Source organism: Copidosoma floridanum, unplaced genomic scaffold (assembly GCF_036245765.1).
Source record: "Copidosoma floridanum isolate Cflo_tuat_1 unplaced genomic scaffold, Cflo_Japanese_pri ptg000029l, whole genome shotgun sequence".
Classification (NCBI taxonomy): domain Eukaryota; kingdom Metazoa; phylum Arthropoda; class Insecta; order Hymenoptera; family Encyrtidae; genus Copidosoma; species Copidosoma floridanum.
In genome coordinates this window covers 8844489-8977235 of record NW_028321906.1, presented here as the reverse complement: position 1 = coordinate 8977235, position 132747 = coordinate 8844489, and the positions used below count along the sequence as shown (strand labels likewise).

The 132747-nt window shown below is 37.8% G+C and overlaps 15 protein-coding genes and 2 non-coding genes across 22 annotated transcripts; 8 read left to right on the top strand and 9 right to left on the bottom strand.

Moving 5' to 3' along the window:
• Nucleotides 1-15833: 15833 nt before the first annotated feature.
• On the bottom strand, nucleotides 15834-15952 carry LOC111643318 (5S ribosomal RNA). The gene has a single exon (XR_002759685.2). It is a non-coding gene; the product is annotated as a 5S ribosomal RNA (ribosomal RNA).
• Nucleotides 15953-17913: 1961 nt separating this feature from the next.
• On the top strand, nucleotides 17914-18032 carry LOC111643317 (5S ribosomal RNA). Its single transcript, XR_002759684.2, has one exon. It is a non-coding gene; the product is annotated as a 5S ribosomal RNA (ribosomal RNA).
• A 14686-nt stretch (nucleotides 18033-32718) lies between these two features.
• On the bottom strand, nucleotides 32719-34648 carry LOC106644697 (putative ribosome production factor 1). Of its 2 annotated transcripts, none has more exons than XM_014360334.2 (4): nucleotides 34596-34648; nucleotides 33528-34129; nucleotides 33183-33447; nucleotides 32719-32983 (listed from the first exon to the last, which is right to left on the bottom strand). In XM_014360334.2, exons 2-4 carry the CDS (start codon nucleotides 34087-34089, stop codon nucleotides 32806-32808), a joined length of 1005 nt encoding a protein of 334 aa, XP_014215820.2. In that variant the 5' UTR covers nucleotides 34090-34129; nucleotides 34596-34648; the 3' UTR covers nucleotides 32719-32805. The 2 variants fall into 2 exon arrangements, with proteins under 2 accessions (XP_014215820.2, XP_014215819.2); XM_014360333.2 differs by lacking the exon at nucleotides 34596-34648 and adding an exon at nucleotides 34442-34586.
• A 1383-nt stretch (nucleotides 34649-36031) lies between these two features.
• Nucleotides 36032-41573, top strand: LOC106644690 (uncharacterized). Its single transcript, XM_089595971.1, has 6 exons — nucleotides 36032-36643; nucleotides 37630-37686; nucleotides 37788-37892; nucleotides 38210-39198; nucleotides 40384-40434; nucleotides 40534-41573. The coding sequence occupies exons 1-6, from the start codon at nucleotides 36559-36561 to the stop codon at nucleotides 41476-41478; spliced, it is 2232 nt and encodes a 743-aa protein (XP_089452097.1). The 5' UTR covers nucleotides 36032-36558; the 3' UTR covers nucleotides 41479-41573.
• Nucleotides 41574-44428: 2855 nt separating this feature from the next.
• On the bottom strand, nucleotides 44429-48129 carry LOC106644692 (uncharacterized). Its single transcript, XM_014360321.2, has 10 exons — nucleotides 47914-48129; nucleotides 47250-47316; nucleotides 46876-46986; nucleotides 46706-46794; nucleotides 46413-46629; nucleotides 46058-46318; nucleotides 45557-45973; nucleotides 45240-45493; nucleotides 45038-45165; nucleotides 44429-44953 (listed from the first exon to the last, which is right to left on the bottom strand). The coding sequence occupies exons 1-10, from the start codon at nucleotides 48034-48036 to the stop codon at nucleotides 44824-44826; spliced, it is 1797 nt and encodes a 598-aa protein (XP_014215807.2). The 5' UTR covers nucleotides 48037-48129; the 3' UTR covers nucleotides 44429-44823.
• Nucleotides 48130-48692: 563 nt separating this feature from the next.
• Ufl1 (UFM1 specific ligase 1) lies at nucleotides 48693-51682 on the bottom strand. Its single transcript, XM_014360320.2, has 5 exons — nucleotides 51443-51682; nucleotides 50652-51229; nucleotides 50433-50579; nucleotides 49009-50358; nucleotides 48693-48937 (listed from the first exon to the last, which is right to left on the bottom strand). The coding sequence occupies exons 1-5, from the start codon at nucleotides 51520-51522 to the stop codon at nucleotides 48795-48797; spliced, it is 2298 nt and encodes a 765-aa protein (XP_014215806.1). The 5' UTR covers nucleotides 51523-51682; the 3' UTR covers nucleotides 48693-48794.
• A 4799-nt stretch (nucleotides 51683-56481) lies between these two features.
• Nucleotides 56482-57645, bottom strand: mRpS7 (mitochondrial ribosomal protein S7). Its single transcript, XM_014360335.2, has 5 exons — nucleotides 57573-57645; nucleotides 57241-57420; nucleotides 56922-57153; nucleotides 56703-56840; nucleotides 56482-56633 (listed from the first exon to the last, which is right to left on the bottom strand). Exons 1-5 carry the CDS (start codon nucleotides 57635-57637, stop codon nucleotides 56553-56555), a joined length of 696 nt encoding a protein of 231 aa, XP_014215821.2. The 5' UTR covers nucleotides 57638-57645; the 3' UTR covers nucleotides 56482-56552.
• A 778-nt stretch (nucleotides 57646-58423) lies between these two features.
• Nucleotides 58424-61479, top strand: LOC106644686 (dual specificity mitogen-activated protein kinase kinase 4). 2 transcript variants are annotated; one of them, XM_089595970.1, is made up of 9 exons: nucleotides 58424-58965; nucleotides 59567-59611; nucleotides 59680-59800; nucleotides 59902-59991; nucleotides 60062-60239; nucleotides 60336-60455; nucleotides 60536-60835; nucleotides 60917-61143; nucleotides 61214-61479. In XM_089595970.1, exons 1-9 carry the CDS (start codon nucleotides 58932-58934, stop codon nucleotides 61377-61379), a joined length of 1281 nt encoding a protein of 426 aa, XP_089452096.1. In that variant the 5' UTR covers nucleotides 58424-58931; the 3' UTR covers nucleotides 61380-61479. The 2 variants fall into 2 exon arrangements, with proteins under 2 accessions (XP_089452096.1, XP_014215798.2); XM_014360312.2 differs by having other exon boundaries at nucleotides 59537-59611.
• An 11113-nt stretch (nucleotides 61480-72592) lies between these two features.
• Nucleotides 72593-74122, top strand: LOC106644676 (forkhead box protein J1-B). Its single transcript, XM_023390932.2, has 5 exons — nucleotides 72593-72730; nucleotides 72779-72944; nucleotides 73049-73227; nucleotides 73418-73804; nucleotides 74015-74122. The coding sequence occupies exons 1-5, from the start codon at nucleotides 72593-72595 to the stop codon at nucleotides 74120-74122; spliced, it is 978 nt and encodes a 325-aa protein (XP_023246700.2).
• Nucleotides 74123-76039: 1917 nt separating this feature from the next.
• On the bottom strand, nucleotides 76040-80082 carry Dic1 (Dicarboxylate carrier 1). Its single transcript, XM_014360315.3, has 9 exons — nucleotides 79996-80082; nucleotides 79368-79444; nucleotides 79098-79256; nucleotides 78446-78601; nucleotides 78199-78365; nucleotides 77381-77588; nucleotides 77229-77309; nucleotides 77097-77153; nucleotides 76040-77017 (listed from the first exon to the last, which is right to left on the bottom strand). Exons 3-9 carry the CDS (start codon nucleotides 79203-79205, stop codon nucleotides 76913-76915), a joined length of 882 nt encoding a protein of 293 aa, XP_014215801.2. The 5' UTR covers nucleotides 79206-79256; nucleotides 79368-79444; nucleotides 79996-80082; the 3' UTR covers nucleotides 76040-76912.
• A 1788-nt stretch (nucleotides 80083-81870) lies between these two features.
• On the bottom strand, nucleotides 81871-86745 carry AdipoR (adiponectin receptor). Of its 3 annotated transcripts, XM_014360348.2 has the most exons (8): nucleotides 86481-86745; nucleotides 86282-86366; nucleotides 84950-85239; nucleotides 84752-84850; nucleotides 84403-84574; nucleotides 83926-84323; nucleotides 83676-83840; nucleotides 81871-83602 (listed from the first exon to the last, which is right to left on the bottom strand). In XM_014360348.2, the coding sequence occupies exons 3-8, from the start codon at nucleotides 85196-85198 to the stop codon at nucleotides 83468-83470; spliced, it is 1218 nt and encodes a 405-aa protein (XP_014215834.1). In that variant the 5' UTR covers nucleotides 85199-85239; nucleotides 86282-86366; nucleotides 86481-86745; the 3' UTR covers nucleotides 81871-83467. The 3 variants fall into 3 exon arrangements, with proteins under 3 accessions (XP_014215834.1, XP_014215835.1, XP_014215836.1); XM_014360349.2 differs by lacking the exon at nucleotides 86282-86366; XM_014360350.2 differs by lacking the exons at nucleotides 86282-86366; nucleotides 86481-86745 and adding an exon at nucleotides 85912-85996.
• Nucleotides 86746-86905: 160 nt separating this feature from the next.
• LOC106644675 (scoloptoxin SSD14) lies at nucleotides 86906-89432 on the top strand. The gene is made up of 9 exons (XM_089595839.1): nucleotides 86906-87107; nucleotides 87215-87375; nucleotides 87448-87605; nucleotides 87668-87747; nucleotides 87827-88096; nucleotides 88165-88470; nucleotides 88543-88609; nucleotides 88682-88918; nucleotides 89025-89432. Exons 1-9 carry the CDS (start codon nucleotides 87092-87094, stop codon nucleotides 89233-89235), a joined length of 1506 nt encoding a protein of 501 aa, XP_089451965.1. The 5' UTR covers nucleotides 86906-87091; the 3' UTR covers nucleotides 89236-89432.
• Nucleotides 89305-91089, bottom strand: nac (GDP-fucose transporter nac). The gene is made up of 4 exons (XM_014360352.2): nucleotides 90695-91089; nucleotides 90419-90623; nucleotides 90210-90348; nucleotides 89305-90140 (listed from the first exon to the last, which is right to left on the bottom strand). Exons 1-4 carry the CDS (start codon nucleotides 90757-90759, stop codon nucleotides 89551-89553), a joined length of 999 nt encoding a protein of 332 aa, XP_014215838.2. The 5' UTR covers nucleotides 90760-91089; the 3' UTR covers nucleotides 89305-89550.
• Nucleotides 91090-96148: 5059 nt separating this feature from the next.
• Nucleotides 96149-98567, top strand: LOC106644674 (uncharacterized). The gene is made up of 4 exons (XM_014360301.2): nucleotides 96149-96312; nucleotides 96744-97188; nucleotides 97336-97832; nucleotides 97905-98567. Exons 1-4 carry the CDS (start codon nucleotides 96289-96291, stop codon nucleotides 98565-98567), a joined length of 1629 nt encoding a protein of 542 aa, XP_014215787.2. The 5' UTR covers nucleotides 96149-96288.
• Nucleotides 98568-100147: 1580 nt separating this feature from the next.
• alien (COP9 signalosome complex subunit 2 alien) lies at nucleotides 100148-102948 on the bottom strand. 2 transcript variants are annotated; one of them, XM_089595835.1, is made up of 9 exons: nucleotides 102336-102948; nucleotides 102031-102222; nucleotides 101841-101966; nucleotides 101599-101766; nucleotides 101345-101519; nucleotides 101123-101261; nucleotides 100820-101036; nucleotides 100611-100751; nucleotides 100148-100420 (listed from the first exon to the last, which is right to left on the bottom strand). In XM_089595835.1, the coding sequence occupies exons 1-9, from the start codon at nucleotides 102387-102389 to the stop codon at nucleotides 100301-100303; spliced, it is 1332 nt and encodes a 443-aa protein (XP_089451961.1). In that variant the 5' UTR covers nucleotides 102390-102948; the 3' UTR covers nucleotides 100148-100300. The 2 variants fall into 2 exon arrangements, with proteins under 2 accessions (XP_089451961.1, XP_014215797.1); XM_014360311.2 differs by having other exon boundaries at nucleotides 102031-102225; nucleotides 102336-102946.
• A 2687-nt stretch (nucleotides 102949-105635) lies between these two features.
• LOC106644673 (DNA repair protein Ku80) lies at nucleotides 105636-108782 on the top strand. The gene is made up of 12 exons (XM_023390909.2): nucleotides 105636-105839; nucleotides 105928-106044; nucleotides 106121-106338; nucleotides 106404-106535; nucleotides 106610-106685; nucleotides 106757-106894; nucleotides 106983-107208; nucleotides 107287-107420; nucleotides 107494-107634; nucleotides 107704-107855; nucleotides 107937-108330; nucleotides 108406-108782. Exons 1-12 carry the CDS (start codon nucleotides 105819-105821, stop codon nucleotides 108418-108420), a joined length of 1764 nt encoding a protein of 587 aa, XP_023246677.2. The 5' UTR covers nucleotides 105636-105818; the 3' UTR covers nucleotides 108421-108782.
• A 13950-nt stretch (nucleotides 108783-122732) lies between these two features.
• On the top strand, nucleotides 122733-128366 carry dy (transmembrane protein dusky). The gene is made up of 7 exons (XM_089596105.1): nucleotides 122733-122777; nucleotides 125577-125672; nucleotides 125721-125966; nucleotides 126073-126495; nucleotides 127010-127322; nucleotides 127447-127763; nucleotides 127854-128366. Exons 1-7 carry the CDS (start codon nucleotides 122733-122735, stop codon nucleotides 128364-128366), a joined length of 1953 nt encoding a protein of 650 aa, XP_089452231.1.
• Nucleotides 128367-132747: the final 4381 nt, after the last annotated feature.

Below are 132747 nucleotides of genomic sequence, written 5' to 3'. Positions count from 1 at the left end.
CCGGGATGAAGCGCAAAGAAAAATTGAGGTAAAAAGTAAAAAAAAAAAAAAAATCGAAATCGTTAACGACGCACACAACAGCAGTAATGAAGGGCCTGGAGGCCTTCCTCTCCAACACAGAAGAAGAGGGCAAATCGGTTGCCCGGGCAACGTATAATTCATTTGCTATAACACTGCTACTGGTACACACGATGCACTCTCGGTACCTATAAGCAAGACCGGTTGCTCCAGCCTATGTCACCCTATATATATACATACGCACAATCACAGTTGCAGGAGGGAAAGAGAGAGAGAGAGAGAGAGGGAATGAGATATCTGCAGTGATCTGATTTCAAACCAATCAACGGCGGTTTTGCGCTCAATTTACAATCAGCCCCGATTCGGCCGTACTATCTACGGTCGCTTATACGTGCACGGCCACTCGGGCCTCGGTGTGTGAACATGCAAGTTAGAGAGATACAAATGGGAAATACATATATACATGTATATTTTAATCGAACCATCCTTCAAAAGGCGTGTGAGGGTGCCTGACTGATTGGGTGCTGGTGGAGGGCTTGTGCGTCCGAACGGACAAGTGCAAGAGGATTGTGTGTGAGTGGAGAGAAAAGGTATGAAAAAAAAAAAAAAAAAAGAAAGAAGAGTTATATGGCGATGATCGGTGCAGCACTCAGTGACGCTCTTGTGGTGTGACGCGTACGATGATTAATTTGTTTCCACCCAGAAGTCACTCGTAGGGTCATATAATACAAGTTATATGCAGTCGCAGGACGGATGCTCCGATTGTATCATCAGTGGGCTTGATGAAAAGTGTTGAGCCGACATTAATTTTCTGTCCAGTCGAGCTGAGTACTTTTTGCCCTCGTGCTTCATTGATTTGGCTTTCAATTATTTGCACCAATGAACTTTTTCATATCCTAAAATGTATTCTAATGAAGCTTTTGACGTCTTCGAGACCAATTTCAGCCAACTTTTTCGTCTTGGAGCAATTAATAATGATGCATGATTTTATAGATAGTTGCATGCAAGTTTAGGGTTCACATGAAATATTTCTGATTGAAAACTGTAAAGTCGACCAAACGATTGACCAAGAAACTATTGACACGTGGAAACTCCTCTTCTAATTTGGCAAAGTATACATATATCACACGGAGTTACGATTCACTGTAAAATCGCATGGGCTAGCGCAGTTCCACGTTATACATATACGTATCGAGCAAAACGTCAGAGTCACGTGCATATACAACAAGAGAAGAAAGATAGAGAGAGAGAGAGATGGTTTCATTTGCATTAAGCCAGTAGTGTGTGTGTGTATAGCCAATCGCGATGGCGCCGCGATAACGCGACTGCGGCACGAAACGCAAAGGTATATAATGAAACTCAAGTGCGTAAAATTTATCATCTCTCTCGTCAACCAATCCCTCCTCTCTGTGCCCTCCTCTCTTCTTCCATCGAATGGTCGTAGATACGTGTTTGTGCATCCATAGACGGGGTATATGTATACATGTGTGCCTGCATGCAAAGCGATCAGATGAGGCTTCATTTACGGCAACAATGAGAAGAGAGGGCGGGAGAGAGAGAGAGAGAGAGCCGTGACGCCGCTGGCGCCCTTTTCATCGGGGCCCTGCCAATTACACGTTGCATTAGACAGCGATAAAGGCACAATGCACATCTATACTACTTATAGAGAGAAGCCGACGTGTATATACACGATAGCTATAACACAGCACGACCGTGTATTTTATATATATATATACGCGTGCAATGCCTGGGTGTGCGCTTGCATTGAAGCCGTGTCTCTTTTTTGCATCCCGTCGTTGCGCAATAAAAGTTCGAAGAATGAAATTTCGTTCCCCTCTTTCTGTCGCAAAAAAAGGTACATTTTTCGCGATCCACGGAATAATCGCTCTCTGGTCTCGTTGCGCGCTCCGAGAAAAATTCCAATTCACGTGTTTGTTATTGCATTGACGTGGATAATTAAAACTTCGCCGGGCCATTATTCGTCCAGCGAATCTGATTGGATGGGAAACTTTGTCAATCGACTTGAAAATGCGTAATTATAGAAGTATTACATTTTTACCGATTTTAGCAATTGATTTGAATTTCAATGAGAGTTAATGGTGCATTTAATAATGATTTCATGTCATTCAATTGTGCCCAATGGTATGCTGAAAATTCTCATTGCTCGGGCGCACTTTGCATGAAACAACGTGGTATTAAAGTACTTGGAGATACGATCTCCTTAAAATTCACCAGCAGCTTCGAGTCGGTTTGTTTCACTTTTCATCTGTCCCCTTGAGCTAAGTAACACTTGCGAGGAGGGGAAAAAAAAAAGGGAAGGTAAAGTACAAGAACCACACGCAAGAGCGCTTCGGTACAATTTCAACGCGACCTTGAGCAGTGCATAAACACTTTGTTCGTACGAGTCATGAATAAAAGAGATACACGTCTCCGGCATGGATGTACATACTTCTTGATTGACCGTCTTGAAAAATACTTTTTGTATCATCGTTGCACACACAGTGAGAGAGTAAAAGGCTATATTTCAATTTTCACAAAGTTGATCGCGTATTCAGTTTCTGTATTAAATTAAAAATTACAAAAGAGCAATAGTTCTTCGTAGGAAGAAAACATGGTTTCAATACCAACCAACCATTGAAATAAAAATGTTTTTAAAACACTCAGGCGTTAATGACTATCATTCGTATGGATTCCTATGAAAAATTGAACAAACGATCCATGAATAAAAGTACCCACACGCGGATCTTGAACACGAACGCTTGAGCATCGTCACGCTTGCACGCACCAGAAGGCAAGGAGGGAGGAACAAAAATAATCGCTCACTACATACAAGTACTACACCACACGCATTGCAGACCTTTCAATTTAACCCGAGCATTCGTCGCGCGCGAAAACTCAAGGGTAAGTATATGTACGTACGCGGTGCACGCGACTACCGCACAAAAAGAGAAACGACTCCTGCGACGACACCTTGTGTGTGTCTCTCGGCATAATACGCTCGGCCAGGTGAGAGAAAGAGTGCAGACGGTACTTAAAGACGGGGGGAAAGGGTGGAAAAAAAAGAAAAAAAAACTATAATACATGTATGTAAAAAGGGAGCGTGGGGAGGTGAGGGTTCTGGCCCCCCTCGGAAGAGATGGATTCAGCACGTGGACGATTTCACGGAGTCGAAACGGGGTAATTGCTCGAGCAGGAACTATTCTAGCTTGTGTCGTATACTCCCTCCCTCTCTGTTGGATGACTCAAATGTCGCGTTATGTGTTTTTTTAGACTTACATATATATATATATATATATATATATATATATATATATATATATATATATATATATATATATATATGTTATTTGCCGTTTCGTATGCATTTTAATGCGACGCCTGGAAACGCCTTTGCCGCTTCTTTATACCGTTAAGCTCTTCTAGTATACTTATACCCTCTTGTGTTATTAAGAATTATAAGCAACGGTTTTCTTCGCAAAGAGACGTTGGTACAATATAAAAGGAGATTCGCAAACAGCTCCGAGACGTTTCATTAGTCTGCTTAGGCAGCGGGGAAAGAGTGTTATTAGGAGGAAATTGTTTCATTTCGGGAGAATTCGATTTTGAAGTTGTGTATTAAGAAAATACCGGCTCTCTGAACAAGATGACAAAGAGAAAGGGGGTGGGGGTTGGGTACTTGTGTATAATCATGGTTCTGCGAGCACAAGGGGGGTCCGCAAGACGGCGGCTAGTGCGCGCATAACAGACATCTGTTGAAATAATTAAGACTTGCGTGCGCTGTGAAGATGCTTTTTCAAACGAATGAACCAACAACCAGCAGATGTTATGGAATTAATGCTGTATCGAGTGCAAAACTGTATACCCTTGTAGTGTCATCCAAGTACTTGGTAAATGCACAGTGTTTTTCTAGTAGGTTTAGAAATAAACATCCAAAGAAAATACCAAAGTGAAAATTGATTTGTGTACCGTTTTATCGTGTAGCCAATGACTAGGAATGGAATTTCCATTCATGGATATTATTTTGGATGTATTAATTTCACTTTTTCTACACCTAAACAAAAGTTTAAAAGTGTCTTATGACTTTGCGTTTATCTTCGTTTGAATAAATTTCAGCAATTTGTTTCTGTCTCTGCTAAAAGTGAAAAATCTATCAAAAATACGAGTTGTGACATACTTTTAATGATTGTTTGACATTTACATTAGCACAGTTTTATTACTCCATCAATCGGCCATCCCGATCGATGCATTAAAAACCTATACTTACTGAAGTAATTTAAAAACCATACGAAATAAACGATGAAGTGCATAACTTCCATACATAACAGCCCACAAATGATACACTTTGATATACCGCATCCTATATGTATGTGCTCACCATATCCTTGCTATAAAACGTTTAGAAAACGCGTTATCTCAACCGATAATCGATCCACTAGTCGACTGGCAGCCTTGCAAAAGAGATAATGTATTAGCTTGCACCATGCCCCTATACTTTCACGGGCGAACTTTTCATTCTCAGTGTGATACGCAACGTAAAAGGGTAAACCGAGAGAGATTCACAAGGACGGAAGTGCCTTTGCCTATACAATCATCTCGGAATTGTACATTATATATGTACACACGTATAATATCCGTGAGCAAAAAGTGGTCGGTTGTAGCCTCTATCCCGGCTATGTATAGCTCCACACAGGCGTATAGAGTGAACAGACGGGTGGACGTGATCACCGCGCAGGGTAACGCAATTTCTCCGGCCGGCGAAGATTATCATCTGGCGGTGGTGGTGGAGATTAGCCAGATCGATCACACGTGCTCCAAACCAATTCCTTCGGTCAGCTGCTCATCAATACCTCTGAACTTATACTCTCTCTCTCTCCCTCTGTATTGCCCCAACATCTATATACGTACACTCCGTAACCATCACCCCTACTCAGAGGAGTAGGTATATGTATGTATATATGTATAGAGAGGAGGTCTCCGACTCGCTCTTACTTATTCTGTTCGATCGTACAAGCGTATGACCTGTGCGTATTGCTGATGGTCCGTCCATCCGCGTCCGCGTGTCCGAGTCGTCATCGTACACAAGGATATAAGCCTTATCCATGCATGCATGCACGCACGCACACGTGCTTGAGCAGAAAAGGGGATAGGGAGAGCATCCTCGTGTACAGGTAAGCGACTGTGCTCCTAATAGGCATATAATCGTTATACATATACATATATATATATGTATGTATATAACGATCGAACTACTGTGGTGCAGCACCCACTCACGCACTATGGCCTATATATAACATGACCGTGTGCGTATGTATAATTTGTACGGGCGGCTAAGCACCAGAGCTGACCGGTGAGATAGAGGAGATATGGGATTGCACGGGTATATGTTTATTGTGTCTATATACGTACCATTTATGTACACATAATATTATGTGCATATAGGTGCGCATGACACATATAGGAAGTCTTAGATCGTATATAATTACTATGCTTTTATACGTATATATACGCATAAAGTCGATCGAAAGGTCGTATTTTTTTTTTTTTTTTTTTTTTTTTTTTCTGCAGTAGTTTAGTAACGGTAGATTGGACGTGAGAGCAGAGAGAGCTGCTGGTGCGGAGTGTGCGGTGCAGGGCGTAACAACTTGTTATTGGTGCGGTTACGCGGAACAAATCGATGCTGCCGTTCGAGTGTCGTTATTAAGATCGGAATCGTCGATAAGTACATTAGCATGCATCGATACCGCTGATGAGCTATCATTATGTGTACCTACCTTTGCGTGTAATGCACGGCAATATTAGCGCGTGGAACGATTTCCATCATCATCGCTTTGCCGTTGGATTTTAATGATATTGAAATAATGACGTGAATAATACAATTACAATTACGGAGACGGTGAAAATTGTGACGCCGTGGTTGGTGAATAAATCATAAAAATCGTTTGTTGCCGTAACAACCAAAGTTCCCATATTACATGTATATAGATGGATTAGTGGATATAGACGTTTCGAATCAATACACATTATATATTGTATTGAGCAGTACACAAGGCGTACACGCACAGGTCCCCACATTGTACGTGAGTCGATGCGTGACGTGCTTAATGCAAATTCACGATAGGATCCCATCTTGAATCAGTCAAAATACCTCAAGGCTACGACAGCAGGTAGTTATATACACATAGGCGTCTTATCTCGAGGGCGATTGCGTTAAGGGGGCTATGCTACTTGATTCAAGATTACAATAACGACGAAAGATGATATCGTATAAATATACATGTATATCTTTGCGAGGCATCGACTGTACGAGATTCCACGTAAACACACCTTTTACCCGGTCTACTGATTTTTCTCTCCAAATATACTTCCTGGCGAATGTATGGAGCACAAAGAGAAAAAAAAAGAAAATAAAGAGGGGGACACTTGAAAATAAACAGGATCGGTAATGCGATGTAATGTAACGCGTTGTTGTCCTGCGGGTGATATTTTTGTCTTTCAAGTTTACATTCGATCGCGGGCCGATGTTTGCGCGCCGTCGAAGCGCGTGCACGTAAATTTCGTTTCCTGTAATTCCATTAACGAACGTGAAAGCTTATGCAAATTTCGATGCGCGTGCCCTGTACAACGGTGCAATCGAATCGGAAAACGTTGTCCCGAAAAAAGAGCTTCATTGCATTAAAGTTCGATGAAAAGTTTATTTAATGCAGATGCACGGATCTCGTTAAGCTGGTCCTACAGAAGATCATGAAAAATTGAATTTCGACTCATAAATATAGGTCCTGTTGAGACTCGGCGGGTATTGAAAATATCGTCCCATTACCACGACAAGCTTATTGAGCACAGTCTTACAGTGGTACATAACAATTATGTTAAAATAAAAGCACTTTACAAGTTGTAATAGTATGTTACACCTGTATGTATAGTGGATGAAAATCACATACCTAACATTTGAATCATAAATCGTGAAAAATCGTGCATGTTTTCTATACGAGGAAAATGACATGCAGCTCGCATAAACTTCAAACCTCGTCGAAGCTATACCGCATGTATATAGATGCGGTGAAACGACATGATTTAAAGCAGAATTCGTGGCTCAAGCTTTTGCGACTTTGGACGACCAGATAACGTTAAACCGAAAGTCAGGGAACCCATAAACCAACAACCTCCGGAATATCGTAAAATTGCATTTGAAGAGAATGAACCAGCCGACGCTTCGCACGGCTGGACACACATCTGTCGCTGCTCGCACGCGTGTGATGCATGTACATATATAGCAAGACACTCCGTGTACTGTGAAATTATATTATGTACGTGCACGTACGCGCGTATCGGGCACGCGCATCGAGAGCCTTGCATAAATGCATAATCCCGATAGTTCGGCTTTAAGAAGGCCGAATCGGCATAATGGAGCCCCGAAGTGGAGGAGTACTGCGCTACTACATAGGTATATATACGTACAAGCGGTGCTGGTATAGGTATGTGGAGTACCTATCTATACATAGGTGTTTGGGAATTACTGGGCACTCGTCATTGTCGTTGCGCTTCATGACTTGTAAATGAACGAAAGAATGAATGAATGTGCCCAAGCGAGGGAGAGGCCAGTTTGTACATTTATTGTCAAGTTCTTCATCATATTTATGCTGTGGTACAATGAATTGTATTGGACTAATAATCAAGGATACATACTCATCGATGATTTGCGCCTCATTTGCATTGAAGCGTCATTAAATTTCGTGTTCTTGGGGTAACTCCTAATTTATCGCGAATAATAGCAGATGATCTTCGTCGTATAGTGCAATAATTTAATTGATAGTTTTCTATCAAGTTATCAAAACTAGACATTCAATTTCACACAATTCAATTATCTTCGGTATGAATCAATTGAAAATTTGGATGCTAAAAACGGTCCATCAAGAAGCTGAAATGTCCTTATAATGTAATATTCAACAGTTCGCAAAGGGAAAATATGTCCTTTCACAATTGCAGCTGACTATCATACTACTAGAAATGGGCTGTTTGCGATACAAAAATGTTTCGATTGAAATTCGTGTCTACCTCTCGCTCTTTAATTTTCATAACGATAATAATGACACGCCTGTACGGCACGCTTACTACACGTACACAAACTGTAACGTGTGCATGTAGGTACAAGCTCACCCAAGTGAGTATTTGTTTATGCATTCGACAAACGTAATTGCACGACGGCTGTGCGAACATGTTATATATACTCTTTGTGTGCTTGGTAATTTTGTGGCATGCCGTACAGCGCGTGGGGTGGTTTTTTACAGCGTCACACGTCGGCTCGAGTGCCTTAATTCATCGAGTAAATTAATGCCCGAGAACTAAGGCGTGCGGCGCGTAAGTAGCGATCTTGTTTGCCTGATGTGCATTTTTGTGCTCGAAGGGTGCTGAGCGTCCGATGAAATGCGTTTGAATCGATTGTTTTTTTTTTTTTTCTTCTTTTTTTTTCAAAAAGTAAAGTTAAATTAAAGAACATGACAACGAAAGGTCTGATGAAAAAGTCTATACTTGTGAGAAGATGATTTTCAAATGGAAAAGTTTTTCATGAATACTTCCAAAAAGATTTGTCCATGCTATTTATTGCGCGTACGCATCATTAAGCGCGTACTCTGTGCATTTGAAAAATTCGGGAGATAATATGAACGTCCACTCTGGGATTTAAAGCCGGCTAAAGTAGCGTACACTCGCCCGAGATGTTTTGAAAACTTTATCACGCGGAATGGTCTCTCGAAAATTTATGATGTAACATGGTAATTCCGGGGAGAAAGACACCGCGCACTCGAAAGGCGCGTACACGGCATATACGTACACGCCGATGATGACCCCTGCGTCGCACTCGCGCGTGTATAAATATTCGGAAATTTGCATTTTTTGCGCCGACGGAGCTCTCTCTCTCTCTCTGTACTTTGCCGCTGAGGCTATTCTCGACGGCGGATACAGCTACTTTGGAAGATACATGCCGAAAGTTTTAGAGCTCTGTAAATTTCGAGCCACTGAAGCGCGTGCAAGCGCAGTTGGGAGCTGAGACGAGGGAAATGCGACACTTGTTGCTCTGATAAGCACGTGTAAAGTTGTCAAGAAAGGCGTCCCATATATTTCTTCTTTCTCAAATGATGTTTATTTTATTTGCGAAAGTCAAAAGTTGTGCTATTGTACATACAAATACGTAACAATTAACAGCAGTGTCACAAGATTAATATGGATATTTGTCAATTATTATGAATATTTGTGCATTTAGTAGTAGTTCCAGTAATTAAATGTGTCTAGTTCAGTCAAGAGTAACAGTTTATCTGCACACAATTCTTTGAACACACTGACATCAGACTAACGGAGAAAGAAATCGAATCTACTCTTCTAACTACGAAAAAGTTCGGTATCCTCTACAAAAAGTCTTTCAAAAATAAAAAACAAAAAACAAAAGGAGCAAACAAAAAAAACAGTCCCATACCTACAAATGCTCAGAATCAATTCACCGTCGATAGTGGGACGAGAGACACAATACATACGTAATTTGGAAATCCCCAAACTGCATATCTACATGATATCCAAGGGATGAAACATGCATACAAGGACACATAGATATACATTGGTGAAAGCAGGTCCCAAAAACTACCAGGCAATCGTCGCGATGCGGCGACACTATAATTGACGCACGAACTTGCCCCTTTGAAATTGTATACACGCAATTGCGTTGACAATTTGTCGCGTTACAACACCGAACAAGTGCGTAAATGCAGTTCCGCGACTGCACGGCCATCCCTTGGTATGATGTGATGAGCCACGAACTGCCCACATCTCGCCCTCACTTTACTTGCTCTTTTGTACACGGCGCGATTGCCGTGATTATTCTATTACAGTCTTCTCTCCATGGTCATTAATTACGCGGGCGAAATTGCTATCTCCCTTTCACTGTCTCTTGGCATCTCCTCTCGGTCCTTTTTCGGGGATGCTTCGGATGTATGACAGACTAATTGCATGGCTCGCTCTGCCGTGTATAGGTGCAATTTCGCAAGACCTATATATATATACGTGCGTCTCTGTTTGGGCAATGCAGTCTTGCATGCGTGTATATGTACGGCACTGTGAATATCGGATGCGTTGCTGCATCAGCTCTGTACACCACCATGCACTGCACATACACGAACTTATGGCGATTTTGAACGGGGAGACACACAACGATTCTGATGCGTTGATTAGCGAATGGTCTTTGTTCGAGATGTGCGTCTCAATTGGATGGTTATTATCGGACCTGGAGCATAGTAATTTTCTCATAATTAGAGACCAGCGTGGTTGTTGTACACGACTACGAGATGTGATGTATTATCCCTAGATTGAGCTTCGCTTTTTCATCGAGTGAGGTACAAACTATTGTTCCATAAGTTGAAAATCAGAGATCATGCCATTTTCGGATTTCAATCACTATTCCAAATCCATAATAAACAAATGCATTTTCCATTTTATCCCTGTGTATATATTATTGAGCTACATGTTTATCATCATCATCATGCCAGAACACTTGAATGCCTGTCCCACGCATCGACATCGGTATAAATTGATTTGTAAGGGAACAAACGTTGAAGCGAGAAAGGTAATAGCCGAATCCCTCTCACAACAGCGTACAAAGGCGTCAAAGCGGCAAAAATATTCCACCTACCCTTTACCCTCGGTGCAGCATATCCAAGGATTCGTAGCTACAGCAGCACGAAACGCAATTACACCTGAGTAATAGCATTTCGAAAATAACCGGACAGTGTCCTCACGAGTACATGCACGCACGAGAGAAAGGCGCGCAGCCCCGAGGCCAGACATCTCGTCAACGCTCCCCTTATGCAGAGCGTTCGACAGCCAACTGCACCGGAGAGAAAGAGAGAGCTTGCAAGTTCGGTACGTGTGAGCATACATGGGCTCTTTTGTGCGACCCGTTTCAGCCCAATTCAGCTGCAAACTGTCCACTTGGACGGGACGACAATCGCACTCGCGGACTGCACTTCTGTCCCCGAATGTAACCAGTTTCTCCCTCCCTCTCTCTCTCTTGCAGCATTGATGGCCATTGTTTGTCAGAGAGTAGGAGAGAGAGAGAGAGAGAGAGAGCCCGTCCAAGTGCCCGAACGCTTAGGCAGACTCGATCGACGCCTACCTTTCGGCCTCTCGACGCCTTTTTGTTTTGTTGTCGGCGGCAAATAAAGATCGCTGCACGCGGCGTTGATTACGCCATTCGAGGCGCGGGTGCCACCTTTTTCACGGCTTTTTTCATTTTCACGCGTCCAGCAGAGGCGTGGGGATACACAAGGGCTAGGATGCACTTTTACGTCGATTGGTCTTTGCAGACTCGCGCGGATATGTAGTGAGATTTTATACGCAAAAAAAAAAAAAAAAAAAGCTTTGGACAAGCACGCATTGGCAAAATAAAATTACTTTAATCAGTAGTTGTTTAAACGCAGAAAACGTTTCATCAGTCACGCGAAAGCGGAAATACTGCCATCCTCGGGCCTGAAGTTGTCGACAAAAGCGTTTCGCGTGGCAAACGGACACGCAAATGGCACGCGAGCTCACGCCACTCTGAAAGGATAGCTCGTCCACCCTATGCCATTCCGCTGCAGAAAGCGCATTTGTAACTACAGCAGCTTCACACATACCAAGTGTCCTCTTTCCATCCTCTAGGACTCCCATTTACGTTGCATCTTTCCACACGCATAGTTCCCACTCGGCGAGTGTAGCACTAGCCCATCAACCTTTCGACAAAGTAGATCTCTAATGAAATAGAGCCGCAAGGACTGATATACCCGCGACAGCACTACATTTCTGGCTCCGAAATCGCTTGTCCATTCCCTTTGATGTTCAAGCGTATCATTCGGAAGGATCGTTTATCTCCTTCGTGTGGGGTATCGAATTTCTATATATACCCGAAAATCGGTGAATCTCGAGATTGACTCGACTCCACGAGTTATTCGAGCGTTGATGATGATATCGACATCAAGGTGAAACCTTAAAATAAACTTAGTTCCGTGAATGATGACTAGCTCATTTTCGTATCACGACAAGTAACAAATATAAAAAGCATCGACCACTGATCAAAATGTTTCGCTCAATCGTCCGCAAGTAAACACATCATCCCGAGAATCGAGCCCGAGCCAATAAAACCAGATTGCATTTCCTGTAAAAGCTTTTTCCAAAGCCGTATCGTCACTCGAGCGTGAGGTAAAAAAAACCCTTCACCTCGGCAAGCAGCATCCATCCATCTGATTTTTCTCCGCTGCCAAACTTTAAAACACGCTAATCTTTAAAAAGGCAAATAAAAACCCCCTAGATTTGGACAATATTAATGACACGCTCGGGAAACCCGAGTTGCAGCAAATGCATAGAGTGTATATGTATATCGGGTCCGTCCCTCGCGCCTCGCACATCTGTCGCTCCCTCACTGCAAGGGAGCGTGTACGTGAGCCTCGATTCCGTTCAATACCACTCGGTTGCTCGATGTAACACAGCACTCGGACTCACACACATGCACACGCAGTGCAGTGGAATATACTCGCGTCCTCTGGCTATTCTATCCGCTGTCGGGGCATCAAGCACATCCAGAATTGCATTACTGTCGCCACGTGGGATAGAAAAGCAGAGGAGAAAATGGGATGGGGAAGAAGCGAGAGATGTAGCGGTGCAAGCTAGATATGATACAGAGTCCTTTTGAGTGGAGGTATCTGCGGGAACGCGATGTCCAGCTTCGAGTTTTAAAGTGCGTGTAATTGCCACTCGAAAGTCTTGTTCGCTGTTTTATTTGAATTTATCTTTACGGAAATGTAAACGCAATCCATTACAGGCTTATACACACGGAGCCGGGCAGGCCGGTGGTGAGGGTTGTTGCATCCGCGTAAACACGCTCGCGTAAAAGCATTCGCTGCAAATGCGCTTTAAATGTCTTTGGCCGGCTTAAGCCGGATAAACCTGTCGTCGGATGCTTTCGCCGGTCAAGCTCGAATAATTGATGCCGGGACTTTTTTGGATTATCTTTTGGCTTTCAGGATGACTGGCTCTGCTCGTGCTCGGAAAGTACCTGTTTCTCAGGGACTATTCGTTTAATCGAGTTGAGCGTATTAATGTTGAATTCGCTGCTCTATGGAGGGTCCTTGGGTAAAAATACAAAGATGACTAACTGAAATGGCACGTTTTTCATTGCGCCAAAAGAATATATGCGTGACATTAAGAAGATTAGAATGTTTGAAACGAGTTGTGAGCAAAATACCGTATGGTGGAGGACAACTTGGAGGATGAAGGAACAGAGAGTGAAAAAGAAGTAAGACATGAGAAAGTAATTTGCGAATAAATTAAAAAATTACTACTATAATTGAAAAGCCTGATGGGTAGAAACTTATTTTCATGTGTTCCTGCTTGATGGCTTAAAAAGCTTTCTGGATGCGCTTTTCGCTGTTCTTTGATAAAAAGCTTCTTCAATTATGTACGTGAATTTGCGGAAAGAAGATTGTGGGCAGCGAGCAAAGAGAAAACTTTTTTTTTTTTTTTTTTTTTGTTTTTTTCATACATGGTAAATTTATTTTAGAAGCAATTTTCCGGTTATGCAAATGCACGGTGGAAACCCTTTGTTCGTACTTTGTGTTGTGTTTCATGTCTTTTATAATGTTGCAACGTATTTCAAACTTTTTTTTTTCTCTATTAATTAACAGCAGTTTCTTTAGCTTCTCAGTACAAATAGTACATGAATAAAAAAAAAAAAAAATAGTAAAAAGTGACTTCCTCGTGTGTGCTTTCACATGAACAAGGATATTCATTCGAAAAAATCTCAAAACAACTCTAACGCCATCAGACTTTTGAGTTACAGTGTAGAATAACTTGTCATACAAGGCAACGCCGCGTAATCCATTGTAACAAACAAGTTTTTCTCACAATTAGTGTCAAGATTTTTTGCCTTCGCAAAACCTTGCACGATTTAAGACAACAGCAAAGCAAATAGTACAAATCCAGAAGAGAATCATGCGACCCAGTCAGGTTTTTTTGTTTCTCATGAATTCGGGCACATGAAAAAAACCAACAAAAGGCCACCAGAGCATCAGGCGCAAAGGTACAGATTACCGTAGCAGATTTATAATCCTATACTCGCGAACGACTCAACTAAATGCACCCGCAGACCAGAAAACGGGTCATGGCTAATCAGCACCCTTCCTTACCCCGTATTTAACAAAGAAGGAGAGCTGTTATTTTCCCATCTATATTCTGATGTCTCAAACCTTTCCCTACCGTATATACCATATACTATGATCGTGTACTGCACGGGGTTTGAGTTTAAATGTTCTGTACGTACGAGAGCAGACAAGCTGGACATCATTCAGCTCAGGCCCCTTCGTTTGACTCTATTTCCCTGTATGGTTTCTCTCACGTGAAATTTCTGACGTAACTGTATATCTTATTCAACAATCGATTCACTACCATTACAACAATGATAATCTATTGCAACAACAAACGGATGTATCACGTGTCAAACATGGTTTTCCGTATAATACTTCAATCGTAGAAATTTTGATTTAGTATACGGATCAATTATTTTTAAATATCAAAAATTTTGAAAAATAAAGATAATATTGTCAAAAAGAAGTGACTACAAGGTTTATGCAAAGTAACATTTCGTAAAACTGGCAAATTATGAGAGAACAAAAGTACTGTTTGATTGATTACCCCTTCGATAAAAATACCTGAGAATTTTCATGGCATTTCTTGTATGAAAAATGGCATCTTCAATTTTCCTTATTCGTTCTTCAACTGTTGGCAAAGCTACGAAAAATGACGAATGTGTGCCATTTTCTGCGTCAAACCAAAATATTAGTAATTTTTTATAATTTTGAAAAATAAACATAAGCAAAAATTGTAAGAAGTATCTTACAATTGTATTTAAAGTGCGGCATCAATTCTCATTTGAATCTACTCGATATCTCGAGGGAAGTTTCAGTGCTAAATTAAAATAATTTAAAAGTTGCACCATATCCTGCAAACCCTGCACATGACGACCACCGCTCAGGCTACGTACAGCTCTTAAATAATCTTCCCATCTTCGTCGCTCGCTCATCCGTTAATGCAGCCTGCTCTTGATGTGTATGCCTCTACGTGCACAGTGCAAGTATTTGCAGGAGCCGCGCATAAGTCGCAGGGACAAGGGGTCAAGAGGAACGGCTCGAAGTTTACATAGGAATGTCTGATTTGCGGCCTAGCAACACGGAGAAAGGCGGAGAGCGATAGCGGAACTTTAGAAAGGGGGGTGCATTTGTGGGGTGAATCTGGAGAGGGGGGGAGGGTCGTCTTTCTGGCTCCGGGCTGTCCAGGACTATGAAAGTGACGAGAAATTCGCTCTAATTACCCCCTTGCCAATTAGGCAAATTAAAGGCGAGTTCGCCGCAGATCGCTGTTCCGGAGACTTGTCTATCTGGGATCTGACTGAGGCATGGATCAAGAGGACGATCACTCGCTTGCTTTATAATGCAAAGCCTGACAGTTTTGTCTTTAGAGGAATGCAAGTTAATATACAATATGTTAAAGTTGATTCAAAAATTTGAGATATGTATGCAAATTTTTGGTTGTTATCTATTTAAAAAATATGGAGTCTGACGAAATTCACGTTTGCTTGCATAAATATATCATAAACATAGAAAAATAATGACATAATAAATGTAACTTAAATAAGGCACTTCTGTGAAGCAGTCGTGCCCAACAATAGTGTACTATATCTGCAAATCCAAAATGGTTATGAAGTTTGAATTATGTATAACTATTGTAAGAAATTAAAAAAAAAAAGATGTCAACAGCACGCGGGGTTCCCAAGCGGTCACCCATCCAAGTACTAACCGCGCCCAATGCTGCTTGACTTCGGTGATCGGACGAGAACCGGTAGTTTCAGCATGGTATGGACGTTGACGGTCCGTAGCAATCGTTATCAGCTTCTGTGAAGTGTACAGGTCACTGCAAAATACTTGATAGGTAAAACAGAATTTCATGATGTAACAGGCGTAACTATTAAAAGAACATGATTAGATAGACGTTACATACAAAACATTATATTTTTGGTACAACAAAAAGTGTTATTACCTGTTACCAAACTACTAGCATTGTAGCAAAATATGTATAAACAAAAAAAAAATTTGATTTACATGGGGTAGGTCCGAGGTATTTACAAGATAAAGATGAACCACTCTCAACAAAGTTAAAAATTTATACAACAAAGATAATTTTAAATTCTTAGCTACAACTTTGAAAAAATTATATAGAAATGACCATTATCTATGCCATTTGTTATACCTTCGAAAGCCATAGTTTCATAAGTAAAACACTGTGAAACGAGTAATGAATTTTTATTAATAGTTATTTAGCAAGGTTTTTAAACTTGTTAATTTTGTTAAAGATCAATGGCAAAAATAACGTCTTATTTATCACGTAATGTGTCTCATTGGTCCAATGTTGTCGTTCACAAAAAATATACTTTATCGTGTAAAATCGGCTGAAGCACGAGAGGAGAAAACATTTTTGCAAATTACTCTTTGCCCTCCCCTGTTTTCATCTCCGCGTCCAGCAAACTCGGCCATATCGACGAATTTATCGTCGACCAGGCCGTCGAATCTACTCTCGTTGGCTGCATTGTCACACTACTGCCCGAGACTATTTACGATATCGACTCTTTCTCCTCTTTATGTTAATATCCCGGCCAGTCCGAAAAGTGCGTTTCAACCATTGTATCACCCATACGTGACATCTATGCGTGTGTGCGCGCACAATCGGCCGTGCCTTTTTCTTCTCCTCTCTTTTTTACCCCTCGAGTCATTACGGACCGCACGATATGCGCGAGCGACGCACCATAATGCGGTCCCAGCACATATCGACGAATTTACGAGGAAACGAAGCTCTGACGCCGTAACAGCAACACCCCAGAGACTCGGGGCCATCTCTTTCGCCCTCTCCTCTTCTTCCTCCTTCTCGGGGTACAGCAGCGTAGTGATGATCATGACTTTCGACGATCTCCCTTTGCCCCCTATACTCTACTCTCTTTCTCTCACTGATGCGTATATACATGTTGTGCCGTGTTATGCGCGAACTATGCTAATTGCGTGCGTCAATTAGCATAGGAAGCATCGACATTTCGGGCCTCGATAGCAGCCGTGGCAGCTATGTAATGTTGAAAGGGGTTGTCGAAAAAAAGTGCTTGGGTATGCCTGTAGATAATATTTTACACAATACCTGGTGAGACTATGTAGCAGCAACCGCAATATCGCATACAAGTTGCCGAGGCGCGAATGACATCAGGGGGTAGCTAAACTCGGTTCCTTTTTTTTTTCTTGTTACTTTGTCGCCTTTTTTTCTTTTTTTTTTTTTTTTTTTTTTTTTTTAAGGTTTTCCGTTTTGTATTCTTATTTCACCATTTGTTCTTTGTAACACTTTGGAGTGGCGTGGAGGCATTATTTTCGTCAAGGGGACTTTCAAGCTATAGCTAATTTCAAGCCGAGGACAAAAATGTTCCACGTGGAGATGCTTTTTGATCTTGATGTATGTTTGTCAGCATTGTTAACGTCTAAGATTTTTTTGTCGAAGACATTTTTTAGCCAAGTAGGTTTAATATTCTATTTTTTTTTTGCATTTGCATGATCGGTAGGGGGGGTAGTCTTATAATACATACGAGAAAAAAAATTAGTGTATAATTTACTGGTCACTTGAAAGAATGTTGTTTCCTCTGAGTGACACACAGTTATTAATATTATTATTTAATTTATTTTTACGTGAAGCTTTAATTAATACATTTTACCGATAATATCAATTGCTGTCTTACCTATCAAGTATTTTGCAGTGACCTGTACACTTTTCAGAAGCTGAAAACGATTATAATGGACCGTCAACGTCCATACCATGCTGAAACTACCGGTTCTCGTCCGATCACCGAAGTCAAGCAGCATTGGGCGCGGTTAGTACTTGGATGGGTGACCGCTTGGGAACCCCGCGTGCTGTTGACATCTTTTTTTTTTTTTATAAGGATATACTAACTAAGAAAACAAGATATTTCTTGCATTTTTCTCTCACTATTTTGTCTTTGCAAATGTACGTAAGTACTACTTGCATCTTACTTATAAGTACATGCATTTGCATAACTGTAAGCTGTATTTACTATAAGTTATAAAGTAGTAGAAATCTAATAATAACGCTAAGGCTACAACAAGCCGTAAGGTCCTTCCCCTAATAAAACTGAGCTGTTCTGCTTTACTCTACTCTACCCAGTAAATAATTATATTGCCACTAATCATGCAAATGTTTTTTTTAAGTTTACTTTCAATATAAGTGCTATCAATTTACAGCAGTAAATCAAAAAAATTTTTAACATTTTAGTTAATAAAAACTTTTGCGTTGTCATTCAGTGTTGATATACAATATAAACGGTAAAATATATATTATAAAATGTCAAAGTACTTTATAATTTACAAATAACTTGATGACCCATAAACTTAAATAAAGTTTAATAATTTTCTATCATTTTCATATAATATTCCTGACATTTAATGTATTTGATTTTTTAAGCCTTACCAAATAAACCACTTTGTCTTGTTCAACTACTCAACGAATAAAAATGCTTCAGTCACGTAATAATTAATCTATTAAGATACAATACTAGTTATTTTGCAAAAATATCAATAGGATATTCGATATCTTTATTTAATTTTACATATTATCTCTTTTTACTCTCCTAGGAAAACTTTTCATTTATTGATTGTTAAAGTAATATTCAAAGATAAAGTTTTTAATATCCTTAAAAATAAAATATCGCTAGAACGAAATTCTCTCCCTTTCTAATAGCAAATCTCTGCGAACGATCATCGCACTTTCCAAAGTCTTCCAAAGTCATTCGAAGCGGACGCGACACCATTCACGCGCAACCCCTTCTTCTCTCTTGTACAAATGGAAAACCATCCCTTCGACAGGCTGCAACAGTAACTTCCTCCCTTTGTGTATTCCCGGCAAATCGCGTACACGTATTTTCACCTCATGTTGCTCGACTCTCTTTGTGCACCCCGACCGCCAAAACTCCTTCCGCGTTTATCTCCTTCGCGTCTCTACTGCGCACGTATAACGACACGTCGTCGTGCCGAACTTCTCAAGCGTCAATATCATAAAGTGCGTAATGTGCCGTGGCGAGCAAAAAGGTAAGAAGAGAGAGAGAGAAAGAGAGGCATAAGGGGGACTACAACTGCTTCTTCTTCTTCTTCTTCATTCGAAATTCGAAACTGGGACGACTCACCTCGTAAATTCGTCGATATATGTAAACCAACGCCTAGCTCCCCCCGTCCTCTCGTCACCGTTTTTTTTTTTTTTTTTTTTTTTTTTTTTATCCCCGAGCGCTCTCTCATTGTTCTTGCGTAACTTACGCTCTCTCAGCTTGCGTCTCATTTATCTTGGCCCGCTGTCGGTGCCCGTCTGAGAGAACACACCTTTTAATCCTTGTTTATTTTCGCGCTTACGCCTGTTTTTTTTTTTTTTTTTTTTTTTTTGCTGCTCTACACGCCATGGCTGCTTATTATTATACTACCCGACCATTAAACCGACATTTGTACCTCGTCCCGTTTGCACCTACTCGTATTTTTCGGTGTTCACCTTTGTCTTTTTTTTTTTTTTTTTTTTTTTCTTCACGAGAAATCGGGGCTCCCTCTCTCATGTTTTCGCGTCTAACAACGATGAATTCGTCGATGAATACAATGGGACTGCAATACCACGGAGGCTCAAGGGTATGTGTTTGCACGAGAGGGAGAAGAGACCGGGTGGAAATTTGCGTGCGCGTATAAGCGATTGTAACGCGACGCTGATTGCGGACAAATTTACATCGAGCGCGGTACACGTACACCTGAGAGCAATGAGCAGGTATTCATTTTTTGCAAACGACGGACGATCCTTCGGGCGGTTACATGTCGGACACTCCACTCTCTTTGGGCGCCCCGAATTAATTTGCATGATAAGTGTCAGAAGTGCAGAATACACACGCGGTAACGTCCCTTTTTTTTTTTTTTCCTCGTTTTTTCGGACGTTCTCGTATTGCTTTGGATTTCCATCGAGTATTCCAGCCCGATAGCGCGAATGGAATTATTTCTTTTGTGTCACTATTTTTTGTTGCAATCTCTAGTTGAATGGAGGAAACGTTTTAACGATGCGAATGCTTGATAGCTGAGGGCTTTTTCCATTCCATACGCTGAATCGCAAAATATTGGTAAATGCAAAAAATCGAAAATCCCACCGTAGAATATACGGTCGGATGTGATGGAAAATGTTTCAGGTGCACCTGTCTACCTTTTATTCGTTAAAAATATGAAATATTCGAAAGAATTTGAGTAAAAATGAAATTTGACTTTCGGCATTCCAAGAGTCCAACAAAGAGCCATCAAACGAGCGTTACGAGGCCAGCGAAAATTCCCGAGCAAGCAGCAGCAAAGGTCAGTGCTTTAATCACTGGTGAGAGAGCGCGCGGGCCCAGAGCCCGACGGGACGATTTCTCATTAAAGCCCGAGTATCTTTTTATCACGTGTTAAACGTCGGCTCTCGTCGCGCACGATCCTCGTAAGAAAGAAAACCCCCGTACGAGCGTATATATACGCGTCATCCTCACTCGTGTGCGGCGGGTATAGGAGGTAAGTACGTACAAAAAGACACGCGCAAATACAGGGCATCTTCTCCTCCGCGTGCAAAACGATGATGACGACAACTTTCTCGTAAAATCAAGCACGCGGTGGCTTCATTCGACACACACACACACACACACACACATACACATCCATATACGCGTTATCTTTGCACCTATGGGTAGGCGTGTATACGCACAGTCAGCCCATAAATCGAGGTGAACTTTAAGCCTCTGCCGTCACTCCGGCTCTTTACCAAAGGGAACAAAAAAGGGGTCGGGGGAAGAGAGGAGGTAAGAGGGATATAAAGAGGCGCATTTGTAGTTTACCTTTACGCCGTGATTATCGTTAAGCCCTCGTGCGACTCTCGCGCCTTTGAACCGTTCACGAGTGCGCCGCTCGCGCCCGTCTATTGCGTATACATATACCCGTACATATATACGCGTGAGAGGCCGGGAGAGATAAGTGAAGTTTAAACTGGAGTAGGTAAGTATCGTTTCGAGCGAGGATAATGCGTTAGGGATAAAATGCTCGCCGACGCCTTCTTTTCTTCCTCGTCGTTCGCCGATGCCGCGGTGGACGATCTTGTTAAAAGAGCCGCGCGCCACCGATATTGCCGATTTTACGATCGAGAGCTCCGTTTGCATATCGATACATCACTTTTTGCTTGGCTTCCTCTCTCTCTTTCTCTGGCTTTCTCTTCCGGGGCCTTTTTTCTCCGGAGCTTTTACTGCTTACAATCGTACGAGGTTGTTGTTGGTGAGGAGGGCGTCAAAGATTTGCGGCTGGGACATTATGTCGGAAATTAGCGCTTAATGGCACGCACGAGGGAACTACTTGCGTGTGACGAACGATTTTTCGACTTGTACAACCGGTGAACAATGTGTTGGCACTTACTGAAATGTAATGCTTTTTCAACGTGGCTTTATCTTTAAAAATGTTTTTCCAGGGAGGAAAGTTTTTATAACGCATTTTAATTTTTAAATATTCACCGAAATTTTTTTTCTGGAACATGGTAAATTACAATGAAAGTTTTGTAAGAATACATCTCTTTAAAAATGATATCACTTTTTATCTTGAAAAGCTATTGGATCTTCTTTAAAAATAAAAAGCTGAGCTTTCTTTCGATAATGTCAAACTATACCTCATCATTATCAAAAGTTTTCTTATTTCTTCAAATATTACTCTTTTTAGAGGTGAAAGCACAAGCAGCTTAAATCAGCTTAAATCTTTATGCCAGTTAAGTAAACAAACTGCTACTTTACTCTGTTAAAACTTATTTCAAGTAATGAAAATTTATTTTTAGTTATTTTTATAACCTGACAAACTTACAAATGAAAACTTGTGCATTTCAAAGATGCATGATAATGTATACAAATTAACTTTTCCAAATAGCTGTCAGTTAAAAGTATAATGGTTTATTCAATACAAGTAACCCGTCAAATTATACATTATAACGTTGATGGACAGTGATTCACCCCCCATAAATATCTTATCGAGAGCTGCGAGTCATCTTCCACGCGGTCCCATGGCATTATGACTCGATTAATCATCGATATTTATATTATGACTTCGATACGTCTTCCTAGTCATTTACGAGAAGACTCTTCTCAAGACGTCGGTATGACTATGTACAAAAGGAGCTGTACAATGCAAACTGGGGCCCAAGACGAGGGGGCTGAACTTTATTATCATGATAGCCCACTCTAAACTCATTTTATGGCAGAGGAGATTAATTATGTTCAATCAATTACAATCTTAATTAGTTATCCACTAAATTAGCTGTGGATGTATATGATTTGGGTGCAGTGATGGAGAATCAATTAAATACACGTTAATAAGGTAAATTTGTAGTCAAAGCAGGTTTATTGTTTAAAAAATGCTTTTTTTGACTAATAAAGCAAAAAAATATCTTAATGTAATAATAAGAAGCAACAATATTGACTTATCAAAACAATTATAATTTTGTGGTCAAAAAAAAATACCTGCGACCATTGCAAGTTAGACGTTATTCAAGATTTTCTTTTTAAATTGTTTTGTGGGAACAACTCAAATACTTACATGCGTTTCCGAAACATGTGTCAGCAGCCGAAAAAATATTAATTGTGTATATATAGTACAAACAATTAATAAATAAATAATAAATATACGGCTATGAAATAATATACAAAATGAGTACGTATGATTAATACATGAAGCGTAACGTTTTAAAAATAAATACATGAAACAAATTATAAAAACATTTAAAAAGAAGCTAAAAAACAAAATGAATTTTTTTTGTCAATATATTATAAACTATGATACGAATTTTATCTCTGGTTAGTGCCTAAAATTTTTGTACACACTTGCCTACGATTTATGGATACGTATGGGTGTAATATTTGTTATGGGACTATAATTTTGGCCTTATTTGTTTAAACAAACTCATATTTTGCGTTTGCAGTACTCAAGGTAAGTAAATTAAAAAAAAAAATCACAGGCGGAATTGAATAGTTAGTATTTTATGTACAGTCAAACATCATTTGAATTTTCATCAAAAACTTAATTGATAAACAACAGCACCTAGCCCGCTAAGCCTCGTACTCGTAATGACGGATAACCAAAAGTTTCGCGCTCGCATAGCAGCGACAATCGATCGAAAGAAAACAACCCGCCGAGGCTCAGATTTAAAATATACTTACGTATAACGCACCAAGTGAAAGTTGGTCGACGACAAAACAAGTCGTAAGCTGAAGTTTCTTATCTCGAGGGAGGTGCAGTGAGTTGCCCATAGTGTTAGCTCAAGATCACGAGAGTGTTTTAATAGCGCACGATGAAGCAAAAGGTACCAGTAGCAGCAGCAGCAGTTGGAGGAAGGCGTCAAAGTGCTCCTCGGGTGGAAGCTCTCGAGGATTAGATCCGCGGCTTTGAGAGCTTGAAGCCGTAATCTCTTTGCCAGTACTTTCCGAACGGATTACAGATTCCAAAGACGGCGAGACGCACGATTCCTTATTAATATGCGATTTGGTGCTAATATCTATTTAATTATAAAAAAATATCGTCGCTGCGAAGAACAAGGACGTGCACTGAATACTTTACTCTTTTGGTGTGTCAGGAAAAAATACGATGATTGACGATTTTTCAGTATTTCTTACAGGATTGCGACAACTACGAACGCTCTTGTTCCAATAAAAATGTGTGTGTACTATATATAGTGTAAGTCATCAGAAAGAACATTATTATATATTTCGACGTGAGTCTGGGGCTTTGTAGGATAAAACAAATGCGAGGGTTGAAAAAAAGAGTCGCTCGGTCAGCGAATGCGCTCGCGGTATAATTAATTCATCAGGACGCGAAATGAGTTGTGAAATGTGATTGAAGAGTTTAATCGAAAAGCAAAGTTCTCGGGGGTGTATTGCACGGTGAGGGTATATGGTAGTCAAGCCTGCGTAAAACTTGCGACGAGAGGGTGCGGAGTCGCTTTTTTTTTATCTAACGCGTCCCCGCGCTGTTGTTAATGGGTGCGTATAAGGTCGTTGAACGCAAATATCCAGGAGGCAGTGTATGCACACCCCCGTGAATCGGTCTACGCGGGGCAGTCGACTTTACTACGTACTTTCGAGAGATTTTTCTCTCTCCATGCCTGGCTTTTTTTTTTCCTGCTGCGACCCTCCTGTGTAGTCCCTATTTTTTTGCCCCCGGCAGCAGCCGGACTGACCGTCTGACCATATTAATTCCAATCACACGAGCCGCTGCTTTTTAATTAACCAATAAAAATGGCCGATAGGTAGATGAAATACGTGTACCAACGCGCGCCCGAGCGCGGTCGTGAGTGAAAAAAAGTAATCGTCTTGCGCGGATGTTTGGAAGCGACAGTGTGCAGCGAGCCGCGGCGCTGGCTCATTTTACGGATCGACTGCCGTAAAGTTTATTCAATCTTCTTTCAATCAAACAGCTTCGTTTGGATGAAATTGAAAAAACAAAAACACGAGAAGGTAAATAATACCTCTAAAATTTTCACTCTGCAAAAAAACACCAACTGGAGTTCTCAAAAGATTTTTTTTTTTTTTTTTTTTTTTTTTTTTTTTTTTTCAAGAAATGATTTTCATTTTTCACGAGCATTTAGTACAAGTTAGTAAAATTAATAAATTCGTAATCATGAAATAATTTAGATTAAGCATCTGAATGAATGGATTCGAAATTTATTAAAAATTACTATTAGTTGAAAAAGTGTTGCTTGCTTTATTCATTTGATGTTTTTTTTAAATATCTGTAGGCTTGTGGTGGATAAAAATCCTTGTTTTGGAACTGTACCTCGAAAAGTTGTCTTCCAGTTAGAGAAACTCCTACAGCAGCAATTTTTTTTTAATACACACATCTTTCAATTTACAAGTTACTTTTTAATAGTTATTTGAAAGAAAAGAAAAAAATAATTTTTTTTTCAAATTACTACACGTTAAAATAAATGACTTACGATAAATCACACAAAAACTTGAAAGTCTATTTATAAAAGCTTGAGAATAAACCCGTTTCTAAAAAATTTTTGTTCCTATGAGCAAATAATTTCTTTTTGATTCAGTCAATGCACACAGAGTGTATATATATATATATTATACACGCGTATGTTTGCGGACACTTTGATCGAACAACAGATTATTCTGAGACCCGTGCAACATCATACTATGTACACCATTTGCTTTCATCTCTAGGGATTCCACCAATTTCCGCAGATAAATATACACAAAAATTGAATAGCACTCTCAAACTTTGTGACAAAATGCATTTTTTGTTGTTGTTTTTAGTCTTTGGATAAATAATACAATGTAAATAAAAAAATCAATGCACTGAAAATAAAAAAACATAGTGGATTCTGCATTATTCTCAATTTGACCTCTCTATATTTTTCTATGAATTATAACAATCAGTACAACCTTGTAAGTATCTGGTGCACGTAATTGACATAAGTGCACGTATAAGTCAAACACATATGTTATAGATGCAGTGCTTTTTTTTCTTTGACACGCAAGAAACAGCAAAGAGTGCATGTCATTTGTAGATATCTAGCCTCTCCCTCTCTTTAGATTCGCATTATTCAATTGGGTCGATCAAAAGTGTCAAGCGAGCAGAGGCGCAAGCGACAGTTTTACTCGTCACACGGGGGGATGTTACGCGTGCATGTGTGCACAGAGGCTTGATACACGTTTTTTCGCTTTGCTCATTTCCGGCATCGTCGCCTCGTACAAGGCGTTTCTATACATGTATATATACGTACATGTAAAGTTTACTCTTCCTCCTCGTCCGTAGACCTATCCACACTACGACAAGCGTCGTTCCAGTTCGTTTCATCGACAAACGCGCACCTCGCGTCAAACTCGTTGTTTTTCCATCAAAGAGCGCACGCGTCGATTTTTTTTTTTTTTTTTTTTCCAATGGACCCGTTTTGCATATTCTATTATTTAATGTGACTTTTGGTTTTACACCCTCCATGTGTCAACAGAAATACTCAACCATTGATAATTTAATCGAATCGAATGATTCATGATATAAGAACCAATGATTATTCTTTTCTCAAAGAATACGTACGATTTTTTACGTAATAAAGTGTTAATCATTTGATTAATTAAACTGGCCGTTAGCAAAATTAATGAATAAGAAACAGAATCTGGCATTGATTGAATATAAACTTCCATTTCCAAAAGGTACACGTAAGTATATACGTCGTCGCAGTAGGAAGAATAATACACGCGGACGAGATAAATGTAAACCATAAAACGGTCCTCACGGCTCGGGAAGATTATTTTTCCGTTGTTGCCGCACGGCACATTTAGTTTGGGATTCGTAAGCGAAAAAGGGACGAGAAAATCCGGCGTATCTCGATAAACGATTTCATAACTTATCTCAAATTAACTCGACGCCTCGCGGCTTCATCACACTTTTTCCAATAACCGCAGTGCCACGTCTCCGAAGCTCTACATGTATCTACACGCGTGTGGTACCAGTGCAGTATCCGCAGAGAAAGGACTACCCCCGAACAATTCCGGAAAGCGAAGAAGAGGAGAAAGGGGGAGGACGAAGCACAGGCCATCTCGATTTACGAACCGAGGAAAATTCGGCACGAAAAAGGAACTTGGGGAATAGGACAGGGGGAGGGAAGGAGTAGGGTGTGCACACAAACCATCCCCCCGATGCCGATTTCTCGGCGCAACTCGCTACTTGGAGGATATGAGGCGGGCGTAAGAGGCGTCGGCGCTTGGCGCGACAAAGATCTCCTCGCGCGAGTATAGCGGGGCATTTCTTGGTTCGCGTCGTCTTTTCCTATTTTAAGATGACATCGCGACGACGCTGCGGCGTACTGGAGCGAAAGGGGAGAAAAATTGCTATAAAACGAAGAGCAAAGCTTATGCCACGCAGACGGGGATGGAATAGGCTTTTTTAATCAAAAGAGTTTAAAAAAAGCAGAGAAAGAATGCTCTTATTGATTTTAGGCGTGTATATATTATATCGACGACGGTGCATCAAGTAAATTGAAAAAGTATTTGAATCTTATCCTCTTCAAAATAAAATTTTAAAAATTGTTTAGTAAGTACTGTGAGAAAAGGAAAAAAAAACTTGTAATTAGAAAAAATCGAGGCAATTGTACAGACCGGCCACGTGCAAGTTATTTCAATGAACGTATAGCTAAAAGAGGTTCCCACCAATCGAGGGGAGTTCCGCTATTTCGCTGGCCCTCGTTTATTTTATTAAAGATAAAAGGAAGGAAAAAAAAAAAAAAAAAAAAATGTACAAAGAAAAATAAAAACGAAGAGATAGGAGGTACGGCGCATGCATAAAGCACGCGAGAGAGCAGGCCAGGGTACATTCGCGCGCGTTGTCACCGTGATCCACGCATCATCGACATTGACGACCTCCGTCCGCCTCGCTTTCTCTTCCACAACTTATACGTGTAAATGTGTACACGTGTACGTACACGTGGATATATACGCGGGCATGCATGAGTAGTGATTTTTCGGTGCGACCCCTTCGACCATTGCACGCGATTTTACGAGCGTCGAGGGCTAGGAGAAAGAGGGCGGGGTGGAGGCATCAACACGGCTAACGGAAGGGAATCCTTTACCCGTTGTTTCTGTCATTTTTGGCAGCCGGAAGCCACCGCGAGAAAGATCAGGGAAGATGGCTAAGCTGCCCGATAAGGGGGAGAGAGAATGTTAATGTTGCTCTTTAAATTTTTTTTTTTTTTTCTTTTTTTCTTTAATAAAAGCCTGCTTTTAGAAGTAACAGTCTCAGTGATTTGATTATATTCCGAATAGTTCTTGTAATTTGAAATTTGACGATCAAAGGAAAAAGTTTTCGATACATATGAAAAAGAACAAGTAAAGAAGAAAAAAAATACGAAAGGAAGGAAAACTTTTAATAGCAACATTATTATAACAAGCCTGAAGTAAAGTAAAACTCTTTGAAGTACCAGTAAGTTGTGAATAACTGCGAAGTTGTTAATCATTACACCCGAAGAAGGGTAAAAGCACATCCGAAGTGACAATGCGGTCAGAGTGTGTAAAAATTTTATCCCAAATCCAATTATTCCACGCGCATCCCAGTAAAATCGGAGCACGTAAAAAATTAAATTAAAATATTATCCCTACTCTCTCTCTCTCTCTCTTCCAAAAAGCAATCCCGCCCAGAAGCGTTTCCTTCATCTGCAAAACAACGAAACAAACGAGACGCATGAATTTGCGGACGACAGAGTCGACGAACGATTTAATTTCCAAGTTCAAAGTATCGGCACGCGTTTTACTCCCACCGGAATTTGATTCGGGCAGCTCCCCCTTTTTGTCACCCCTCTCTTATACTATACAACGTTGCATACGTTTTATTTCAAACAAAATGATTTTACAATTTTTTTTTTTTTTTTTTTTTCCTTCATCCAAATAAACCCTGATTAAAACACCCGGTTTGTATCAACGAAATCCGTCAGAACAATAATATACGATACGAAGCAAAATCCAGATACCCCCCTCAGTCCCACCTCATTGACCCAACGTGCGGTATTCCCTTTCACCATCACGCGTATCCCAACAGTTTCGCACTGCCTCCAGGTATATTCCCCGAACCCCCGAAACACGCCCGAAAAGTACGAACAGAAAAGCCCGAACAAACTATACGAGTGTACGTACATTGTGTGTATAGGTGCGGGCATGAGTAATTAATGAAACCAATAAAGCCAAGGCCGAGCTCGTGACTCTCGAAATTCGTTAAATTTAATTGGACGCGAATAATCCGACGTGCAGATGTACTGTTTACTATATACTATTTCGCTTCGCGGCACTGTCCATATGCATACACGGGCTTCGGGTTTCCGAACCGTTGGCGTATACACACGCGGTGTGGTGCTCCCTCTCTGTCTCCCTCTCTCGTGGTCCATACGCAACGGCATTAAAAGCCGGCTAGCTGAAAATCCTTTTCCGGGAGTAGTTAAAAATTCGATGTTCCCGGCCGAATCCCGCGTGCACGCATGTGAATACACGGGAATGCATCGTGGGTGTACATATACGTATACGGTTCGAGGTATCAAGCGCTCGTGTCGGGAAAGCTTTCGTTTTACTTTTTTGGCTTTTGTTTGTTTAAACCGCGTATCATGTTTTTTTTTTTTTTTTTTTTTTTTCCATCGGAAGACAAAAATGACGCGGGATTTTCGGCAAACAAAGAGTGGACTGCGCGTGGCAGCCGCACCGACACTAGAATATTTACGGAATGCCTCGTTCGTCCTCGCGAGTCGAGGTCCTTTTTTTTTTTTTCCCCAGCCCAAGTCAGCGCAGAAACGAAACGCCCATCGGTTGAAAAAGTTTTTGGAGCCAATACGTTGTTCAACTCGTGCACGCCTGCATCAGCCGTAAAGCTCGAAAAGAGTGAGACTTCCGGCCCAAATCGGAAATGTTGTACTCCTCCATCTCCTCGGCATGTGCGGACGCGAGTTTGATTTCAGCGACCGCAGCTTCGGCATCGGGTATCGATATGCTGTAGCGTATTGTGCACCCAGAGTAGTGCATCCCTGCATTAGCGGATTAATGCACTCTGGGCACGAGAATGTACATCAGGCGAACAGAAAGAGAGAGAGAGAGAGACATGGAAGGGGGATGTGTTTGCGTGGCATTAGCGCCCTCGCGGATCCTTGGGCATTGATGCCACTCTGTCTCTTTGATTGTGCGTACGTGTGCCCGGGTGACAATTACATTATTGGCTCCGACTGGAATTATATACGACGATGGCGATGGTGTGACGAGAGCGACGATGTGAAGGACCATCGCGCGGGAGAGCACTTCGCTTCGGGGTCAAGTTGCTCGTCCGACACCACACGGTGGCCGTCGCTCTGATGTGCCCCCATCGCTTTGCCGGCTCGGTGTAAAGGATTCCTGCCTCGTCGAATTTCGGCCGCCTCCATACATGGGAAATGGATCTACTTACATAACGGTGAAATTGATTGGCCGACTAAAATATAAAAGTTTCATAAAGACAATCAGTTTTTAAATCCGACGTCCTTGAGTACACGGAACGTACATCAGCAAAGAACGGATTTTCCACCTGCAGCGATAACACCCCATTGTAAAAGCTCCCCGAATCCGATGGGGAGCGAATAGAAGCTTAATTACATATCCTTCCCTCGCAGTATTATAGTGACGACCAACCCAACAACAAATACTTAATAGTTTCAAAGATCCGACCATCTTCGGAACTCCTGGGGGTGACTCTGTAGCCGCAGCTCTACATGTGCGTGCGTGTGTGTGCGTGTATATAATTGGTACAGGTATTCACCGGCGCTGTTGCGAGCACGAAATTTCCGAGCGCCAAACCAAGCGGAGGCTAAGGTGAGCTCTGTACACCTCCCCTATCGGGGTGTGCATATATAGGTACACATACATCCCACAAGGCAGCGGAGCACAGAAGCGAGTATCGATCCGAGGGGGAGGCCCACTGTCACCTGGGCGCTTCCGCGCCGCTGATTAAATCCGGCCTTGCCGATATAATATACACATCGTATTATAATGGTAGTAGGTGTAGAAGAAATATTAGGGGAGGGGGTCATGGCACCGGCGGGTCGCGCAAAATTTCCGCAGCATCGGAATTCTGTGTGTACGCGGATAATACAGGAGAGGTTCTTTGACGGCTGCGGGGGGGGGGGGCGGCCGAGGTAGCGGCTCTAGGCTCTTTTCAGAGAAATGTAGCGTGTATAGGTGGAAGAGGCAAGCGGAGGCGCTTTGATTAGGACGCACAGCGGCGATGAATTTAATCAAAGGAAAGCGCCGAGAGTTTGTTGTCGCGCTTTCAGGAGTTTCCGAGGTGGCTGCGTATACATGTATGCATATATGTATCTGGGGCTGTATAACGGCAAAGGAGAGAAGCAAGCTGCAGCGCGAGGAGGAGGAGGACCACGACGACGCCGGGAAGAGGAGCTTGACTGCATCTTTTATGCATGCCTGTATCCGAAGGGAGCGCGGGGCGCAAAGTTTGCGAGCGAGTGGATTGGTGCGGGGGGCTTTTACCTGATTTTCGTCTGGCTTGCTTTATTTGGGTGTTTGGTGGGTGATAATCGGGGGGAAGCTTCAGTGCCGTAAACACAATTGTGGAGGTGCCGTTTTTTTATTGTCAATACTTATAATATATGGTTACACGAATGCTATTCAACATTTGTCAACAACTAAATTAAGATTCTGCAATCGTGACGCGAATCACGCGTGCTTTTTCCAAGTGCGGTGACATCATCGCTTACCCTTGGTTCAACAATTAACAATGATATGGATGCGAAAAAAAAAAAAAAAACAGCAAACGTAAACCTACAAGCTGCATTCGATTATGTATAGGAAAGCTTGCGCCCATCGGGCATAAATCACTCGGAGCGATAGCGTCGAAAAGGTGGCGCATTCCCGCTAATTACATCCCTATCCCTGCGCGTACACATACACACATGCCCGAGGAAAAAAGGGCAAAAAGAAAGACAGCCGGCAAACAGAGAAGCCAGTCAGTCTGGCACGTGATATGCAAATTCGCAGGTCCCGCAGAGATAAGTAATGCGCCTGGCCGGGTGCTCTCTGTGTAATACGTGCACACCACACACAGGCAACGAGGCGCAAACGTGCGGCTCTCGTAAATCACGCGTCTCTTTCCCGTAAGAGCATTTGCCGAGTGCCATTGTTGGTACACGCATAATATACGTGCACCGTGACACGGTCGCGTGCCTTCCTTCTTGATGATTATACGCGCGAGGTCTTTAGTAATTAAAAGAGATACGAGCCGTGGCTTGCCTCGTGACGGCCCCACGCTAATAAGACCCGCTCGTCACAATAGGGCGTCAACGAGGGCTCTTACATTTCTGCGAAAGTATTTCTTGACGTTGGCATGTTCCACGAAATCGTTATCGATCGCGTTCGTTTCGGAATTTTTTCAACTGTTGACGTACAACTTAAATTATAAGCTTTGCATGGTTGTTCAAATTTGTACGATTACTATTGTATACGACTGATGGGAGTGTTTGATGACGTTTTGGATGAAATTCACACACGTTCAACTGTAGAAGAAAAAAAAACTCGATTAAACTTGCATTAAAAACACTAGTAGCCCTAATGTACAGTAGGTATCACGAAACGAGGATTAACACGAAACTCTCATTTGTAACGGGAGCTCGGGACCGCGATCCGCGTTCGGCGAATCCGCGCGCTTACACTCGGCCGGTGTTAATTGCCTAGAGCATAAATCTTTTGCCGAGCGACGGCCGCGGTAATTCATTCCGGAAACCAAAGGCAAAGCCTACGCGCGCGAAACGACTAAGCGCCTAACGCGTCCCTAAGTAATCGAATTATCAGCGCCGAGCGCGATAGCTAATCCATGCGTTGCTCAAGCCACGATCTGTTGCATTGACAAATAAACACAAAATTGTGTTTAGAAAGTGTTGGGGGAAGTTCACAAATGCTTGGTAACAAAAAACAAAGTTCAAAGTACTAGGAAATGACACTTGTGGAGAACAAACCAGGAAATGAGAATTGATTGAGTTTTAAATATTTTTATGTAACGGTATTTCTTCTCGTTTTAAAAAAGTATGCATGTGAAAAATTACAATTTATTTTAATTTATTTTAAAATCTAATCTCACACGAAGTAGTTTACAAGAAGAACTTTCTACGACTAGTTTCCATCTGGTGTCGTCTGCCTTGGATAATCCATTCGAAATTACCATATTTACTATCGAACGTACCATGCTGCAAGGATTTCACTCTTAAAGTAAATCTTGGTCCCAATTCGCGCAACCTTGGCTTGGCGGTCTCTTTGTCAAATTCGTATCTGAAAAAAAAAAGTTTCAGTAAGATGTAAAAAAGTGTAAATCTATATTTTGATACATCAACTGTAAATTTGATGTACTGGATATTGCCTAATTGATAACGTGATGTTTCAGTAAACTCTCAAGTACTGTATTGACACGATAATTAATTATTTTTTAATTTTTTTTAATATGAATTTGAACTATTCAACTTTATCATACCTATGATGTCTGAAGAATATGTAATCACGTTGGTTATGGAAAGTGACGACTCGTCTACCTTTAAATTCTGGTTGATAATGAAATAGAGCCCCCAGCATTCTAGAAACTGTGTATCCAAGGCGTGTTGTAAAATTATTCAACAAAACTTCTGGACGATGTTCTGATATTTCTTTATGACTCCTTTTCAATTCTGGAGTAATTTTCACATTGCTTAGCCTACAGTACATTGTAGGTCCTTCAGGCAAATGAACTATCAACATACCATCTGAAAGTAAAAAAAGACAAAGATAACAAACATTATTAAACACTGAATAAATTGACTGAGATCACACACTAGAAACTCACTTGGTTTGCTCCGATCTTCATTTACAACAACAATATCCGTAAATCCTTTCTCGATACAACTCTTGACCATTTTCTTAACACCAGAGCGATTTCTGTACAACGATATCGAATTAGGTATTATCCTTGTCAATTCTCTGCCGAATATCCTCGTCTTTGCATGTGGATTGTCAGAGAAGGTTATCAACACTTTGGGTTTATACTCCTGTCTGAAGTAGGCAGAAAACTCATCGTGCTCTAGATCAACTTTGATTTCTTGATTCTCCTCATCGTCAATCTCTCCATGAATCGTGGTGTCATCTTTCTCTCTCAAACTTTCGATGGTATGAGGCACCTGTTTGGGTTCACCAGCTTTTCTTCTGGCCTTTCTTTTTGCTTTTTTCTCTTTTTTTTTCTCTCTCAGCAACTCATCGTACTTTTTCACTCTGACAGCTTTACACTTGATGTGCCCGACTTTTGTCTCTTCCGGCAACATAACCTCTTTATCCTCTTTTATTGACACATCCTTTTTCTTGGCAGCTCCAAGCTTACCGAAAGGATTTATCACAAGTTCTTTTCCCTTCATTATAAACGTTTGCTGGTTTTCTAAGTTACTGTAATGAAAACTGTAAAAAAAATCCACAAATTAATAATCTAGTTAAGAAGTCAGTGTACAAAACATAAACACGTTGCACGAAGCCACACTATATAAACAGCTATAATGATGCCTTATGCATGTCGCATGTGGTCAGCATGGTGAACATTTGCAACAAACTAAAATAATACATGCAGTTACCTAGTGTCGGTGACTAAGTCAGTATGAAAAATTTACTACTGACTTCGAAACTTACAATAAATAGAGCAAATAATCGTGTGACGTGAATATAATGCCGTAAATAATAATAAAAAAAGGCTTATCAAAATATATGAAAACGAACCTGATCAGCAGCACATATACATGTAATAACGATTACCAGCTGTCAGTACGATAATTTAAAAAAATTATGCAAGGTGTCTTACATTTCGTTAAATTGTATGTACAATACTTGATATGGATTTCAGTAATTATTGCAAAAGGTTGAGTTGACTTACATATGTTTACACTTCTATTGTCAAGCTGGTAAAGCCTTTACCGTAAAGGGTTGGTGGACTTGGTGGATGGGGAACAAATATACACATGTATATAGAGCTCGTTGTTGGTTCATCAATTGGTTGTTGGTTAGCGTGCTAGTCACTGAAACAGTATAAATATACTAATAGGAAATAGGAGGTCGATTTTCAGGTAAAAGATAAATTGTAAACTTGCCGCAAATAGCACAGACAGTGTCAACTTTTTATTATGTATCTTTAAGATTAGTTGCGGCTGGTTTATAATTGACAAAATGACTCTACTGTAAGTAGATGTGATTATTCGGATCAGCGCCATCTAGCGTTGCGGATTTCTGAACCAAAAAGTGGCCCTAGAATTCTGAACGAGAGTTTTAGGCATTTTAGGCCCTAGAGCCATTTAATCAATTATAAACCAGCCGCCACTACTACATTGGATATAAAATTAAAATTTGACAATGTCTGTGCTATTTGCGGCAAGTTTACAATTTATCTTCTATTCGAATATCGACCTTCTATATATTTATACTTTTGGGTAAAACATAAATTGCAAATTTGCCGCAAACAGCACAAACAATGTTTAATTTTAATTTCATATCTATCGGAGTAGTGGCGGCTGGTTTATAATTGACTAAATGGCTCTAGGGCCTAAAATGCCTAAAACTCTCCTTCAGAATTTTAGGGCCACTTATTAGTTCAGAAATCTGCAACGCTAGATGGCGCTGATCCAAATAATTATTAGTAGATCCATGTAATCGAGTATAAACCAGCCGCAACTAATCTTATAACCCATTATAAAAATAGTTAACGTTGTTTGGACTATTTAAGGCAAGTGTACAATTTATGTTTTACCCAAAAATTGACATTCAAAAGTATAGATATTCTACTTATGTGGTTTAATAAAATAAATTGTGATTTTAACACACAAGCTAATCCTGGAAAGTAAAACCGCGTTTGTCCTTGAAGGAAAGAGAGAGACAGCTTGCCGCACTTCTATATGCAATGCACACTGACGACGATGAAACTTGCATGAAAATTTACAAAATTAAAAACTTAATTACTTATAAGTATATATATTGTGTACACAACAATACAACTCAAGATGCACTTCAAAACAAATAGCTTTTCTAGCTCAGCTCGGTTCTCATTCTAGTTTCTTATTTTAAAACGGGGTACTTGTAAGGATTAGTGTGTAGTGTAGATGCAGACAACTGCGGAGGGAAACAGTTTTATTTAATTACACGAGCATACTCTTGTCGACATACTGTATACATACTGTAAACGACATACCATTGCTTCAAATTGTCAAATTATCGTCATGTGCTACAGCTGCACAGTGCACACGTTGTTTTACTGCATATATTCATAACAAGTAGAGTAAGAGAGAGAGAGAGAGAGAAAAAGAAAGATGAAAAAGTAGAGGGAGCATTCGAAAGAAGTTGATGGAGTGCATAAAGTATTGCAGAAGCAAACAGGCAGCATCAGAAAAACTACAACAGGACAACTGCATATTCTACAGGAGACAAGGCAAGACCTGTAGAAATTGTGTGTGCGGCGCTGCGCGGCACACAGGAAACACAGTACAAGACAGAAGACAAGCACATATTAAGTACAAAGTACTATAGACAGTAAAAGTAGATTTAGAGATTAGAGCATAACATTTACATCACATCAGAGAGCACTCTAGCAATCTCAGCATCATACACCGCGTGTGTGTATGTATACATATAAATATAAGTATATATACAAAGAGAAAAAGAGAGCCGCCGACGCCTCCTCCTCCTTTGTAGGAGCTGTTGTGTCTTTTGTATATATACTCTTATTTTATTTGCTGGCATTGGCATAACATAGAAACTCTGTTGGGCTGCAGAGCTGCAGAATAGAGTTGCGTGGATTGTGCGTGTCCTACTAAATCCTGCTGGCTGCTACACGGCAAAAGGTAGACGAGATGTCGGGAAGCGACAGTCCGACCTTCTTCCACGGCCAGCCTTGGTCCAGCTGGATCGAGAAGATCGGCCGGGACAAGCCTCTTAGTAAGTTGCCGGCCCGACTCTATTACAGCTTTAGCTCTTATATTTTACCTCTGTCGTTCGTTCTAGGTACAATTATTGGTTTTGCCATTAATGTATTTTTCATCCACGACATAACCTCCATTTTTTTACAAATTTGCTCCTTCCCCTCTTCTCTGCCTCTCTCTCTCTCTCATTCATTTCATCTTTCTTTGTCTCTCTTTTGCACCTTTTGACACATATAGGCACAGGGACACAGCCCCTTTTGTATATGTACATCCTACATGCAGTTCATATTTCTGCAGAGGAGCATTGAATTACCTAAGCATATGAGGGTATTGATGTTATCCACAAAAAGAAAAAATAATTTTTACCCTTAAAATAGATTTCTTAAATGTGAAATAATCGAGACGAAAAGTTCTTTTTTAATTTGTCCTCGACGGGGTTGTCGCGCGTATGAAGTAGTGGATTTACTTGATTATTATAGACAGAATGTTGTCTGCCGCTCGGTATATACGGCGCCGTGTCCTTACGACTCCCTTTTAAAAACTCTTCTTCCCCTTTTTTGTCTCTACACTTCCCCCCAAAAAATAATGATTTTACTAGGCTGAAATAGCATATTATGTAATGACGGTCTTTTTTGGGGGAAGTTTGCGTATACTTACTTACGTATTGTTATTTTTTATTCTTTTTATGACAAATACTTGCTTTTCGTAAAATTCCGTGTTGCCGTAACGCTCATTGATTTTTTATTCACGAATGTATTGTCAAACATTTTTTTTCATACCTTATGTACACTGGATGATTTTGCATACTCTACAGTTAATGGATACTTGTCTGGCTTCAACAGTTTTATTTTGTTTTTCCAAGTAAAAAAAATAAATTCCAAGTAAAAATACACGTGTGAAATGCTTTTTCTCTCGAAACTTTAGATTAATTTGTGAATCTAGTTATTTTTAATTTTTTAACTAGTAATTGTCATAGATTCAAAAAATAAAATTCAATTCTAGGTGATGGCGAGCCAGATTCTGAGCCCTCCAGCTCAGTTATGCGTCTATCAGTGGATGGTAATTTGGTTTGATTTAGAATTTTACTTTGACTTTGTTCAAGACACACATTATTTTAAAATCGAACTGAGTACTTCAATCGCATTGTTTCAATTTTTCAGACATTGATTTATTTGGATTTTGTCCCGAGAGAGATAACTTCTATGGAGTTGTATGTGAAATATGCAATTCTATTGTCAAACCTCAAGCTTTAATTCAACACATGGGTAAGCTACCTGATTTTAAGGCCAATTAATTTTGAAAGTACAATACACTGAATCTTGAACTTTCCTATTTATTTAAGCCACCAATTTTAATTATATAAAATAAAATTGTCTGATAATATTTAATCTCTGAGTATAAAGCCGAAATAAGACAGAGATTACTCACATATCAATTTTAATATGACTTATCATCCTAGAATGTTTTTTTTTTAAGACTAATAATACATCAATTAAATGTGTTGATTACACTTTTTTTTCATTTTTTAGTCACTAAATTCAACTGTGATCTTAAAGTTTTTCGAAAATCGTTTTAAATTTAGAGAGTCGACATCCCTCTGGCACTTCAAATCTTCCACCACCAACAAATTCGACCGCAAAGCCAATTATGAAGACGCCTTACTGCAAGCTTTCAAAGCTGAAGAAAAGCCAATCTTCGGGACAACTCTTGCTTACAAACAACAATAGTAGCAACAACGGCAGTGGGAATGGCACCAGTAGCAAAACCAGCAACAACCACACTCCAGTCAAGCATCGGACTGGCGGCAACGAGTCGCAACCACAGCCCAGTTTGCACCCGGGCAACTCACCCCGCTCGCCCCTTGATGGTACACCAGCCAGCAACAGCATCAATAACGGTGGCCCGACGATCCCTTCCGCGGGGCAGCTTGGTGCACCGACCTCCGCAATCGCAGCAGCAGTCGGTGGCTTCTCGAACGCGCTCAGTGGTACTACCTCGGCAGCCAGTCCCGTCAAGAGCCCGGGGAACCAGCCGAAGCGGAAAAGGCTCAAAACCGACCGATCCCTACTCAAGGACCGAGAGTACGACCCGGACCGACACTGCGGTGTCTGGAACGAAGAGACGAGCAAGCCATGCACCCGCTCGCTCACATGCAAGGCTCACACGGTCTCGCTCAGGCGGACTGTCACAGGCCGAAGCAAAAGCTTCGACAAGCTGCTTGCCGACCACCGAGCTTCGAAAGAGTCCCCGGCGTCGCGCAACGCCACCAGCAGCAACCCATCAAAGGCCGTAGCAGTGAGCAGCTCCGCCATCACAGCAGCCTCCAACAGCATCAACAACAGCAACAACAACAACAACAACAACGTTGCGCCGGCAGCCGCGGTAGTAGCCTTGAGCATCGCCACGAGCGTGGCCGCCGTCGAGCCAGTTAGCGCCTCGAGTGCACCCTTGGTCGCGAGCGGCCTTATAGATGCCTCCGCCATAGTAGCCAACAGCACTAGCTTGCCAGATCTTGAGGCGCCAAGTTCGCCACCAGTTCTCTCGCTACCTGATACCTATCCACTGCCACAGGTAAATATTAAACGTGGCTCTAGCTGCGTCGGCCAATGGATCTTTGATGTTGCGTGGTGGCCACTTTCGTTCCGGTAGATTAAGCTCCTCCTCTCAGATACTTGGTGCTCGAGGAAAAAGCCTCACCACTATCTAGTCTTGTTTGTTACCTTTTATTTTTCATTTTTTATTTGTTTGTTTCCGTACAAAAGACGTACTACAAGAGTAATGTAATGTAATCGATTTCGTAATGTAGTTGATATTTGATCGAAAAATTGTATTGAAGTTCGACTCGCAATACTTCTACATTACACCTTTGAAATCTAAAAGTCATCATCTTGAGATTGTATTATTTAATGGTACAAAGAATTGTTTGATTCAAAGACTGTTATTTTGTATACTACCCTTACATAATAAGTTCAACATCAATTATTTAGATATTGATTCATAGAGTAAGCCAGTGGCCACCATAATTGAAAAACTTCTAAGCATATCAACAATTTTCGTGTCATAACCATTTTTTTTTTTTTTTTTTTTTTTTAACAATCCATTTAACAAAACATTCCAACGATATGAAATTATATTGAAAAATAGTTACTAGTAGGAATCTTGACTTGTTATCTTTCTATTTAGCTTTGTCCGTTTGAAGAAGCCATGAATTCAATTGTACATATTGAAGCAGTAAGAAAAGTGTTTATATCGTACGTTGTCTCATTTATTTTTAGTATTGCTTACATCTTTCCATAGACAATTAATTTTTGTTATTCGCATGATTATTTATGACTGTTAACATTGGGAGTTACTTGCTTTATTTGTTTTTTAAATTTATTTTATTAAATTTACATATTTTTTCGTTACGAAGTATCATCAAAAGCTTAATTATTGTAATTGAAAACTTTCTTTTGGGTAATTCTGTAACTAATTAAAAAATGAAATTAATCCTAATTAGTTACTGGCTCAAATACTTTTTCAAAACATTCGTCACTCTCATCCATCATTCAATCATGGTTTTTAAACATTATATAAATAGGGTCAGACTTTACGACTTTTAGACTTTTTCATTTTCAGTTATAAGTTGTTGCGTTAATTGATTTAAAAAATTTGAGCTCATAAATATAAAATTTAAACAATCTTATGAATCTGATGGGCACATGTACAAAGATAGGCTTTTGGTTGATACAAAATTTTTCTTTTTTGTTATTACAGGCTGTTGATTTGCTTTATCGATGTCTGGCCCCGCATGGCTCCAATAAACCTGTAAGGCATGGTTTCTTTGAGTCGCCGCGGTTTTTTAAAGAACCGCGGTCCTGTGTTGACACTGCAAATGCAAATGCACCCCGTAATTTGTATTTCCAGACTAAACTGGAGGAGGACTTTGCCAACGAGCTGGATCCCAGCCGAAGAATCGATTCGTCGGTGGTGAACAGCGGCATTACCTCTAATAATATCACTGCCAGCACCAACAGCAGCATAAGCAACATCAATAGTGGGAACGTAAATAATACATCTAGTAGTAACAGTAGTGCAGCTATGGCGCCTATATCAGTCGTGCTTCCGTCGCTGTCACCTATCCAGTCGAGCATGGGTGGCCTTTCGCCCAGCCAGGCAGCTTCGCTGATGCAGTACAATAGAACGAGTTCACCTACCCTCAATTTGGAACAGATGATTGTCAAGCAACAGTCTCCCGTCTCCATATCGGTTGTGCCCTGTAGCGGTAGTCTGCTCATCAGCAACCAATCAACTCCGGTGGGCAATGTCGTTCTCGAAGCAAAGCCTGCACCCATGGACATTGATCAGCCTGCCAGTGGCCAAAACTTTGGCAATAGTAGTATGTACATGTCGCCAGTGCATCAATACAAGGATACTATTGTCAATAAGGTAAACATGCGCTCAAGTCAGTCGCCCTCGTCCAGAAGCAGCAGCTTTTCAAGTCTTTTCGACACATCGGCAACCTCATTACTGGACCAGCAGCACTATAACTCTCTGGACACGTCGATGCGCAGCAATCATTTCGCGGCGTCCATACTCACCAACGGCAAGCAACAGCGCTTGAGCAATAATCACATGGGTTTCCAGATTAACACCAGCAGCAGTCCGTCACTAGTCAGAGGAATCAAATCAGAGTACACTCAAGACTACTCGACGGCCATACAGTTGGAGGCGACCGCAGCCTCGACGCCCTACGCTGCAACGAGCTTTGAGGATATCACATGGTCCAGCCACCATCCCGAGCCTCTAGCTGTAAGTAAATGGCTACGCATCACTTCCAGCCGCAAACAATACAACTTCAATATTCACTGACATAACGCTCTGCCCACTCCAGGCTGAGGATGCATCATTGTGTCACAATTCGCGCCCGGGAGAACAAAGTTGACATTTGCTGCTTTTGTTCGTATCATTTGTTTTACAACTTATCACACATCAAATGGCCCTTAATTATTGATTTTTCGTTATCAAAGATATGAAATCTTAATTTTAAATAATTGTATTGTAATTAAAATTTTACATTGATATGCGACTAAAACATTACTTTTTCCCAAATCTAGTAATGATTTCGCATACACAATCAGATATAAACCATACTAAGAAAAAATTAGGCTCAAAGAATCATAACAATACAATTTTTTTTAATTTTTCTCGGGCACTGACCTATTTCTTTTTGTATTTATTAAAATTTATTTTCCATCTGCAGCCTGTCGAGAAGGGAATAATTATTATTTAAGCATAAATTTATTAAAAATGCGTGTGAATGTTTGTGAATACGTAAAACTACTACTTTAAAAGCTTTCCAGCAAAGTAAAATGGTGTCCCAATGGCATGTACACTTTTGGAATGGTCAAAAACAATGAAATTGAAAAAGTGTAAAAAAACGCGTCAATTAGATAGGACACCAAACTGATACCTGAGATTTTTTTTAGCTTAAAAGTATCCAATACTTAATTAGATAGATCATAAAATTATTTATTTATTTTTTTATCATTTCCCTACCTAGAAAATTTTGTAAGATTTTTTTTTTCACAACCGCATGAAACGTTGATTCTTTTATTATACCAACCTAACACTAAAAATAAATGAACGTTTGTGCGTTCGAGAACTGAAAAAGTTAAGTCTGAACTCATCCATACTACTATGTATTAGTTAAAAGGAAAAAAAGTGAAGTAACCCAAGATACGATAAAGCACTCACTAATTGTATAAAAAAACTTGAGCTGTACGCTTCTTTTCGGTTGGGATTAAGTTTGTCTTTGGGTTTCTGATCTCGCGTTTTTGAGTTGTATAACCGTGCATTTAGTCGTCAAGTTTATTATTAAATCGTGAGCATTTGTAGTACGTTACTGTAAATAGGTTTATCGATTATAAAATGCCAAGCGTTGAATAATATTATTAATTATTGTATTTATTGATTAAAATAATTTTTTTTACTTTTGTGATTAGTAATAGATATTTTATTCTTTATAAAACAAAGAAAAACCATTAATTTATAGATCATTTATTTAATTTAGCCCCAAACAATTTGTAAGTTGTTGGATTTTTTTTATCTTGCCAAACAATATTTTACGTAATTGCCAACCAATACAAAAATTTGGATGGCACTGAAAAAAATGTAGAATAAAAATACAATGATTGTTATCCATCAGAGTAAACAAGATAAACGTATACTCAAAGTTAACAAAAAAAAATGCGAAAGCCAACATTAATTAACTTTTCAAGAACTATTATATTATATAATAACGACAATATCGGCAGCTTACGGAACTAATCAATTTACACGCTTTTGTGTAATCAATAATTAAGTTAATATTACTCATGTAATCATAGTTAACCTGTTCCTCATCGAAAAAAAAGTTTTAAAAAATTAATAAATAAGCGCAGCGTTGGAAAGAATAATCGAAAATAATCATGATTGGAAACGAGTGTAAGATCAATTTGGTTCTAAAGAAAATTTATTTTTTTGGTAAAACAATTGTCCTATTTTTTTAACTTATTCTAGCCAGCTAATACGAGATTTTTTACATCAAAAATATAAGTGAATTTTTTGAAACTAAGATGAAATAGAATATCCCAACAACTTTATATACAGACAGTATTAATGATCCAGCTATAATTTGTAACATTTTTGTATTGAAAATACTTGCATCCATGATTTAAGAATACTAATTTTTTAAATAAGTGCAGGATTGTATGTGAATAAATGAATGAATGAATGAGAATACACGTTGAAAATTTCTGCGTTGAATTGTAAGCGAAATATATAACGACTTCTCATCATAGATTGTGATATTTATTATGTAAATGTACATTACATATGTATACGTAGGGTTTGCAGTGATGATTATGTTAAGGATAATAATAATGGTGACAATGATGATTATGATGATGGTGACGATGATAATGATAAACAAGTAAAAGGCCATGGACGAGAAGGCCACTATAGTTTCAAACAATGTCGCAGCTTGTAAAAGATTGCGGCTGTATTCACGGATTTTTGTTCCGTTAAAAAACGCTTACATATAATATATTATATAAATATATACTTACCTACATGATAGTACAGCAAAAAATCATATGTAAATCGTTCGATTCGTTTTTCGAAATGAATAAAAGATTTTTTTTTAAAGGAGTATGCTCGCTCTGAATTTCTTGCTAGTAATGCAGCTTTGGAATCCAATGTGTAGCTGTATAAGTTTTTTTTTTTTTTTTTTTTTTTATGCTGTATTCTAACGAAAAAACTAAAACACATATAGAGGGAATATTACATCTGATTTATATGTACTTAGACATTTGGTAAATAAAAGACTATTATTTCGAAATATTCTCTGTTTTGCTTCTTTGAAGAGGAAGCTTTGCAATGGATGAAATATCGAATGTTGTGATAACATAATATAAATGTTTTCTTTATTTTACAATGAATGTACATTACTCACCTAAAATATCCGTCAGTGAATTTGTGAAGGCACATGCATGAGTGTGTATGTTTAATCAATTAAATCTTGCGTTTTCCTTAAACTTTTCGATTTTTATCTAGTAACCTGCCCTAAAATGTCTTTTATTTTGAGGTTTCGAAAAAATAAAAATAAAAAATAAATAAAATGCTATTTTGGAAAAAATAATTGTAAATTATAAATAACAAAATGTCATTATCATTTAAAAAATATGAAATCTTACCTGTATGATGTAAATGATCATACATATAACTTTCTAGGAAATTTGATGCTGTGTTAAAAGTAAGTTGTTTTCTGTACACAGTAGTATTCCACTTTATTTATTTTATTTTGAGATATTACTTAATAAAAAAATGCAACTTTAATCCGTGAATCGATTTAAAATCTTCAAGGAGTTGAATGAAAATGAAATCCCTCGTATCTTTTTTAAATTTTATCCATGCATTATTAAAAATATATTTCTTAAAAAGTAAAACGAAACACTTTTTGTTTTTGTGTACGTTACTTTGATATCTTACCCAGCATTAATGAAAATGTCAGTTCAATCAGAACAAAGAGCATAAAAATATTGCGCATTAAAGTTTTGAGAATCTAGAAGAAAAACAAGTAGTAGCGATATTGAACAATATACCTATCCACGGTTACGTATGATAGTGGTGCATGGAAATTGAAATAAATCAACAGTAACAAAAGTATTTAGCCTTTCAATTGGCCAAATGAAAATCTTCCTTCAAAGTCTGAGCAACAGCTCTCATCCACTGTGCCACAGCATAGGCGCCCGCGTCTATTTTACCTCTGTGCTCGGGGTCGGTCACATAACTTGCCCGGCCGGCCCTGAATGGTAAGTAAAAACTACACTATTTGAATACTTTCTTCCGAAGAGGCATGTTAACTCAAAATAAAAAACCAAGCACTAACTTCGGCTCGAGGGTCTTGGTTTTTTCAGCGTACATCTGGATGCAGTCCATCAAAAACTTTGCAGCATCAACGTAAGACGAGTAGTTTTTCCTCAGTAGCTCTATCAAACAGGGCTCGATCACGTCGATCTGCAACACAATTTCCAATCATCCATCAGCAGCAAGCCACGTCAGAGTTAATAAGTAAGTCACGAATACAGTACCAACGTCTTATCGCCGATCCTAGCTCTGCTGTATCTCTTGAGAACCTCGACACCCGCGCGCCAAGCGCCGAGCCAGACCTGGAGCCAGTTGTGAACGACCTCGACTTTGGCCATTTCTTGCGCCGCAGCTGTGAAAAGCAGGCTGTAAATGGCGCCCGACGTGCCACCCATCCGATTTTCGGCAATCCCTGCCAATTCGGTCATCAGCGAGGCTGGTCTGGCCAGAGCCAAAGCCTCCAGCACGGACAGAATTCCTAAAATGACACTACGATCATCTCCACGCAACTTGAGACAATAATCATCCAATGTTATTTAACCTTCGGCGAGGCTTCTGTGCGTGCTGCCGCAATCCGCGTCACCACACCCGCTGTCGAGCTCGTTGATCGTCCTCTCCTCGTTTATCACGGCCCTGCAAGCCTCGACCAGACATCTCTTGAGCAGTCCCTGTTGGCGGCTAGTGAGGGTCGGTCCGGCGAGGCTATCGATCTTTTTCGACGGCTCGGCGGTCATAACGTTTTTCGACGGACTCGACTCGGTGCTCGACGTCTCTAAGCTGTATTCGCAGCCCGTCCAGCCGGGCGCCTGGGTTGGCTGATCCAGCGCTTCGAGAATCATTGAAAACGCCTCCGAATCAGATTCCGGCAGTCTGAGCACCGACAAGTGTACACCTACGCTGTTAAGCGACGTCATGAGGTGACCGCTGTATACTCGCAGCACCTCGACACCTCTTTTGCCTGAAAAAGATACAATATAATATGTAACGATAAAAGGCCAGCTGTAAGAAAATTCGTGGCACTTTGATGTGTATATATACGCACGTAACTGCACGTTGACCTCTTTGACGATGATTTGCAGCTCCAACTGGGTCAGGCTGCCAAAGTTGTTTACCAGTACAACGAGTTTCGAGGTCGAGGATGAGGTATCATCGAGCTTCAAGGCCTTCTCTATTCTGTCGATCAAATGGCTCGCAGTCTTGGACGCGCTGCTCAGCTTCTTTTTCTCGTAACCATCCTCGCCGTGTATACCTTGGCCAAAGACGACCTCGTCGTCCGGTATCCGGAACATGGCCTCCTTTTGACCTGAAATTTTTTACACTCCATATACTGACAAAATATGGTTTTATATTGACACAATCCTACGTAGGTGTATATTATAATATATATATGTGCATACCGAACATGGTGCAAGGGACCAGCCCAACCGAGCAAGAGGCGATGTTGTCCGCGACTAGTTTTACGTGCTTGTAGATCTCGTCGAGATCCTTGCCCATAGCGGCCAGAGAGCCGGCGACTTTGATCGCGAGCACAATTCCCGGTAGTGCTCGTTTTCCAGCTATGCTCAGCTTTTCGTCGGGTATGCTGCAGTCGTCCCCGAAAACTATCTGCTCGATCTTATTTGCGCGCAAAGTTGGTGATCGGTACAACAATCGGTACTTTGGTTTTATATTTATCATGGTGTATGTATACCTTCAAGCCGGAGAGTCTCGCTCGCTCGATGGCCAAACCAAAGTTGAGACAGTCGCCGGTGTAATTGGGTATGATCACCAAGCATCCAGCTGTTGTAACAGAGTGGCTACTGAATTGCCGTGTTGCACAAACAACATCTAACTGATATTTATATTGTAAGATATATGTACCTTTTTTGTGAGTGCCGATTTTTTCGATCGCGTGGAATATATTGGAAGTCGGGGGTGAGGCAAAGACCGAACCGCAGACCGCTGCCGTGAGCATTCCCTTACCGACGAAGCCTTTGTTTGGATATAGATAGGTATATAACAAATGTATGTCTTGTGTGTCATAAATGGCACGTTATTACGAATCTAGGGCAGGAAAAAGTGAAGAATGTCGCAGATCGCATTCTTTACTTCCGTCCGTGGGTGCGTATACGATTTTTCGTTTCCCAGCGACCGGGAAGAGAATACGTACATTCCCGGTAGCTGATACGAAAAACTATTTTGATGAAGTGATATGATACTGTACGTTTTGTTGGATATTTAAAATTTTCTCGTACCTGCAGCAAAAGGCTCGTGTCCACTACCTCCGCCACTTATCACCCCCACTTCATCGGATTCGCTCCACTAAAATTTTGAGGACATTATATGGGTTTTCAAAATAGATTTTCTTTTATTTGATGCTTGCAGTGCCCTACTACAAATTGTTTCCAAAGTTGATTTAAGTAATAATCTAATCATGTTCCCTGCCGATTTTCATGTATATTCTCGTAAGTTTTTTTAAATCGTAGTTATTTTTTTATGATTATCGACAATATCGCAAATTCTAACTCTCATCGGACTTTAAATTGGATTAATACAATAATTTTCTGTAGCCCCTGATATACATCTATTATCAGCCGAAAATGTGAGATAAACGCTGTAAGTAAAGAGTGTTTGAATTTTTTACGGGAAACTGTTTTGTAAGGGAAACGGAACCTTATCGCATATTAATATCGCGAAATTAAAAAAAAAATGAAACAAACAGATATCACCGATTTTATCTCTACAATGGTTAATTAAAATAAGTTTTGTGTTCGAGAATAAATATCTTCCGATACGAGAAAAAATCTGTACACTGCGTTACTTTCAATTTGCTCAATTTATCTTTGATTTGAAAATAAAATTGGTGACCATATAGACTCGTATACATATTCTACTTACAATTAATTGAGTAAAACTTACATGTGGCATCAAAACAACTCTCTGCTCTTTCAATAACTCCAGAGCTGGATATGTTATCGTGAGTCCAAGCAGTGCCTCGTCCACTATTTCGTCGACTTTGTTAATCAACTGCTTACCCGACATTATTATTACGATCAATTAATTGACAGTGGTATCGATATCACAATGACAAAATTTCCTTGGACGAACAGAGGTGATCTTCTCCACTGCTGATTATTACCGATCCGATCGCTGACTGCCATATACGCGTCGTACAGTTTTAAAGTTTGAAGCCGCGATTTACGCAAGAACGCCATTATCAAGTTACTTGCATGTACATAGAAAATTCCACTAAAAATTCGGGTCAACAACGAGTAAAATTTTTGTGGACTTGTTAGTTAATGCATGTATAAGTGGTCAATGTGTTCACCTTAAACATATTTCATGTACTATCGCGAACGTGCAGAGCATGTGCAGGGATTATTGATGTATGTAGTTATCGGTACACGCGTTCATAAACATAAACGACTTCGACACGGCCGTGGCCTTGCTCGGGTCGATGTCAAGTTTAATGCTACAGAGATGCTGTGGTTATAAACCAAGTTACTCACTTGAAAAGTATTTTAAATGAGACAGCGCTTTTAATAAAAAAAATTTTAGTGTGAGCGAAATAAACATGATTAAAGTGTGGAAAACTTATGCTAAAGAATAAATTAGAGGCATCTTGAAAACGTAACTTGAAAAATAGTTTTAATTATTTCATAAAACGTTTGTAAACATAGAAATTTTTTTGTGTAAGAATTACGTGTAAATGAATATCATCGAAATAATTACAAAATAAAATACAATAACAATTCTAAAATTGACGATCACCGGATGATTCACTTTTATCAGTTCGAAATTCAATCTTGAATTTTTTCAGCTTTCACTTGTTTCTTGTACTCACTAGCGATTTTTTTAACATCTTGCAGACCGTCCTCCAACTGTTTTTGCAATTTTTCTTTGTCATCTTGATCATGCAAACTTAAATACTGCAGCACTAGATCTGAAAGTTAAAAAAATTGAGTTTCTAGTATTCAAGAAAAATTGTACAAAATTCAAATTTCAAATACCCACCATGATACTTCGAAAGTGTAGATACACACGTCTCTTCCAAGTATGGATACAAATAAGCGAGAATAGTCGAAACATGTCTTCCAGAGATATGAAGGGCATTTTGGGTGGCAGCAGTGAACAATATCGTCGTCGTCAAGTGTAAAGCCAAGGCCGGATCTTGAGTATTGTTCAACTGCTCTAGTAGAGCTTCCCTGTGCCCAATGATGATCGGCCTATCTTTCTTCTTATCGTATTTCTTCAGAGCCAAACAGCAGGCCGACATGGCTGGTTCAAGGGCATTAAAAAAGTCCTCTAAATTGTTACCGATAGTTGCCCTGTGCAAATTCGTTAGCGGCTCCCTTACGTCTTTCGGAAAATCCATTAGCATCTTTTGTCTTGCCTCCGTCGTTAAATTAGACGCGCACTGCATCACATTTTGATTGGCGGCTAGTTTAAAGATTTCCGTGGTAAAGTCTACCACTAGTGTTTTCAACAAGTATTTTACAAGCGGTGCTTGAACGTCTTTGTCTAAACACTTGATTCCCTTTTCAAACACCTTGATATTCATGACGAGCGTATTTAATCTGTCGTCCAACTCGCTAAGATTCGTTTTGTTTTTCTGCAGCAGCTGCTCAGCCACTTCCGCAACGTGTTTGTTAAGTGACAAATGGAAGTGATTGGTTAGCTCATCGATGAATTCCTCACAGTCAAACAAGTTTTCATCCTTGCTCAGCTCTTTTTTGATATCTTCTGTACTTACCAGATGTAAGTCAGCCTTTCCATGAGACGAAGCAACTTGATCGTCGTCCGAATCGAAATCTTGATTCTTACCCTGATTGTACTTCTTCTTTGTCGACTTGGTTTTCGTTTCTCTACCTTGACTACCACCACCAGCTTTACCGCTTGCAGCCTTTTTTCTCCTTTCGGCTTTTTTGTCTGCTTTTGTGTCCACGATTTCTGTGACTTTGGTTTTTATTTTGCTCTCAACAATCGACTGAAGCCACTTACCGCTATCTACTGCTTCTTTGGCTTTTTTTTCGGCCAAACATTCCAATTGCTTGTAAAGGTTTTGTAAGTAAGATTCTGATACTATAATCGTTGTCGCAAAAATATGAATGGATGATTTTAATTTCAAGGATGATTCATGAAGCAATCTCTCAATGTCTTGTGGACTGAATACTGATGGCAAAAGTGGATAAATATCAGTATAGGATCCAGATGCCACGACTTCTTCGATATTAGCATCTACTTGATCTATCAACATAGAGCCAACAGCTACTGTATTCAAATAGACTAAATCTTTATTTGGAAAATGTCGTTTGATATAGCTCTTTGGATCTGAGATGCCAAGTCTGAGTAACGCATCATATTCTAAATGAAACAATAAAAAATTAGCTCATAATCTCTTGATCCACGAAATTGCTTTGTTTTAAATTAAAACTCACCCAGATAGCCATTTTGTTTGTAAAAGTTATCTACCCATTCACTTTGAGTTTTAGAATAAATAGTGGGAACATAAATGCTGTTGCTACTTTGTTTTCCACTTACTACACCGGGTACCTGTTTCTTCCCTTGAAGATTATCTAGAATAGCTGTATCAAAAAAGATTTACAATTAAATAATTAAATTTATACGATGTCTTTTAGTAATTAAAGCTAACTTACAAAAAAATATTCTTTCTGGAACAGTGCATTGACCTAGGATTGCAGAAATCGGAGTAGGCTTTGTTATAGCTGAGAGTGCACCTCTAATTTTTGCCTCATTCCTAGCTATGTAACCCTGATTGTAAATTATGCGTGGATCTTGAGAATCTTGTTTACCAAATATAGTTTTGCCTAATTCCTTTTCAATTAATGGTTGCAAAAAATCAGCAGGTAAATTGTAATGTAATGTTAAATCCATGATACTGATGACGCCAGTATTATTAAGTTTATCACTAACTTCTTCTGCAACTTTAGCCATATAATTACTATCAATCAACTGACCTAACACTATTTTCAGTTCTTTGTCGTGTTTTTCAATATCTATTGCAATTTTGTATATATGAGACAAATCAACATTTAATATATTGGCCAAGTCAGTTAAATTTACGCGTCCTCCATGAATATAAAGCTCATCTTTTATTTCTTTTGACAAGTGCTGAGGTGTCACATACTCCTTTCCATCATTGGTAAATATTACCTCTAGGAGTTTGTCTTCAATAAGTTTTGAGACAATTTCTATGCAATTACGTTCTGATAATCTGGAAAATTTTTTTCAGCATTAGACTATTATACATGACATATTATCAAGTAATTGTCAATATATTTATAAAAATGCAAGTCAGCCGTTTTACAAAAAAGTAAGAATGTATTAAAAAAAAGGAAATACAAATATGTTAGTGCAAAAGAAAGAAAAAAAAAAATAGACAATAACGTAACTTATAGTACTCTTAATAAAAAAAAATTATATTTACTTCAACAATGTATAACTCAATTGCGCTTTCTGAAAGTCGGCGGCTAGCCGTTTAACTTCATCCCAATCAGCTGCAGACATCTTTATGAAGTTACACTCAGGTTTTTATAGTTAAAATTGACATACAATTTGCCAAACAATCCTATACACTTCACAACAACTGTTTGAAAAACAAGTCTCACTTAAAAATGCGAAGCCAACCACATTGTAAACATTCAATATGTTAACTTGGGCTGTATTCCGTAAATGCTGCCAGCAGTTAAGTTACGTAGGTTGTGGTTTGTGGTAACGCCGCATGGTCGGGCAGCGCTAGCATCAACCTGTACTAACTATGGGTGTATTCCGCAAATGCTGCCAGCAGTTAAGTTACGTAGGTCGTGGTAACGCCGCATGGTCGGGTAGCGCTAGCGTCAACCTGTACTAACTGTCGGTGGGTTCCGCATGTCAACAAACTCCGAAATATCAGATGGCATGGGAGCGAAAACAGTAAAAAATATCAAAGTTTGTTGACATGCAGAACCCACCGACAGTTAGTACAGGTTGACGCTAGCGCTACCCGACCATGCGGCGTTACCACGACCTACGTAACTTAACTGCTGGCAGCATTTGCGGAATACACCCATAGTCCGCAGGCTAAGTATACGTGATTGAGACAATCAATGATTGTATCATGAGTTTTTGTATAAAGTTCAATTTATACAAATAAGTTGGTAAATATAGGCACACATGATTAATATTTAAACATTTTAAGCTGTATAAATATATAACATAGATTCCAAATATGCATTATTACCGCTGGAATATGCTAACAAAACCAAATATCCGTCTTTCTCACCCAGCAAAATAATAGGTATCTGTATAATCCTGTATCAATTTATTGCACACATGCGAAATGTTCAATGACAGTAAACAATGACATAATTTCAAACTTTACTTTTAACTCTTCATTTCACACGTAATTTTACAATGCAATTGATAAATTATTATTCATACAAAAGTATTAATATTCTTATAGGAGGTCGATTTTCAGGCAAAAGATTATTTGTAAACTTGCCGTAAACAGCACAGCCAATGTCAACTTTTTATTTTCTATCTACACAACTAGTTGCGGCTGGTTTTAGCGTTTCAGATTTCTAAACTAAAAAGTGGCCCTAAAATTCTGAAGGAAAGCTTTAGATATTTTAGGCCCTAGAGCCATGTTGTCAATTATAAACCAGCCGCAACTTATTTGACAGATACAAAATGAAAATTCAACATTTTCTGTGCTGTTTGCGGCAAGTTTACAATTTATCTATTACTCGAAAGTATAAATATATAGGAGGTCAATATTCGTATAAAACATACACTGCAAACTTGCCGCAGAAGCACAAACATCGTTAATTATTTATTTTGTATCTATTTCAAAAGTTGCGGCTGGTTTATAAGTGACTAAATGGCTCTAGGGCTAAGCTGCCTAAAGCTCTCCTTCAGAATTTCAGAAGCAATTTTTGGCCAAAAAAATCACGACCGCTAGATGGCGCTGGTCCTAATGATTATTACTACTTGTAGTAGAGCCATTTGATCAATTATAAACCAGCCGCAACTCTTGAAATAGATACAAAATAAATAATAAACGATGTTTGTGCTACATGCGGCAAGTTTGCAGTGTATGTTTTATACGAATATCGACCTCCCTTATGTTTACACTTTCGGGTAATAGATAAATTGTAAACTTGCCGCAAACATCACAATCATCGTTAATTATTTATTTTGTATCTATTTCAAGAGTTGCGGCTGGTTTATAAGTGATTAAACGGCTCTAGGGCTAAGCTGCCTAAAGCTCTCCATCAGAATTTCAGAAGCAATTTTTGGCCAAAAAAATCACTACCGCTAGATGGCGCTGATCCAAATGATTATTACTATACTTATACTAGAGCCATTTAATCATTTATAAACCAGCCGCAGCTATTGAAATAGATACAAAATAAATAATTAACAATGATTGTGATGTTTGCGGCAAGTTTACAATTTATCTATTACCCGAAAGTGTAAATATAAGGGAGGTCGATATTCGTATAAAACATACACTGCAAACTTGCCGCAATTAGCACAAACATCGTTTATTATTTATTTTGTATCTATTTCAATAGTTGCGGCTGGTTTATAAATAATTAAATGGCTCTAGTATAAGTATAGTAATAATCATTTGGATCAGCGCCATCTAGCGGTAGTGATTTTTTTGGCCAAAAATTGCTTCTGAAATTCTGATGGAGAGCTTTAGGCAGCTTAGCCCTAGAGCCGTTTAATCACTTATAAACCAGCCGCAACTCTTGAAATAGATACAAAATAAATAATTAACGATGTTTGTGCTACTTGCGGCAAGTTTGCAGTGTATGTTTTATACGAATATCGACCTCCCTTATATTTACACTTTCGGGTAATAGATAAATTGTAAACTTGCCGCAAACATCACAATCATCGTTAATTATTTATTTTGTATCTATTTCAATAGCTGCGGCTGGTTTATAAGTGATTAAACGGCTCTAGGGCTAAGCTGCCTAAAGCTCTCCATCAGAATTTCAGAAGCAATTTTTGGCCAAAAAAATCACTACCGCTAGATGGCGCTGATCCAAATGATTATTACTATACTTATACTAGAGCCATTTAATCATTTATAAACCAGCCGCAACTATTGAAATAGATACAAAATAAATAATTAACGATGATTGTGATGTTTGCGGCAAGTTTACAATTTATCTATTACCCAAAAGTGTAAATATAAGGGAGGTCGATATTCGTATAAAACATACACTGCAAACTTGCCGCAAGTAGCACAAACATCGTTTATTATTTATTTTGTATCTATTTCAAGAGTTGCGGCTGGTTTATAATTGATCAAATGGCTCTAATCCTGAATGCTCTGATTGAGAATTTTAGGAGCCACTTTTGGCCAAAAAATAAAGACCGCTAGATGGCGCTGATCCAAAATAATTATTGCTACTTACAGTAAAGTCACTTTGATAATTATAAACCAGCCGCAAATAATCTTATAAATAGACGACAAATAGTTGACATTTCTAATGCTATTTGCGGCAAGTTTCTACATCAATATTGTACTTTTCTTATACAGTTCATAAAATCGACAATATTAACAAAATTACAATACTCTTGACCTTTTACCATTAAATCATGTAAGCACAAATTAATCAGTCTAAAAGAGACAACCAAAGAAAAAAGGCCTGAAAAAGAAGCACAGTCACACGAAAAGTCTCATACAAGAATGGAGCATTGGATCTCACTTGATCAGAGAAGGTTGGGTTCTTTGTTTACTTATAACACTTAAAATTTACATCTCTGTAATAAATGTATTTTTCAATTAGTGAGATCCGATGCTCCATTCCTAGGAGACTCTTCGTGTGGCTGCTTCTTTTTAAGACCTTTTTTTTTCAGTTGTCTCTTTTCGACTGATTAATTTACGTGTATATTTGATCGTGATTTACGATTTCTGTAACACAAATTTTGTTATGTACATATTATATAAGTTAACTGTTTATTGGAAATCTAAAGTTGAAGGGCTGTTCTTTCATTAGTTAATGGTAAAAGGTCAAGAGTATTGTAATTTTGTAAATATTGTCGATTTTAAGAGCCATAATATAAGATAAGTAGAATATTGATGGTTTTGGAGGTCGATTTTAAGGTAAAAGATGAATTGTAAAGTAATTTAAATTAAGTGAGATCCAATGCTCCATTTTTAGGAGACTCTTCCTGTGTAACTGAACTTCTTTTTTAAACTTTTTTTCTTTAGTTGTCTCTTTTGGACTTATTACTTTACGTATCTAATAAATCATTGTTCAAGATTTCTGTAACACAAATCTTGGCATGTACATATTATATAAGTTAGCTGTTTATTTAAACTAGAAATTTAAAGGGCTGTGCTTCCGCGAGTTAATGATAAAAGGTCTAAAGTATTTTAATTTTGTAAATATGGTAGATTTTATAAGCTGTATAAGATAAGTGGAATATTTATACTTTTCAGGGTCCATTTACAGGTAAAAGACATATTGTAAACTTGCCGCAAGTAGCATAAAAAATGTTAACTATTTATCGTCTATTAATAAGATTATTTGCGGCTGGTTTATAATTATTAAAGTGACTTTACTGTAAGTAGCAATAATTATTTTGGATCAGCGCCATCTAGCGGTCTTTATTTTTTGGCCAAAAGTGGCTCCTAAAATTCTCAATCAGAGCATTCAGGATTAGAGCCATTTAGTCAATTATAAACCAGCCGCAACTCATGATGAAGCTATAAAATGAAAAAATAACGATACGTGTGTTTTTGGCGGCAAGTTGACAATCCGTCTTATGCTTGAAAATTTATCTTCAAAAGTACAAACACATAGGAGGTCGATTTTTGGTAGAAAATAGATTGTTAACTTGCCGCCTAAAACACATGTATTGTTATTTTTTCATTTTATAGCTTTGTCATGAGTTGCGGCTGGTTTATAATTGATTAAATGGCTCTAATCCTGAATGCTCTGATTGAGAATTTTAGGAGCCACTTTTGGCCAAAAAATAAAGACCGCTAGATGGCGCTGATCTAAATAACTATTGCTATTTACAGCAAAGTCACTTTGATAATTACAAACCAGCCGCAACTAATCTTACACATAGATAATGAAAAGTTGACGTAGTTTGTGCTGTTTGCGGCAAGTTTACAATCTATTTTTTACTCAAAAGTCGACCTCTAAAAATAGAGATATTCATATGGTTTAATAAAATCGACCATATGGCATTACTTAGTAGTAATTTCTTTAATTACTACACATAACTTCACGTACATCTTACTCCGTGCTCTCTTTACCAGAATGACAAAATCACATAGGCTGTATTCCGCAAATGCTGTCAGCAGTTAAGTTATGTAGATCGTGGTAACGTCGCTAGCGTCACGTATAATTTCATGATTCATGATGAAGCATATATACAACTTTGTAATGTTAAACGTAGTTTTGGTTGTAATAAAATAATTACTACAGCATAATAAATACAGTATACAATGTCGATTTCTTTATTTAATAGTAACAATATACAAATCCTTAATAGTATCTTAAACTTATAACAATAACTAATAAAAATTATGTCCACCTAAAGTGTGCAAAAGATCTATTTGCTTCGCATTGCCTGTACAATTCTTGTTTCTTTCTTACTACTCTTCCCTGAAAGATGGTGTTCATTATAATTTTATATGTATAGAAACATTTTTATTAATATGTAGTTGAACTAACCGTATTTTTGTGAGCATCAATCAATTCATGAGCTAATTTTTCCCATATTTTGACAGTCATTTCTTTTTCATCTGCAGATTGAATTAACCATTTCATGGCTAAAAATTTTGATCTTTTATTAGTAAGTGGTACAGGTACCTGTAAAATACTGTCTTGTAGTGAAATATCAAAATATTTTATTTATAACCAAGACCATGTAAAAATTTGGACACTTCATACCTGGTAGGTGATACCACCTCGTTTTATTCTTGCAAGTTCCAATACAGGAGAGCAATTTTCAATAGCTTTGTACAGTATGACTTTAGGATCAAGTTCAATTTCATTCTGTGTCTCTGGATCCGCTTTGTGAAAAGTTTGAATTTGAGCTCTTTTTATGATCTCAAACGCTTTTTTGATTATTTCTCTAGCACGCTTTTTGTTTCCTTCTTTTGTCAAATAGTTTATGAATTGACTGTAATTCAGATGTATAAACAGAATAACATTTATCGAAGAATGATAAAAGAATATGCAATATGCAAATACAACAAAATTGGCTTACTTTACAACAGGGTCATAAAATTCAGAAGAAGTATGTGGTGTAAATGCAGGTTTGATTGGTAAATGTTTGATCTCTTGTAACTCTCCAGCTTTTTCCATTTCTGCCTGTACATTTTTTTCAAACACTGGCTGAACATATTGTTTCGGAAACACGCTGTAAAATCTTTCACAAGAACTAATTCTGCAAAAAGGCAAAAAAAAAATAATACAATGAATGAGGTTATGAGTTGTCAAATCAAAATTAACGCTAGTAAATTAAGCGGCTTAAACGTAATAATTTATCGTACTGAACGCAGTAATAATCACTAAATAAGATGAAAATCAGTGATATACCTGAATGCTTGTTTCACATTTATTAAATTGTTAAATTGAACGGCAAGCGTTCTGAAAGGTGCCATGATTTTGATACCTCTCTTTCAAAACATCGCAGAATTGGCGGGGTTTCGGAGTAAATTTAAATTCCGCTTATTGTAATAAATTAATTACTAAAAAATATCCAAGTGCTTTAAAAAGAAAATTGCATAGAAATAAGTATAATACAAAAGAGTATGTTTTTACAATTGAATAACTTTAATTTGTTTATACATATTCTGTTCTTTCTGAATCGATTTAATGAGTAATTTTATTGGTGAATTTTATAGTTTTCATCATCAAATTAATATATGATATAAAACAGAATGAAATTATTCATATACAAATTTACGTTTACATATACCTACACATCTACGTAAAAACCTATTTCATCGTAACTTTCATGACACATATTAAAAGTCAATTTATCTTTCTTATACGTAGAGAAAAATGTTTAGACTTCTTGATTTATTTAAAAAATATGTTTTTCTCTGAGGTGGATAAAATAAATGTTGAAAAAAACATTTAAATAAAGAGTGAAGAGTACTCCCGGTCTATTTAAAACTTTATGTAGATGTGCAATGTATAACCGAAGTCTGCCTGCCAAAGCCAAATGCAAGTGGATTAAAATTATTAATAATATAATAATGCACACCTACATTTTTGCATAAAAAGTTTTGGCAAAACAAGTGAACAATTAACATATAAATATATGCGCTTAACTCGATCGACGCGCTGTACAAAGGTGGTCGATTTCGGTAGCTAATTATCTCGTATCGTATTCTATATATTAGTATACCTATATATGCGAGTGTACTCAGTGTGCATTGCAAATGTACAAATGCAGGTACTCTACTGCTACATACTTACTTATTACTCTCTCGGATTATTGTATGAATAATAATCGTATATCCAATTGTACATAATAATCGTGATAACACCACTTTCTCGCCGTCTTGCCTCGTGAAAGTTTCCGAACTTGTGATGAACAGTTTTTTGCACAGATTTATGGTTTAACTAGATATAACTTCCTTGTGGACAAGAACAGTAGCTGTATATGTGACCTTGGGTTTGGCTGGTAGTGTATCTAGGTGATAATGTTCCGGCTGCAGGTATACAGGTCGCCACAAGTGTTGTTATTGACAACGACCAACCTCTGACGACGATCTCAAGATACCCTGAGGTAGCCTGCGCTGCCATCACACTGTATTTTTGTCTACAGCTTGAGGCGAGGGTTCTCCAAAGCCTCTTTTCATTTTCGACGATCTATAACTAGTGTACCTACCTTATAAATAGGTACCCTCTTTTGCTCTACTATTATTTTTCCACCAAACCTTAGATATGGCTGAGAACCAGGCCAACTCGTCCAACCAAGGTATGCACATAAGTTTGGTTTTTATAGCATATTCCGTGCAAAACTTTTTTTTTCCTTGTTTTGTTTTAGTCAATATTTTATATTTTAAGGGATTGCATTATCCCAGATCCCAGCTTCATAACCTTCTTAAGTGCCCTCACATTATAACACATTTATGCTTATGTATAAGTACATTAGCAAAAAAGTAAACTATCATGCAGCAGTTAGCCAACTTGATTCTTTGTTTCTTGGCTGATATTCAGAGACTTGGAATTGTACGTCGGTGGTTTGATTAAATTTTTTCATGGGTACTTACTGAATCGAAAATGTATGCTCATTGTGGCTATATTTGACAAAGTACTAATTGTTATCTGGAAAAATTGGTCTTAACTTTCTCATGTGTCATCTCTCAATTAAAGCTTCGTTATCTTGTTTTTCTCATTACACATGTTAAAAGGTCATCCGATTTTTTGTAATTTAACTAATAATACTAACAAACTTTTTTTTTATTATACAAGCAAAAAGTGCAATTAAAAAATTGAAACAAAAACATGTGGAGCATAAATAAAATACAATTATTTCTTGATCATAGGTGACAGTAGTAGGCCATTTAATTTTCCAGGATTGGACTTTAGGTCAAACAGTGAAGCTCAAAACGATGTAGCTGGTATGTCATGTCAAACTAGTAATTTTCATTTTTAAATTAATGCTACAAATTTTTCTTTTTTATCATAGCGGAAAAACGTAGGCAGCTAAAATTTAGCTTTCAAAGTCCTGGGGGTACTATGCCATTTTCGAATTCAACCAGTTCTATAGTTACGAATTCTACAATGGTACCGAGTTGTCCACCGATTTCGTAAGTAATGAAATGCATATTTACACGTCTAATTTTCAATGCTATTTTCAAAGTTGAATGAAATGTTAGTCTATATACTTTTTTTTTTAAATTTATAAAAGGATCTCACGTCCAAGCTTGCCTTTACCTTTACCAAAACTTCCTGCAAGGACTCATGCAGTAACACAAGACTTCTTACCTGACAAAGCAAGGTACTTCAATAATATTTAAAGTTTTTTACATTATGTTCTTATGTATAAAAATAAAAAATATTTATTTCAGAGACAAATTCAAAATGTGCCATTCAATGCAAAGCACAGGGAAGTTACAACTTTCTCCAGATACAGTGTATGACTTTACAAGTGAAGATCTTCAAGATGTAGGTGAAATTGGTAGAGGAGGTTTTGGAACTGTAAATAAAATGATACATAGGATAAGCAATACTGTCATGGCTGTGAAGGTAATTGATTCTTTTATTCAATTGCTAAAATTGAGAGAAAAACTGTTCATTTAGATGATATTAATAACGAAAATTTTAATGTGCTGTGTATTTTAGAGAATTCGTTCGACAGTAGATGAAAAAGAGCAAAAGCAATTATTAATGGACCTGGAAGTTGTCATGAAATCCAATGAGTGTCCTTATATTGTGCAATTTTATGGAGCTTTATTTAAAGAAGTAAGTGTACCCATCTTCAAAAACTTTTTTATTTATGCAAAAATCTTTTCTAACAAATTATTACGTTTCTTTTAATTCAGGGAGACTGTTGGATATGCATGGAACTGATGGACACTTCATTAGACAAGTTTTACAAGTTTATTTATGAAAGACTCAACGAAAGGATACCAGAATGTATCTTAGGAAAAATTACAGTAGCCACTGTAAAAGCATTAAATTATTTAAAAGAAAAGTTGCGTATCATTCACCGCGACGTCAAACCAAGTAATATTCTACTTGACAGAGGAGGCAATATAAAGCTGTGTGATTTTGGTATATCTGGCCAATTAGTAGATTCAATAGCTCGAACACGTGATGCAGGATGCAGACCATACATGGCTGTAAATTAATTTTTTAATACCTGTTAACTACTTTTTTAATATTTAGAAATTTTTCAATGGGCACGAATATTGTACTTTCAGCCTGAACGCATAGATCCTCAGCGGGCAAGAGGTTACGATGTGAGGAGCGACGTCTGGTCCCTTGGTATCACATTAATGGAAGTAGCTACAGGGTATTTTCCCTATCCAAAATGGAACTCTGTTTTTGAACAACTCTATCAAGTAGTGCAGGGTGAACCACCCAGATTGTCTTCTGTTCATAACGGATTCACATTCACTATGGATTTTGTTAATTTCGTAAATACTTGGTAAATGTTTTTCGCAATTTTTTTCTAAAGAGTTAATCTTGTATATAGCTAATTTTAATATTCTTTCCAGTCTTATTAAAGAAGAAAATCAACGTCCAAAGTACAATAAACTTTTAGAGCACCAATTTATTAGAATATCCGAAGAGGCAGCGATAGACGTAGCCGCTTATATTGGCGGCGTCTTGGACAATATGGCAAACAATGGTGTAACTCCTTTCACCACAAACCAGCCTTAAAAAAAAAAAAAATAATAAATAAATAAATAAACCGAAGGAAAATACCAATATGCGTAAAGCTCAAGTTAAGACAGAAACTGAGTAAAAAAGCAAGTAAAAATCGAAAGAAAGAAAATCACAGACCGTTCCTTTGTTATTGCAATCCTGCGTTTTCCTCCCTCAAGGCCTGTGTAACTTTTTAGTAGGTGAGAAAACGCTCTTATCTAGTGTAATTATAAAATAATTAAATAACACGAGAATCAACTGTAGAGATGAAGAGAAAAATAATTCTTTACTTCTATGTTCCCAAAAAATACTCGTGTAGAATATCGAGCGAGCGCGTCTCGACTATCTACGATATTTTAATGTAGGCAAGAAAATAGTAATTAAAAGAAAAATCGACAATGGGTGGGATAAATTGTTCATATTTTAAGACGAATTAATGTAGCTCTCATTGATAAATAATATACCGAATTCAAATAAATATTTATTTTGACATCTGCCTTTTACGTGGATTTGTAATAGAAATGTATAACACCAATGAAAGTTTCGTTTGAATCTCAAACGTTGCGTTACTCAAAAATTACCAATTTAGGTTTTTCTTTCTCGCTCAAACCCTTTTTGACACCAGTGAGACATATGAGAAAGCCATTACTGAACATATTCGTTATAAAGCCTTAGCATTGATGCAAAACGAATAAAAAAAATGTTGATTTACTGCATTTCTGTGGGTAAGTAATTACCATAATATCACGAAGCAATAATCCACTTGTCGATCTTAATTTTAATACAAAACTTTATCAGAAACAATGCTAGTTTATTTAGAAATGCTACCGCTGAAATCGTCAACATTTGTTGTTGTTTTTTTTTTTCGAAACAATAATTATTTTGCGTTACCTTAATAACTGAGAAATACGGTTTTCCGCATAAGTTACCAAATTTGTTGGAAACGCGTTTCAGTCGATCACATGGTACGAGTGCGAGTCAATCGTACAAGTACACGATGATGCGAAAGTTGTCCTGCACAAATTGCGTAAAAACTTCATAAAAGTGTGTAGGAAATTGATTATTTTCTACACACTATTTCGAATACCTATTTTCCACACGAAAAATTTTGTACACAACTCTCGTGCAATCAACCAATTCATTTGTGATTCAAGCTTTAACGATATCTACACAGAACAATGAGTGCAATGGCTGCTTTTAATCTAACAGCAACGCGTAAATCGCTATTGCATGCGTAGGGATTGAGCGAAAAATCATGTTCCTCTTTGTTCTGTTTTGAAGTGTAGAAAAAAAAAAAAGAAGCAATCAAGAATATTAAATCATTCTGTGATGATGGCGTTATTTGCAACTTGCATTCGCACACCATAAGGTGCATTTTTCCCAACAAAAATGTATATGGAAGTCAATGTTCGTAACGTCACCCATGTCAAGTTGAAAGGGAGGGTTTAAGACGCAGAAGCCGGTGCTTGGAAGTCCTTATCTATGTAAAACTTCCTTGCACCTTTATATACATAACATTCGTGTACACGATTTTCATGTTTTTTTTTTTTTTTGTTTGTTTTTGTTTTCCAATGAAGGAAAAAAAGAAGAAATAAAAAAGCACGCTCAAGAATAAATGTCACGTAATTAGTAAACGTACATATATAATATATACACCAAGGAACATGAGTAGTTTCGCCAAAGCAGTACAAATTTAATGCTCCCGTTCGTTTGTTCGGTGATTTCGTTAGATTCAGAGCTTATGTGACTATTAAATTGCAAAGCAAGAAGATAAGGAAACAGCAAACGAAAATAATCAAGAAAACAAGTCGAGTTCTGTATCGCAGGCTGATAAAAATAAATAAATTATAATGACTACCAGATCGATCACGTGTCATCAAATTTATTGGTTTTGCCTTACGTTTTTCATTATATTTTTTCCCTTTTTTTTTTACCCCCTACTTGAAAGTGTTATTGTCTGTTTTACATAGGAAACGGTACTCTATCCACGCAGTAGCCATATCTTCGTTGCAAACTAAAAACTGCGGGTGCAGCTGCAAAAATGAATGGATATATGAAGGTGTATACCATTAGTTATTCAAATGTGGTCGATGTTTTATTTTTTTTATTTTTTGTCATTTAGCATTTTTCAATTGGATCTTCTTCATCTCATGTAAACTTTAACACGTACTTATTGTTTGTTTATTTATTTACATTATCAAAACGCTAACGGAGATCGAAAAGACGTTGTCAAAAAATTTCTTTCCCCATTGCTAAAAAAAGTCGTATAATCAGCGAGACAAAAAGCTTCAATATAATATAAATTTCGGCAACATCCTGTAACGACTCGTCCAGATGATAAAAACTCGTATAAAAAAGATGTATAAGTACAATACATGGCACTTGGTGGTCCTCAAATGAATCGTTTTTCTTTTAACTTCGAAAATCAGTAGAACGAGTAAAGATGTGGTCAGACGCGCTCAAACTGCGATAAGTGACACAAAGATCGAGTATATCTTACTTACTCTGCGTAAGAGAGGGGTCTTATTGTAAATCGTACATGACGGAAAAAGTAGTGAAAAAAACTGAGGAACTGATTCATATTCCACCGAAACGAAAACGAACTCATTCCCGTGCTTCCTTCTTAGGCCGAAGTAAAAACACGATTAAAAATTGCAATTGCAAATATCTCTATACCGACGCAATAAATTCAGCAACCCCCCATGCTCCCCGCACCCCCTCCTAACACACGTATACGCAATAACGCCAAGAAAGCGCTATACGCGTTCCACCTGCGCTAACGTGCAGCCCTTGCGGGAGGGGTTGTAAAAGGCAAAAGGGGATCGATAGCCGGCGAGTGTTCACCTGTCGCGCGGCCCGAAAAGATGGCGGTGTCTCTCCCTGCGTACACCCCCGCCGGCTCGGCCGCTGGTCATTGTCGATCTTGGACGCTCCTCCTCTCGGTCCGAGTATACTTTATATACATTACCTACGCGCGCGCGCACACCTGCACGGCGCAGCAACGCTCGCAGAGCGCTTATCGCGAGGGCTGTACCGCGTCTTGGATTTTGTTCGCCGCGACTGACTTCGGGTTCTTTATTGTCTCCCTGCTGAGTTTGACGCTCGGTCGATCGGTTTTTGTTTTTGTTTGTTTTTGTTTTCCCGGCTGAGGTTTTCGGTGCCCAAGGATCGTGAATTGTCTCCTTTTTTTCTTCCTTCACCTTCACCCGCCAAAGGTCTCTGGGTTGCTTGTGGTGCTGACGTTTTTTGCCGCGTAAGTATTTTTTCGCGAAATTTCGCCCCGACGCTCGAGATTGGGTGACTCGGGCGCTACTTGCGAGTGGAACGTAGTCGAGCTGAGGAGTAACCAGAAGCGGGTAGACACGCGCGTATACTTGAAGATACCCCCCGTGGTATCCACTTCAGGTGAGTGTTTTTATATAACACCCGATAACCCACCCTCACGTTAATTCGAAAAAAAAGATACATTGTTGTTTTTTTTCTTTTTTTTTTTTTTTTTTTGACACGCGCTACTTATTGTGCAAGACAGGTTAAAAGGACATCTATGGCTATACGTGTCCTCCCTGATCGATTAGACGGTAACTTACTTTCGTCATCTGTCTTTAAAAATTTATTGTTTCCTCATCGTTGGCTCTTAAAAATGTCTAGACCTTTCACTCAATGGTAATTTTTTTGTTTTTTGTTTTTTAATTAGACGCAGGTGCGGTACAAGTACACGTACCTAAAGCCATTTAACAACAATTATCGGAATTTTCGATTCATACAAAATAATAAAAAAATATAATGTATGGAAAATAATATGAATTATATACACACGATAAAAGTAGATCATGTGAACATATATCAGCACGAATATGGTATATGTATTATAAATCCGTAAGATTACCTCATATTGAGCAATAGTCGGAAAGAATTTGAAAAATAAAAAAATAAAAAATAACACGTAACTGTCGATTACAACGTAGTAAGAACATTTGAAACAATTATTAGACGATTGTTTCTTTTTACGATCAATCGGAATATTTATTTAAGTCGGAAAACAATTTGTTGAGTATACCTTTCATGACGCGATCTAAAACACTACTTGAAAATATTACGAACACAAAAAACACATAAATATAGAGCCGTATCTAGGTGAACTCTATACATCTGTATAATTGGGATACGAGACAGAAAAAAAAAAAAAAAAAGAAAAGAAAAAAAGAAAAAAAAAGTGAATAAAAGGTGCCACCACCTCGTGTAGCAGCCTGTACCTATCGCTGGATCGAAAACCATATGCAGTGTAGACCACTGGCAAAGGGTCGGGGATCAATTCTCGTGAATATTTTATACCCCCTCGCGCGCGTCGACTCCCGGAAACTACTGTGCTATATAGTTACTAGCACCGGCTGCACGACCCCGGCCGCGATCTAACCCCCTCTCTGTATAGGTGGCCAAGTTTTTTTTTTTTTTTTTTTTTTTTCCCACCCCGACCAAGCTCGAGAGCAGTGCGTAAGTGGACGAGAGCCAAGGGTCTGGCACTTACTCTGTGGGAATTTTTAGATCTATAGGGGGTGACATTTATATTGGCGTGATTAAGGGTAGGTGATGCTCCGTTAGAGCACGACACATGGCCATTACCACATGTTTTGCGAGCATCGTATGGAAAAGGAACTTTTTCGGAAGATTGATCGCCTTGTGTGTAAAAAGAACAACTGCTTTTTTGTATTTTCTTTTATTTTTCAAACCGACGATTTTCCGATATATCTTCTTGTATAACACAAAAATGCTATGATCTTACGTTCATTCTGTTGTTTGGTTATTGTAAGCAGCATTGAAAATTTTTTTTATATAAAACAATTGGTTGGCATACCTATATAATTTTATTTACAAGCATCTATACATAAGTCTCTACGGCCGGGCTTGTTTGAAATTTTTCAAACACTTTACTTTAATCTATTTGCTCTATGTGCACTATATAATAATATGTACACGTGTGTATAATACACAAGTATATGTGCACCCACAGCCCATTATTGCGCATCGATGCGCGGGTACGCATTATCCTCGCTACAAAAAGAGATATGATAAGTAGTATTGAGTGCATATTATACTTAAGTGTAGGCACACATCATAAAGTTGCATTGGATAACGCCAGGACACGGGCTGCAGGTGCGAGCCTTTAGAAATACCCCCTTTTTTCGTAACTCGTTTCTTTGCTTCTGCCGCTGAGTTAACGCGAAAAACTAATTATTCATAAGTATACCCATTCATTTATATTTCCTCGGTATACAGCGATCGTTTTATAATCAGGATCAATCAGAATGCGCTATCAAAAACATATTTATGTACACAGCTAATAAATCCTCCTAAAGGGAATAGACAATAGAATTTCATATTTTCTTCAATTACGAAGTGAAATGAAAATAAGAAAAACTTTTTAAAGCGGAAGACGTGCAGGGCAAAATATAGTACACCCATAACGTCATATAGTGGTCTCATTATCCCGACGGAAGCGCAGATGGCTCGAGGAAAGGAAACGGGGAAAAAACACACGCACGCCCGGACGGATAGAAAGACAGGCAGACACAACGTACACGCATGCACATAAGATAGCCTGGTATTAAAGCGTCGTCGAGTCGCGTGCCGTACATTATGTATGTATATACATACCTCCACCAAGCACCGACAGCACCTCCTCCTTCGCCTTTCGCACAAAGGATACACACATATAGGACGTGAAAACTTTTGTCGCACGCTCGACCGCGCACTGTAAAAAACGACTCGGCACTCGCGTGTATATATACACATACATATACATACACGCGTGCATCATTATCATTATAATTATTACTGTATACCTTGGTCGGCACGTGTGGCCGGAATCAATTTTTTACGCTAATTGAGCGTAACGCGCGTACGTGATATCGCTTGCTCACTCGATTACTTCATACGTGTACGTATATTCTTTGGATACAGTCCCTAAATATTTTTCTCGCTCGCTAATTTTTTTTTTTTCCTCAATTTTTTACTGAAATCTTAAAACAAACAAAAAATTTACGATAGCGTTGTACAAAATTGACACCATGAACCAAGTAGACGAGTTATAATTGAATCTTACTCCGAGAAAAAAAAAAAAAAAAAAAAAAAAGTCCATTGAATCCTTGGATGGATCTACTTTTGTTGAAGTGAACTGACCAATGGGATGGACGTCGTAGGCCACATCCCAAAACAGCGGGTGGGAAAGGGGGAAAAGGGACCCTATACGTATCACGGGGCAGTTTTTTGTTTACCGCAAGAGTTTCTGATGTTCCCCGGGGATTATTGATCGAAGGCCAGATCTTTGTTGGGAACGCGTAGTGCTTACACAAGTGAGGTGGGAGAGATAGAGATCGCAGCAAAAAAAGTTACCTCCCCGTGTGTAGGGGGTGGTAGTGGGCGGGCGGGTTGTGCTCGCGACACACGAAGGATGAGCAGGAAAAGACGAGTGAAGCGTCGGACTGAAAATGGCGGATCTTCTCTCCCCGTCGCGGACTCGATACTCGATAAATTTATTTTATTAAAAAAAAAAAAAAAAAAATTCTCGTTCTAGTCGTAAGAAATGACCATTTTGGCCATTGAGGAGATGCGTAAATTTGTTATTGTTGACGACTTTTTTAATTGCATCCATTTCATCGCAATGCGGATGTGAATCAATCATTTTTATAGTCATGCAGGGAATTTGCTTACAGTCTTGCGATTATTTCATGTACAATTGAATGACGTTTTACCACTTTACAAACACATAATATGTGCTATAGATATTTTTATAGAGCCCGTGCAAAGATTCATTAACGTTTTACGAATACTTATTGACAACACAAGCTCAGCTAAATGTTTTAATAAAATTTTTAAATCTAAAATATGGAAGGGGTAATCAAAATCTTATAAAAACTTGAGTATTTATACAAAAAACTATAATGGTACCTACTTTCATTAAATTTGATTAATTGTTTGATCATCCAAACAAGGACACTGTGATCAATAAAAATATCGAAAGCACTATTCGTGAAAATGTGAAGTATAAGGAATCAAACGCAAGGTTATTTCTTGGAAATAGCATTTTTATAATGTTTATTCTTAGCGAGTTGCATTTTTAACACGCCTACGATATTTTTAAAATTTTTATTATTTCGGAAACTCCAAAGAAACGATGCAGGATAAGCTATTTTGTTTACTAATGGCAATTCCCATCCATAAACACAGTAAATCTCTGATCGGATGGTTTTAATCTAAAACAGATGGGAAGATAAAAAAACCAATCGCTGCATGCATTCAATCCTTACATCACCAACAAAATGCTCAAAGTTACAAGCTTGACATGTCAATTAATCTTGATGCGAATCATTTTAAAAGAAAATACGAATAAATAAGACGTAGTGAAAAGATCCCGCGTAACGAAATTCCAAAGTTCGTCGAACTTTTTGCTCTACCTTTTTCCACCCCTTTATATAGGTATATTTTCCAACATGAAGCTTGTGCATCCAACCAAAATCACGCAACCATATAACATCCGGGTTATGGATTTCGCGCACCTCGCAAGTAACATAAGCACCAATCCAAATCTACATTCTTGATATAAAAAAAAAAAAAAAAAAAACTTTGGCAAATAAGTACCTAATAAAAGGAAAAAGTCCGCAACATCCGTATGTAGAGCAGCCTTGTAACAGCCCGAGCAGAGAGATGAAAGGGGCGGACGCCATGTTCTCGTGGGGCGGGCGAATGGCTCGCGACCGCGTCGCCTCCCCCTTGGCGTCCCATTGGCGAGAGCCGCAGTAGTATTGGTACGCAGTGGTCGGACGGATACTTCTCCCACCCCCCCCCTCTCTGATCAATGGCGTGTGGTGTACGGTGCAGGTATATTATTATGTACGAATAGCCAGGGGAGAGAGCGAGCCCCCGAAGCAGGTATATTTGCCCTCAACTGTCCGCAAGGAGAGAGCGTGTGCCCCTTCTATATACACCTTTCTACCCCCTGGCGAGTATAGTGCTGGTCAAAGTGTATTTACGTATACGTAAAAACACCCACGAGGTTAAGGTTTTTCGTGTTTAAAGATAAGGGATGGACGCTGTTCTCGTAACGCGTAATGGACGTCCTGGATCGATGATGGATGATTTTTTATTGTACCCTTCGATCGATGGGGACAATGGAAAGGGGTGTGACAGCGTTTGATGGCCATTTTTTGTCGTCGTTTTACCGTATTGTCCTTAGGAGTTCCACAGGTCCTGTGACAGAGTCAATGAAACAACAAGACAGCGACCGATGTATATGGCAAACATGTCTTTGAATGAGCAGCTCTTTTTTTTTCTTGCAAATAAACGATGGAATGAATAATGAGACGGGCGCGACAAGAGAGACAATTTTGGTCATAGTCCTTGCGATTATTTCTTCATAGATATTGTCCCTCGTGTCCAATCGACTGCTTCCATGTGTATGTATGTATACGTGTGAGTCCGAATGCATGGCGCATACACGTCAGCTGATACGATCTAATTTTCTCAACGGACCCGCACGAAAAAAAAAAAAATTCACAACGACCGACCACACACTGCAAGCGGAATTATCCTCCCCAACGGTGCTTCCGGTTTTTTCGCTAGCGCGTGTGGCTGTTTTTTCCCTCCTCTGTGCACAAGCTGATCACCACCTGGCGTACAAGCACATGGGAGGGTATAGGCAAGTGGCACGTGCACTAGCGTCGGTTGTCGTGGACAAGTTGCATTAGCCGGTCAGTGTTCATTATTGACGGGCTACTTTTTAAAACATTGCTAAAGAAACGAATTACTCTCTCTTTTTTTTTATATTTTTTTTTTTATTTACTCTCGACAATCGATAAATGAGTAAATAAACTCGCGATTATATTTTTATTGCAGCGAGGAACAACGAATGTGCATGTTGATGTTGCAAAAGCGCTCGGCTAAGCGTTTCATTCGTCGCGAGTGAGTCACGTATGACATTAATATTTACCGTAATAAAATAACCTGCACCAATGTCACGGGTCATTATGTTCAAGGTTGTACTTGATACGTAATGCGAATCGAGCTATTATTTTGCACAAAAGTTTTTCAACTGTCGATTTAGCGTGGAAATGACTAAAAAAAAAAAAAAAAAACTTCAAGTCAATTATGTCCTCCCTCTTCTCTAAAAGTAAATAAAATGGGGACGAAATAAAATTTTCTCACCCCTTCAATTTTCATTGTATACGTCTGAGTCATTCTATATACTTGAGTCAGTCATAGTGTGAAATTTATCAGTGTATTATTTATTAATTTGTTTGTTTTTCTGTAAAACACGTGTGCCCTGTATGATAGCATGATTGCGAAATTAAACGTGAAATCGTTGCACATAGTGTGCACAGCGTGTAAATCGTAATAATAACTTATTCGAACTTTCGAAATTATAAGCAGATTTTAATAATACAATGTGGTAGTTTTACAGTACGCAAGCACGTAAATATATATATCGATGAATGACGTACGCACATGTGGACATATTTATAAATGTACTAATTTGGTTCTCACTTTATTATCAATGGCGTACGAGGGTATAAGAGAGGCGAATGGTATATATGGATGTACACATATCTAAACGTAGACTGTATATAACATAACGGTATATGATTTGTGTCACCTATATATATATATATATATATATAAAAGTGAGGCAATCGACAATCAATATATACGAGCGAGATGTTGTAGACCTTTTTTTTAACCGAGCAATCCATGTTCATCCTTTTTTCCGTGTGAATTCGACGGCGATGAAATAATTTACTGGTCAGATCGGTCAGTCACGTTGACCGCTTGATCAAGTCATGCAAAATTACTTTTCGATACCAAACACCGCTAGCATTAGTCTCGAGCAGTTAATAATCGACGGTATTGGTAAAAAATAAAATAATAAAAAAGGAGAGGAGGGCTTTGCAAAATATACATGTATGGGTATACCGATTCTTTTGCCCACGAGCTCGTCCAAGCTTGTCGGAGGGTTGAGAGTTCCTTACCCACTTTTTACGACCACACACGCAACAGACGGAGGGTTATTCTCGAATTACGTTTAAAAATTACGTTTTACCCCTGAAAACGAACGTTCGTCGTGGATAAACGCTTATTTTCGATCGGCAAAACCAACGATTCACCAAACAACCGCCGAACGAATTTAACGACCGATCTTCCCTCTCCATTTCCAACAGTAACGGAATCGGCGATAAGGTCATCGTACTTGTAAACTCACCAATCGTTCCATCCTCAGCTGTCGCGCGCTAGTTCCACTTCAACCGATCTCTCATTCCTAATGACTCGATAAAAAAAAAAAGGTTCTACGTAATCATCGGAAAAGCCAAAAAAAAAAAAAGGTGCATACAGACCTAATACGGACAGACAGCGGGCGAATGTATAATACAAACACATGCCGTAAGGTCCACCTGCGCCGTTGGGCACACAGGAGCGAAGGGGGCTCCCTTTCCCTCCATCTCTTTCTCGCGCATTGAGGTCCTATACTCGTTCTCTCCCTCTCTTTCGTATACATAATATTAACAGTCGAGGAAAGAGAGCTGGGGAGCGAAAATGAGAGTATTATATACATACAAGTCCGCGAGGCACCTGTCGAGGGGAAAGACCGGCGTCGGTGGCGACGCGGACTGTTAGTTGGCGCGCGCGCGCGCCCGCGTTTGTAACGTTACAGTTCAGTCGGAGCTCGAACTTGCTGCGGCCAACACCGTCCGTGTGATCAAAGTAACGAATTTCCGTTGAGTATACGCGCGTTTTTCAGTTCGAGCGAAGCTTTACAATTGTTCACATGGATGTATGTGCGCTTGCAAATCGTCGTGTTCCATCAGAGGAAAATCGGGTTGTTCCGACATCGGTACACGCGAAAAAGGTAATGAAACTCATTGAAATCGCGCGCGTATAACGATCTTCCGAAGATAAAACGAGTCTTTGAAATTCCAAACGGTATACACCGAGGGCTTTGAATCGAAACAACGCGCTGCTTGACCATTTTTTTTTTTTTTTGTTTCCCTTCCAACTCTTGGTTTCTCAAACACCACACAATTCGTAAGACCGCGTACACGATAACGATAACGATCGCACCCCCAATGGCTCTCTCAAACCGATCATTGTTCCTGCAGCTAAGAGGACCGATCGCTGAACAAGGCTCCAGCATCGCTGACACAACTGTCATGAGCTCCCTCGCACCGTAACCCGTGACCATAATGGTGCGAACGCGAAACAGTTCGGCGGCGGCAGTCGCGGAAGAGGAGTCGCGCGCCCACAGCAGGGAGCAGCTGGATCAGGCGGAGGCGGCGGCCGTGGCGGCAGCGGTTGCGTCGTTGGCCGCTGGTACCAGCAACGTAGCGCCGATGGTCCAGGAAGACGATGAGGAGGAGGAGGAGGACGAGTTTGGGGTCGAGGCCGAGCTGACGAGCCTCGCCTGGCTGCAGTCACTCGACATAATGAGCGCCTCGGGCCTGCCAACGCCGCCCTGCTCGCCTTCGCCGCCACCCCTGAGGCCTCCCCCGCGGCAACAGCCGAAGAAAGTGCCACCGCTCGTTAAAGCGCAGCTGGGTACGTTTATTTTACATATACATTGGTTTTTTTTTTTTTTTTTTTTTCTTTTTCCTTTTTTTACTCATTGATAAATTTTTGGTTGTTTTTTTTTTTTTTTGCAGATCTCGCTGAAAACGCGGAACTGTACATGGTCGACGCGAATAAAAAGCCTCCCTACTCGTACGCGGTGCTGATTAGCCTGGCGATGCGCGCCAACAACAACAGGGTCACCCTGTCCAACATTTACGCCTGGATAAGGGAGAATTTCAAGTTTTACAAGTACGCCGATCCGGCTTGGCAGGTAGGCACAATATTACATATTATTTTTAAAATCTTGTCCATACGTATCATCGGCGATACCTGCAAAAACCATTAAAATAATAATTCGTTTAAATGTCAGACATTAGGGAACACGTATAAAAATGGCACTGATTTAAAGTTAATGAATAGTTTGACGTCCCGATGCAATGATCGGAATTTCATTACCCTAGAACTCGATCAGGCACAACCTGTCTCTGAACAAGTGTTTCGTGAAGCTGCCACGGTCAAAGGACGAGCCGGGCAAGGGCGGCTTCTGGAAGCTCGATCTCGACCGGCTGGAGGACGGCCGGCGCACCCGCCGACGCAGCTCGACGATCAAACGCTCGCGGGTCCCTTCGAAACGATCGGCTACCAAAACAGGGGTAGTTGCCGAGGTGTCCAGTGCCGTGGTCATCGAGACGGAAATAACGAGGACTGAGGAGGCAGATCACGTGGCCAAGATACTCGCGAATGACGGGACGAACGGGCCCAGGTGTATCGTTTTGTACGAGACGCCTCCGTCGAGCGTCTCGCCGCCGATTCCCGATACTTTGGCCGAGGTGCCGGAGACTAGTCAGGTGCGTTTATTGTATTTTTGTTGCTGGGAAATTTATTTATTTTTTTCGTTTTTCATGCATTGGTGGGGTGGTTTTGTCTCTTTTTTTTTTTTTTTCTTTATAAACATTTTGAAGAAATAAAATCAGAGCAGTGCAGCTTGAAAACTTATTATTCCCCTATGGTAAAACTATGTGCTACAAATGTAAAAATTTTTTCTTAACAACCGTCAGGTGAGTATAGACGAAAACGACATTACGGACATCTTGATCGACACAGCCTGGGACGAAGGTGTGGAGAATCAACTCGCGCTTCTGGACTCGGTGCTGGACATGCTTTGAATCGTCTCTGCTCGAGGAAGAATTTTTTTTGATTTTTGAACAATGATTGTACCGGTCATCGGCTTGTGTTGATTTTCAATGTCGATACTTACCTTGTAAGTAAACCAAGTATCAGTGTATAGGTTTCTTATTTTACTTTTAAAACTCCATAAAATTTGAATTATTGAAACTTTTTTTTTTAGTTTGTTGTAGTTTTTTTTGAATTTTAATGGTCAAGCGTTGAGACTTTTCTTGCAGAAATTATTTCGTTTTAGTGAGTAAATAATTATGAAAGTATAGATTAAAATCGATTTAGGATTGGTGGCATATTTAACTTGTAAGTGTAGCCGGTTGTACATATTTTTAGCGAATAGATGGAGTGTGATGAATTTATAAGCATAAGAGTCAATAATTTTAACGAGTTTTATCTATAATTTGTTTTACGATAACGTAATCTATAACTTACTGATTCTTTTCTTTAATGAAATATATTATTATACACGTATTATGTCAAATACAACTTCAATAATTCTTGTGTTTCATGAATTTAATTTAGAATACAAATTTTGCATTTTGCAGTGCATTAAAAAAAAATGTGTCGTAGTAGCACATGTACATGTTTCGCTATCAACAGGGTAACGTATTTATTATTTAAAAAATAATCACTGAAACAAATATGGTAAGAAAACGTTTTAAAACAAAAATATATATTCATTTAAAAATGATTTCATAATCAACTTTTTTACTTTGTAAATATAGTATTTAATGTAAGTCTGTAGTATTCATACTTGTACATTATTAGTATTAATAATATCTGCAAAGTCAACGATGCATATCGACTCTGAAATATGTGTGTGTGTATATACATATACGTTCACTAACACCTGAGTAAATGTCGAAGTTAATGTGCAGCGAACAAGACTTTTGCGATGCCTTACAGAATCCGTCCAAAGATTAGTTTTAAGTGACGTGATACACGGCGAAATTCGTATAGCCTTCGAATGCTAGCCGGTATACACGCGCAAAATGATAACGTAATATTAAACCAAGTATTTTAGGAGCACTTGTGCACTTGCAATTTATTTTTAATTACAATTTCATCTTTATAAATGTTGTATCAGTTATGTTTCTTTTTAAAACAAAAAATACTCTGACACCACGAGTCCATGTCTAATATTCAGAAACACAATTTAACTATTAATTAATTAATTAATATTATTATTATTCTTAAATACACTTTTGCACCGATCTAATTGTAAGTGTTGATCTATATTACATGTAACTTCCAAATTACATAGGTCAAGAGATATAGATATTCGGTCGTAATTTATTAGTGTATTATATATTTTTTGTTTAGTGTACCATACTTAAAAGCTTAATTTTAATTTCGAATGAAATTTATATGTAAGAAAGTAAATATATTTAATATTTTTATTCCCGCGTGATTACATAAAGTAGATATGATAAATATACACTGCTTAATCGTTTGATTAATCAACTAACATATGTACACATAATATAATTGATGATAATCAACGAGTGGGTGCCATTTACAAATATGCATGATTGGTTGGCTGATGCTTTCATAAAAAATGTATAACATTATGTGCCTTATAACAGCGAAGAAAAAAAAACCTTAATGAGCGACTTTTCAATCTTTTTAGCTGTGGACGTAGCTGCAAAATATTGTGTGGCAATTACGGAAGCGTTATCAGGAATAATACGAAAAGACGCCGCAGAATTAATAATTCATTAGTCATTGTATTGATATCTTGAGGTGTATGGTGTAATGTAATGATAAAAAATACAGTATAAAAAATCTCTTAAGACTTATTATTCTCACAGTATGCATATCCCTCATGCAGGCTGTTCCAAAATAAATCATTAAAAATAAAAAAAATAGATGCAAGGGTTTTAATGATAAAATTGATCCATGTATACACAACATATATAACTTTTTATTGTCCAACAAATAATCGGCTGTAAAAATATATCATTTACAAAGAATGAAAGTAAAAGAAAACATTTTGCATTTAATGTAACAATATAGAATAACATATTACAATCCATGTAAAATTATGAAAATATATTTATGCATTTTTGTGGGTAAGTAATGTGCTTTATGTGTTTTTAATTTTTTAACATTGATTTTTAACATTAAGTCTAACTATTACCGCAGGTGTGTCTACTTAAAAATAAAATTTGTTATTTCACCGATAGTGATAACTTTTCTTCTATAAATCTTATCAATTTGTTTACTTAACATTATTGTTTGAATTTTTTATTAAAAATATATTTGTACATTGGCTGCGCAAGACAAAGTATAAATCTCATGTTGTATAAAATAATTGTACAATCTTATAATTGAGACTAAAAGCGCTCATTCCGTAACACTTACATTATACAGTTGTACAATCTGTAAATTTGTACACATATAACTTTTTATATATATTTTTAAAAATAACTATAAAAATGTATGTGTATTAGCATATATAATAATTATATTGTGGAATGTATTCGTCAATGACTATTACAAATAAATGTATTCGTCACATTGTTTGAATTATTGAAGAAATTAAAATGTATTTTGTACGACGGTAGTTGAATTTGTACGAAGAATGTGTACGAAGATTACACATAGTCTACATAAAAAGCGTTCAAGAAGAATTGATGCTGGCAACATTCAGAGTAACATTCAGAGCAACATTCAGTCATATGTTACTATCATCATTGATCAGTAAAATTAAACGCACTTTTGTGCTGCGTATAAGCTTGGGCCACTTATAAAAAAATAGTATTATCCATAACTATCTACTTCGTTGGCGGATAAAATCCAAAATTCAATCGCAAATTTTCAAGAAACAGGAACGTTAAAATTGTGTGCGGAGCAAGTCGGACAAAGGCTGGAATATATCCCTACAAATATCAAAGTATTAGTAAATGACCATGAGAACAAATACATGGTCGCAATTTAAATTTTTCAAGTACACAATACCTTGAAGAACCCAAGAGGTCCAAGTTTTGCAGTGTATAAAACGAGGTGCATCATACTCTGGAATAAAAACGCATGCTCGTTTTATATGTACAAATATATCGTAAGGTAAAACTACATTACATCTTACTCTACCTTGAATTCTCCTGGCTTTGCATTCATAGCACGAGTTTTCAGTACATCTAAAGGCTGTGTCATAGTGGTAGCAATGGCACCCTACAATCGATATGAATGATTGAATTTTTTCACAGGCAAGAGGCATATGTGATTATTTCAAATATACTCACTGCTAGTAAGCTGGACAGGAAATGTGTTGTCGTATTGTCTTTGAAGTAATCAGTTTTTAAAAGGCTTAATTTTATCTGGTCATAAAAACTCAACTGTCCCATTGTCATGAGAACTGCTCGACTCGTAGCCATGGAACAACCACTAAATAACATTCTAAATCCTTCTTCCTTATAAATGCGTAATAATCCATTTCCAGCCCATGTATAACTAATAATGGATACGTTAGTTATTAGTAAAAGTTTTGTGTGATTTTTAAAAATTATTAAAGCAAATTTTGACAATCAAACTTCAACATAAATTCAATAATTCATTTTCAAAAATTAGCCTCATGTTTTAAATAATTAGATTGTTTTCAAAAACGTTTACTACTGGTTGTAGTTGATACCTTCATTGTATAGCGAGTTCTTACGCGATCGATTACTATTGTTTTGTTTTTCATTGGGATGTAAGTAGGTCAAAAATATACATAGTGAAACTATTAGTTTAGATGCGCGTACTTAAAACACTTGTTCGTCACACAAATGTGAGAGCATTTTCTATGCGATTGAGGGCGTTCATAGCGAAAAACGATACTGTATAGAAAATGTGTATGTCTGCCAAAATATTTGGCTTGTATTTATTTTGATTGTAAAATACCTCTAAATTTCAGGCCTCTTCAGATTTTGAACTCGAATTGATAACCGCAAATGATTTTCAATGTTAAAAAAGTATTTACACTAATTTTTTAAATGAATTTTTATAAAAAGCTTTCTACATAATTTCTAGGAGCATTTATGTATCTTACAAAACTCTCCATTAGTGATAAAATTAAACTCACCCTCTTCTTTTGTCCACTGATAACTTGACATCATTTTGCATTCTCACATTAATTAAATCACCTGGAGTACCAACGATACCGCCAACAGCGCCAGAAAGTCCGGCTAATAAAAATTTCTGATAAAAAGGGGCCGGATTACCAGGTGATTCAATTGCTTGCTTTCCCACCTTAACATTTTAATTATTCATAAGTTAAATAATACATAAACACACATCAATGTCATGAATCTTGAACATGCAAAACTTGCCTCATAAACGCCAAATCTAACAGTGGAATACGTGAGCTGTCTAAGTAAAGAAGCCGATAGTCCATTGTATAAAGCTAATACCCCTTGTTGTTTTATTATATTGAAAGTCATTTTGGTTACTGAAAGTTTTCCCTCTTGTTGAGTTTGCAAATGAACCTGGAAATAATGATATCTAATCGATTTTTTACTACTTACAGCTGTAATAACAATGCAGGTCTGATAGGCATTATGTAACGTAAAATGGAAAAGTTTTTATTTGAATAACAAGAAAAAAAATTTATCTTCTTGAAACCTTCAATTAGCATCAAATAACAGTGAATTGTGATTATGATATAAAAACACTTTTGATTCATCTAAAATCAGGAGTAGAATAATTTTTGCGCTTCATGTTTATTTAAAAAATTTATTTTAATAAAAAAAAGTTTAAAAACGTTATAACATTCAATAAATATATATAATAGTACCACACTTCTTAGTTGGCATTTTAAAATCCAATTCTAGCAAAATATTTATCAAGAAACTCATGAAAGTATAAATAAATTGTTTCATTTACTTTAATATTGAATTACAACGTATTTAATGACAAACAGAAATTTTAGAAATAATATATTTAGAGATTTTCGAAACAGGATGTAATAAAATTTGGTCATACCTTCAATAAATCTAATGGATGAGTGATACAGGCAGCACCAGCAGATGCTAGTCCACCAAAATACCATCTTGAAAGTCTTTTAGTATTGTCTATTGGCAGCTTTGCCATTTTTTTAATTTTTTTATTTTTTTTTTATTACAGCCTAATCAATCAATGGATCTGCAATGAAATAGTTAAATCAAGTGAATAAAATAAGAGGAAAAAAGCGGGTAGTTAAATTTTTGACAATGGAAGCATTCATTTTTAATATACTTTTTCATGGATGCTTACCTATACATCTTGAGTCAGCATTAGGCTGGCTGGCCGAAGGCAACTTTGGTGGTATAGGAATGGTCTGTGGAGAATCTCTTAAATGAAAAAAATGCAATTAAATTTAATATTTAAAGGAGAAAAATTATGTGTTTTATTTAACTAAAGACGGTGAATAACTGTGCTAAATTTTAAAAGAATATTATTTGCAATGCCATGTTAAAAGGAATCTATTAAAGATCTATTAACTATCCAACTGATGCTCCAAAAATTTATCTAGGATTAAAAAATTTACCTGCTTAATTAAAATTATTTATTTTCTTATAAACCGACATTTTTTAAATGTATCTTACGAGTACACTTACAATTCACCTCTACCGAAAAAGAAAGTAACACTCTCGTTCTCATCACTGTCTCACATGCATCTTTAAGATATAATTTTTAAATTTAAGTGAACTTTTCTCAGAAAAGCAAATAACAATCCAATAAGTATGCACTTGGGGGCACTAAAAATTTTCACTTTCATTTTACAGATGCATTCACTTGCTGTACACGTAGACGCACGCAGTATATAGGAAAGAAAAGGTCACAGCAGGGAGTGGAAAGAGGGAAAAATGTATCGGTGCATTCACTTTTCCTCAATACTTACCGATGATGGTGAATGCGTGCTTTTTGGATGAGGGTCACGAAAAATCTCTACAGACCCTGCACCTTGTACGGCTACCAGCAGCGCCAGCCTCTGACTGACACTATCTGACTGAAATTCTGGCTTCTGCTACGTCGGCTGCTCTTTCCCCCCTCCATCTGACTCTTTTTTTTTCGCGCTTTTTGGGACAGTATATAATAGAGGGAGAAATATTTGAATGTTGTACTCAACTTACGTGTTGAATGATACACGCACGCATTGAGGGGATTTCAGATTCAGATATATTTTTATTATATAAGTAAGTATACAACTCTTCACGGCTCGATCTGAAAGCTGCTGACGACGCGTGTGTTGAATTTTATTTGGGGAGAAAAAAATAAATAATTTTTTTTTCCAAGCATTGAGTGTAAGCTCAGTGCTTATTGATTGCTTTTTCTTCGTCTTTCTTTGATGATAAGCAAGTTTCAGAGTGACGTCAGAAAGCTCGCACTCGCAACATATTGGAGACGAGAGTTTGGATCAAATGACGTCAAAACAGTGTAAATATATGTATACATATACACATCAAGGGGATGTACCGATGTACCTATATCATCTATTTTTACACAAGTATAATATATATTTAAAGGGCGAGTGGGCGATGTTGGATGAATACGACTAGGTATCATATATTCTTCAATAGTTACATGTACTAGAAACATCATGAGTACAAGTAATGAACTTGATTTTAAAAAATATATTGAAAACAATGTATAGACCAAGTAACACAAAACAAAAATACTATTGATTTATCAGTGTAATTATAGTCGTCCTTACAATATATTTTCATATTTTCAGAGCGAAATTTTTTAATTGAAAGCACGATTCGGAAAAAATTATATCGAAAGATGAAACGTCTGAAGTTTTAGCTTAAATCATTTGATAAAAAAAAACATTATCTTTTTAATGATCTGCAAACTCAATCGGTGAAGCAAATCAACAATTATCCTGTGAAAAACCGAAAAACCTTGACGGATAAACACACGCGCTCTTCATTTACTCTAATCGAGTTGTTAGATAAGCGTCCTCGTAACGTTAAAATTATAAAAATAGAGTACTCCTGCCTGCACTTGAAGAGTATACATCATTTTTAATGAGTAATTTACTTCAACAAGTTCAGTTTATTGAATTTTCCGTCTCCCTCGAAATGTCGATCGACACGGCAGTAATGCAAATAATGTCTGACATGAATGATCGCAGTCCGAGTTCTTGACTCGCTGCCAATTTCGTTTCCGATTTTTTTTATTTTTGCCATTTGATGATACTTGATTCACATCGCGCGTGTGTTCAATATGCAGGCTTTGCGAAAAATCAAAACTGCACGTGATACGTGTGCTGACGTTTGATGAGACTTTATTTTGACCTATTTTTCCTTTTTTTTTCAATTGAAAAAGCACTTTTTTTTGTTTTGATAAAGCTTTGTGTGCATTGAGTTCGAGCAGATGTCAAAATTATCTTCCAAGAGCCATAATTATCTCGTAAGAGTTATTCGATAAGTCTATTTTTTAATTTTTTAAAATCTTTTCACACGACTGGAAAAATGTAATTTCAAATGTACTCACAGATCACGTGAGTGTACAGGTTCTATGCCCGTGATTCGATTGCATGATGCGAATTTTAGTATTGTTTTAATACTTGTCACCTGCAGATAAGCGTGTACCTGAATTCTGAATTTTTTATTGAATTTAATTTTAAGATGTTTTTTTTTTTTTTTTTTTTTTTTTTTTTCCAAGTAAACGTGTTTAGTAAAGGAAGAATTATTAGAAAAAAAACTATATATATTTTGATGTATACGGCTGCTAAGGACAAAGCGTAGGTCATTGTGGTAATTATAAACACTTTCATATTTTTAACAACATTCCACTTTATTGTGTAAAAAGTTTAATAGCACTTTATAGATAACATCGGATTTTTTTCAGCAATACAATAATAATTCATCGTTTACGCGAAAAGAAATTTCATTACCATTTTCAATTGAAATAAGTAAAAAATGAGACCTCATTTAGAGTGCATAATTCAGGATTTCTTAAAAATTTTGGTCTATATTTCGCCGTGCAAGCCTCTCCAAGACAAACGAAACTAAACAAAAAATGCTATAGAATAAATCGAATCAGTTTCAACTACAAGAACATATTTAAAATGTACAATATATTTCTGTAAAATAAACTGTTATATAGCATTCCGCTAAACTTTTTTGCATCAGCCTTTTTGCCTCATTTTTTAAACTTATTTTGATTAAAAATAGTTTCTGATGGAGTTAGTGAAAAGTATTGATTTGATGTTATTAAGATGCAATTGTATTTTTGGTTTGTGCTGTAGTAATTGGTTGAAAATTTTCGCAACACATAATACAAGTCACGTTTTTCTTTCAACGAAGATACAGTATTGTTAAAATTTTTTTTTTCAGTGAATACAAATCTGTAGAAAAAGATACAAAGGTTCGTTCAAGAAATGCGCCGTTTTATTCTCTTTTTTCTGGTCTTTGATTTGCAAACAGGGCTGCAACGGTTCTGATTTTTCGAAACTATTGAAGCTGGAGTGCTAACTACTCATATTCATAAAAACTAAAGAGTACAGCTTAAAAAATTAGCAATGAAATATTTCTACACTTATTCTTTGTCTTTTTGTCATAATATTATTAGCGTTACAAAATTGGTTCTCCATTTTTGATAAATCATGTTTTTGAGATTGCAGAGGTTACACAGAGGATAGCCCTTAACCAGAGTAAAATACAGAATGTGTTTAAAGTACTTTGAAGTATAAGTAAATATTTGTTTTATCGAATCGTGCGTTGTAGTCTTTCATACTTAGATGCAAAATTGAAGATTTAACTTAGTCAAAAAATAGCTCATGAATAAAATGTTTTATGATTATAGGCTAAAATTAACAGACAAAAATAATTATACTATCACTTGGTGAAGAATAAACTTCAGCACAGTAAAGATCGTAAGAATAGCTATCCAAAATATTATTTAACAAGTAACTGATCAGAAAAATTCAACTGGAACATTCCGATCATTTTATTTCTTCTAATTTCAACTCACACAAAAATAAAAAATTCTTTTTTTTCCCCCATAAAAAAAGATGAGTTTCTATTAGACTTATTTTGCACCTGTTTGTTGTAAATATGTTAAATATATATATACATTACCATTACAATCGTGACTAATGCATACATAACTTTTAAACACCAAGTAATACACGATAGTTATTGAAAAATAATATACTTCGGTATTCTTGAGTATTAAAAAACTATAAAATACTCATAAAAGTGGTCTTCCTAAAAATGTAGTTAATTTGAAAGAAAAGTGGCGGACAATGGTTAAGTAGTTCGTACAAATAGAAAAAGTATTAGCCACAAAATCTAAATAAAACAAACTGTAATGCAAAAAAGCCTTTTAGGGACTCACCTCTTTTAATATATTTTAAGATTTTCTTAAAAAGCCATCATTTGTGATGGAACAGCACAATCACCAATACTCATTCTATGCATCGCCATTTCTGTTATTCCATGATAGTGCACGAAAGCAGCTGCAATGACAAACACGTGGAAGATTTGGTGACTTTGGAACTGTAACAACACAAAATAAAAATGTTTTTTTTATTAAATACCACTATTAAAGAAAAAAAATATGTGTATGTACCCAAATATCGAATTTTCCAGGGAAAAATCGTTCAGGAACACGTAAAGCGTAAAACACAGCCCCTAATATATACAAACAGCCCATTAAAATTAACCATCCTAATGAAGCGTGGCTCAGAGCTTTGAACCATCCTTCTGAAACTGCATAGTGTACAGCAGGCACTATCTATAAAATATATGCATAAAACAAGTTACTATGAATCAGTACTTATTTAGATTTAGTAAAAATAAATATTAAAAAAAGAACATACCCCACTAAGACCAAAACCAGCAAAAACTCCAGCTCTCAGTGGTCTATATTTTGGTTCACCAAACTTTTCCCACAGAGAGACAATAATACTTGTTATTCCAAGCACTACTACTACTGATAAGTAAATCAGTTTAGGTTGGAAATCGCAGTAAAATCCGTAATATAGCCATGGCACAAAACTTCCCATTATAAGCATAGCTATGCCACAATAATCTAGTTTGGAAAATAGCTTTCCTACACACTCGCTATGACAATGGAGCGTGTGGAATGCAAAAGACATGCCTAGACAAATAATTGCACCACCAAAGAAGAGACCAAAAACCAGTTTTTCTTCCCATCTTATATCCATTGGAGACTGAGTCAGGAAGTAAATTGCTATTCCTATGAATGCCACACATCCTGCAAAATTATTTGAAATATTATCTGTCTCTTAGGTCACAAAAATTGAAGACATTTTCTAATACAAATAAATACTTACCTAATAAATGTGTCCAAATATTACCAGTTTCAGTATGAATTCGAAAAATACTTTTAAAACATGCATAAAACGAAGGTAATGGTGGCCTATGTCCAGCATGTAGAAAATCGTTGTCTTGTAACCATTTAGGCAAATTTCTAAAATGACATTGTTTCCAAGATGCTTCCCAAACCTGATAAATCAAAGAATGTGTAATAGTATATCTTCCAGAGTACAAGTTTTGATTTTTATCGTGTGTAAAGTAGGTAAAAAGGCTTTAATAAGTAATTTTGTGAATGTAATTTAATATTACTTTCAAATTTTTTTTAAGTAGTCAAGAAAAATTTTTTAATTCACTTTTCAATACTACCTTTCTAACAAACTCTTCTGCTTGCTCTGCAGCATTATGAGCTAAAGCCCCAAGATCTATTTCATCACTCAAGACTCCAGCTTTTAGTACTTCAGTCATCTATTGAAAATTAAATTTTAAGATGAGTTTACTATAAAAGACAATAATCTATAGATAATGAATTGCAAAATCCAGATTATTCATCATATAAAAGATTACCTCGCAATCCAAAAGTCGGTCATCTTCTGGAGTTGATGGCAGTGGACAGCCAACACCATCCTCTTCCTCATCTGCCAGACAGCTAGTATCATCATCCTCTAGTAGTTCTTTAACTTCATGTAGACCTGGTACATCACTGCTCAAAGATATTCTATCGCTCCATGGAATACGATGACGAAGGTTATTTCCTTCAGGAGAGCTCACCCTGTATTCTATTTCTTCTACAATGTTGATTTCTTGTTCCATCATTTTGTGGTTTGCTTGATTCAGTTGCTAATGGTGATCGGTACCTAGGTTACATTAGCAGTGTATTACAAATTTTCTTATCAAGAAACAAATAAAATGTGATAAATTTTCTTTTTGTCACTGTAAGTAATTCTCAAGTAATCGAAATACACTTTAAAATAATTGAAAATTGAAAAAATATAATCATTCTTTTTTATTATTATTTTTTAAACAAACGTATGTTTAGTATTATATTGACAAAATTTCGAGGCTAATTATAGATACAACGAGAATATACAGTTACAGCCAATAAAAAATACAGCATGAACTATTTAATTGATGAGTAAAGTTTTCACAAATAATCAGCAATCAATCAAGGAAAGTTGACTTACATGCAATAAGCTCAAGCTAAACTGAGATGAGTGAAACCTCTGCCAAGCTTTTTTCATAAGAAGTAATATTTTTATTAGAAAGTTAACACATTCAATAAACAAAACGGAACAGGCATCTAAATCTATCTAAAAAGCACTTGCGTGCAGTTTGTCATTCCAAAGTTATTGAAAACTATGAGCAACTGATAGGTAAGTGTTTTTTCAAAATTAACACAAAACTATACAATGCCCTTCTAATGAAACGGACTTTGTTTTTATGCTAATTAACTATTTGTCAAACTTTGCTTTGAACTTAGGCTGCAGTATACAATTACGAAAATCATTCTACAAAGTCTAAATACTTACATTAGCTGCATACACTAATTTACTTAAATAATAAATAGAAAATAAAATACATATAGCTAATTAGCTATGTCTGCACTTTGCAAGTTTTCACTAAATACTAAATACGCAGTGCGAATATAATACAAATACACACATATTTTCCCTTGTAACTAAGGATAACTATAGTATTTACCTACTACTTAGTGCGTCTTGTAAGCCAATAGACATAACAATAATGACAGTACATTTACTGGCTAACTAACTACTGGCAGTGTTTGCAGAACGCAGGCAGGTGTTATTAAGCCAAATGGCAGCAGCAGGCAAGACGAGGTTGTTTTTTTTTTTTTTTTTTTTTTTTTGTAATAACAACAAAACACGACACGCGACTTACCTGACCACTGATCAACTACTCAATGAATAACCGATCATTTCACAGCACAGAGTTAAAATATACAAATGCACGAATGATATTCGTTCTGTAATTAAATTTTTTTTTTCAAATGAGTTTTTTTATTATTAAATAGAAGTTTTATACGCCTACATATACTGTACATACATGGGTACACATATACACATATATAGTTACATACCTTAGTTTAGTATTATATTTTGACGTTTACGTCGACCTAGACCAGTATTGACGCTTGGCAAATAATAGTATGCTACATTTTATTACAGCAGCTACGATGCTGTTGCAGTGAGAAATTGAATTTAATATATCAATATGCTTAACTCAAAGTAGTAAGTATATCGTCTTGCTAACGTCACAAACTCAAAGATAATTAAAGTACAGTATATACAACTGATAATTATTAGAGTGATAACTTTTGTTCGTGCATGCTTTGCCTTTACTGCTCTTTGATCGTTATCCCCCCCATTAGCACCGACTCTTCGCCATCTGGTAGATATTGTCGAAACTATCGTCAGCTGCGTTATACACACACGCGTACAAAAGTATACGTATATTTACCGATACCCGATCCGATCCGATACTTTCAACGTATGTCAAATCAGTCAAGTCAAATGTCAACAAACTTGGAGTTTTGGTGTTTTCTCCTAACGTTTTGGAGTCATGCAACTAGTTCATTTGAAATTTCAAATACCCGTTGCTATCTTTGGTAGATGAAACACTCGTAACTGTCATATAAAGTTGAACGATTACCTTAATGTTTACCGAACTCAAAGAATCAAATAAATTACTATGAACTACGTTCGCCGTGAGTGTTTCTTTTTCGCTGAAAAACAATTAGTTAAAAAAAATAATTGAATGAGGTGAAAGTCATGCATTTTTATGTTAAAACAATGAAGATGTGTAATTTTTCAGAAACACCAACAGAAGAATGTCCACTAACTAAAGAAAAAAAGAGTTACTCTCTTAGCGATTGCTGTGGTTTTAGATCTATTATATGCTCATTTGTATTTCTCACAGCCATCATTACAGCAGCTCTATTTGTGCAATTGACATATGATGAAAATGCCTTCCAGGTATGTTTATTACATTACTTGAAATTTATCTCATCTGTAAAAAATTAACCAAAAAAACTGTTATTTTTTAAGGAAAAGTTAAATGCACATGGAGCAGTTGCAACAGACTACATAAATTGTTCCCAAATCGGTACTAGGATACTTCGAAAAGGTGGAAATGCAGTGGACGCCGCTGTGGCCTCCACTCTTTGTATGGCTGTTGTTGCACCACATAAGACTGGTCTTGGAGCGTGAGCGGCTTATATGATTTTAAAAGTGTTATCTTTTTTTTAATGGTTTATTTTTTTTTCAGAGGAGGCTATTTTATGATCTATAGTCATGGAGACGGACAAAAGAAAATAGTAATAGATTTCTTGAGCAACAGAGCATCAGGTTTCTTATGAAATATTCGTGCATTAAACTCTTGCATTTGCAAATAATGCCAATTGAAATTATTGAAATATATTTTTAGATGAGTTTGCAAAATCTAATATCAAGATACCAGCTCTAATGAGGGGCTTGAGGCATGCCCACACTTTGTATGGAAAATTGTCATGGCAAATTTTAGTTGAACCAGCTGCTAAATTAGCTAGAGAAGGATTCGAAGTATCCAGAGATTTAGCTTATGAAGCTACCAAAAATACTAATTTGGGAATTTTCGAACATGTTAATGCTGGACAAATTTTAATGCTGCCTGACCTTGCATTTATTTTAGAAGCGGTGTCTAAAAATGGAATACAAGGTTTATTAACTACTTATATTTTACTTTCAATGTGAATGCCTTGCATTATCATTTATCGTGAATTTCAGATTTGTACTTGAATGCGGCCATTGTGGAAAAAATGTTTCAAAATAAAACAAATTTGAATGACGCATTTTACACTGAATATGCCAACTATGCACCAAAAGTAGTTTTAGCTGAAATGTCAACATTATCTAATTATGGTATTTTTTATCCACCAAACGTTAATGCGCTCAAAATGATCCTTAATGATATGAATAAGTTAAATATATCCAAGGAAAACGCATCTTCCATTGAAGTAGAAATAAATGTTGCAGAAAGTATAATTAAACTCATACGACAATACAAAGATTATCGTAACATCGTTAACTACAGTAAGTATTTTAACTTAATTTTATTTTACCCAAACGTTACAAAAATTGTCTAATTTCTCAACGTTTCTTTAGCTAATACAAGAAGATATACAAGTGTATCTGCAGTAGATTGGCAAGATACATATGTATCAGTAATAACGTGAGTATTTTAATAACTGTTTATATCACAATAGAACAAAGATTTGTTTGCTAATATCTTTTTAACTTATAGTGGCCTAAGTGGACCAGTAGATTTATCTAACATGAATGCAGCAGGATTTGCGTTTGATAGCAATAATGATGACGACAAATCTTTGAAGTCGCTTACACCAATTTTTTTCTTTGATCAGAAAGTAATCTGTGGTTTACGCGGAGTCTTTGCTGCTGACGATTCAATTGTCGCTGCGCAAATATTGTATGATTTACTCTTACGTTCCATGAATGTTTCTACAGCAATTGAATACCCAAGGTAATTAATGTAAATGAATTTTTTTTTTTTTTTTTTCAATTTTGAGAACAGTGCGATCAGATCTAATGATAAAAACAGCCTTGTATTTACTAGTTACATCTTCTAGATATTACATGCTTTCTGATGGAATAGCTATGGAAAATGACGATAAGCAACTTGGTAACAAACTTTTGTATGACAGTTTAAAAGCCGTTGATGCTGTATCCAAAGCTGATGCAAATACCATCATGAAAAGTATAAATATTATAATTAAACGAAAAAACTTGATCAGCGCCCATTCAGACAGTAGAGGACATGGATTAGCATCAAGATTTTAATTCTTCTAGTGAAAAAAAGTGAATGCTAACAGTATTTTTTTACAAAGTTTTTATACTTGTTATTTATAAATAGTTTTAACTGAGAATTTGTACATTTTTTAAATATGATAAGTTTATAAAATTGGTGCTAATGTTTTACACTTATATTTAGTTTAGAAACTGTTAAAATTGTATAACATTCATAGGGATATTGATGTTTAGGCCCAATTAAAAAATTTGTTACTAAATTTTTACAGTTTATTCACAGTTTTAACTTAAATAATTCACAGATAACTTAGTATTTATAAAGAAAATATCACAAACTTTTTTTGTTTATCACGATTTCGTTATCAACGACTGTTTAGTCTGAGTACTGTGCATGCTAAGTTGTTTTATTCTAGCATAAGCAGCACTTGCTAGCAAAACAATAACATTACTCAACCACCATAATAATGGTTTGTCTTCATTGTACCAGTGAGTGGCAAGAACAGTCTGTACACAAGCTTTTGCTGTACCACTGATATTATGAGTTAAAGGAGAAGTAACTTTGATTTGTAACATTGACACATACCCTATTGCAAATCCACACACACCACCAATGATCATGGCAATCCAGAAATCAAGATCACCTAGTTTGTCGTAATTATACAAAACAGTCAATTCACCATTAATGAGTATTAAAGGAATGAACAATACAACACTATAAACATTGTTGTAGTAAGATAGCAGCCAAATTTCTTGGTCTACATATGGAAGCACCTTTTTAGTCTGGATTGAGTACAGCGAGAGTGTCAATGATCCAAGAACTCCAAAAAATGTTCCTACTAAAGAAAATGTTCCAGCAACATTTTCTTGATCGACACCCAACCAAAACCCAAAGATAATTATAAAGCAACACAAAATAATTTTACCACAAGTTTTTTCTCCTGAAAATAAAGTGAATGGTAAAGATGCAACAAATGCAAGAAAATTAAATTTCATTTATTAATACATACCTAAAATTATGTAAGTAAATACCACATTGAAAACGGTCGTGAGAGATCTTCCAATATAGTAAAATGCAACTCCAACATATTTTAAACATAAATTATTGGTTACGATCATTCCAGTAAATAGTATGGATAATGGTAATAGCTATCACATAAAAGAATAATTTATATAAAATGAAAAATTGTATGTAAAAAGTGATTCAATCAACACTCACCCTTTTAATAGTTTGGTGACAGAAGGGACTTCCATTTGGAAAATAAAAATACTGTGGAAATATATTTGAAAGCCCTTTTATAGAAAGACAAATGACAACACATGTAATGCATTGGCACCAAGTAACAAATAAAGGAGCATCAAGATGTAAGTTTTCACCAGATAATAGTGTTTTATTAACAAATACTGTCAATATAGAAATAAACCTTAAATTGTAAATTCCTTCAATTATTATATGATAAAAACTTATTAAGTAATTATGATTGTTTGTACTTACCAGTACAGTGTCACTACAAAAGCTATATAAAAATATTTAAACAAAATTTCTTTGTTTTGAATCATTGTACTTAGTAGTAATTTTTTTTGTCAACTCATAAAAACTATTTTAATAATCTAATTTTACGTTGATTATAAGGTTATAGCTGATGTGTAGACGTGGATCTTATCATCACTTAAATCCAAATGCTTTATCTATAGTTAAGTGAAACTATAGTGATAAAATGGGTAATTAATTTCCTAGAAAAACGTTAATAAGTCAAGTTAAGTTAAAGTAAATGATGCTGTATACATGGATGTGAACATGCAACATAGTTTGACATCGCCCGCGAATTGAGATGAGAACTTGAGAACACTTTTATCATCTTTTTTTTTCAGAAATAAGTACTTAACATCTTCCTTTATTTTTGGGAAAGGGTTTCACCCACGCGTACTTCATCGTTTATCTTTAAAAGTCTGACAACTGACATTCCCCTTGTTTGTATATATTACTTTTTTTTATTTTACAATTTTACGGTGTGTACAAGTAGGGGTGTATTCCGTCTATATCAGTCTGAAGTCTGAGCCAGTGCTCTCGCCTGCGGCAGAAAACCGAAGACGTGACCGTCACAGTACCGCCACCTGAACTGACGCCCTGCGGCCAGAGTTAATGCGCGCTAAGCGGCAAATTCAAATGTGCTAAAACCAACTAACTAAATCCCAAGCTTTTTAACCTAATAACTCAGTACCCAAAACCTCTTAAACCAAATAACCCTATACTTCAGATAAATACAACCAAACAATATTTTAAATACACGCTCAACTTATAACTGTATACATAAATCATACTCATCAGATTGCAAAATCTTTAAAATAAAGATCCCAACGACTTGCAACACATAAATATAATGAGAAAAAACTACTAAATAACCCAGGGAGCTTAATATCCAATTAATTTATTGATAAAAATATAACACATAACTACGGCGCGTATCCCTATATGACCCAAGGCACTTCATGGTAAGTTTATTACCTAATCAAATATAAATTAAAAGCCCAAGCGCCTATCACCAGATGACCCGGGGCGCTTACTGACCACTTTTTTAAAAATTTTACTGAGCTGCTATTACCAGATGACTGAGGGCACTGACTGGCAAGTTTATTAACAAATCAAATATAAATTAAAAGCCCAAGCGCCTATCACCAGATGACCCGGGGCGCTTGCTGGCCACTTTTTTTAAAATTTTACTGAGCGCCTATCACCAGATGACTCAGGGCGCTTACTAGCCAGTTTATTAACTAATTAAATATAAATTCACAGCCCAAGCGCCTATCACCAGATGACCCGGGGCGCTTACTGGCCACTTTTTTTTAAATTAAACTGAGCTGCTATTACCAGATGACTGAGGGCACTGACTGGCAAGTTTATTAACAAATCAAATATAAATTCACAGCCCAAGCGCCTATCACCAGATGACCCGGGGCGCTTACTGGCCACTTTTTTTAAAATTAAACTGAGCTGCTATTACCAGATGACTGAGGGCACTGACTGGCAAGTTTATTAACAAATCAAATATAAATTAAAAGCCCAAGCGCCTATCACCAGATGACCCGGGGCGCTTGCTGGCCACTTTTTTTAAAATTTTACTGAGCGCCTATCACCAGATGACTCAGGGCGCTTACTAGCCAGTTTATTAACTAATTAAATATAAATTCACAGCCCAAGCGCCTATCACCAGATGACCCGGGGCGCTTACTGGCCACTTTTTTTTAAATTAAACTGAGCTGCTATTACCAGATGACTGAGGGCACTGACTGGCAAGTTTATTAACAAATCAAATATAAATTCACAGCCCAAGCGCCTATCACCAGATGACCCGGGGCGCTTACTGGCCACTTTTTTTAAAATTAAACTGAGCTGCTATTACCAGATGACTGAGGGCACTGACTGGCAAGTTTATTAACAAATCAAATATAAATTAAAAGCCCAAGCGCCTATCACCAGATGACCCGGGGCGCTTACTGGCCACTTTTATAAAAATTAAACTGAGCGCCTATCCCCAGATGCCCTCAAATACTTGCTTTCCAGTTTTCAAACCGTCGGATTAATAATTATCGACACAAGTGCTTGTTAAGAAACGAAAAGAATCCAATTTTTGGCCCTGATGGTATTAATAAATGGCTTAGAAATTAACAACAAGCTGTATAACGTCCTTAGTTACCTGATATAAGTTCCGTTCTATTTTTTGTTAACTCAAAAATGCTCTCAATTGTTCTAAGTAACATCAGAGTATGCCTTTAAAATATTTTATAATTATTATTATTGCAGTAGTTGGCCGATTAGTACGTTAGGTTACTTATACATACAGCACTAGTTATTTGTTGGTTTTTTTTGTATCACAATTAAGAACCTATTAAGTGCCTTACTTTGCTACACATTGAATGCCGTAACTATTGTAGCATTTTTCATTTTATTAACCAGTGGATAGTAAGCGCCCTGGGTCATGTAGTGATAGACGCTTAGGATTTAAATTTATATTTGATTTGTTAATAAACTGGCCAGTAAGCGCCCTGAGTCATCTGGTGATAGGCGCTTGGGCTGTTAATTTATATTTAATTAGTTAATAAACTGGCTAGTAAGCGCCCTGAGTCATCTGGTAATAGCAGCTCAGTTTAATTTAAAAAAAAGTGGCCAGTAAGCGCCCCGGGTCATCTGGTGATAGGCGCTTGGGCTGTGAATTTATATTTAATTAGTTAATAAACTGGCTAGTAAGCGCCCTGAGTCATCTGGTGATAGGCGCTCAGTAAAATTTTAAAAAAAGTGGCCAGCAAGCGCCCCGGGTCATCTGGTGATAGGCGCTTGGGCTTTTAATTTATATTTGATTTGTTAATAAACTTGCCAGTCAGTGCCCTCAGTCATCTGGTAATAGCAGCTCAGTTTAATTTTAAAAAAAGTGGCCAGTAAGCGCCCCGGGTCATCTGGTGATAGGCGCTTGGGCTGTGAATTTATATTTGATTTGTTAATAAACTTGCCAGTCAGTGCCCTCAGTCATCTGGTAATAGCAGCTCAGTTTAATTTAAAAAAAAGTGGCCAGTAAGCGCCCCGGGTCATCTGGTGATAGGCGCTTGGGCTGTGAATTTATATTTAATTAGTTAATAAACTGGCTAGTAAGCGCCCTGAGTCATCTGGTGATAGGCGCTCAGTAAAATTTTAAAAAAAGTGGCCAGCAAGCGCCCCGGGTCATCTGGTGATAGGCGCTTGGGCTTTTAATTTATATTTGATTTGTTAATAAACTTGCCAGTCAGTGCCCTCAGTCATCTGGTAATAGCAGCTCAGTAAAATTTTTAAAAAAGTGGTCAGTAAGCGCCCCGGGTCATCTGGTGATAGGCGCTTGGGCTTTTAATTTATATTTGATTAGGTAATAAACTTACCATGAAGTGCCTTGGGTCATATAGGGATACGCGCCGTAGTTATGTGTTATATTTTTATCAATAAATTAATTGGATATTAAGCTCCCTGGGTTATTTAGTAGTTTTTTCTCATTATATTTATGTGTTGCAAGTCGTTTGGATCTTTATTTTAAAGATTTTGCAATCTGATGAGTATGATTTATGTATACAGTTATAAGTTGAGCGTGTATTTAAAATATTGTTTGGTTGTATTTATCTGAAGTATAGGGTTATTTGGTTTAAGAGGTTTTGGGTACTGAGTTATTAGGTTAAAAAGCTTGGGATTTAGTTAGTTGGTTTTAGCACATTTGAATTTGCCGCTTAGCGCGCATTAACTCTGGCCGCAGGGCGTCAGTTCAGGTGGCGGTACTGTGACGGTCACGTCTTCGGTTTTCTGCCGCAGGCGAGAGCACTGGTCTGAGCTGAGCCTGAAATATGTTCATATATATATTAACTTCATACATACATTTACTTTGGATTTTATCATTCTGGTAAAGAGAGTCTATAGTTTCATTATTGAAAACAAGGTGTTTGTTGTACGAAATGCAAGAAAAAAAAAAATTGATCTCTATCAATTTGAATTGAATCGCCCGCCGAAGCTTTAACTGGCATTCTCTAGGTCTAGACTGCAGGTTTCCCATGTACAATACGTAACTTTACAGCCTCTGATTTTATCATTCTGGTAAAGAGAGCACAGTGTAAGATGTACGTGAAGTTATGTATAATAATTAAAGTAATTACTACTAAGTAATGCCATTTGGTCGATTTTATTAAATCATATAAATGTCTCTATTTTTAGAGGTCGACTTTTGAGTAAAAAATAGATTGTAAACTTGCCGCAAACAGCACAAACTACGTCAACTTTCTATTATCTATCTATAAGATTCGTTGCGGCTGGTTTATAATTGATTAAATGGCTCTAATATAAGAAGTGATAATTATTTGGATCAGCGCCATCTAGCGGTCTTTATTTTTTGGCCAAAAGTGGCTCCCAAAATTCTCAATCAGAGCATTCAGGATTAGAGCCATTTAGTCAATTATAAACCAGCCGCAACTCATGATGAAGCTATAAAATGAAAAAATAACGATACATGTGTTTTTGGCGGCAAGTTAGCAATCTATTTTTTACCGAAAAATTGACCTACTATGTGTTTATACTTTTGAAGATAAATTTTCGAGCATAAGATAGATTGTTAGCTTGCCGCCAAAAACACATGTATCGTTATTTTTTTATTTTATAGCTTCATCATGAGTTGCGGCTGGTTTATAATTGACTAAATGGCTCTAATCCTGAATGCTCTGATTGAGAATTTTAGGAGCCACTTTTGGCCAAAAAATAAAGACCGCTAGATGGCGCTGATCCAAAATAATTATTACTACTTACAGTAAAGTCACTTTGTTAGTTATAAACCAGCCGCAACGAATCTTGTAGATAGATAATAAATAGTTAAAATTTTTTGTGCTACTTGCGGCAAGTTTACTATTTATCTTTTACCTTAAAATCGACCTCCAAATTCCAAAAGTATAGATATTCTACTTATATGGTTTAATAAAATTGACCATATTAGTAGTAGTGGTGATCACTCTTACACCGTGCTCTCTTTACCAGAATGTTAAATTAAGAGATCAGAGGTTATATTCCGAAAATGCTGTCAGCAGTTAATTAAGTTATAACTTTAACAATGGTAACGCCGCATGGTCGGGTCATACAGCGATACAGACATCCGAAAACGATGTTACAGGCTGTAGCGGCTGTACTTAAGTAAAATAGAAACCGTTTTTGCAACTATAGAGTCAGAGATGAGTAGAGACAGAGATGAGTAGATTCGTGCACTTGTATGTATAGTATGTACGTACGTGTGTTTTTGTGCACTCATACTTGTTCTTGCTTCTTGTGCGTTTTTATGCAGATGTCGTGACCGGGCTACCGTTCCGTATATATATATATATATAAGCTCAATGCTCATCCGTTAATTTTGTTATTTATGGATTTACAAACGTGTATCAGACATCAGTTTATTATATATATATATGTTAGGATCAGGAATTCAGGATTGATTAGTTATCCCCGATTCGGTTCCCCTTTACGTATGTCGTATTGTTGATTGTGAGTTAAGATGTAAACAGTGTGTATGTTTAATGAAAATTAAGCTCCATTGACTGTTAATGCGCACATTCGTCATGACGAAGGTAAGTATACGTAAATTTTTACGAAAACAATGTACCTTAATCTTTATAAATTTGGACTGTAAATAAAATACTGTGTTTGGAGTGTATAAAATATGAAATTAATCCAGCAGTTTAGGGGTAGTTAAAAACATACACGTGCATTAAGATGCATTTCAAATCAATATCACTATTTAAGTGAACACTTTATGTGGGGGATTAATATTTTTTATTATATATGTTGCTACCCAAAGTTTCAAAAGTCATTGCTTGATTAATTAAAAATTCAATTTGTTGTTCACACTAGATTGATTATAACAGCAGATTCCTAATGTCAGGCCCTGGGATAAATATAGTTAAATATTTGTTAGTTAGATTTTTCATCTTTTTACTTCATAAGAATATGCAGATTTTGTGTATTATATAAATATAAAAAAGTTATACTTTAATTTCAGTGGTGGGATGAGTTTCAGAAGAGCATATCCAATGGCGACAATACAAAAATCTTAAGTGCACTGAAAAAGGTGTCTGTGTCCAAGACTTACGACAGAAAGGGCAATGGACTGTTGCATTACATTTCAAAGTCAAAGACAGATAATGATGTGATAGCAGCTTACTTGATAGCTGCTGGTTGTGATGTTAATGTTAAAAATCATATGGGTGATCCGCCACTAGCAATGGCTATTGTGTGTAGGAATGTAAAAGTTGCAAAAAAACTTTTGGATGCTGGAGCTTTGCACATGCATACAGACTTTAAAAATGACTTTGGGCCACTCCACATTGCGACTTATACCAGGTGTTTGGATATGGTTAAGGTACTGCTGAAAGCTGGAGCAAGCGTGAAGTCTGTTGACCGCGATGGTTACACTCCGTTACATGTAGCCATTATAAGCTACTCCAGTAAGTTATACTTGATTTGGTATAGATGGACTATGTATTTAGTTTTATAAGTTAGCGATCCGTTGTGAACTTGAGAATTCAATTGATTTTCACAATGTAATTTTCTTGAATTATTCATATTTCATTATAGTTCTTTTTTCAATATAGAGGGTTATCGTCGTAACAATTTCAAGCTTGTAAAGGCACTGATCGAAGCAGGGTCAAATGTAAATGCCAAACCTAAAGAAGGATACACACCTTTTGTCTACGCGATAATCTGCGGCTTGAACGATGTGGTTGAGCAGATGCTTACAGCAGGTGCCGAAGTTAACGGCAAAGGTCAATTAGCCATGACACCATTGTTCCTCGCCGTCTTGAAAGACAATGTAGAATTGGCAAGACGACTGGTGGCTGCAGGTGCTCAAGTTAACGCTACAGATTTAAATGGTAGGACGTGTCTACATTACGCTGCAAGCTCCCTAAATGCCGAAATGGTGAAACTATTGTTAGACAACGGTGCCACTGTTAATGTCTTTGATAAGGAGGACATCAGTCCTTTGTTATGCTGCTCACACTCTTGCAATGTGAATTTATCAGATATCGAGATGAGGATCCCCAATGGTAGAGACTGTGACCAGATAATTGAGGATACATTTCCCGGCCAGGTACTTGCTTTACTATTGTTTTCTTTCTCAAGCACGTAAAATAATTACGTAACAACATTTTTTTACATTTAGACTGCTGTTAAAGTAGAGTGCATGAAGTTGCTGCTGGAACACGGTGCGGATCCGAACTACGTCAGCGAATCTTTTCCAACTCCCATCCTCTATACAGCCCTCATTCTCAGTCATAGTATAGTTGTAAATTTACTTTTAACTCATGGGGCAAACGTTAATTTCGATCACGACTACATTCGAGTGGCAACTCGCATCCGTAACTATTCTAATTCTCTGCACCAGCTGATGAGACACACGGCGATTTGCAACGCGCTCAACCAAAAAGACGGCCCAATCAAATTTGACGTGGAAAAGTTGACCTGTGAGCTGCAAAACGATTATCTGCGCTGCGGAAGCGAACTTGAGCTTATGAAGAATACGAACATCCACGGCTCGGTGTCTCTGTTTAAAATGCTCTCAGATAAAGATATCGGACCGTATGCACGAAATCGTAATGTCATTAAAGCTTTTGTGACCAAGTGCACTCGCAAGCGCTTTCCTATTTATGGTATTCCGCTCAGGGAGCGCTTTTCTAAAGAGATAGAGCTGCAGAATCTGAGAAAGACCGCTATGCATAAATTTAGTGGCATTCTTAAATGGGACGAAAATTCATGGATCGTTATACTTGACAATATTTTTCGCTTTCTCAACGAAAAAGATTTACAAGCCTTAATTTCGGTCTGATGTTTTTTTTTTTTTTTTTTTTTTTTTTTTTTTAATCAATATTTTGATGGATATATTTAGCTCGCCAATGATCCGATTGGTTTTGAATTATTATTTTTTTAATAAAAATAACGTTTTTGTAGAAAAGTAGTAGATACTATACAAAAATAGTATATTAGGTATTTCGGAAAGAAAAAAAAAATATTCAAACGATCTGAAATATTTCCTACTGTCTACCGTGATGCTTACATGGTTTTTCATCACTTCTTTACTAGGAAGTTACATTATCTTCTTATTCAGCGATACTACAGTCGATCAAGTACGACAAAAAAGTAAAGTTGAACATAAAATTGGTATCCCTTGGAATTAAGCAAGAATCGTATGTTCGAAAAACTCATTTGGCCTAGAGATATTGAACGTGGCCCATAGTGTTTGAATGAAAGGCGTTAATTGTTATTATGGTAATTAACAGCTGTGGAAAAGTTAACTCTAGCGTTTGTTACATTACCGATGGATATTGAATACTGTTATATTGTACTTTCAAAAAAAACGCTTACAATGGAGCTCAACGTTAGTATTCTCCCTCATACCCTTAATATATGTTAAGATCATTTTTTGGTTACTTACAGCAAAAATCATGTACGTCAGTAAAAACCACATACAAATTTTTATCTACTAAGCTCTTATTCTAAGATTTCTTCCATTTTCTTGACATATATTGTTTTTATGTTTTTTTACTGGCACTTTGTTTTTGAGAACCTATTTAAGATTTTTTTGTATTTTTATTAGCTATTTATTAATTTTCTTTTTTCATACTCCAGTTTCGTGGTCTTCTTTTCTTTTCGAGAATAAGCTGCAAAGCTTAAAAATAATTCCTAGTAAAGTAAAACGTCAAGTGATCTTAACTGTGATTTGAATCCTATTTATGCATAAGTAACTGTATATCTCAGTCTGTTTACTAGCAAAGGTGTTGTAGTAGGAATCGGATTGAAATTCGTTATAAGCAAAGTTTCTTTAATGAAATTGCTTTCTTTATACTTATAAATTTTTAGAGACTTGAACTTGAACACGGCATCTTGTGTTATATATTTCTCCAATGAATTTTTTACCATCAAGTTATCAAAAAATGAAGGAGACCAGGCAAGCCCATTAAGAAGGCCTCGGGTACCTAGATTCCTTCAATTACCTTAAATCACGTTACGGATAAAAATTAATTCTAATTGAAGATAGAATGTTTATCCTTAAGTTATAACAATAAGATCATTCATATAAAATACTTCATTAAAACATATTTAATTCATCATAATCATTGTAATTAGTAACAGCACCATATTTAAGAAAGTACAAATCTGTAAGTTCTTATTTTTTCATCTGTAAATATAACATCTCCATAGTGTACAGTATTTTCCTATAAATTTGTGGAAATTTCAATAAAAAGTTTAATTCTACATTTTTTGTAATTTCTTTGCCAAAATCCTTAAGCCAGGCAGAAATTTTTTTTTTTTTTCAAAACTTTTAGTTAAATGCAGTGCATTACTTGAATGGTTAATGCAGAAGATATGATGATTCAAATTTCTATTTTAAAATAACAAAATAAAATATACAAGGAGAACATTTTTATTCAATAAAAACTATAGCATTACAAATTCAAATTTGTAATGTGTTTTATTAATGGTTGTCGCAATCGGGTTAGCGACATATCGGTAATTACAAACACGGCCTTAAACATCAACTAACAGCCGTTTAGTTATTTCTTACGCCATCTTATTAACAATAGCCAAGTGAAGAGATTGAAGCTGGGTAGTCCATTTATCTAAAGCATTGTAGCGAGCAGCACATACAGACTTTTTGTCTAACTCTAAAACTTGATTTACCTGAAATCCAAATTTGTCATCCATTTATATCATCAAATGAAACGTCGTTTTTTTGTATAAGAAATGAGCATTTTTCAAAAGAATTTTAATTAACTATGGACTTTTTAGCAAGTATTATAATTCATAATATTTTATTGCTGAATTATTTACAATGAAGAAAGAAGAAAAATTTTAAATCAGAAAGTCGTACCTGATCAATGCGACCTCGAATGGTGTTATCCAAAATACAAGATGCCAATAAGCTTTCAACTTCCGATGCATCAATATTTAATTCTTTACTAATAAATGGTATATGAATCCTTGTATAAGGTTTTATTAACTTGATTAAAACCTGCAATTTAGGAAATGTCGTGATGTAAGTATACTATAACATTTTCTAAAAATCAAGCAATTTTTTACCTGTGTTCTGATATTTCGAAGCAAGTCTTCTATATGTTCTCTAATAAAAGGATCATCCATTATATTGTTTCTGTTTTGTTTTAAAATTAATTCAAATTGATTAATGTCATCGTTCTGATAACTGGAGACTAATTTTGTCATAGCCAAAATTTCTGGATCATTTTTATAAGGCTTGGCTTCTTGAGAATCAAATGGATTAATGCCTGACTTCATTAACCTGTGGCACAAATTAATTTTAGAAATTAAACGTTGCTCTAGCTATGTAATACTCATTTAGTATTCCCATATAATTTTGAAACATACATGTTGGCAAGAACTAGGTATTTCAAGCAAGTTGTGCGTCTAGGAGAACCTGATTCATCATAATTTTTAAATGCCTCAAAAAAGTCAGTATGTGCTCTTTCGAATTCACCCTCTCTTAAGTGCATTTTTCCACCACATTCTGTGAAAATTTTTTTGTAAATTAAATAAGAAACTATTGTTGTGACTAAATTAAAAAACTAATGAATCTTTTCAATAAATTACCTCTTATGACACCCATGATGAGAGGATGAGGGATTGCACTTTTGATGTGAAGACTTTGTTCATAAAGAGTTTTCAATTTTTTGTTGTTCTTTTGTGCAGTGTACATTTGAATTTCTAAAGCATAGATTTCTAGTAATTGAGTACCTTTTTTCAAATCATCTTCCCCATCATCAGTCTACAAAAAGTACAAAAAAATAACATTTTGTTAGCCATTAAATTTAAAACAAGAAATTCAAAAAAAGATCAAAAATTACCTGGCAGCTCTGATGAAGCTGTTTCAAAATTTTTGCTAATTTATTGAAATCTGACCGGTCAAAGTACAACTTTCCTAGCTTAGTATTTGTTTTGAACCATAGCCTATCGTTTTTTGCATCTTTCAATGCATCTAAGGTAGTTTCGTAAAAGTCTTGCAATAATTCCATCTGTGAACATAATAATAAATTTCAATTTTTGGTACTTATATTTTATAAAACAAGAGGCAGCATTAAAAACTTGCATTTTTTGACGTGCTAATGTAATCCAAAATAGAATTTATAGATTTTTCCGAATGATTTCTTGTCACAGCACTTTTGATGTAGGTAAGTAGTTGCTTATATCTTGTCATCATTTCTTTGTAGTTATTCTATAACAAAGAACAAAATGAGCTGAAGTAAAATTATACATTGATGCATAGTAATGCAGCTTACAAGCTTGAAGTTGATTTTAATCATCTGTTTGAGGGCTTTAAAGCCCCATTCTCCTTTGTCACCTCCTTCCAAATCCAAGACTTTTTGAAAACTTTGCAGTGCTGCCTTAGGATCATCTTCTTTAAGAGCCTTGCTGTTGTAGTACTGATTTTCTAAGTCAACGTCTGGCTCGGAGTTTGAGTCCTCCGAGTACTCCTAGGGCAATTGTTCATAGGTACTTAATAAGATAGGAACCCAAAATTCATCACCCCCACCAGCAACCTAACCTTAATACCGAGTTCAAGCAACTAAGAAAGTCAACTCACCAAGCCATAATCTTCTTCCTCCTCGCACATGAAATCATCGTCGCCGTCAGACATCTCACCTTTAACTCAACCAGCACCAGCTGGCTGTCAATTGATTCAAATGCTTAGTGCTTACCTTGGTTTTGGTTGGGACACACCCGCTAATTTCACAATAGTCTTAATATGTAAAATACTGAGCGAGAGTGGATGAAATTTTCTCTACCGAAACGGTTTTATTGCAGAGAATAAGATGAGGCTTGACAAAAAACAATAGAAAACGTACTAAGCGTGAACGCAAATCTTCCGGTTTCAATCAAATAAGTTGTTTTTTCTTCAAACGGCGGCCATCGTTGTCATTTATCTCATATTATCCGTCTTAGAACTTAGAACTGAAACTGAAGATCTGCATTCTGCAGTAGCAGTATACCTATACCTGCAATTCTGTCAGTGGCACAGTGGCTGTGGCAGGCGGCAGTGCGGCACGCGGTACTGCGGCAGAAGTTCGCCTAGTATATGTGTCAGGCCGCGGCCACATAATATATATGTTTGACGTCCGTGAAAATCCGTGCCTATAGTTCTTTGCATGCAACTTCAAATGAACTTACAAACAAATAAATACTTCTTATTCCGCAAACTCTGCCATCATGCCATCAGTACGGTATGAATGTAAAATGTAAAGACGCAATGGCACACAACGAAGAAAAAAATGTAGATCAGCGCCATCTAGTGAAATTTTTCTTCTTAGGTGATCTTAGGCTAAAAGAATCTTAGCCTTTTTCAAAGTCGGCCCCCAACTCGATAACACTATAGGTAGTTGACTTACTGACCTGACGGTAACGTAGAGCGCAAATTTAAATTACTTGCTGATGGTGACAACGATTGCGGAAAACACCCCAAGCGGCGTTACCACCACGACCTACGTAACTTTGCAGCCTCTGATATTTTATCATTCTGGTAAAGAGAGCACGGTGTAAGATGTACGTGAAGTTATGTGTAGTAATTAAAGAAATTACTACTAAGTAATGCCATATGGTCGATTTTATTAAATCATATAAATGTCTCTATTTTTAGAGGTCGACTTTTGAGTAAAAAATAGATTGTAAACTTGCCGCAAACAGCAAAAACCACGTCAACTTTTTATTATCTATCTGTAAGATTAGTTGCGGCTGGTTTGTGATTATCAAAAAGACTTTGCTGTAAATAGCAATAGTTATTTGGATCAGCGCCATCTAGCGGTCTTTATTTTTTGGCCAAAAGTGGCTCCTAAAATTCTCAATCAGAGCATTCAGGATTAGAGCCATTTAGTCAATTATAAACCAGCCGCAACTCATGATGAAGCTATAAAATGAAAAAATAACAATACATGTGTTTTAGGCGGCAAGTTAACAATCTATTTTCTACCAAAAATCGACCTCCTATGTGTTTGTACTTTTGAAGATAAATTTTCAAGCATAAGACAGATTGTAAACTTGCCGCCAAAAACACATGTATTGTTATTTTTTCATTTTATAGCTTCATCATGAGTTGCGGCTGGTTTATAATTGACTAAATGGCTCTAATCCTGAATGCTCTGATTGAGAATTTTAGGAGCCACTTTTGGCCAAAAAATAAAGACCGCTAGATGGCGCTGATCCAAAATAATTATTACTACTTACAGTAAAGTCACTTTGTTAGTTATAAACCAGCCGCAACAAATCTTGTAGATAGATAATAAATAGTTAAAATTTTTTGTGCTACTTGCGGCAAGTTTACAATATGTCTTTTACCTGTAAATGGACCCTGAAAAGTATAAATATTCCACTTATTTTATACGGCTCATTAAATCTACCATATTTACAAAATTAAAATACTTTAGACCTTTTATCATTAACTCGCAGAAGCACAGCCCTTTAACTTTCTAGTTTAAATAAACATCTAACTTACATAATATGTACATACCAAGATTTGTGTTACAGAAATCTTGAACAATGATTAAATAGATACGTAAAGTAATAAGTCCAAGAGAGACAACTAAAGAAAAAAAGTTTAAAAAAGAAGTTCAGTTACACAGGAAGAGTCTCCTAAAAATGGAGCATTGGATCTCACTTAATTTAAATTACTTTACAATTCATCTTTTACCTTAAAATCGACCTCCAAAACCATCAATATTCTACTTATCTTATATTATGGCTCTTAAAATCGACAATATTTACAAAATTACAATACTCTAGACCTTTAACCATTAACTAATGAAAGAACAGCCCTTCAACTTTAGATTTCCAATAAACAGTTAACTTATATAATATGTACATAACAAAATTTGTGTTACAGAAATCGTAAATCACGATCAAATATACACGTAAATTAATCAGTCGAAAAGAGACAACTGAAGAAAAAAGGTCTTAAAAAGAAGCAGCCACACGAAGAGTCTCCTAGGAATGGAGCATCGGATCTCACTAATTGAAAAATACATTTATTACAGAGATGTAAATTTTAAGTGTTATAAGTAAACAAAGAACCCAACCTTCTCTGATCAAGTGAGATCCAATGCTCCATTCTTGAATGAGACTTTTCGTGTGACTCTGCTTCTTTTTCAGGCCTTTTTTCTTTGGTTGTCTCTTTTAGACTGATTAATTTGTGCTTACATGAGTTAATGGTAAAAGGTCAAGAGTATTGTAATTTTGTAAATATTGTCGATTTTATGAGCCATGTAAGATATGTAAAATATTAATGTAGAAACTTGCCGCAAATAGCATTAGAAATGTCAAATATTTATCGTCTATTTATAAGATTATTTGCGGCTGGTTTATAATTATTAAAGTGACTTTGCTGTAAATAGCAATTAGCAATATAGTTATTTGGATCAGCGCCATCTAGCGGTCTTTATTTTTTGGCCAAAAGTGGCTCCTAAAATTCTCAATCAGAGCATTCAAGATTAGAGCCATTTCATCAATAATAAACCAGCCGCAACTCATGATGAAGCTATAAAATAAAAAAATAACGATACGTGTGTTTTTGGCGGCAAGTTAACAATCCGTCTTATGCTTAAAAATTTATCTTTAAAAGCACAAACACATAGGAGGTCGATTTTTTGGTAGAAAATAGATTGTTAACTTGCCGCCAAAAACACATGTATTGTTATTTTTTCATTTTATAGCTTCATCATGAGTTGCGGCTGGTTTGTAATTGACTAAATTGCTCTAATCCTGAATGCTCTGATTGAGAATTTTAGGAGCCACTTTTGGCCAAAAAATTAAGACCGCTAGATGGCGCTGATATGTTGTATACTATTCAACATTTTTGCAGATTGAGTACTAACACAATCAATCATTTGAATATCTGGTGTTATTGTTTTGATGTGGCTGTACGTATTTGTTATTAAAAATATTAAGATTGTTTTTTGTACTTGACAACGTGATAGGTGATCAAACTTGTGGTGTGTGTCGTGATTGAAAATTATTTAAGAGTATTTTAGTACTCATTTAGTATTCTACTATCTAATTACTAATTTTTGTTAGAGACAATATGCCACCAAAAGCTAAAAAAGTAAGTGAATCGTAATAAAATTCGTTACAAGTATTTTTCCGTCTTATTTGACTTTGTTAATTAGAAAAGTTTTAAATTATTCTTTCAGAATACCTTAATATTGTTAACCAATATTGGCTCTACCAGTCGTGAACAGAATTCACTTGAAGAAGAACCATTTATAGATAAAGCCAAATATGCTATGAAAATTTTAGTGGAAAAAAAGGTAAATAGTCTGAGTAAGAAAGAATTTGTTGTAATAACGTTATGTGTACTCGATTTTCAAAATTTTTGTGTTGCAGATATTTTTGCAACCAAAAGATGAAATTGGAGTCATAACGATGGGAGACGAAACAGATAATCCTAATGAAGTAGATTATGTTAAATTATATTGTGATCATTTATTAGTACCGCATTGGGACATAATAAAATATATTAATGGATTGGAAGCTACAGACAATCCTTGTAATTGGATAGAAGGACTCCATGTAGCAGTTAGTTTCATTGATAAAGAAGTATTGTGAGTATTTTGACTAATCAGTGGCATGATCTTTGTTGCTTTTTATAATTGAACAATTTTTACAGGGATCCCAACTGTATAGTTTTTTTAGTAATATTCCATAATTTTAAAGAAGATGCCGATTGTATCGAAGAATATGATTCTGAAGTTATAGCTAATCAATTAAAAACCTACAGTAACTTACATCTTCTGTTTGTGTAAGATATCTGGTAATATTTATTTAAAAAATAATAAAATATTAATAAAACAATTTATCAATTTCTTTTTACAGTGGTGAAAAGTCTTTTGATGATTTGTCTGTAAGTCCTAATCCTAGCGAAGAATTCGTCCTAGCTATTCTAAACCAAGTAAGTTTTTTTTAATAAAAAAATATATATGCTTATGTATATATACACACATATTTACCACTTCTTTCAAGACCTCAGCTCAGTATGAGCAGTTGAATTCATTTGTTGAAAGCCGAAGATTTTATGTTGCTCCACCTACAAACCCACTGGCTTGGAAATTTGATTTAGAATGGGCTGGTTTTGTCATACCATGTGTAGAATATTTAAAGGTTCAATAGCACCTTGTAGTTAATTAAAATTCTCAAGGTTTTTTTGTAAAACATTTAAAAAATTTGGAAATTCAAAAATATATTTCAGACCATTGAAAGCACCAGCACTAGTACTCCTTGGAAATTATCTGGTGGTGATTCTGAAGATTTGTTAGAAAACTCTGCTAATCTCGACAGGTTAATTACTGGAAAAATAACTAATAAAACAACAGTAATGAAACAAATTGTAGCACTTGATCATCATAGAAATCAAGTTCTAAATGATAACATTATAAGCGGTTATCAGTTTGGAGGAAAATACATTCCTTTTTCTGGTACACTATGATTAAAAATATAAAATTTATGTTAAAAAACTCATTTTTTGGTTTTCAAAGTTATTTAATTTATTGTAGAGGAGGATGAAAGTGCCAGTAAGTTTGAAGGCACTGAAAAAGGAATGATGATATATGGCTTTGTGCCTCAGGATGAAGTAAATGTTGAATTCTGGGCTGGAGAAGGGTCCCGAATAGTGGTTCCTGCATCAGAAGTGAGTAACCAAGAGACTTTTTTAGGGATATCTTGTAATAAAATATTTTTAACCAACTGGTTTAATTGTGTAGGAAGAGTGTTTAGCGTTCTACAGTCTTGTACGAGCTATGGTTGAAAAAAAGTATGCAGCCATAGTTAGAAAAGTTTATGCTAATAATAATCTCCCCAAAATTGGTGTTTTTTTCCCGAAAATTGACGACGATGATATATACGTGAGCTTCCAACTTTTAATCACTAAGTATTTATATAGTAATAGCAAGTACTTAACTCAATTTTTGTAGTGTTTGATACACATAGAGTTACCTTTTGCTGAAGATGTTCGGTATTTTGACAAAGTACCGATTACGTCAATTGAAGACCATGTCAGTACAGGAAAATTAGAAGCACTAGACGAATTCATCGATTCAATGACAATCGGTGATAATGAAGACGCGTGAGTAACTAAATCCAAACAATAAAGTAATCTCTCTAAAATGGTTTTTAAAAATCATTGAATTTTTTTCATTTCACTCAGTGAGTTGGATTTCTTTAATCCAGGGATGTTTCCAAACGTACCAAATCAATATTATTATAATGCGGTTGCTGATCGCGCGCTTAATCCGACTGGAGCTTTACTACCAGTCAACGACTACTTAAAAAGGTATCTAGAAATACCAGAATTTTTAAAAAACAGAGTGAAACCGTGTATCGAAAAATTGGATGAAGCTTTTGAAGAATGTAAAAGCATTCTTGAAGTAGGAATAGAAAAGCCTAGCGTCACAAAAAAAATAGAAGCTGAAGAGGAGGCTGTGCAAAAAGAAGTTGCAGATAAGCCAATTATTAGTGCTGTTCCCATGGATACAAATGGTACAGATAAAAGATTATTTGCTGGAAATGATAGCAATGCCGTTAATTTAGTATCGGAAACGGTGAGTGTCGTTCATTTTCTAGAACGAAAAAATTTTTGAAGTATTATAATTTTAACTGTGCTTTTCTCATTTTAGTTTGAAGATTTTTGACTTTTACAAAATACATCAACAAGAGGCTGGTTCCACTTGTTCATGCTACAGAAGTTTTATGTACCGATATGTCGATTAATATATAAGTATATATTAATTTATATTAATTTTTTTCTTAATTATTATTATTATCTGTTTTACAGTTTTGCGTATGTACAGTTAATACGCCAATTTTTACTATACCTTCATACCATTGGACTAGTTACTGTATATTTATTTCTATATTTTTTACAACTTTGTCACCAGAAAAAAGTTATTGTATAAGACAATGTAAAGGCGTTTTTAATTCTGAACGACAAAATTGAACACCTTGGATCTAACATTAGTATAAACACTACGATCGATCGAAAATACGATTTCCAAATCACGAAGAAAAAAGAAGAAAAAAAAAAAAAAAAAAAAAAAACTGTTTCAACGAGAATAAAAGCTATTTTTCCATATTTTAACAGAATAAGAGTGACTCTTATTTTATAAACGACCTTCCCGATCATCGATCCCGACGATTCGGTACAAGAGTCATCATTTGCGCGTATTGTGTTCACGTGCCAGAGCCTCGCGAGCGCGTTCTCTTTTTCCCCCCTCCAGGTGCAGCCACGCAGCGCAAGTAGCAGTCGGCGCGTCGCCTTCCGGGGAAGCCTTTCTTTCGGTTAAACTAGCATCGGCATCATCATCAAGTAGGCAGATATAGATATAGGTGTACTCGACAAGGAAGGGGAGGCTCTCTCGCGGTCGCTCGGTCAGTCGGTCGAGCCGGCGGCGTTCCCCATTTACGAGCCTCCAACGTGCGTATACCCAAGTATATGCTGTATGTACATGCAGGCTTAGTCTTACATTACACTTGCTCAGATGTTACGTTGGTGTAATACTTATACGTTCACCGCCCAATACATTGTCCGCGATGGTGAATGTATACGCCGAGCGACGTATATACCTACGATATATATAAAGGCGACCTTATAAGGTCGTTATGGGTAATCGATGAGGTATGCACTCGATTATTCGGTACTCGCACGCACACGTGGTACAAATAATTAACGGGACATTAATTCGAGGGGGTATTGTTATTACGGAGTTGTTGCTTAATACGCGTATGATGCGTGTATTCGGTATGGGGGTATTGAAAAGGAAATGGGCCCTTTTCATGGGGTTATTGGGTCGTTTTGCGGACACACAGTGTGGATGGTGTAATCTTTTTTTCTTCTTTATTTTGTTTTTCAGAAATTACCACGCCCATAGGCTTGATGTACCGATGCAAGGTCAACAATTTGATACCATATATATTTATACATATAATACTCGTTAAGTAGGTATACTGTTACATACCACTTATTACCATATTCGCACGACTTCTCATTGAAATTCGGATTCGCGTGACACATTTGTCTCGCATTATCGGCGAACGTTTATTTTGCGCGCTCGACGAAAACAACCAAAAGCGAGGGCATAAAATTACTTTTTATTAGCATCGCCAGACTCGGGCGTACTGGTGTTGGCATTTTTTGTCACTTAACGGGAGATGAGAGTATAATGCGCGGAAATCATTATCGTAACGCAAACTGAAAAAGAAGCCTTATGTATGTATATCTACTCTTCGTCACCTGTATGGATGAAAAAAAAAGGATCCGGCGAAAAATATTATCGCTCGAGCGACGCGATTAATTATTCATCGGTAATCTTGCATAAGTAGAAACGGTCGCGGCCACCTCGCACACGATTATACTTTTACGCGCACAAAGTGGGACGTCGACCTGTTAAAAAAACACGCGGGTTGCAGCGAATACAAAAAGAAAAAAAAAAAAAAAAATGCGGCACGCGTTGCGTCGACTAAGTCGAACGCGCGCTTGGAAGTGATTTTCCGACGACTGCACGCTTCATTGTATAGGGCGTACAGAGCTCCGAAACGTGAACACAAGAGAAAAAACGAGTTATTAATATTTTATATTGCCTTTCGTCTATCGCCTCGGGTTGGCTTTAAACGTGAAAGAGAGAGAGAGAGAGAGAGAGAGAGAGGGGAGGAAAAAAACGGTAAATTTTCAGAGATGGGAGAAATGGCCCACTCGTGTACACGTGTGTGCGAGCGATTCTCTCGTTCTCAATCGTCGAGGTCCTTGGCCCCGTATACGGGCTCAGGTATTGGGCTCTTCCTCTTCTCGAGAAAGTAAACTCAAAAACTTGGAGCTCAACACCACATGTGTACACGTATGTATGCACCAAGGGAGAGAAGGAGGAGAGTAGGACTCCTCGGAGCAAATGGGCACGAGAGTGTGAGTGACTGTGAGAACGGGAGAAGGTACCTACCCGTAGCTCTTTGTTTTCTCGGCTTATCGTTGCCCGTTAATTCAATTTATATTCAGTTTTCACGTATACCACGCGCTGTACTTACCCGTGTTTATGCATATATAATTCACGCAGGCAATGATCTAATCAGATTTTTGTTTATTGTTGCCTTGGACGGGTGCCTTTTTTTAGATGCTGCGATATGCACTTGATTGATTGTTATGGTCGCTCATACTTTTTTTTTTTTTTTTTTGTTCGCCCCTTCACCTCGATTTAACCGCGTGCAACGGACGTAACTTTATATTACCTACGTTTAAATGGATTAAAACAGTTGTGGGCGAGGAAAAAAAGGCAATTGAAAAATTTCCATTGTAACAAGCTGCATCGTGCGGTAGATTTAAATGGAAATAACTGGAAGTTTAGATAAATTGCGCGCACATGCAAAAGTTAAGGACTACCATCGTGGTACTTACTTGTATACACGTACGGGAGCACAGTCGAATCTTTGCAAAGTTTTTCGAGCATTAATTTCGTCCGCACTATAACTTAGTGGTGTACTTGTAAGTAATGGGTTGGAGTAGAGTCGAGGGCTAAGAAAAGGTGCGAAAATCACTTTCAAAAGTCGCACGTGAAAAGTGTATACACACACGTAATAGTTCTGTGGGTGTGCAGTGTATTGTACGCGTCACTTGGTACCTATGGCAATATACTCTCTGTTACAGAGATAATGTGTTTCGTACGACCTTTTACTTTTTTTCGTTCTATTTTCTCGTGCGTTAATTGCTCGGAAGTTTTACTTTTTTTTTTTTTTTTTTTTTTTTTTTTTTTTTTTCCTCCGACGCGTTTATCTCTTTTGCGGGACAGTAATTAAAAATGAATTTTCCTTTTTTGTCTCGATTCACTAGTAGAGAGAGTAATCGATTTTGTAGAGACAAAAACGGAAACAAAATACATACGATGACTGTATAGTCACGTAACTTGTGAAAATTAAACTTTTAAATCCACACCTTATCAAATTCACAGTATACATATATATATAAAAGAAGAATGAAGTACACCTCAAAGCAACTTAATTGTTCAGCAAACTTGGGCACAAAAAATACATATTCCCAGAATCTTGACCTCCACGAGCGCCCAAGAGAATACCCATCATATCACACAGCTCGGTATAAAAGAGCGCACGCTTGCATCCCGTGGCTGAAGAGCATCCCGAGTGCGAGTGGATGTATATAAAGTGTCGAGATTGAAAAAAAAAAAAAAAAAAAAAAAGAGAGCACCCACAGGGGACAAGAATGGGAGCACTCGATCGGGGGCTGAATTTCCGGCGGAAGCGCATTTACGCGCGCTCGCCTTTTTTTTCATTTTACTCTTTTCTTCGATGTGTGCTTCGATGGCAGCGAGAAGGAGGGCCGATTTGAGCCATATATTGGCGTGTCGCGCAATTTCATTTTTTTCTCTTGGGGACCGCGTGGACAGGAATCGCCTCACGATGCATGTTATTTGCGAACTGGGGAGCTGGCGTTAGCATAGGTTTGATTTCATTTCTTTTTTTTTTTTTTCTTGGAATTTTCTTGAAAAGCTCAATGTGGTTTTAGGGTAATTGACTGGGCGTTGTTTGTTTGGATTGAAATTACCGCGTTGAAACGTGCGCGCGTGGAGATCCTATGGGATTTTGGGGCACGATTAGTATTTTCGGTCACGATGACGGATTCTCACGTACATATACTGTGGCACACGCGACCGGCACGTATTGTGTACCTATACGTGATGAATTCTGGTTTTCAAATTAACTGAATTCATCGACAACAATAATAACAATTGCTCACCGCCGCAGGTGCAATTAGTGCCTGAGTAGAAAAATTTCTATCAGCAAATATTACGAGTAGGTACGAGCAGGAGAATAATAATGAGCTGTAGATGGATCACGTGCTGACACTGTTTTTTTTTTCCTACGCATGAAGACAAAATAAAAAATTTCAATGCAAATAGCACTTTGAAGTCTGTATAAATGTATTTGATTGCTCTATTCACACGTCGTTTTCCTCGATGTTAGAGCTTCGTTTGAAATAAGGGATGATGGACTTTTGTTACCATTTATGAATAAAGTACGAGCTATCATTTTGCTCGTATAAGTGCGATTTCGTAGTTTCTAAAGATATAAAATTAAAAACATATACAACGGTATTGCGGCTTTATGGTGGTTTTTTTGTTATTCGGTTGCCATTTGCGCCCAGAAGTGATATTTTTACGACCCATTACGTTCGCTGCGATGTTACTGTTATTACGCGTGAGAACAAGGTACTTGGAGCAATACTTTTATTTACAATTTTTCAGGTAGAAATACTTTCATATATTTTTGATTATAATTGTTTGGGATTCCACAAAAAGAGTTTAAAACAAAATCATTGCTTTGGCTGGCACATACCGATCAGTTTTTATTTATGAAAGGTTATTGCATAACTTTTAAACGTGTGTGGAACAGGAAGTAGTTTTTTTTTAATGTAGGACAACACTGGCTTGAAAAATTACGTCGGTTCTATACGAACATAACTTGCTTCTTATAGTTTATCAAATTTGTAATACGTAAAAGATTTGATACAACTTTTATTAATTTACAGGTCCTTAAAGTATAATGTAATTATAATTATGCAAAATTATGCAAAATTGAGATATTTGAGTAATAAAATATGAAATAACGAAAATTAATGAGCGGTTTCTGTTTCATTAATTAAAATCTAAATAATTGAACTATCGAATTGTGCGTAGCATGACTGTAGTATATATACTGAAAATGAGTACTCCCTTGTTTATTGTAGGGTTTTCGTATACATATTTTTTCTACTTTCGAATGTAAAATACAAATGAAAAACTAAAAAAAAAAAAATTATTTTTTAGCACAAAATAACATCAGTGAAAATTTTTGTAACACAAACTTTTTTACCAATTTTTTTTTGAGGGGTAAAAAGTATTGAAAAAACGTCCAGCCAAAAACATATACACCCACTTGTCATTGCTGTTGTATTATCATAGACGTGAGCATCATCGATAAACACGTCATACGCCTTACCTATAGACAATATTACATCCGGAAGAGAGAAAATTCTCACTCGCGACGTGTTGCCGACGAGGTAGGCAAGCACAGGCCGATGGAGACGTGTACAGCATCTTCGTACACATATCTCTCGAGCCGCACTAAAATTATCGCCTGCATGGCTAGCTTGAAAAGTAGGAACATAACAATGTCTACATCAGGTGCATTCACCTTTTTCTCCTCCTTGACCTACGTTTCTGTATGATTTTTTTTTTTTTCTTTCTTAGGCGTGGACTATTGCTTGAAAAGTAGTAACAAGTATGCGTGTCGCCTCGCGTTTTCGAGTTTGCTGTTAGCCCACCGGCTGTACGGCTGTGTATTATCTCTTTTTTTATAGTTTCACGGGCGTTGCGTTACCATTACATTGTCGAGCTCTAGCTTCTGCTCTTGGGATCAAGGGTTGAAATTGAGGCTTTTCCTGAGCTTTTTCAAGCTTTAACGCTTTGCGACACTTTTAAAAAATATTTTTTCAATTTCACGCCCAAGGATTTCTTAAAACTTTCATTAAGTAACTATGTTAACTACCCTATCGTGCGCCATTAATTTTATATATAAATTATCTGTACCATTTACGGTCACGAGTTTCGAAATAACATCTTCTTCAATTTCTGTCGAAGCTTATGTAATCGCAATACGCGCACTAAAATCGAGGCTCTCATCTCCCCGGGTTTTTAATGAGTTTCTTTCACTTTGACTCGTTAACCTTACAATATTGTAGTACGTATAAATGAGTATAGTCAAGGGTTAGTCCTTTCGCGTGAACAGGACGCAATAGAAGTAAAGTTGGATTAATGCATGCTTTGATAGATTTAACGAGATATATTTTCTGTTGCACTTGTTCTTTTTTATTCATCAAGAACAAATTACGCATTTTCTACGTCTTCGATATTAGTTTTATATTTAATTTAATTCACGGAAAAAGCTTACTTTTTTAGTGTTATGCACATACTTCAATTTTGAAATGAAAACTGCTTAGTTATGAATTGCGCGAATCAATGCGAAATCTTTTGGTGGAACTGGAAGAAAGCTTTGTTAGGCAAAGCCTTTGAAAAAAATTTCCAAAAAAAGTAAGAAATTCACATAAAAAAAAAAAAATACTCTTTTTTTGCAGTTTTTTTTTTACAAAGTTATCTTTCTTTAACTATGTATAAAACTTGTAGATTAAAGACACGTAAAATGTAGTTGTAAGGCCAAATAATAATGTAGAAGTAGTACTTTACACATAAAAGCATGATTTTGAACATTAAGTTTAGAAAAAAGCTAACTCAAAGCAGAAAAAAATAAAAAGCTTGTAAAAAGGGAGATATTTTGAGAAGGACACAAATGAAAAAAAGACAAACTAATGTGAAGCGTTGAGGCGCTCAAACTCGCACGTATCTATGTCCGTGTAGCTGTAGTGGTCAGTATTGTCAATGAATAAAAGTATAGGACACGCGAGAACGTGTATGTACACATGGCGTGGCCCCGCGAGCTGCAACAGAAGTCACGCCGGCAAAACGTGCGACTTAACTCTTCTTCTTTAGCTTTTTCTTCCGCGTGGCAGCGGAAATTGACTGGATCGCTCGAGCTCTACGTTTTAAGGAAATTGTATTCATTGCTTCATGCATACCTAAACTATGTTATACATATATACTTTACGGTTATTACATGAATACTTTCCATGCTAGATATACAAATAATTTTTCACGAATTTTTTCATCACCAGCTAAGTCATAAGGAACTTGAATTGAACACAAAAACTCGAGTAATTCTCATGGTTTATAAATTTTTAACTCCATATTAATTCCGCAAGGCAACGCCAAATGTTTTACATGGTTACTCTGCTTTTTACTGTACTGCCCAAAAGAATAAAACTGTGTAAGTACTTAAAAGTACATAGATATATCCAGGAGAGATGTTAAATTATTCCAAAAGAGAATTTCAAAGTTCGCGAAAGGTCGTCAAGTTTACGTGATTATTAAGCACACTGCAACCGAGAAATCCACAAAAGACGCTTTAAAAATTTGTGAGAAAAAAAAAATTTTCTTTTACCTCTCCGATTCCCTCCCGCGAAATTCTCAGGGGCTGTCACGGGTGCACGGTCCTTTCGTTACTCAGCGTGAAGCTTGCAAGCTTACGTCAAAACCGAGTGTTGCTAACTCTTATAAAGTCTAGCAGCGCTCCAAGTCCACGCGAAGGAGAAAGAGACTTTTCGTCCTCTTAGGTGCTCCCGTAACTGTTAATGAACGTGTATTATACGTCGTATATTCTTCGTAGTTTAATTTTTCATTTATGTAACCCAATAATAGAGCTCTTTCGAGCGAAAGCTTTAGGGCACGTAAAACGGTAGTCACCTGGTTACCGATCTGACCTCAATACACGGAGCCTGCAAGAGCTTTTTTTCCCTCATCTTCTTCTCGAAAAAATGAAGAGCACCCTTTGATCGTTACATGAGCGCTCACGCACGATTATTCACCCAAGCGAGTAAAGCAGGGCAGTAGTATGATACAGGAGTACAGGAGCAGCTCGAACAAACGCATAATACCCTAACGAGAAGTAAAAGGAAGAGGAGGAAGAAGAAGCGCGGAGATGGAGGGGTTTGGTACACACGTACAAAATATATATACCAGTGCTGCTGACAAGGAGAAGGGACCTATACGTATATAACTGTGGTATGGGTACATCTGCCGGCTGTCTGGGTCAGGGGGCGGTGCGGCGGCGGCGCGATGTCTGTATATCCACGCATTCGAGTACCATTACCTGTCCGCGTGTAAACATTGGGCGTACGAGTATCCGTGCACATACGTACACAAACAGGTGCGTATGGCCCGTGCTCCTCCCGCTCCTTTTGTAACATATGTATATGCGTATGATATACCCACACGCAGAGATGAACCGAAAAAAAAAGGAGGCAAGCAAGTAAGCTGCAGCTACCGCGTTGCCACGGATAAGGAGAGAGCGTCCTCGCATCTGCACGAGTGGAGGTGGTGGCGAGATAGAGAGAGAGAGAGAGCTGAACAGTGAGAAGAGCCACGGGGCCTCCATATGACTCGGTCAATCGCGACTGAGACGCCGATCGCGACCGATCTCGGGACTGGATACTCTCGTTATTGTTGTTAATGTTGTTGTTATTGTTCTTTCTTTTCCGCTGTCCATCTCTGTGCTCCTCTTCTTTCCGTTCTTTCATTTTTTTTCTCCGCCCATCCGATTTTTCTCCCCTGACACACCGCTGAGTTGTACCATTTTTTTGTGTCCACTGGGATTTGGCCCCTTGAGATCGGGCATTTGTTAGTACAAGCTGTCGCATTGTCGTGCGCTTAGCTTGTTGGTATCTTTAGTGCTCCGGAGGAGAGAAGAGGCCACGGTGATAGAGGACATGTCGAGTTGAGCGACGGACAAAACAAAAAAAAGTGAAGACAAATAGTAAAGAAGGAAGTAAAAGAGGAGGCTAAAGAGTGTCGTGTGCGCCCTTGAAAGATCGGCGAGCCGGCCGATAAGGTAGCTGAAGGACGCGTGGTACACTTGTTGGCACATGTACACGTGTATAGGTACTCATCCCCTGCTTGCGGATAAAGATAGCAGCATTGCGTGCGCCACGAGAGAGCGAGAAGGGAAAGAGAGTGCTTGGGTAGCGTACCTGTGGAGCTTGCGGCTGAACGAAGAGCCCACCGGCACGGAAGTGCGTGGAGACAAACGCCACGTGACACTGACCACTGCCCACCAGGTTCGTTTGTGTATACGTATGCAATTGTTATGTAGTGTTATTAAATTTTTTTTTTTTTTTTTTTTTTTTTTTTTTTTACCAAATGTATCCATTGGTCATTGCGATAACATTTAGGATCAAAATGGTGATTACGTCCATACATGTGTTTATTACCCATAGGGTAAATGGTAGAGGGATTATACTTTTATTCTATGGGTTTCTAGATGCAATATTGATTTCGTTGTCATATCGTACGGGTTGAGCTTTTGGCGAGTGGACTACTTCAAGTTTAATGCAACGTCTTGAGATGCCCATCAAAAGCTCGAATTAACAACTTTTCTTAAAAATCAGTTTATTGGACATACGCGTGGCTTGTTTGTTTATAAGGAAAATAAACTTTTAGTAAATGATACTTGGCCGCGCAAATACTGTGCAATTAAAGCTCAAATATTCCATCAATTCTCAATATTGTGTTTCGATTTGATTTTCATTAAACTTGCAAGTTTTTTGAAATGACCATTTTTCACCTTACTTTAGAAACACAGGATAAAAAGGCCTCTAGCACACCCCCAATATGTAGGTCAGTGTTACGCAGTCGTTGTGTGATCGCTTCATATACTTATATTTCGATATAAATAAATCAACGATCATCTTGTAACTTCTTTCCGAATAAAATATAAGTAACTCGATGCAACAAATAAAAAAAATTTATCCAAAAAAGTTAAAGCTCATCAGAGAGTACATTCATGCTTGAAATGATTTATTCGATATTTGTTTCATTATCTCATCAAGATAATTATTGAGTACTCCGACGGCTAAGCGTACAATCAGTGTAAGTAATAATCTCACGTAGTAATTTTCCTTCAAAACGCTTCACGGCTCTATACCGTAATAGCCATACGCGTACACCCATCAATCAGCTGATCATCGCGACCGCAACCGACTTAATAGCTAACCTTTTCCACTTTTATTGCACATAACACTAAACACCCGCCACTTTTATCCGCAAAACGATGACACCTCACTGTCAGCGCTCATTTAAATCGAAACCATTCACCTGCAGAATGTTTATTCTGTTTTTCTTCTCTCGCAAGCTTCTCTGACAAATCGCATCACAAAAAGCTCGTCAAAACATCAATGCAAGCCACATCGACTGCAAGAATATAGTAAAGGCCGTTGTAGAAGCGCGCCCATATATGCCCATTACGCGTGCATGTGCGACAGGTACCGTTAAACCCGGGACGTGCCGGGGTTTTAATTCGACACACTTTTTCATAAGTACTACCGCCTTTGTACTTGTAATTATCGAGCATCCTCTTGTTTTGGGTCACGGGGCGCATGTTAACGAGATTTTCGGCCGCTGGGCTTCGAGGAGTCACACCATGAGACGCTCTATGAATGAACATATTCAAAGCAGTCCTGTAAGTGTCGATTAAGCTTGAGGAGATTGGAGATACCATTGTAAGCATCATACGTGATACCGCTGCTGCCGAAAAAATAAATATTGAACGGCTCGAGCTCGTATAATATACCTATGAGATATATATTACTTTAATTATGGTTCTTCAACACACAATTGCAAAGTAATAACTTCATTCGTCGATAAACTGCCCCAATGATCGCAAAGAAATAGCTCACACTGGAGCTACGCACAGTAGAGAAAACAAGTGAGTATATATAAATATAATACTTACTTGTAGTGCACAGACGCAGACACCTGTTATACCCTACAGAGCCGATCTCGCCCGTACAACACTTGCGCGTCCGCAGGTTTCATCCCGCGGACCTTTTTTTTCTCTCTCTCTCTCTTTTCATTCGCAATAACTGCACTCGCGCTTTTCCAGCGAAGCGCGTAAAAGCCAGCGTTGCTCGGGGAATCGATGGACCTTCCTCCTACTTCTCTCCTCCCGCAGCATCTTTACGGCCGCGCCACGTGGCTCGTACAGGTGTACCGGTCCCCAGCCCAAAGCGAGAGCTTGATGGGCATCCCCGACCGCGAGTCTGCGCTCGTAAAATAGAAGCGCGCGCGCGTGCCCTCGCATACGCATCGCGTGATATTCATCTATCGCTTCCGCCGCGTTGTACACCTCCGTGTATGTATTGTATACGCGAGCTCGTGGATCTGAGTGAATGAACGACGGGTTACGCGTGCTGTTGATATTATGTCGTCGGTGTAGCGCTGCGTGGGATCGGATGTACACTCAACTCACCAGGATTTTGTGCAAGCGAAGAGCTTGACCGACGAGGAAAACAGTACTTGTGGGATTTCTGTGTAATGAGAAAGGACTACTTGAATTGGCAGAACTTTTTTTTTTGGATAATCAAATTCACAGTTCGGATGGTTTTTTAATTTTTATTGCAAGCTCGTATTTCACTCGGGACGTCAAATAATATCATCAATGGGTCTTCGGATGGGTCATTTTTTCCACATCTACAGCTAAACATAAATCGGTCAATGATTACGGGAGCGATCGAACGGAAGCAAGCACAAGTGCAGCCTAACGAGACGCGTTCATTGATTATTTATTCTGCATACACGGCTCAAAAGTTTTTGACGAAAGCTCGCGCTAATCTGACGAGCACACGCTTGTTCGAACGATCATCACGGTCGTTTTGTGTTTAACACACAAGTACTTATAATGAGGTGAAGCTCCGTCGTTTACGCGCAGTCATCGTCGATTGGAAAAAAAAGTAGCGAGAGGGGGAGGGTAAAAGCTTTGTTGAACAAAACAAATTGCGCTTTCGCGAGAACAGATTGGAGCTTGAAAAGAAGCTGGATAGAGCGGCATGGATATTTGTCACTTGACGCGTGCACGTGCCAAATACAGATTTTCGCCGAGCTCCCCTTTGCCTTTTTGTTTCACCTTTGGTGCACTTACCCCCCCCCCCCTCTCCCCCGGCGAAGAGGGAAAATTCCGCGCACGTTGGGCAAAGATCTCCTTTTCAATCCTCCTCTTATCTCTTTTGTTTGTAGGTACAGACAGGGCACACACATTTGTTCCTTAAACTCCCACGTATGTACGTGTACGAATGTAGAAAAAAAGGGACATACACGGGATGCTCGGGCGCGTGGCAAAAAAAACAAAAAAAAAACGAAGCCGAGCCGAAAGAAGCGAGAGAGAGAAAAGAGAAGGAGAAAAACATAGGAGGGCAGCGAGAGGAAAAAAAAAAGATGCAGGCGTTGTGGGAAACGGGTTAAGTGAGTCGTGCGGAGTCTCTCGGATCGGGTCGGGCGAATGAGCCACGTGTGTGTGTATATGCTCCCCATTCAGGAATCGCTGCGTCAATGGACCGTTATGCGCGGCGTTATTTGGCGGCTCGCCGTTCTTACACTTGTCGGCAGGACTCTCTCTCTCTCTCCTCCTACCCTTACTCCGTGTGATGTACGACGATCGTATCAAAGAGCGATTACACGCATACCGATCTCCCGAAGCCCGAAAATCGATCCCGAGTCGCCCGATCAGGTGTGCGATTTTTTTTCTTGCTCTTCGTTCGAGCGACCGAGCTTGCTCGATACTTTCAGCGCAGCGAATAAAAAGTAGGCCGATCGGTCGGTGGTTGTTGGGCTCGCCGAAAATGACGGGTGGTTGTAATTATACGTAAGAGTCGGCGTGGATTATGTGTTGAGCTACTTCATTATTTTACGGATAATTCCCCCCCCCTTTTTTTTTCTACTTGGGCAACCTTTCTACCATCCACTGCACACACGCACTTGCTTGGTTATAAAGGAGCAAAGATCGGTGGCATCGTACAAACTCAAAACAAGTTGACGTGCACGAATCGCGCATTTTACACTCGTTTCGGATCACCCTATACCATAATCGCACTCTACGCACAACGAAGCTGATTAAAACTCCCATGGTTGTCAAGAGAAGAAAGTGCGAGAGATGGCCACAAGTGTAGTACTATATAAGCTAGGGTGAAATTATTCATCGGGGGAAAGCACCCAACACCGCCGGTCACTCCGAGTGATAATGCACCGGGTGATTATCGCGATCGTTGTCGTTCGAGTTGAATGGCAGTCTCGCACGGCTGCTCTTAACCGGGTAACAAATCGGGTTACTTGCACACACGACGTATAACAACGTGCTATGCAGTCGCGTGAGCTCGGAAAGGCCGAATGATGCTACTGCAGGCATCGAGTATATAATAAGAGAAAAAGGGAACCTTTCACCCACAGCAGCGAAAATTCTCTCTCTCTCTCTCTTTCTCTTTTCTAAGTATATACCATTGTCAAAAGGCTGAGCAAAAAGAAAGCGAGAGAGGGATGGCGGGGGGTGAGAGCCCAAGGCGCGATGCAGAATAAATAAGACGCGCTACGAAAATGCGGACGAGGAGCCTGTGGAATTTGGAACGTCTCGCTTCGCGAGAGGAACGTGCACTACGTGCGTCCGATACCTCCCTGTAATATATATATATATATGTACGTACGTGTGTGCGTGCACACGTGTGAAAATGTATTCGTGTGGGTGTAATACCTGTACGTGGATGTATGCAGGTGATGGGTTTGTTTTCCGATGGATCCCATCGATGATGATGACGATCAAACGGCGCGCGCGACATATTTCGCGGAAACTAGGAAAGCCGAGTGCCGCAGCTGCTGCCGGCATCGTGACGTTCCACTTTGTCGTATGTACTTGCGTCGCTTGTGTCCCCGCGTATAGGCATATAGTGTGGCGAATCGTGCAATAATGCGCGCCTTCGTCGCGGTGGAAGGAATGAGTCCGCTGTTGTGTGTCGGGATGGATATGGCTTGTATGTTAATTTGCTCCGTTTTATTTCGTCGCGTTTGGTGGTTTTTTTTTTTTTTTCCTCCTTTTCTCTCTTTGTAGTCCGAATCGTGACGCGAGCAATGAAAGGACAAAGAGAGGGGACACAGAGCAAACGCGACTAAAGTATTGACATTTTTTTAGGATGCATAGTTTTTAGGCTTGAATTGTCTGAAAAAATCATGAAGGTTCTTTGAGTATAAGTGGATGAAGACGTGGTTTATCGATTGCAAGTCAAAAGTTGGATTTTCTCACGCTCTCCCTATAGATTTTTCAACATGCACGTTAAAAATGTAATTAGCGATGATGATGATATTAGTAGTACAAACAAAGTTATTATTTTACGTTTTTCAACTGATGTGTGAAATGTGAGCTGAAAAATCGGTGAAAAAAAAAAAAAAAAAAAAAAAAAAAATGGTAAATTAAAAAAAAAAAAAATTATCGGTTTCAGATATTGGGTCCTGAATCGATTCACCGTGGACGACTACGCGGAATGCGGTTAGCCGTTCTTTTGTTAACGTGTCTCCTCTTCCAGGGGGTAAGTAAAAAAAAAAAAGCACAGGTGTACCTCTATATTCATGTTCATCGATGAGTTTAATTTTATCGAAGCTTATCGAGTTAGTGGTCGTGATATACTTTTCGGCTAATTTTAATTAAACTTTTAGAGAATTTCGCTTATGCTTGAATTTCAAGTAATAAAATATTATAAACATAATATATTCTATAAAAAATGGTATTCGTTAGCTTTGATGTTTTGTGGCTGGGCTAAAAAATAGTGACGAAAAGAAAAATAATAAAGTCCACGCACGTAACTTTATTATCGCTCGCATTTACTTTCACGACGAAAAGTTCAGCGCAAGAGGATTACTTTTACGGTGCGAGCTTTTTAGTAAAAGTGTGTTTTTGATGTGGTTTAAACGAGGTTTCACTCTGTCAAGTGTGCGGTGCAAGCGGATGATAATTTTTTTTATCCTCGACGGAACTTGATTTCTTAATTGAGATGTGAAATTTTTACCCCTGACGACTGAAAATCATTCAATTATGCAGAAAATATGTGGTTTAATAACGCAATCGATCGAATACGTCTTAAATTTTCCTACTAAACCCGCCATTGTTGATATAATACGATGTGTGCACTTCATTACAGTGCAAACTTTCACTGCTTCCTCGTATAATCTTATAGCGATCCATAAAAGTTCTAAAGTCATTCCAAGTTCAGACAAAGCACAGATAAACTTCTGACATAGGAGTGATAAAAAAAAATTTTAAAGATCTGAAAAGTCGTTCCACGTGCTCACCCATCACCCAAAAAACCAACCCTGTCCGCAAATAAAATGCACGCGTCAGGAAGGACGCAGAGCACCTGTATTTACCGATCCGGGGCATCACCCCCTCTATGGCGCAGAGGCCGGAAGCTATGGTCGCACGAGGGGCCAGTCAGCCGGTGGCATTCCAGAGTCCCTGTTTTTTCGCCTCCGCGTTCGTGGAAAAGGCGCGCCCGGTTTTAGCGCGCTACCTATAATGCGCACTGAAAAAAAAAAAAAAAAAAAGACCAACTCGCGTCTGTTACGGCGAAATGTACGGTCGTCGTCGCATACATGTGCGAGAGAAAGATGCGTAAAGTTGCGTCACGCGTCTGACCCCCTGATGCTACTTGTTGTGGCACTGCTGCAAAGTGGATAACTAACGGTGTGCCGGCAGCTGCCAGGGTCAATCGGCCAGCCGTTCAAAGTCGTCCTCGTCGTCGCCTCCTTCTTTCTTCCTTTTCCTGAAGCTGCTTTTTGTCGCTTTCTCCCTCTCTCCGATTTATTTATATATATAGACTCGTACATATGTCTTTGCAAGAGAAAACAAAAGCCGCGCTCGTTTCTGTCGTTTTGTTTGTTGATTGCCTAATTTTTTTTTTTTTTTTTACTTCATCCTTTGCGAGCCGATCATAGTTTGTACATCATAGCGTGAGGCGTTGACAAAGATTTTTGTTCTCAAAAATAAAAAAGAAATAGTTTTGTGGATTAAAGTTGGGCGAACACAGAACAACAAGATGAGCAAAAGTAAAAACTTTCATGAATAACTTAAGGTCTCGATTGGTCAATGCAAGTTTTACCAATGCCCAATACCACCCCTTAATCATAAAATTCGTTACACCACGGGATAAAAGATTTTCACCCAAATTGCATGGATAAAAAAAAAGTTTTTCTCAAAACTCTAGTCGTGTGCATCGTGCAGTATACTCACAGATTGTAGAGCAAACAGCCAACTCTTTCCTCAAGTGAGCACATGTACAGCCACTCGACGCGTGTATTGCAATTATTACACGCGTACCCATATACAGTTAAAAATATCGAGTTAAAAAGCACCGACTGACCCGTACGTAATCGATCGAAGCCAATTTTTTTTTTTTTTTTTTTTTTTCACCCCGGACAATAATGAATTCGAGCCTACACCTGAAATTACCTTAACGACGTATCCTCCCTCCCTCCCTCCCTTCCTTCTATCTTCTTATGCGCATTCATTCGTGTAGCATCAGAAGCGCGATCGGTCTCCTCCTCTCTCGTTCCTTGGCTTCGTTTTTTTTTTTTTTTTTTTTTTTTTTTTTTTTTTTTTTTTTTCCGGTATGCGTGTGTGTTCGACAACGGCACGAAAAAAGACGAGACAGACGCAACCCGACGCACTGCTCTGCTCGTCGCCCTTAGCTCTGGGTCAGAGCGGCGGTAACGGCAACTGCGTGCACTCTCGCGCGTCTTCCGTACGCCTTATCCGCGTGTATATATATGTATGGGTATGATGTGTTATCTGGGTTAAAATATACGTCCGGATAATTGTGCTCCGGTGAGAATAACCGAGTGAAAAAAAGAGTCTGCGTGCCTGCCTCTTTTGGGCTTGCGTTTTTCACACGCTCATGTAGGCTCATTTGCCTGCTCGTTGCGCGGCTCGTTTTTCATACGTTGCGTTGATATTGGGACCGGTTGGATGATCGGTATTTAATCGGTATACTCAACAGCTTGAAGAAAAAAAGTATACGGCTAGAACGTGTTTAAATATGAGCTATAACAAGAGACTGAGCTTTTGCGTGAGTTTGTTGCGATCATCATCAACTTTTAGTTTTTTAAAATCGACATATTTTCTATTAAAAAATTAGAATGAAGTAAAAAAGTTAAGTACTTCTAAACGATTTTTCGGCAAATTAGAAATAACTTTTGTGATGATGCGTCAATAAAGAAAGTGTACTTTTTTAAAAATTTGTATAAATTTCGGTGTAAAATAACGACTAAATTCAGTTTTTAGTCACTTTTAGACTTTTGTTTTTCTCACCGATCTCACTTGGCTTTCCCCACAGGTGGCACGAGCCGACGAGGTCGAAGTGGTCGAAGCTTTGGCGAGCGACGACAGTCGCAACGACAACAACAATAACCCCGGCAACCATCACCAGGATGTCGCCGACACACCCCAGTCCTTGCAGCAGCAACAACAACAACAGCAGCAGCAGCAGCAGCAGCAACAGCAGCAGCAGCAACAACAATCACCCAACGACCGTAGCGACGTCCAGATGTCGTCCAACCACGCGGACGGTATGTCCACCGAGAGCGAGAACGGCGGGCCCGCGTCGTCCCAAAACCAATACGGCCAGGCCAACCTGAGGGGCCACCAGCACGTGTCCAACAGAGGCCGGCCCCACCACAGCGTCGTCGCTTACCACGGGCCCCCGCCACCGCCACCACTCGGTTCCGTTTCGGTGAGCTCGACGATTCCGGGATCGACAAGCCATTGGCGCGTTCACTACGATGATCGGCTCGTTTGTTTTTGTCTGTTCGGCACAGTCCTCGGGCTCGCAGAAGTCACCGTCGTCATCGGCCGTACAGCAACAGCAGCAGCAACGCCCGCTGGACAGCATCGACAAGATCTTCGACACGGCGATCGCGGCGAGCACGAGTTTGGGCGACAACAGTTGGCCCGCGCCCAGCGGCGACATGCCCAAGATCGTCTCGCTGGACGTCAAGTGCGAGAAAAAATCGATGAAGGTCTACCTGGGCTTCGACAAGCCCTTTTACGGCATTGTCTTCAGCAAGGGCCACTACAGTAACGCCAACTGCGTCTACCTTCCGGCAGGCCTCGGCAGGACGTCCATAAACTTCGAGATCGGTATACACGCGTGCGGCACCGCCGGCAACACCGACAACGGCCTCTACGGCTACGGAGCGGAATCCGGCTCTGGGACCTACTTCGAGAACATCGTCGTCATACAGTACGACCCGCAGGTGAGCACGTTGCTCTTCTTCTCGAGCACTCTGTCGGGGAACTCTCGAGTGGTGCCCGGGATTCGTTAGCCGGATGATGAGCGATACCTCGAGGTGTCGAGTGGAGATAGGTCCTTGGTCGATCTAGAGTTTGCGCGCATATGGAACGATTAGTATGCTGAGGATAACACAGCTTTAGTATAGCAGCAACTCGAAAAAAAGCCTTCGTATCATGTAAAAATTGGGTCTTGTATAGGTGGATGCTGCCTTCAGTGAAACTTGAAAAATATTTACCGATCTTTTGTCAAATATTCACAAATAGTTAAAATTTTTGTTGATTTTTTTTTTTATTGACTACTTGCTCATTGAAAGTTGTATTTCTGCGATAAAAGTATTTCTAAATGCGTCATGAATTATCCCCGAAAAATCGAGTCAAAGGAAAAAAAAAAAAAATACTAATCGCAATTGGCAAAACAAACAGCTCTTCTATGATCAGTATAAAAACACCGTCTAACGAGTGCTCGTTTCGTCCCAGGTGCAAGAGGTTTGGGATCAGGCGCGCAAACTGCGCTGCACTTGGCACGATCTCTACGAGAAATCGGTAACCTTTCGTCCGTTCCCGGTCGATATGCTTGACGTAGTGAGGGCCGACTTTGCTGGCGACAACGTCGGTTGTTGGATGCAAATACAAGTGGGTAAAGGGCCCTGGGCTTCCGAAGTCTCGGGCCTCGTGAAAATCGGACAGACCATGACCATGGTGCTCGCTATCAAGGATGACGACTCCAAGTTCGACATGCTCGTGCGCAACTGCATGGCCCACGACGGTAAAAGAGCCCCCATACAATTGGGTGAGTCTTTATTTCATTAGCCTAGTACTCCTTTGAAAATTATGTACCAATTGCGATGACTTTGTAACCTAACGCTCTATTGGTTTTTTTTTCTTGAAAAAAAAAAAAAAAAAAAAAAAATCAGTCGACCAGCGTGGTTGCATCACGAGGCCAAAGCTGATGTCGCGCTTCACGAAAATCAAGAATTTCGGAGCGAGCGCCTCCGTCCTCTCGTACGCCCATTTCCAAGCCTTCAAGTTCCCAGATTCGATGGAGGTGCACTTCCAGTGCACGATACAGATCTGCCGCTATCAGTGCCCGGACCAATGCTCCGACCCGACGCCCTCGCTACTGCACAACGACGGCCTCCTGCTCGAGAATCACAGGGCGTCGATCGGCCACGCTGACGTGGCTGCCTATGGCATATCACCGCCACCTATGCCCCTTGAGGCCTACCTTCAGGTGTGTGTTTTGGCTTACTTCTCTCGTTACATCGAATTTTTTAATACTTTCTTGGCGCAAAAAGAAAAAAAAAAGATCGATTTTTCACAGTCGGTGGGTCGACCGAGGGACGAGCGTAGGCGCAAGAGTCGCGCCATCCACTCCCCATCAGCCACCACCACCACCACCACCACTACAACAGTGGCACCAAGCACCAGTCCATCTCCAGCCAAAACAGTGGGCGTTAACCGCGTGATCCGCGTAGTCTCGACGGGTGACCTGACCTTCTCGATCGACGAGTCGACGAGCAACGACACGAGTGGTGCCGCCGATGGCTCCTCCACCTCGACGATGATATTCCCGGTGCGCGAGTCCCTGTCCGGTTCGGGAAACGGCAACCTCATTTGCATGACGACGTCTGGCTTCGCGCTCACCCTACTGTTGCTGTTCGCGGTTCTGCTCGCCAGCTGTGGCCTCTCGACGTACCTCTGCATCAGACTGAGGCCTTTCGGCAAGAGGATGATGGTGCCCGCCGAGGCCGCCCTGACCGTCGGGGGCTTCGCCGTTCACGCGATCCACGCCGAGCACAGCCACCTCGGCAAGTCCACCTGCTTCTATTCGTAATGAGCGCCGTGCTAATATCGCGTTTGGTGATGATCAGATTATCATTTTGGGAGGATGTCATTCGCGTGGGTGGGGTTGATTGTTGCGACGATCACTTGGGGTGCGGGGAATCGCGTTTGGGTGGGATGTATGGATTTTTTTCTTTTGGATTTTTTTTTTTTTTTTTTTTTTTTTTTCATCGTGTGTGGCTGTGACCGAGTGAAAGGGAGCTCGATGATTATTACGAGTGTATTCATTTTTTTTTCGTGAATATCTTATATGATGATTGTTTGGTCATTTTTGTGCTTGTTAAGGTTTTGTATCGATTTTTTTGTTTGTTTGTTTTGTTTTTCAATCATCGGCAATTGTTTTGAATCGAATGCAAAAGAGCGTGGCTGCTTTTGCGTTTCGATTCGCAAATCGAATTGAATATACCTTCATTTGTATATTTTTTTAAGGTAGTCCTAACGTTATGCTAGTCAAAAAACAACTTTTTCTTTTACTTTATAGTGTGCACAATTCGGTTTCGTTATTACTACTTTTTTTTTTTTTTTTTTTTCGAATATTACTTATTGACATTTTTACTTAAAAAATTCACGAGCTTGGGATTTATTGTAAAGTGTTGAAAATGTTTTCCATTTGATAACAACGAGAAATTGATTATTTCTTTTTTATTTACGGTTCAAAGTTCGATTTGAAAGTTCTACTAATTAGTTGCTATATTGTTAACTTTCCATTAACCCATCAGTCAAATATCATACTGCATTTTTTCAAACAAATATATCAAATATCAATCATTGTCGTCATAATGAAAATTTTCTCTATGCATATAGTTGACCTCGTGTTAGGACTACTTTAACTCATTAATTAATTATACATGTCGTGAGAATTATAATAGTTGATTTAAGTGAGTAGGTACATAGCTTTTATTTTCGCATAAAAGTACGAAAATGCTTATCATGTAAAATTATGTTTGGATGAAGCAAGTAATTTTTGAAAAAAAAATGTATTAATCCAATGACGTCTAGCTATATCTGTGCTTCAGGGCATGTATTTATATATTGATTATATAAATGATTAATGAATATAGTTTATATTAACACACTTTGAATTATTGTCTAACAAAGAAAATATGCCATTATTTAGATAATATTGTATTTAATCAAAGTGGTCTAAGCTAACCATCGTAAGTTATAAAGTGACGTAAGGTATAAATGTTTCTTTTGCGACAGCGCAAATTGAAATAGACTGATAATTTCAATTGTAAATGTACAACCACATTAATAACTTTAATTTACTGGATGATTGTCTATTAATGAAATAATACATTAATTTATTGTGTAATGTTGACCTATTTTAATGGAGATAAAATATTTTTTTTCTCAATCTGTAAAAAATATTTTTAATTTGTACGCCAAAATATATATTACTGTTTCCGATGAAAACAACAAAAAAGTTAATCCACTTTATGATTGTTTGTATGAATTTAATTACAGGTAACTGACCCAATTAAACAAAATAGAAATTGCTTCCGTAATATCCATATCTACCTCGATGACATCAGTATTCATGAAAAACACAAGTATAACACCTTTCGTTATTGTACGTATAAATTAAAATGATCATAAAGTAAAAGAGAAAAAAAAAATACAATTAGACGTAATTGGAATCATTCAATGTACAGATACAGTTACATAATCACCGCTTCATTTCCACGAATAAGTTAAACGCATACCATAAAAGTATCTGGGTCGTATCATTTAAAAAAAAAAAAAAAAAAAAAAATGTACTCAATAGGGCGATTGCAATAAGCTTCCATAAATAAAATTTAAAAAAAAATTATTAAAAACGTCTCTATACCTACACAAAGTACATAGAAACCACAAAATAATTTTTATTTTAGGTATAACTTAAACTCTAACTTTTAGTGACGAAATCGGGATCGAAATGTCGAGTTTCATAGTTTCACGTAAAAGAATATCGAAATAGATTACTTACATTAAAATAACTTTGATGTTCGCGATCGGCTTCTCGGCGTGTCGTGCATCACCACAAACCTGACCCGAATAATTTTCCACCAACAGTGCCGGCAGGTCGGCTCATCCGTAGTTACAGAATCTAATTAGCAGCGGCGGCCAACATACACGCGCACACGCTGGGAGAGTTCGAGGAGTCTAGCACATGTACACAGAAAACAGTCATAACCCAGCCGAGACACGCTCGTGCGGTCGCAGCTCGGGGCCGCTTTTTTGCCGGTGCAACGGTTCCTCCTCCTCCTCCTCCTCCTGGACTTCTTTCTTTTGCGTTTTTTCCTAACTCCCTGGTGTGCGGTGTTCTCGTCTATTGTAAATCACTCACTGAAATAGGGATAGACACGCACATTTATCGTCATACGGGAAAAAAGATCCGAGCCGCCCGATAATGTTACATTCGTATGTACAGGTACGCATCACTTACGTGGGCTCCGTCCTTTTAGGACGAGGCGGAAACTTGTCTGCGGCCTCTCGTCTGTTTCTTTTTTTTTTTTTTTTTTTTTTTGTCTCGCGCTGTACTCGTGCAGGATGCCCCGTTTTTTTTTTTTTCTTCTTTCGATGCAGAGGTGCGTGCAGATTGTTTGGTGGAAGAATCGCAAATGTTGCACGCGCCGCGTACATTCAAAGTGGTGATTTTATACGGGAGCAGAGGTGGTTAATTAAAATTATTCACTCGTTACACACCGCCGTCGCTCGTTGATTACTTGAGTCGCTAGACCTTTACACGGGAGTTGATCTTCATTTGACTTTTAAGAGTTTAATCGAATCATTTTACGCGTCCCCGAATTTTCCATACAGATATCCGTGCACCATTCAACTCTAATATTAACTCGATGATCTTTTGAGTTTCAAAAGTTTTGTGGGATCTAAGAAAAATGTATGCTTCACTTACACTTTCAGATGGGGTAGTTAAATTAGTGGAGGATACTGTTCTCGTAACAACCACGGATGACTAATGCGAGTAAAATCAATATTAACATACGTGTAAGTATAATATAAGTATGAAATGGATAATTTATCTTATTTCATTTTTTTTAACTACAGAAATAGATCAACGACAAGAGTCCCATTGAATAAACACTAAATATAACGATAATCATCTAAAAGTGACGAGACGTACGCATTTCGAAGAAAATCAAATCATGGAAAAAGAGGATGAGAAATAAAAAAAACATAGTCATATCGATAATCCACAAATCCGTAGCAGTAATTAGCCAGTGATAAAAGAATCAAAGTCGATCAAAGGCAATCAATCGCCGAGCAATTAGGCTCGCTTGAGGGCGTACCTAACACATTTTTTTTAGTACGCGATTGGTACTATGCTCTTTTTTTCAATATTACACCAGCATGGGAGACCACATAAAAAAAAACAAAAAGAAAAAAATGGAGAGAAAAATAAACGGCACGCCATACTGGTGGTATGTGTATATTCTGCAACAGTCTATAAACGAAGGAGACTATTAATGGTAAGTCGTTAGCGCTGGTTGTTACGGTGCGTGCAGCGAACTGAGTTTTTAAACGTAGGCTTTTGAGTTTGAAGGGGGTTTCAGGTGCAATTGAGCTTAGGTACTTCCTAATGAATATGGATGGTAGTAGTAATAGTGTAAAATTGCAGTTATTGACTCTGTACAAGTATTAGTATTATTTGGTAAGCTACTATCTTGATTGTTGATACAAAAAAAAAAAAAAAAAAAAAAAATTACAATATGAAACAGCTAATAATATTATAAATGTAACAGAGCTTTTGTTTCGATGGGTTCGTATAGTAAAGTGTATTGCCCGACGTGGATAATAGTCCTAATTAGTTACAGGGAAGTGAATCAAATAGATTACTCGCCTTCCTCTTCCGGGCGAGTTTAGACTCTGTCTTGGTTTATTCATCACGCGGTTCGTTTCACGTTTAGGGTTTATTGAATGTACAGAGGATGAGTTTAAAATACGAAATAAACAAGACAAGGTGTTGGTAAATGTTTTGTAATATAACATATTATTATAATTTATTAAAATGTAATAATAATGACAGTGATAATAGATAAACAGAAAATTCGCTTAGGATTTTCTTTACAGCACCCATCCTCGCACCACATGATCATTTATTTTCATTGCTCTTATAAAGGTATATAGGTACATTTTTATATAGTTCTACAGTTAGATAAACTCATAAGACTCACATGTGCCGATGAAAGAACATCGTCCCACAAGTACAAAACTTAAAAAAAAGCACATCCTCGCATCGTTCGAGCTTACAGATTAAAGTACACCCAAAAGTTAGATACTTGTACACGTAAAGTTCATCTTGCCAAAGAGATTAAAAAACAGTGGATACAGTATCCAAAAAAAAAAAAAAAAAAAAAAAAAAAAAAAAAATA

Coding starts and splice junctions, on each gene's coding strand:
- LOC106644697 (XM_014360334.2), bottom strand. CDS start 34,089: ATGAAGGGAAAAGAACTTGTGATAAATCCTTTCGGTAAGCTTGGAGCT. Junction 33,448..33,527: donor TGAAGATCGGAGCAAACCAA/GTGAGTTTCTAG, acceptor TTTTACTTTCAG/ATGGTATGTTGATAGTTCAT. Junction 32,984..33,182: donor ATATTCTTCAGACATCATAG/GTATGATAAAGT, acceptor TTTTTTTTTCAG/ATACGAATTTGACAAAGAGA.
- LOC106644690 (XM_089595971.1), top strand. CDS start 36,559: ATGTCGGGAAGCGACAGTCCGACCTTCTTCCACGGCCAGCCTTGGTCC. Junction 37,687..37,787: donor TATGCGTCTATCAGTGGATG/GTAATTTGGTTT, acceptor TCAATTTTTCAG/ACATTGATTTATTTGGATTT. Junction 39,199..40,383: donor ATACCTATCCACTGCCACAG/GTAAATATTAAA, acceptor TTGTTATTACAG/GCTGTTGATTTGCTTTATCG.
- LOC106644692 (XM_014360321.2), bottom strand. CDS start 48,036: ATGTCGGGTAAGCAGTTGATTAACAAAGTCGACGAAATAGTGGACGAG. Junction 47,317..47,913: donor GAGTTGTTTTGATGCCACAT/GTAAGTTTTACT, acceptor TCAAAATTTTAG/TGGAGCGAATCCGATGAAGT. Junction 46,795..46,875: donor AATCGGCACTCACAAAAAAG/GTACATATATCT, acceptor CTGTTACAACAG/CTGGATGCTTGGTGATCATA.
- Ufl1 (XM_014360320.2), bottom strand. CDS start 51,522: ATGTCTGCAGCTGATTGGGATGAAGTTAAACGGCTAGCCGCCGACTTT. Junction 51,230..51,442: donor TTGAGTTATACATTGTTGAA/GTAAATATAATT, acceptor AAAATTTTCCAG/ATTATCAGAACGTAATTGCA. Junction 50,580..50,651: donor TCCAGAAAGAATATTTTTTT/GTAAGTTAGCTT, acceptor TTTTTGATACAG/CTATTCTAGATAATCTTCAA.
- mRpS7 (XM_014360335.2), bottom strand. CDS start 57,637: ATGGCACCTTTCAGAACGCTTGCCGTTCAATTTAACAATTTAATAAAT. Junction 57,421..57,572: donor AATGTGAAACAAGCATTCAG/GTATATCACTGA, acceptor GCCTTTTTGCAG/AATTAGTTCTTGTGAAAGAT. Junction 56,841..56,921: donor GAGGTGGTATCACCTACCAG/GTATGAAGTGTC, acceptor AGTATTTTACAG/GTACCTGTACCACTTACTAA.
- LOC106644686 (XM_014360312.2), top strand. CDS start 58,932: ATGGCTGAGAACCAGGCCAACTCGTCCAACCAAG. Junction 60,456..60,535: donor ATGGAGCTTTATTTAAAGAA/GTAAGTGTACCC, acceptor CTTTTAATTCAG/GGAGACTGTTGGATATGCAT. Junction 60,836..60,916: donor GATGCAGACCATACATGGCT/GTAAATTAATTT, acceptor TTGTACTTTCAG/CCTGAACGCATAGATCCTCA.
- LOC106644676 (XM_023390932.2), top strand. CDS start 72,593: ATGGTGCGAACGCGAAACAGTTCGGCGGCGGCAGTCGCGGAAGAGGAG. Junction 72,731..72,778: donor TGGCCGCTGGTACCAGCAAC/GTAGCGCCGATG, acceptor GAGGAGGACGAG/TTTGGGGTCGAGGCCGAGCT. Junction 73,228..73,417: donor ACGCCGATCCGGCTTGGCAG/GTAGGCACAATA, acceptor TCATTACCCTAG/AACTCGATCAGGCACAACCT.
- Dic1 (XM_014360315.3), bottom strand. CDS start 79,205: ATGGCAAAGCTGCCAATAGACAATACTAAAAGACTTTCAAGATGGTAT. Junction 78,366..78,445: donor TTAGATTTGGCGTTTATGAG/GCAAGTTTTGCA, acceptor TAAAATGTTAAG/GTGGGAAAGCAAGCAATTGA. Junction 77,310..77,380: donor TCCTGTCCAGCTTACTAGCA/GTGAGTATATTT, acceptor TATCGATTGTAG/GGTGCCATTGCTACCACTAT.
- AdipoR (XM_014360348.2), bottom strand. CDS start 85,198: ATGATGGAACAAGAAATCAACATTGTAGAAGAAATAGAATACAGGGTG. Junction 84,851..84,949: donor ACCGACTTTTGGATTGCGAG/GTAATCTTTTAT, acceptor AATTTTCAATAG/ATGACTGAAGTACTAAAAGC. Junction 83,603..83,675: donor CTGGAAAATTCGATATTTGG/GTACATACACAT, acceptor GTGTTGTTACAG/TTCCAAAGTCACCAAATCTT.
- LOC106644675 (XM_089595839.1), top strand. Junction 87,376..87,447: donor ATGATGAAAATGCCTTCCAG/GTATGTTTATTA, acceptor TTATTTTTTAAG/GAAAAGTTAAATGCACATGG. Junction 88,471..88,542: donor TCGTAACATCGTTAACTACA/GTAAGTATTTTA, acceptor ACGTTTCTTTAG/CTAATACAAGAAGATATACA.
- nac (XM_014360352.2), bottom strand. CDS start 90,759: ATGATTCAAAACAAAGAAATTTTGTTTAAATATTTTTATATAGCTTTT. Junction 90,349..90,418: donor GTCACCAAACTATTAAAAGG/GTGAGTGTTGAT, acceptor TTTATGTGATAG/CTATTACCATTATCCATACT. Junction 90,141..90,209: donor ATTTACTTACATAATTTTAG/GTATGTATTAAT, acceptor CTTTATTTTCAG/GAGAAAAAACTTGTGGTAAA.
- LOC106644674 (XM_014360301.2), top strand. CDS start 96,289: ATGCGCACATTCGTCATGACGAAG. Junction 96,313..96,743: donor GCACATTCGTCATGACGAAG/GTAAGTATACGT, acceptor CTTTAATTTCAG/TGGTGGGATGAGTTTCAGAA. Junction 97,833..97,904: donor AGGATACATTTCCCGGCCAG/GTACTTGCTTTA, acceptor TTTTACATTTAG/ACTGCTGTTAAAGTAGAGTG.
- alien (XM_014360311.2), bottom strand. CDS start 102,389: ATGTCTGACGGCGACGATGATTTCATGTGCGAGGAGGAAGAAGATTAT. Junction 101,520..101,598: donor AGCTTCATCAGAGCTGCCAG/GTAATTTTTGAT, acceptor TACTTTTTGTAG/ACTGATGATGGGGAAGATGA. Junction 100,752..100,819: donor TTCGAAATATCAGAACACAG/GTAAAAAATTGC, acceptor CCTAAATTGCAG/GTTTTAATCAAGTTAATAAA.
- LOC106644673 (XM_023390909.2), top strand. CDS start 105,819: ATGCCACCAAAAGCTAAAAAA. Junction 106,536..106,609: donor AACTTACATCTTCTGTTTGT/GTAAGATATCTG, acceptor TTCTTTTTACAG/TGGTGAAAAGTCTTTTGATG. Junction 107,856..107,936: donor ATCGGTGATAATGAAGACGC/GTGAGTAACTAA, acceptor CATTTCACTCAG/TGAGTTGGATTTCTTTAATC.
- dy (XM_089596105.1), top strand. CDS start 122,733: ATGCGGTTAGCCGTTCTTTTGTTAACGTGTCTCCTCTTCCAGGGG. Junction 125,673..125,720: donor CCGGCAACCATCACCAGGAT/GTCGCCGACACA, acceptor CAACAACAGCAG/CAGCAGCAGCAGCAGCAACA. Junction 126,496..127,009: donor TCATACAGTACGACCCGCAG/GTGAGCACGTTG, acceptor GTTTCGTCCCAG/GTGCAAGAGGTTTGGGATCA.